General features: G+C 43.7%; 1 protein-coding gene across 1 annotated transcript; it reads right to left on the reverse strand.

Annotated features, from left to right (window-relative positions):
* Positions 1-29,567: 29,567 nt before the first annotated feature.
* Positions 29,568-90,909, reverse strand: LOC139761760 (uncharacterized). The gene is made up of 12 exons (XM_071686195.1): positions 90,077-90,909; positions 69,140-69,275; positions 54,922-55,045; positions 49,693-49,791; positions 47,888-48,208; positions 47,556-47,677; positions 45,774-45,950; positions 42,151-42,268; positions 41,547-41,631; positions 33,366-33,575; positions 32,311-32,412; positions 29,568-31,145 (listed from the first exon to the last, which is right to left on the reverse strand). The coding sequence occupies exons 1-12, from the start codon at positions 90,326-90,328 to the stop codon at positions 30,735-30,737; spliced, it is 2,157 nt and encodes a 718-aa protein (XP_071542296.1). The 5' UTR covers positions 90,329-90,909; the 3' UTR covers positions 29,568-30,734.
* Between the last annotated feature and the right edge of the window lie 53,270 nt (positions 90,910-144,179).

A 144,179-nucleotide genomic window follows, 5' to 3' on the forward strand; every position in this document is an offset into this window, starting at 1 on the left:
ATATCTCGGCTGGGCCTGGAATATTGCTTTTAGGTATACAAATATTTTATTTGATTTGAAACGATTTTATGGTGACCCATTTTCACTACCTTTAGAAAATATCATTGAATATTATTTCCTCTACTTTCCTATTTGGTGTAATATTTACTTACGGTTGTAGAAAAAGTACTAAATAAAGTAAGAAATTTTCAGTGCGAGGATAAGGCGTGTGTGCGAATAAGAAGGGAAGAGGGTGAGTGGTTTGCGTCATGAGTGCTTGATGCCACCATGGCTTTTCAATCTGTTTATGGAAAAGAATGATGCAAGTTGGTAAATGTGAAGCTTCTCTGGCGACGAGCTATACAATATGCTCGAGATGTAGGGTGAAGCAGATACTGTTTGCAGATAACACGGCTCTGGTGGCAAAGACGAGAAACTCGAGAATCTGGTGTTTGTGAATGGTATGCGTTATGCTAAGATCATGTAATATTCTAAGGGCGTTCTAGTACTTGTTTCGTCTTAGCTCAAGAGCCTCCGTTCGTCTGTAAGATCTTCATCACTTGTAAAAGTCGGCCGTTCTTCCCCGGGTCGTGTACTTTTCTCCTCCTCCTTCTGGCCATGTCGAGGGTACATTCCCCGTCGTAAACCGACGGAACTGCATGTTACCGAGTGGAAACTACAGTTTCACGACCTCTGTTTAATGAGCGCCGCCGGCCTGCTAAGCCTGTTTCGCTTTTACCACAGTCGTTACGGGAACCCAAGGAACCTCAAGAGAGAAGAGACACAGACGGAATTTGAATGCAAGTGTACACACTCACATGGATTTGTATGATGACTGCTTGTGATCGCTGTTTGTGTGGTATTAGGAGGGAGTTTTGTGCTCGTGTTGCCCCGTATCTTAACCTTATATATGTAACGTGAATAGAATAGAATAGGAGTCTTTTAACCTTGCAACGTGAATAGAATAGAATAGGAGTCTCTTACCGTATATATTCAACGTGAATAGAATTGAAACAGAACAGAATAGAAGTCTCTTGACCTATTATATGCACCGTGAATAGAATAGAAGGTCTCTTCACCTTATACATGCATCGTGAATAGAATAGGATAGATTATGTAATGTGTTCAGACTTTCACAAGAACTATAGAGCGCAGCTCCTTAATAACATCAGCAATTATCTTAGAATGTAATTTACGATATATATTTGAGTGACTAAACAATATGACTTGTCAGGAAGAGTTATATATACATGTCAGTACATTGATTCATCTAAATATACTAAACACTACTGTCAGCTAGAGGAATAGTTTGGTAAAAACAGTATGTGTGTGTGTGTGTGTTATGTTCAATTATAATTATGATATAGTTTCTACGTGTGTTTGAGGTTATTGATCTGTTTCTCATAAAACTGCCACTGACCCACGAAGTGGATAGTATAAAAAATAGAAAATGGACTTGTCTAGTGTGTTGATGTTTCCGACGCCCAAGTTGTGGAGATAGCGTCTCCAACAGACGGATATCATCCCCCCACATTCACAGTGAGAGAACAGTACCCGAACCCTGTGTGTGTGTGTGTGTGTTGACAGTCCCCCCCATTCAGTGCTAGTATGCTTGCATTATTGTCGTGTCACCGTGATGGTGCTTGTATTATCGTCCAGTTCAGGTTGTGATGCTTGCCGCGGCATTCAAGCAACATCAGAATGCTTGAGCTGTGGTGGGCCAGCCTGTGACAGAATGTTTGGTTCGTGAACCAGTCAGGTTCCAGACTGATGGTCGTGTGTGTTGTCTTTCTGTATTTGTCATGTTAGTATCATCAGTTTTCTGTAGAATGCTCAAGTTATTTCATTAATTATCATTATTATTATTATTATTATTATTATTATTATTATTATTATTATTATTATTACGATTACTATTACCAGTATTTTTTTTTATCAGTATTTCCACTAGTAGTAATACTGAGATGAAGCCAAAGGGCAGCTACCAACACGCGTGATGCTCTGGGGTTGTAACCATAGACATTCATGAAGCAACCTTTCATTTCTGATCTTTTTTCGTAAATGGTCCTACCAAAGGTGTGGTGACAGTTCCAGAAACAATTCAGCCTTCAGTTTATCTAATTGTGGTCCCGTCTACGTAAGTTATGAATCTAGGACACTGTTCTCCCCTCAGCAGAATAGCCTTGGAATAGACCATCAGGTCTTGTTATTTGGTTGTCGGCCTTGTGGTAGACCATCAGGTCTTGTTATTTGGTTGTCGGCCTTGTGGTAGACCATCAGGTCTTGTTATTTGGTTGTCGGCCTTGTGATAGACCATCAGGTCTTGTCATTTGGTTGTAGGCCTTGTGATAGACCATCAGGTCTTTATATTGGGTTTTCGAATGTACTCTCATGTATTGCCTTCCAGCAGATAGCTTCACCTTACACCAATCAGGCATTCTGTTGTTTGACTTTCCCCATGTACTGTCATCCATGTACGATTGAATGCAGTGGATACAAAGGCCACATCATGATTAGGAGTATTAGTTTATCTTTTACGATATTAGATAAGGCGATAGTGGTGAGGGTTATGAAGATCAGTTGAAATTTGGGCTTCATTGGAGCAAAAGAGGTGGTATGATGGCAGAAATCAAGAGAACCTCTGAAAGCTTCACCAACCCTCCCGTAGAAACGGAAATTTAACTTAAATTGGATTTTTTTTCAAAAATATGCGAGTGTTTTACTCCGTATTTACTCGGTAGTCGCTGGGCATTATTGCGTTCGTGTAAACACACGTATTCCTTCGACTAAACCTCTCGCAGAGCAAATAGACAAAAGGAATAGTGTATATCGTCTGTAACTTCGAAATTTGAGTCTAATCTGGGTTATTAAGCGTGAGTGAGTTCTGAAATATGTTACATGAGTTTTTCATATCTTCTCTTTATTTATGGTATTGTTTTAGATATATTTGGTTTGATAGGCTGTCATTTATTACCATCATCATACATCTGTATTTAGGTATGATATTGTGGTCCTCGCGAACTCACGAGAATTATTTCGAAATGATATGATGTAGTATTGAACCTGAAGGTAAATATTGGGCTGCTTGTGGGAGGTAGGTGGCGGTTTCATAGCTTCTGAATTTTGTAGTTATTTCATCTCCTTCTTCGGTATTTAGCAGCACATTTCCTCTTGACCCTCGCCACTGTTTCCGTATTCAATGTCTAAGTATAAACACTAATGATCTTAGATCATGCGGCCGACCTCTGAATCAAACCTAGAAATTGCTAGGAATGCACTGCTACCAGTTTCGTCCAGTTCCAAAAAGAAATAAAAGTGGTGCCCTTAATTTGAAATCTACCGCCTAATTAAGGTTTCGATGTCCAATGTAACGGTGACGAATTGTAGTGTCGTCGCAGTGGTAATGTTACAGTGATTTTATGGCGACACATCTCTTATCATGCATTGATTATGGCACAATTGTATCAGTGGTGTATTACATATGGTGGTACGGGTTTTGCACCACCGTCCATAAGATTCTAACAAAATACCGAAATACAGTTCTCAAATTTCATTCGAGGTCCTGGCACTTGTGAGTCAGAGATTTTAAAGGTCTTCTTTAAGTGGTTTATTAAGACAATGTTGCATGGTTACTCTTAGCACCTCGTTGAGGCTGAAATTGCGAGTCCAGTCATTGAAATAATATATAAGATAGCAATAATTAAAGTGTCACGTTTTCTCTTATAAGTTGCGTGGTTCCATTTTCGGTAGAACGTACCAATAATGGGACACTTCGCAAAACTTGTAAGAGCGCAGTTCCTGCAGAGACACAGGCCAAACCCGCATTAGTCGCGTTAGCAGCCGTTTCCAGGACTGACCTCAGACTCGAAAAGCCATTTTGCTGGCGGGCCGAGCCCTACCCGCGCCGCTCTGCCTTCCAGGCAAGGAGCAGACGCCCCTTGCAGACATGTTTTTTTCTTTTTCTTTTCTCCTTCGTCGGTATGGAGCTGGGCGCACGGGAGCGGTGCCTGAATGCCAGTGGCCGCTTCTGACTGGACATATATACATATATTGTTCCAGCAACGTGCTTCCCATGATTAATGCCCGGAGAACACACAAAGCTTCCTTCTGTACATTCAGGGAGGAGATTTTCCAGCAAATCTTGTGAGTGAGATAGTGAATTTTATGTGAATGGAAAGACCTTTTTTTTTTTTCTTTCTTTCTTTTCCTTTTTCTTTCGCGTGCATGTTGCTGAAGAAGATGCCCCAGGGTATATAAAGTGTTTACAGATACTAACTGAAGAATCTTTTTTTTTTTTATCTCTTTTGTTGTCCAGGGACAAATTTTTTTAAAATCAAATAAGGAAATAGGGGAAAAAGTTTCCATTCGTAACCTTATGATGAAATGACAGTAGGTAATTTTTATTTTTGATATGGGAGGAAAATTTCCAAATGTAGAAATTGGATGGAATTTGTGTTATCACACACACACACACACACACACACACACACACACACACACACTAACGTGGGAGAAAAAGTAACTAGATAGGGAAAGAAAATTGGATGTTTCAGAAGCCCTCCCCATTGCCTTTAGCAAGTGCTCATTCCGTCTCTTGCGTTATCATGTATATTTCTACCAGTCGAAAACGTCTTGCGGTTTCTTCCTCTTTATGCATATTTGTTTTTCTTTTTGATGCCTCAGATGAAGATAGGTAGTCAATTAGAATGTATTGTGTCGATTTAGAAAATGGAGTTCACTTCCATACACGGAGTGTTAACAGCATCTCATAACACTGATATATATATATATATATATATATATATATATATATATATATATATATATATATATATATATATATATATAAACCATTCTATGATGATTTCTCTTGTCTCGTGGATGTACTCTTTCAGTAATACTTTCTGTTTGCTCTTTCGTGTGTGTGAGCACTGTGTAGACAATATTTGAGTCATCCCTAAAAGTCTTTTGGCGCATGGAAAACGTAAGGAGGAAAATAAGTAATGTGATCATGATTGAAGACTCAAGATTGACAGGTTCAGAGTATAATATAATACTGTAGACCAACATGCTAAGCGTGAAGGTCACACATATAGGTTTGAGTTCATTGTCGAATTTGTTCATACGTATTAGCAAAGACGATTTACCGTCTTTCATTGAACTCTCGACTTTGCGAAGATCCAAAGTGATACACGATCCTTTACTCAGTTCTCGAGGATAACAAGAACAAAATCATTTATCGTGCGATATCAGGGGGTAAACACCACCAAACCACACACACACGTCAAGCGATAGCGGCAGTATAGATACCGTTCAGATATAGAAGTCGTAGAATACAGTAAGAAAAAGAAATATATTTCTTATGGTAAAGGAAAGATATCGTTCTGTATCAGGAGCCTACGATGGCTAAGGATGGAGTCAGCTTCTTTACATACATAGTCCCGCCGGGACGCTTCATCATTGAGGCGAGCGATCGCAAGAGGGAGGGAAGAAGGAAGGAAGGAGAGAGGAGTGAGGGAGGGAGGGTGGTTCACGTTCTACTTATCCTTGAGTTATGTGATCCCCACCGTCTAGATTGGAGGTGGGCGTCTGCTGTTGTCCTGCGGAGGAGGAGGAGGAGGAAAAGGAGCGTGCAGAGGAGGATGAGGAGGAGGAGGAAGAGGAGCGTGCAGAGGAGGAGGAGGAAGAGGAGTCGTGCTTTAAGCCGAGTCACCCACACCTCCAAGACGTGACAATGAAAACCCCCCCACGTTATAAGCCTCGGGGAGAAAGACGACTTTTCAGGAATTCTAGACAACTTGTCTCTGAGGCCGAAGCCAGGCCGTAGGAGGATCCAGTTCGTGTATCTATTAAAGAAAAGAAAAGTCTAATATTTACCGGATGAAGATCTAATCCTACGTAGCATGAATAAATCTTGGGAGCTAGATTCCTCTAGTTCTGAACCTATGCATGGAATCTGGACGGGATAATAAGTTCAACTGTATTTAAGGAAAACTAATTCGTAAACTGTGTATTGTTGTTTGACCGTGAGAATGGCGGATGTAGAGGAGGTTTAGAAAACGAGATGTGGTGTGGGTGTGAGGGAACACAACTCGAACCAGATCTCTTACAACGACAATATTGATAACAGTGTCTATGGTATTTGGTCACGTCTTTCCCTGTGTGTTTAGAACAAAGAATACACACACACACACACACACACACACACACACACCCTCAATACATTTTCTAACAGGCAAGAAGTTACCTGAGAAACGACTCCCATTCTGGTGTCTGAAGTAACATCCCAGTTGTCCTCAGGACATTACCAAATACCGGAAGAAAATTGGATGCTCCTGAATCTGCACACACATCCCCTCGCTCGTGGCGCTCCCTCCCTCCCTCTCTCTCACACCACGAATATATGTGTGTGTGTTTGTGTGTGTTTGTTTGTGTTTATTTGTGTGTATGTTCATGTGTGTGTATATATATGTGTGTGAGTTTGTTTGTTTGTTAGTCAGTGTGTTTGTTTGTGTGTATGTTCATGTGTGTGTATTTTTGTTTGTGTGTGTGTGTGTGTCTCTGTCTCTGTGTCTGTGTGTGCTTGTTTGTTTGTGTGTATGTTCATGAGTGTGTGTGTGTGTGTGTGTGTGTGTGTGTTTTGAAGTCAAAAATACCATCATTGTCGTCCCTGTCTTAGTACATCGTCGGTCTCGAGTTTTGACGTCATACAGAATTTTTGTTCCTGGTTGTTGGGTTCAGCCCAGAATTCATCTCGGGAAATGATAAGCTGTCTCCACTGATGCCTCCTGACCGTTGCACCAGTGGGATTAATCCTGTGTGGATAGTTGTATGATTAATGCTGTCATCAGTGCGGGTTAGATCCTCTGTGGATAGATGTATGATTAATGCTGTCATGAGTGGGGGTTAGATCCTCTGTGGATAGATGTATGATTAATGCCGTCATCAGTGCGGGTTAGATCCTCTGTGGATAGATGTATGGTTAATGCCGTCATCAGTGGGGGTTAGATCCTCTGTGGATAGATGTATGATTAATGCTGTCATGAGTGGGGGTTAGATCCTCTGTGGATAGATGTATGATTAATGCTGTCATCAGTGCGGGTTAGATCCTCTGTGGATAGATGTATGATTAATGCTGTCATGAGTGCGAGTTAGATCCTCTGTGGATAGATGTATGGTTAATGCCGTCATCAGTGGGGGTTAGATCCTCTGTGGATAGATGTATGATTAATGCTGTCATCAGTGCGGGTTAGATCCTCTGTGGATAGATGTATGATTAATGCTGTCATCAGTGGGGGTTAGATCCTCTGTGGATAGATGTATGATTAATGCTGTCATCAGTGCGGGTTAGATCCTCTGTGGATAGATGTATGATTATTGCTGTCATCAGTGCGGGTTAGATCCTCTGTGGATAGATGTATGATTAATGCTGTCATCAGTCCGGGTTAGATCCTCTGTGGATAGATGTATGATTAATGCCGTCATCAGTGCGGGTTAGATCCTCTGTGGATAGATGTATGATTAATGCTGTCATCAGTGCGGGTTAGATTCCGAAAGCCCCCCGACGTTTTTTTAGATCACGGTCACTTTAGAAATATTTCTTCCTGTGTTTCCCCGCATGCCAGAAGCCTCCACGGTGTTTGCAGACATAAGGGAAGGACAGAACTGACTGGAAATATTGTATTCACATGAGTGTATGGGCAATAAACAGGTTAAATGGAGTATGAACTTATAATGAGACGATGTTTTTATGTAAGAATATATATATATATATATATATATATATATATATATATATATATATATATATATATATGGGTGTGTGTGTGTGTAACTGAATTCTTTTGGATATTACAAAACACACACACACACACACAAGCACACCATGGAAGAGAGAAGAGTAAAGGATGACTGATCAATATATTGATGCTCGTAAGCTCCCTAGCACACAAGGTTGCAGTGTATGGCTTCGCTGCTCATAAGCCTGCCAATGTACATACCCCGTCGAGGGAGCTGTGCCAAAAAAAAACCCGACGACACACTTAAGCTCCCTGAAGCGTGATGCCATTCATGGAGTGTGACGTGTTAGCTCCCTGTCTTGGACGATCCACAGACGGTTCTCATCTTCAATTATTTTTCTTCCTATCTCGAAGTAACGTGGATATATTTCCATAGTAAGTCTGGGCCTCGATTGATCTAGCACTACAGAAATGTTACTCGTGTGTGGAAGAAAGAATATTTTTCTCTTCATTTTATGTATGAAGTGACGAAATTTGTCTAATTTGCTGGGTGATGATGTAAAGCATCCGTTCACCTCGTTACTCCCTAAATATCAATTACCATGGAGCTGGTTAGTCGTTCGGGAGGGAGGGGAAAGATAATATGTATGCATCAGGAATTGTAGCTTTTGAATGCAGATGTATATTCAGTAAGTACATTATTCCTTTCAGATGTACATGTCCCTTATGAAAAATGTATTCTTACAGGGTAGACGTGAATGGTGTGGGGTCTGCCAGATATGACTGTCTCCTCACATGGAGGCCAGTGGACTCCGTCTTTGGACGTGGAGGCCTGTGGACTCCGCCCTCAGACATAGAGAGGTAAGTGGAGCTCATCTCAAGTAACAGTTCACAGGAACTGTAATTGATATCCGAGTCTCTCATTACGTATATGTGGCTGGTTAGCCGTCTGTCTTTATGTATGTAAGTCTAATTCGTGTGTGTGTGTGTGTGGTGCGTAAGCCGGACGCAGAGGTATGTCTAAATATAGTAACGGAAACAACGACGCCTTTGTCTATGATATACGCCAGATCAAAGACAGACGTACAGTGCAGGTATTTCCCCCTGCCTGCGTGCATGGGGCCAGGGTATGGACTATAATAGTGCTTTCGTTCGTGAGGCTGAAGCCTAATCCTTCAACCGAGACGCGTCGTGCTCTCTCCAGAGATGGAAGGGGTCGATGGTGAGCTAAAAAGGGGGGAAGGTTTATGGACAGAGGGAAATTGAGGAGTTAATTGGGCAGGAAATGAGTCATAGGCAGAACACAGGTTTTGTAGATGCGCCACGAATATTTCACGACCATTTTGGCAGAGATATACAGTGGACCGTCAGCACACAGGGATTACAGGGCTGCCGTAGTATACTCTGTTACGAGTAATAGGGCCGATATGATCCTGCATGTAGTGGCACTTTACGATAAGGCGGAGAAAACGTGGCCACGTAAACAGCATATTGGAAAAACCAAATAGGAGAAGACACGTGGGAATGTGACGGGGTTATCTGCTGGAAGACAGTACATGAGAAAGCCAGATAAAGAGATGACCTGGTGAAGAGGTTATCTGCTGGAGGACAGCCCATAGGAAAGCCAGATAACAACACACGTATGGCATTGTGTGTTGGAAGATCCCTGCAATGGGTGTAGCCGTCCACTGAACTTCGAATAGCAAGCTTTGTGTTCACACACTCCCACAACCCACGTCTCTACGAAGGATTATCTGAAACGTCAAGATAATCCAACCTCTCTCTCTCTCTCTCTCTCTCTCTCTCTCTCTCTCTCTCTCTCTCTCTCTCTCTCTCTCTCTCTCTCTCTCTCTCTCTATCTCTCTCCCCCCAGTTGATAACCAACTCCCGTTACACTTTTATACTGACCTAGTGTCGCCAACTCCCCCCCCCCCTCCCATACACACACACACACACACACACACACACACACACACACACACACACTCACTCTCCACAGCACTACCATTATCCCCACGCCACATATCACGCATCATTGCCATGTCATAACTTCCTCCCAGACTCGATGCCTCCCCCATTGAAATAAGAAAAAAAAAAGCCACAATACAACCGGCAGTCCCTCAAACGCCACATATGGTCCGGTTCATTAACTCGTCAGCCGTCGTTACGTCACGTCCACAGTTCCATTAAGCTATTGGACCTTGTGCAATTCGGGCCCGACCGTCTTTAATCAGGGAAACCGTATTCCCAGGGACGGGAGCGTCAGGAATTGGATGGTACAGACCTCACAACTCTTGGGACGGTAGAGGGAGACTTAGATCTTAGCATTACAAAGAGGGAAGAGGATAGTGGGAGGAACCATCAGAGTATTTAAGTATGATTTCGTGTCTCGAGGTAGAGACGACAATCATATAGCAACACATGGAGGCTGGAGGTGTAGTTCAGGATCATTTAACAAGAGAATGTTGCGCCAAGAGTATGGAAAAGATTGTCTTAGCTGGACATTGAACAATACTCGAGAGACGTTTGTTTTGAAGGACTAGAAAGTGACGAGGATTTATCGTAAGAGTATACAAAAGGTTGTCTTGACTGGACATTAGATAATACTCGAGAGACGTTTGTTTTGAAGGACTAGAAAGTGAGGAGGATTTATCATTAGAGAGACGCACATACGTCCCTCCTCCTCCTCCTCCCTTTCGTTAATCTTTACCACTCCGTGTATGAAGATCTCGGCCCCTCTCCTCTGCTGCCTTCGCTCCCTCTCTCACTGAATACTTCCTACCTCTCCCCTACAGCCCAGACCTGAGGTACGAGTACCCTCTCCTGCTGGCATTAAATATTAGATCACCAGATTATACTGAATCAAGCTTTTAGGGGTAAACACAGCTGAATAATAGCGGGGTGTAATTATAGAACTAAATTACCTCTGAGAGAGATGATGTCCTTAGAGTAAATAGAAGTAAGGAGAAAGAAATGCCAGGGTCGATAGCTGCGGGTTAGGAACGAGTTAAGAAGCCTAATTAGCCATAGAGTAATGCGTGTAAGAATTTCAAAGTCAGGGGTAATTCAAGGGATCATGGCGTTCCTAAGGAGCAAGAAAAATATCCAGGACGCTATGTGTACCCTGCTGCTAAACGAGATTGCTTCGAGCATCACGTCTTGTGTAACCTGGTTACCCCATGTAATCACACGTGCCATCCCCTCAGCAGATAGCTACGTAATGGACCATCAGGTCGCCTGGCTTGTAGCTCTCCCATACGCTCCTTACTTCCACCACTTTGCTAATTTGCTCCCTCCTCCTCCTCCTCGTCGTCCTCCTCCTCCTCCTGTTCCTACGGGTGATCCTCCATTGATGGCGGTCCCATTCCTCTCATTTCCTCCCATTCACCACAGTCATTGTACACCACCCTGTCTCCCCTCCCTAAGCGGTACGACCGTACTCCGCCTTATGATCATCGGAATCTTCTCATCGCCATTAAACCATTTTTCTCAGTCGCCGTTATCTCCCCTTCGCCATCACACCCATCTCCCCTAACGACCTCCACTTATTCCTCCCATTATCTCCCCATTTCCGTTCTTCATCGACGCCTCTTCTCTCCCTCATTCTCCTCCTATGTGGATCAACTCACAGGGCACCGGTCGAGGGGCGCTGGGATATTATGCGTGGTGCATGTCCTAGCCACAGACGGGGCGGTGGTGGTGCACGTAACACACACACACACACACACACACACACGCAGCAGTGTGTGCATGTCTATTTACTGAGTGCACTGTGGTCTACAGCTCGCCTGTGTAACTTATGCACTACTTCGCTGTCCATTCATATGCTAGTTGATCCAATGTGTATTGTGTTTATACCTTCGTAATTGATACATGGAACCATCAGCCTGACTTTGTAACTCCCGTTATGTTCTGTTCTCCTGTTCACACTCTGTTCTCCTGTTCACACGCATGAGTACTAACCCTGCGTGTATGTGTGTGTGTGTTGAATATATTCGGCCCTCAATCAACCTATGGAGCTTGCTTTATATACTGCCCTCCTGCGTAGTTGAATGCGTGCAGACCCAGGCAATAATGTTTGAGTGTAGGTATAGATTGCACGGAATTCACAGCCCACCTCTGCTACTTGCCAATGCACTATGTTTAGACCCAGCTAGTGATATGTGTGTGTGTGTGTGTGTGTGTGTGTGTGTGTGTGGTATATTGGACACACGGGGCTTTCAGTCCACCTCTGTAAGTTGTATAATTCCGTACGCTCGGATTCGTCGAGTGCCTGTAATGTTGAGCCAGCAGCGTATCATGTGGGCTGGTAAATTATTAAACTTACTTACCTTCAGAGTTCAGACATTCCCCGTCTCGTAGATCAACATTAGGCTGAAGCAGCATAAGAGGCAACAGCTTGGCTGAATCGTTCTTGTGTCCCCAGAAGTGGTTGTCAGGTTAAACTATTGAGCAATAAGTTACCTCAAGTCCCGCCAGTGAACGAGAATGTATCCAGCTATGCAGTACGCTACTAGCTCTGTCCACTGCGTGATATTAGACGTAAGTTAAGGTGAGGGACACCGTAGGCAAACTACAGCCTTGCTTGTGGTATGGAGGAAGATGGGGTTGAGATAGAGCCAAGTATGATGTGAGAGAATATGTCTTCTTTTTCCCCGATAAGATGAGGGTTTTGGCTTGTTGGCCATCTATCGGTGACAGTTATAGCCATGATTATAATAGACTATAGATATTAACAGTCCAGTTCAAATGGTCTTTGATACGAGCACAAGGTTGATACCAAGTGCTGAGGGCCCCACCCGTCTGGGTAATCACATACCGTGTTGACCTGGAGGCTAGAGTATTAGGTTAGGTGTCGCACCCTCACTGATACAGAGCTGACGCTTTATTAGGATAGATCTAACCACAGGTCGTAGTGGGGTGATGAAAGACCGTAGACTTGATGTACCAGTCATTTACATTAGACATTTTTCCTTCATTATAGGGCTTTTAGAAGACTACGAGTTACTGTCTGCCACAAAATCGTAGAGAAATTAACAGGACTTTTGCCAGGTAGGGTTCTCGATCGCTCTATAGAATATTCACACGATCAAAAAAACCCGTTTTTTTAGGTTCTTTTTTTCGTCTTGTTGTTGAATCAAGTCTTTTTCTCAGCCTTCTTCAGTACCCTGAACCTCACTCTTAAGCCACCTCTACCATCCGTAGCGATGTTGAGTTGAACGTTTCCGTCCATTGGCAAAAATTGCCACCATGGCATCCTTCACCCTGATTTCAGAACTGGGAACGAGTTTTTCCCCGGAATTCATCAAAGCCTGGACTGAAAATCTGTGGCCGATTGCTGGACGTGATTGCATAACAGACTCGCCGCGATGGGAGGATGTTTGGGGGTCTGTCCTGACGTAATGGTTGAAAATGTCTGTTATGAAATGTCAGCGAGCTGATGTTGTTTGGTCAAGCACTTGATTGATGTAGTTTGGTCACTGCTTGATTGCCCCTGATGTTTATATCTTGCTGACCTGAAGTCACATTGATATTCAGATATGTATTGAGTTCGTCGTTGAGGTAGGAGAGATCGGCTCTCGAAGTGTAGTAGATCTGAGTGAGTTAACTGTAGAGATGTCTCTCGCTGACTCCCCTCGCCGTTGCCAATTGTCGGTGTGTCTGTGGTCTCATAATAACTGTCCCTAAAATTCAGGGATAAAAATTTTTTAATGGCTCTTCCCGGAAAGGGAGAAAGAGGCAGCAAACACCAACCCCATTTGGGATGATTGCTGTGTCGATTGGGTTGGACGAGGCGTCTATGTATACATGACCACAATAATTCTATAGCTGAATGTCTCCATGTTTTGATCATTCGAACTCCTCTTCAACTGCTTGTTTAGGAAAAAAAAAAAATTTCCTTCTTTCTCTCTTACCAAAGGGTGAAAAGATAAATTTGAATGTGGATTGTATTTTTTTTTTTTTTTGTGAGAATGAATATTGATCCGAGCAATCTTAGCTTGTGATTCGTGACATCAACAAGTCAGTGATGCCTGTGAACGTCGTCTACTTTGCTTCCAGAGTGTCGTCATCTCCTTTGACTTCATTTTCGTAGAGGGAAAGGACACAGGACCTTCTTCGAGTCAAACACGTTCACCAACACGAAGATGGTCTTGGAAGTAATTGCAACCGGGCTAAGACTAGGGCCACGTGTATAGTATGGACCCATGTAGTCGTAGAATTTTCCTTAACGCCAAAAGAAGGTGTCAAAGATGTCTCGTTTCTGACAGCCTTAATGATCCTCCTGACAGTTGATAGTGTCTGCGTACAAAACAGCCAACCAACACACCACTGTGCCACAGTGATGGTAGATCCGGCTGCCATTATGAGAGGAGAGAAAGGGTCAGCTTCGTTGCTTCTGTTTCTGCTATCAAACTCTCCAGATGAGAGAGAGAGAGGTATGGGGCGGGTTACAGTGGAGGGTGAGAGTGTGAGAGAGGTATGGGGAGGGGCACAGTAAAAGGGGTGAGTGAGGGAGAGGTATGTAGCAGGGTTACATGGGAAGATGAGAGTGAGGGAGAGGTATGGGTCCGGGGTTTAGTGGAAGGTGAGAGCAAGAGAGAGTTATGGGGCCAGGTGCAGTGGAAAGTGAGAGTAAGGGGGAGAAGTATGGGGCCGGGTTACAGTAGAAGGTGAGAGTGAGAAACCCCATGAGGCAACGTTACTACAACAGCATCAAAGTCCTCATCTCAACGTGCAGGACGGGGTGGTGGGTGGGGAAAAGAGTGGATGGTGAGTAGAGAGAGGTGGGCTTTCTCCTGCCAATGAACTCTCTTAAGTTCCTGATCGACTCTGGAAATGCAGACTCAGTCAGAGCAGCGGCTCCGAGGAAATGGAGTCCCATTATGCTGAAGATTCGAAGCTGCGGTCATTCTCTGGGTATTGGAATCGCCCGAGTGTGTGTGTCTGCCAGCAACCTTGATGGCTGGGACGGTGGTGCCTGTCGGCGAGAGGGACGCGGGCCCGGCGTCGGTTAGATTATGTGTTTGTCCTTTGGACGCCTTGATCAGGTTTCGGGAGGGGGACAGGACCAATCTCTCTCTCTCTCTCTCTCTCTCTCTCTCTCTCTCTCTCTCTCTCTCTCTCTCTCTCTCTCTCTCTCTCTCTCTCTCAGATGCGTCCCTTTCCCAAGAGGTTATATGATGACCTTTGCAAGGCAGCGAGATGCTGTATATATATATATATATATATATATATATATATATATATATATATATATGTATATATATATATATATATATATATATATATATATATATATATATATATATAGATAGATAGATAGATAGATAGGTAGATAGAGATAGAAAGAGAGACTTGATTTAATTTCTCTTCATTTGCTTTCGGTCGTGTCCGCCTGTGTCAGAATAAACTAAGTTAGTGAGGATGACAGATGAAACATTTGCCGGGAAGTATTGCCCAAAACTGTGAGGAAATCAGTCATCAAGAATCGCTGTCAGTCGCCACTGCACAGTCCTGGTGTGTCCAGGTCGAGAGTGGTTATGTTGAACTTCAGAAAATACCGAGTTTTCTTTATGTGTCATGATAGCTTGTGATTGTATGTTGCACTTCTACCCATCGTGTGGTCCATAGCTTCGATATACTCTCTTTATGGTTACGCTACATGAGAGACAAGTGAATTTAGATATTCAAACAGATCTTCCAAAAAAAAAAATATCATCCCTTTGGCTTTCTGAAATTCTTTTTTGACTAAGTATTGGAAGAATTGACAGAAGGATCGCTTTTACCGTCCATGTGTGTGCGCGGAGGCCCATTTTCTCGTTTGTCGTCCTTGTGTTATTGGATACATTCGTCCCTGTTTTCTGTGAGCTGGTGGATCCATCTGTCCTTGACGTCCGTGTGTTAGTGGCTCCATGTGTCCGTGGATCCTTCCCTCCCTTGCCCGCGTTCCGTTGTCTCATTCGTCCTTGTTCCGTGTTCCCACCCGCCCTTGCCGTCCGTGTGATCCTAGATCCATCCGTCCTTGTCGTAAATATCTGTCCGTGGATCCATCCGTCCTTGTTGTAAACGTGTGTGTGTCCGTGGGTCCATCCGTCCTTGTTGTAAATGTGTGTGTCCGTGGGTCCATCCGTCCTTGTTGTAAATGTGTGTCCGTGGATCCATCCGTCCTTGTCGTAAATGTGTGTGTCCGTGGATCCATCCGTCCTTGTCGTAAATGTGTGTGTCCGTGGATCCATCTGTCCTTCTCGTAAATGTGTGTGTCCGTGGATCCATCCGTCCTTGTCGTAAATGTGTGTCCGTGGATCCATCTGTCCTTGGCGTCCACTGTGTCAGGTGGGCGGGTGGCGCGTGTGTGCCCAACGTGTCGGCCGTGGTTAAATTCTATGTGAGTTATGGTCCATCGTCGTGCTTTTGCGGACAGCATCAGTCCAGAGAACCCGAGGATTTCCCTCTCTTTTTTTCCTCTCCTTTTCCGCCGCCAGTCCATAAAAAAAATCCCAGACACGTGTTGCTTCAGCGATGTTAAAAATACCACGGGTTGCCTCGTTGCTTTAATATATAATGCGCTAGCTATTATTTCTGACGCCTCCAGATTTGAGAGTCCATTGGGTGGTGCTTGCAGCTCATCAGTTTTTAAAAATCCGCTGTCAAATGAATTTGTCAAGGTTTTTAAAATTTGGATTTTTCAGATACAAGCTTCTCACGATTTTCAGAATTTTGTTTTGTCATTTTTTTACGAAATGATTTTTAATTTTTGACAGTTTTAGTAGTAAAGTTTTCCTTATGTGCGACTAAGGGATTAAAATTTGGGCAGCGGACGCAAGATAGTTCAAAGCCACCCATTTCCAGAGCTCTTTGTATACAGAATCTTTCCTTTTTTATATTGTTGTCTTGTATATTAGTCAAGAAATGACGGGGATTCATATATTAACTTAAAAGAAATATTGTTACTCACAGAAAAATCTTCGTTACTTACATTTTTAAAATCACCAAGACCTCTTTTCACAAGATCCTTACACAGTTTCGAAGCTGCGTTCCGTGCAGGAGCAGGGCAATGACTGGACTCCGTTGGAGCAAGAACGTTCCTCAATATGACCGAGCTCCTTTTCGTCCACTGTTCAGCAGTTTAGTCCTAGGGAGGCTTTCCACCGGCAGCCTCCTCCTGCTCTCGTCTTTCTACGTCGTCTCCAAAGACAGAAGAGACGCGTTGGTCGCTTTCCTTCCTCCTTATCCGCCTTGTGGCAATCCATGTGGATTTATTGCACCACCTTAATATCATCATCATCATCAGCATCGTAAACCACAAACTCTATTGAGCTTGATTCATCAAAGAGGGAGGAGAGAGAGAGAGAGAGAGAGAGAGAGAGAGAGAGAGAGAGAGAGAGAGAGAGACTTACAATACCACATATTGGAGAAAATATCTTTAATTTTATCCTCCACTCGTAATGCATGACGTTGAATGGTTCCAGCGAACAATTCAGCATTTCAGAATCTGGGAAATGACTTTGTAATAGTTTCACACGAATTTTCCATGGCTCCAGCCTGACCCAGAATGGCGCTCGCTGTGTATCGCTTCTTATCTGATATAAGTTGAGTGTGAAATCATATGAGCCTGAGAGTTAGAATTCATTTTGCACCTTCTTGGGTCAAAGGCAGTGTCGATTATTGGTGGAATTTTAAAGACTCCACAGCTTCTCTTGTGCTCATCCTGTCACAGGCTTTCCAGAACACCTTTCAGAACCTACGTAACAAGCAAACGTAGGTGATAGCGTTCCACGTGGTGCATGTCGTAACATTTACGACCCGAGGATGCAACACAGTAGCTCTCCTCAACAGCATTCACCGTAACTGTAAGGTTAACTACATATCTCTCTATTTGTCCACTCATATCTTTCGCTTCGGTATGTAAATCTACTTATTGGTCTTACTCTCTCTCTCTCTCTCTCTCTCTCTCTCTCTCTCTCTCTCTCTCTCTCTCTCTCTCGAAGGTTAAAGGTCCGTTTCGTTGGTCGATGCAGTAGATTACACACTGGTCTCGGGGCGAGGTTCTTGAGAGCGCTCGCCCAGTTGTCGTTAGTCGGGCGATCGTCAAGGGCACTTCTCCTCCTTCAGGGACAGTCATTTGGCACGCAGCCATAGCTGCAGCAGGAGTGGGGCGCCGCGGTCAGGAAAGAGGAAGGAGTTCCATTAAAAGTCGTGCTTTCCCTCGTCGAAGAAGAGGGGAGAGAGACAGAAGGGAACACTGGGGCATAGCTTTCATTCGTGATGTGTATGGATACGTGATCGAATATATTTTGCCTCTGGAGCGTAGTCTCTTCCTGACGCAGTAGCTCACGAAGTCTTCGTAAGCTTTCATTCGTGATGTGTATGGATACGTGATCGAATATATTTTGCCTCTGTAACGTAGTCTGTTCCTGGCGCAGTAGCTCACGAAGTCTTCGTAAGCTTTCATTCGTGATGTGTATGGATACGTGATCGAATATATTTTGCCTCTGTAACGTAGTCTGTTCCTGGCGCAGTAGGTCACGAAGTCTTCGTGACATTTGGTTATTAAAAAAAAGATAAGTTTTACACTAGTGTGAATCCTGGTCGTGACGTGTTATTTGACGGCTTCGTCGACAGCAAACTTACAAATTAATGGTGTTATCACTGACAGATGAGCCGTCAGCCGACACACTTCAGCGTCAGGATATGATGGTCTGGTGATTCTGAATGTAGACATGATTTTGTCATCGGCTCGAACATTTTGTCATTTTTCTTTGTAGTGACTCGGGGTGGAAAAACACGCTCCCGTGCCTGCTATTTGGAGTGAAAAAAATAATGAATAGAGTATGAGAAATAGAATGAAGATATTAATCAGAGCTCCTCAGGAATTTCATATACCTGGTTCTTAGAATGTGGAAAGTTAATAAGGAAAAGACGAAAAGAAGGGAAAGAAATTTCCAACTTCGACTTTCCAGGGAAGAAGGAAGCTTGATATTCCCATCCATTAAGTCATCATCTTCGAAGGTCACCCACTGGAATACAACCATTTGCAGTTTTCGTCACTTATTGTAAGAGACATTATGAACTACGTTGCCGCTGATTGGATAATCTGATCTCATTTTAAGTATCGCACGACCCGCGAGTGAGTGAGTCTTTTGTTTCCCAGTAAAAACCATTATATTAGCCACTCTTTTTTCCTCAGAAACGTGTTGCGATGGGTATACAAACTTGTGCAATGTTTATAGGCATTTACTTCTCGCCCAGTAGAATTTATATCGTAGCTTTTAATCGACGTTGTTATACGATGTTCAGCGAAAATTTTGCCTCCCTTCTTTGATATTGATAGATGGACACGTAGAGAAGAGGAGGAGAGAGATTCCATTCCCTTCAAGGCATTCGATGTAGAGTGACAGACTAGAGACTCAAGATGGTAGAGGGAAGTAGGAGCCTCCGATTGGCTCCCCTGTGTTCACTGTGAGCACATTATACCAAGTCTCCAGCCGTTCATAGCCACTGTTAACTCGCTACCTCGTGCCTTGCTAGGCCAGGTCATCCCTGCATCTTCTCATGGTCACCTGGTCCTGGCCCGAACCTCCTCGCAGGATTTTTACGCAAGAAAATATGTAATGCAAGACAGTTCAGGGTTAGAGTAAAACTCCAACTGCTATTTCTTCGTGTTTCATGGGACTTAAAAGTATTGTGAATTACATTAGATTAGATGAATCTGTTTTGATGTATAGATTAGTCAGATGATGTGACAAAGATTCGCCAGGTTAGAGCTGGTACAAGTGTGTGACTGTGAGTGTATGGGCTCGTATGAGCGACAAGGTGTATTGTTTAAGATGTTTGGAGGTTAGTATAAATGGCCCGTACTGTGATAGGACACACACACACACTCACACAGACACACACACACACACACACACACACTCTCTCTCTCTCTCTCTCTCTCTCTCTCTCTCTCTCTCTCTCTCTCTCTCTCTCTCTCTCTCTCTCTCTCACACACACACACACACACACACACACACACACACACACACACACACACACCCACATAATCCAACTTAGAAACATTTTTGTATTCATGTGTATCATTTGCTCGTTCCTCTATACAGTATACAACTGCGTTAATGCTTTGGCCTTAAATCTCAAGGTGTTGTGGTGGTGTTCGTAAAAGTGTAAGTCTTCTAGTGTGAAGACAACATATGGGAGGACACATAAGTATAATTTTCCCAGAGAAGATATGACTTAGAATATCCCTTATCCACTTTACATCTTCCAAGTAAGTTGATAATTACTCTAGAAATTGAACGGTCTAATTACTTACCTTAAGAACCGTGTTTATTGAATTCCCTCCGTTCAGAGAGCTTGAGCTAATATACATATTTTATCTTAAGTATTTGTGGTTCCCATATGGAATTACGCTCCAGTCCAACATTACTCCAGCGACTTGTGGATGATCAATTAGGCCGAGCGGTCTCGCCATAGACGTACTCCACCAGCTGAGCCACTCGACAGTGCTCATTCGAAGGTTACTCAAGAATCCACCAGCTCATGAGCCCTCCCACTACCAGCTGCGACCCCCTCACGCTCTCCAGCCGCCACCACCACACCACCAGTCTACCAGACCACACCACAAGTCGCAACCGCTTAGCTTTCCAGCCCTCCACCACGAGACTACCAGTGTACTGGTTTGTCTTCCTGTTATGTTACTTGTAGATTAATTATCTTCTCTATATGGTTCAGTCCGTTAGGTAGTGTGTGTATGATTCTGTCTGTTGTCTGCGTTGTGTGTTTACCTCTCGCCTGTGTGTGTTGTTAGCTGGCTTATATATATAGTATCTGTTTGTTCTCTGTTTGTCAGAAGGTCAATACGTCTGTCTGTCTGTCTGTACCTGATCTGTATGTCTGTCTTTTAGCTGGTACGTTCGTCTGGCAGCTAATCTCTCAGCTAATCTGTGTTTCCGCATCTAAGCTGTGTTCTCTGTACGTTCTCTCTCTATTGTGTGTACGGCAAGTGAACCTGTGTAAACTTACTGGTTCATTGCAGAATTGAGATAAATCTTCGTATATATTTATTTTATGTGTGGAGAGGCAGTAAATGTCGAGATTATTTACGACACTGACCCACATATCTTACGACTTTTTCGTGTAATAAAACGTATTTATTACCTCAAGATTCTGACGTATATATTTTTTATACTTAGAAATATATATGGTTTTATATTTAATGTATGTAGGGTTGGCGTGCCAGGGTGTCAAGCGGCATAGCCTCGCCCTCTTTCTATTTTAGCAGGTTAGATAACTACGTTTAGTATTTTATTCTGCGACACTCACACTTGACAGCGCTAATATACACAGGAAGAACAAGCAGTGTACCTGCTTCATCTGTTGTCCCCCGATCCAACAGGAACAAACGTCTTGGATTTTCGCGTTTCTTCCCGCCTGGTACATCTGTAAACGTTTCGCTCTGAATCAGAAACGTTTTAACGTGTGCGTATTTTTAGCTGAGCTCCGAGATCACTATCTCCAAGTCGCTTCTTGATATTGTATCCTCACCACCGAGATGTCCCGTTCCAAATCGATCGCTATAAACTAGAAATATCTACAAGATTAGACGGAGGCACAGACACATAGGGAACAAATGATGCCGTTGTAACTCAAGGAGAAAGAAATATAGTGTTTATTATAGCTATATGTAAGGACGAAGTTCTTTTTTTTACATTCGTGAAATCGAATATGGAGGAGCGGACGCGTCATTATGATTCCAGACATTTTCTTGTACGAATCTCTCTCTCTCTCTCTCTCTCTCTCTCTCTCTCTCTCTCTCTCTCTCTCTCTCTCTCTCTCTCTCTCTGTCCAGTGAAATGAGGGGAGTCCCCAAGGGAGATGTATCGAACCCTTATCAATCAGTGAAGAATTCTGCTCCCCTTCACTCCACGTTCCTAAATACAGTCCCGAATTGTGTTTATTTTACGGTTTTCCAAAATCATCATATAAGCGTGGAATACACCATGTACAACGAGACCTCAGCCTCGGCAGGAGAGAGGAGGAGGAGGGGAGGAGGTACGAGTTGTGTGCAGCAGTGGAGAGAGAGAGAGAGAGAGAGAGAGAGAGAGAGAGAGAGAGAGAGAGAGAGAGAGAGAGAGAGAGAGAGAGAGCAGACATTCAACTCATTATCTCAGGAAAGTATATACGGCAATTCTGACGCATCACACATAAACGTAGCGCTTATAAGAGGCCTTGGAAAAGCCTTCTTTACACACACACACACACACACACACACACACACACACGTACATACTGGAACAAATGCGTGAGCCCGCCTCGTTTATTACTGTGAATCATTCAGTACTTTCATAATGAATACTGATGTCACTTGTTAATTAAATTATTAATTTTTTGTTCAAATTGGTGTCGTTTTCAGTTGCTGTTTCAAGAGTATTTTGTTAATCCGCTCTGACAGATGACCACATCAAAATACATAGCAGTTTACCGTAATAAAGCAGGTAATTCCGTCGTTAAAGTCATGGGACACTTAGTAATTTCCATAACTCTCACGACGAGGTAAGTGGAGCCCATATGTACCATGGAGAGGGGATGTAATCCGTGGAATTATCTTTCACGACTATCAGTGGATTACATTCAAATCATACAGCTTTGTTTCCCACATGCATTGTAATACTTTGATGGCCGTATTACATTTTTTTACAGAGATTTTATTGTGCGTAACTTCATTGTTTTTGGGCAGAGAAGTGTCAAGCATAGCACCCTATATTTCAGTAGAGGCCACCTCGCAGTTATTAATGAATGTATATGATGTATGATGCAAGTGCGCTTGTGACATTAAGGTGACCATATATATTTCGTTTTCCTCGAGGGCGAAAAATCGTATATTGTCACAATGAGGACTATGTACATCTGCTTTTAAAACTATTAGCTTGGTACTGCAGTTACAATAAATACTCAGTCGCCCTTATTACATAGGCAATTGGGAGGAGGGGAGGGGGCGCGCTCATTGCATTTCGACATTGCAATCACTGGGTCCTCTTCTCTGTGCCTTTCCGTCAGTCGTATTTGATGCTCGGCCAGAGTCTTTTTCACTCTGAAATGTATGTTCGGTTGTAGATTTAAACAAGACTTCGTTGTCGCTTCTCATCTGCGTAGTACCTAACGGCTTCCATGACTACATTTTTTTTTCTCTCGCTTGCCGTGGCTCCGTCTAGGAGAGAGAGGTGATGAACTGCACAACGAGTGCTTTGAAAAGCATTCTACACTGTGTACAGATGGTCAGATGCCATCTGTGTACAGATGGTGAGGTGCCATTCTGTGTACAGATGGTGAGGTACCATTCTTTGTACAGATGGTGAGATGCCATCTTTGTACAGATGGTTAGGTATCATTCTGTGTACAGATGGTGAGATGCCATCTTTGTACAGATGGTTAGGTATCATTCTGTGTACAGATTGTGAGGTGCCATCTGTGTACATATGGTGAGGTACCATTTTTTGTGCAGATGGTGAGGTGCCATCTGTGTACAGATGGTGAGTTACCATTCTTTGTACAGATGGTGTGGTGACATTCTGTGTACAGATGGTGTGTTACCATTCTGTGTACAGATGGTGTGGTGACATTCTGTGTACAGATGGTGTGTTACCATTCTGTGTACAGATGGTGTGGTGACATTCTGTGTACAGATGGTGGGTTACCATTATGTGTACAGATGGTGAGGTGCCACCAGGTCCATAAGCTATTGTGCGCATCCAGGCGGGCGTCAAGCCAAAGGTTGGTGTTGGGAGTGAAAGCGAAGGTAGACTGGGCCAGAGAGCAAAGGTAGGCTGGGCCAGAGAGCGAAGGTAGGCTGGGCTAGAGAGCGAAGGTAGGCTGGGCTAGTTAGCAAAGGTAGACTGGGCTAGAGAGCAAAGGTAGACTGGGCTAGAGAGCGAAGGTAGGCTGGGCTAGAGAGCGAAGGTAGGCTGGGCTAGAGAGCGAAGGTAGGCTGGGCTAGAGAGCGAAGGTAGGCTGGGCTAGAGAGCAAAGGTAGGACTGGGCTAGAGAGCGAAGGTAGGCTGGGCTAGAGAGCGAAGGTAGGTGGGGCTAGAGAGCAAAGGTAGGCTGGGCTAGAGAGCAAAGGTAGACTGGGCTAGAGAGCGAAGGTAGGCTGGGCTAGAGAGCGAAGGTAGATGGGCTAGAGAGCAAAGGTAGGCTGGGCCAGAGAGCGAAGGTAGGCTGGGCTAGAGAGCGAAGGTAGGCTGGGCCAGAGAGCGAAGGTAGGCTGGGCTAGAGAGCGAAGGTAGGCTGGGCTAGAGAGCGAAGGTAGGCTGGGCCTGACACCAAGAGTGGGGATTGGCCTGTAGACCCCGTTAAGCTGGGGTTTGAAGGCGACTGTGGGATGGGCCAGAAGGCGAGGTTTTTTTTTTTTTTCTGTCCTATCTTGGCCTCCTCGACTGTCCACACACTTTAGAACATCATCTTTAACTTAGCAAACGTGTGAGACTCGCTTCCATCAGTCTCCTTTCCATCTAAACTCATTCATCTCATGACCTGGTTCTCTGTTGATTTATTTTTTCTCCCCCTGATGAGTTTGTGAGGTAGATGAGGGCTGTTCCTTTTGTCGTCCCATCCATGATTGTTTTGTCGTCTCGTCTCCTCTTCTTATGTTCGTTTCAGTACGTCTTGTACCCTGCAAATACAGCCTGACCCTGTACTGTAAGTGCTGTATGGGTCCTGGAACCCGTCTGTCGGGTGTCCCCTGCGTTTCCTTGCTTCTTGCCCTCTGCGATACCTCTCTCTCTCTCTCTCTCTCTCTCTCTCTCTCTCTCTCTCTCTCTCTCTCTCTCTCTCTCTCTCTCTCTCTCTCTCCCAGGTACTGCGAGGGTTGATAATATATGTCCAGGGAACCAACGCACACACACACACACACACACCTAGCTCTGTGTGTGTATGTGTGTGTGTGTGTGTGCGCGCGCTCAGAATTCCTGTGGAGCAAATATGAATATAGCTCCCCACATCCAACACCAGCGGCAGAGCATACACAATTAACCAGCGAGCCAATATTCTGTTGCCCCCCCCCTCAAAAAAAAAGTCGTCAGACGTCAGAGCGCCTGTGAAGGCAATATTCCGTTTTCTCAACAAAAAAAAAAAAGAAAGAAAAATTAATGTATATATATATATATATTTTCTCGCCGCTCTGAATGTGTCAGTCATATATATATTTTTTTTTCCCCCTCCCGACAAACGTGAAAAAGAGCCGAGCGACAAAAGTGTTTTAACGTTTAATATTTGGTTGATCTAATTACCCCAGTGTAATTACTTTGTTAATGAGTGGATGAATAGGAATTAAAACGGTAATTCTGAAGACTGTGGCCTTTCTGTGAGGCAGCGTTGTACATATATGCAAACATTTTAGTCCTAGTATCATTTGATATTTTATATATATATGTATATATATATATATATATATATATATATATATATATATATATATATATATATATATGTATATATATATATGTATATATATATATATATATATATATATATATATATATATATATATATATATATATATATATATATATATATATATGTATATATATATATATATATATATATATATATATATATATATATATATATATATATATTGCAAGAGGTCACTCTGGAGCTCGTGATCTTGTATATGAACTGACTGTTCTACGTCTTCTGTCTTATTCTTGTACCTCCCCTGGCGATGTGATGATTACACGAAAGTGCACTTAGGAACTTAGCGTGTTTCAATTTTCTCGTGGTTATCAGCATATATATATATATATATATATATATATATATATATATATATATATATATATATATATATATATATATATGTGTATATATTCTTGCCTCTTTCAGGTGCTCATGTACCGACCAGACATGTGGAGAGGATTAACAACAGGGTTGACTTTGGACCCAGCGACAGCTTAGTGACAGCAAGGTCTTGATACCCGCTCGCCTCTCCTGACCCCAGCGGGGAAACAGAGAAGGAACTTGAGAGAGTAAAATTCCTTTGCTTGGCTTCCTCCTTCCCACCTCCTCTCTCCTTTCCTCTCCCTTCCTTCATGGTTTGCCCTGGAGATACATGGAGGTAGCATCTTTCTCCCTGACACACCCTCCCCATCCTCTCTCTCTCAATCACTCTCCCTTCCCACTGTTGTTGTCGGTCAGTTCAGTGTGTTGTCTCTACTGGTAGACGCTGGACCGGCGGGACTCCAAGGTGATGTTGGGATTTAAATCACTTTTGTTAAGTCCTGGTACCTGATGATGGTGAGGTGGGCTGTCTCCACGAAACATGTCGTCCCACATGTATAGAAAGATTACATGTTAAATGAAATTATGCGAACTCCTGCTAAAGTGTGATTTCACCTTCATATATATATATATATATATATATATATATGATATGATATGATATGTAAACAATTAGAACGCATGTGCGCCGTGAAATGTCAAAAATTTTCATTAATAAATTCGTTTAATTCTATTTGTATATTGCTGAAACGAAATAAACAAATCTCGTTTCATTAATTAGCTGCTAATTAGGAAGACTACGATTTACAATAACTAAATGTTCCCTCGGCCCGCCCTCATATTTTGCATAGAATGCCACGGGTGTGTACTGTCCTTCAGCTGTACCAAAGCTTATAGCTGTAATGTTGTCTCTCACGCCTATGGGTCATCCCTCTAATGAGAGATGTCGTTTAAGTCGTTTGAAAAGGAGTTTTGCCTCGTCTGGTGATCGAACCCGGGACTCTCACAATGAAGGCCAGACTTGTAAGTCACCGAACCACCGTGGTTACATTTTAAACCTCTCAGTTCACTCACCGTACCCAGTACTCAGAACCGAACACTCACAACCCAGTACTCAGAACCGAACACTCACAACCCAGTACTCAGAACCGAACACTCACAACCCAGTACTCAGAACCGAACACTCACAACCCAGTACTCACCCAGCGTTTACAACACAGTCCTCACTACCCAGCAGACAGATTCGTGCTCTCACAACCCAGCACTCATAACCCAGTGCTCACATCCCAGCACTCACGATCCAGCATGCTTGTACTTCTTCACACAAACATTCATACAAGAATATCAAATTTATGAATACATAATGTGATATATATACCATCACACACACACACACACACACACACACACACACACACACCAGCAGAATTCCAACGCTAATATGAGAGTCTTTAATCTTTTAAAATTTCTTGTGAGCTGATGTTTTTAAGATACATTGATGTCCAGAAAGTTTATAATCTGATTCAGTCGCTCTCACTGGGAGCAATGTCGATCTTGGAAGTTTCGAGATGAAATTTATAAAGCTGGTTTTTCCTGATACGGTTTTCATAACAGTGTTGAAGCCTCCACGACAGAGAGAGTTACAACGCCTTCCATGAATCTTAGTTACTCGTATTTCTCCACATAGAAGAAAAAATAAATATTGCTGATTTTCGTAGAGCCAAGTCAACGGTCGATTATCCCTTGTGTGGAAGAAGAAAGTTAAGAGTAAATGTGAATAAGAGCAAGGTTATTAGGTACAGTAGGGTTGAGGGTCAAGTCAATTGGGAGGTGAGTTTGAATGGAGAAAAACTGGAGGAAGTGAAGTGTTTTAGATATCTGGGAGTGGATCTGGCAGCGGATGGAACCATGGAAGCGGAAGTGGATCATAGGGTGGGGGAGGGGGCGAAAATTCTGGGGGCCTTGAAGAATGTGTGGAAGTCGAGAACATTATCCCGGAAAGCAAAAATGGGTATGTTTGAAGGAATAGTGGTTCCAACAATGTTGTATGGTTGCGAGGCGTGGGCTATGGATAGAGATGTGCGCAGGAGGATGGATGTGCTGGAAATGAGATGTTTGAGGACAATGTGTGGTGTGAGGTGGTTTGATCGAGTGAGTAACGTAAGGGTAAGAGAGATGTGTGGAAATAAAAAGAGCGTGGTTGAGAGAGCAGAAGAGGGTGTTTTGAAGTGGTTTGGGCACATGGAGAGGATGAGTGAGGAAAGATTGACCAAGAGGATATGTGTGTCGGAGGTGGATGGAACGAGGAGAAGAGGGAGACCAAATTGGAGGTGGAAAGATGGAGTGAAAAAGATTTTGTGTGATCGGGGCCTGAACATGCAGGAGGGTGAAAGGAGGGCAAGGAATAGAGTGAATTGGATCGATGTGGTATACCGGGGTTGACGTGCTGTCAGTGGATTGAATCAAGGCATGTGAAGCGTCTGGGGTAAACCATGGAAAGCTGTGCAGGTATGTATATTTGCGTGTGTGGACGTATGTATATACATGTGTATGGGGGTGGGTTGGGCAATTTCTTTCGTCTGTTTCCTTGCGCTACCTCGCAAACGCGGGAGACAGCGACAAAGTATAATAAAATAAATGAAATAATATATATATATATATATATATATATATATATATATATATATATATATATATATATATATATATATATATATCTTTTTCTTCTTTCTTTCATATTATTCGCCATCTCCCGCGTTATCGAGGTAGCGTTAAGAACAGAGGACTGGACCTTTGAAGGAATATCCTCACCTGGCCCCCTTCTCTGTTCCTTGATTCACCCTCGGTAGAGAAACGTAGTGGAGACAAGGGTTGCGTGCCCAGAAGACAAGGGACTTGGTTAGCTCAAGCACGTCATTCGTGACCTCCTGGATCATACGCATGCGTACTGTCACACTCCCGTTTTTTGCATCTATCCATTCGCTATGCGTGACAGAGACTTGAAGACCGTTTTCTTCTTTTTTAAATGCACTTGTTAGTCTATTATGTAAACAAGGAATGGACGGTAAGGCTATAGAAAGATCTCCTTACTTCATATGCCACTTCGTGTGTAAATCTCTTCAGTGCACAATACGTATACCTTTCTCGTCTGTCGCCTCCTCTCCCCATCTCCAGATGGGGAGAGGAGGCGACGGATTCCGTGGCTGACGGAACCATTTACTGTGGCGCTTCAGGCCCCGTCCTCCTGCAGCAGTAAGTACATATTGAGAAGGGGGAGGTAAAAAGAATAATGCCTCGAGATGATCTTCCCTCCCCTCCCTCCCTTCACGTTTCCTGTTCTCCGACTCTACATGATTTACACCCTTGGTCATGTCTCTCTCCCAGACACATACATCCCATGAATATATCTCCCTGTAACCTCGAAATGACAAGAAGCTGAATTTGTCATCGTACCAGCGATGGAATTATGAATCGAGGTCACCTTCGGCTCTCTCTCTCTCTCTCTCTCTCTCTCTCTCTCTCTCTCTCTCTCTCTCTCTCTCTCTCTCTCTCTCTCTCTCTCTCTCTCCACTCATTGGCGCGAGGTTCTGCGTTTTGTAGGCTGGAGTCGCCGAAGGAACGATACTACGAGGTACATTCATGATTTAACAGTCCCACAAGACGTTCACTCGCTTTGGAAGAACTATGGAATGCTACCAGTGTGTGTGTGTGTGTGTAGTACAAGGGAATGTGACCTGTGCATGTAGTGCAAGGAAATGTGACCTGTGTGCTTAGTACTAGAAGAAATATGACCTTTGTGGTTAGTGCTAGGAATATGACCTGTATGCATAGTACCGGGAATATGACCTGCGTCGTTAGTGCTAGGACTGTGACCTGTGCCTTTGTTCTAGGACTGTGTCATGTGCTAGGAACGAGATGGGAATACAATCCTAGGGATTGAAGTCTTTAGTGGAACTGTCTCCCAAAAGGATTACTGTTGTAAAATTTTAATAAAAAGACAACTAAATTTTTTTTTTTTCAAATATATTCACATAGATACAGTATGATATCTAAACTGTTTCCAAAAGAAAAAAAAATAATGTCATTATATGTCACGAGAGACTTGTCCAGGTCTTGTATGCTACGTTATTATTTAAGACAGTAACTGAGGTATACCATTATTTACGAGTAATTAATCTTGAGACCGAGAGACAGAAGTCATATGGTCAGGCCGGAGGTGCTGACCAATATGTCCTTCTCACTATAGCTTACGACCTTTAGCTTGCCTTAATACTCATTATATAACACACACACACACACTTGTGACCTTGATGCTGAAGAGCTTCATTATAATCACTGGCCACATACACAGATGCCAGACAGTGTTGTCCTCCGGAAGAAGCAATATGATCACTTGATTTCTAAGTCACGCGTTCGAGGCGGTGTAAAATGTTTACATGTGTCACTACGTGATATTCGAATACTGTTCGAGACACGGTGAAGCTCCAAGCTCCGTCCCTCATACCCTAAAGTAACAGTTCGGATCTGGTGGATATGAGAGCCAGAAACAGGATCGAACTGCTCCAGATTCGCAGCGTCTTAGTAATGAGTGAACTGAATGCCGCGAGCAATACTCATCTTGATCATAGCGTTTATTCCATCACTGGAACTTTCAAGAAGTACAGATCTCACACATTTCATTTTCAGTACACACACGCACACGCACACGCACAAGATCTGCTGTGTGAATAATCATTTTCATATGGGATTCGACGTGGTAGAAAGGGGGATGGTTCATCTGTCCTGTTACCACACTAGACGTCCAGCAGTTTGAGGAGATGTTGTGAGCCTGTAGCTTTCTTCTTCGTAAGGCTACGTAACCAGCCTGTAGAAGGTGGTGGGGCCCCCTCGAGTTCTACCGGGCCCCACAGACATCACCGACAATCATGTGACGACAGATGTTGGCTCAAGCCAGCGCCCGAGATCCACTGGATCATCTGCCTCACATACCACTCTAGTTGTCAATGCCTTTTCGTAAATATTTGACGAGAAACGGTAGAGTCTATGTTTTCCCTGATAGACATGTCTTTACTGTCTCTAAAGATGTGCTATTTAGGGGTCAGAGATGGCGTTCTCGAAGTGTTTTACGTAAGGAAATGACATGTCCTTATAACCGGGCACTGTGATGTGACAAGTAGGTCGGTGTGGGTCTTCCTATGCCTTTCATCCACCGTCCACAGGCTAGACGTAGCTGGCCCCTTGCTAGAGTTCGAAGCGGCGGGGCGGGGGATAGATGGTGGTCAGCTGCATGTCGGAGTTATTCATTGAGCCTCCTTGTCGCTGGCTATGTCCGCCGCCTCCCGCGCCGGCGTAGCTCGATCCGTTGCCTCCCGCTCTACCGTCGTAGGCGCCGTCGTATCTGCCGCTGTATCGGCCGTCGTAACCTCCGCCTCGGCCGTCGAGCCCAGCGCTTCTGGCCTCGTGAGCTGCCATCCTGCCCTCGCGGAAGCTCCTGCCCTCCGGATGTGCCAGTCTGCTCTCGCGACTCCCACTCTTCCCATTGTCCTGACTGGCAGAGGAGCCTCCTCCTCCTCCGCCTCCTGCAGCACTGCCGCTACCTGTCATGGAGCTCTTCTTCGGTGCCAGTGGTGGAGGCGTCTCGTCCACCTCCAGCTGTGTTGAGGTAGGAAATTAGTCTCATTAGTAACAGTGGAAATCAGACTCATTTACACATTGGTAAATGGCCAGGCACAAGTCGTAGGTTACCTTTCGTATACAAGATACATTTGGTTATACACACACAGGGTGATACATCTCCTTATGTACCTGATATACGTTATATACCTTATATACCTTTCGCTGTGGTCTTGCAGGACACACAGGCCACTGCAGGACGTGAGACGAAAAGGAAAAACATGTATTATGCAGAGATCATAGAGTCTGTGTTCTAGGAAGGTTGTGAGGTCCTTGTCTTTTTCTGTGAGTGTTGCAAGGGAGTTAGAAGGATCACTGTTGATGTGAATGTTGAGCGATGTCTGAGGTCAAGAAAATGATTCATGTAGCCACTTCTCTATCCACAAATATTACAACTGAAACATCATTTTGGTTTGAAAAAGCCATCAGCTCGAAAATATCCCGACCAAAATAGAATTTAGATCTATTACCGAAGAGATAATTTCTATTTTTCCTCGAAAACTTCTTGATTTATAAGAATCAATAGAAAAAACCTTGATATATCAGAGAATTGGCACTATGGAGTCTTATATGGTTACTTCTGACGTAGAAATAGAAAAAAAAAAAACCAGTTTTTAGTCATTATTTAATGTAAACTTAACCAAAAAATGTCATGGATTTATTTTTCTAGTTTACAAGATATCATATCAGACATTAAAACTGCTGTTTCAGGTATCAGGTATTATAGATAGCAAGGGATTCAGTCCCTTATTTCATGATACCGAGTTCCTCTTGTAAGTGTCTTACTGTGCTGAAAGCGTAGCATTTATCATTCCTTAACTGATCAAGAGAAAGTTCTGTAATCTCTCGTCATTGTTTTCGTTGCTCACGAGGGTTTGAGATTAAACCCAATTATCTAGAAGCCTAGATGACATCTAGTACACTTTCCTCCAGCACTAATCAAGATTAGGACAACTTTAGCTAGTATAATACTTGAGTGACAAGGTTTATCTAGAGTGATCTAGTTTCCCTAACTCTCCAGTGAGGTTTTTAAGGAAAACAGGTGATCACCTTTTAGGAAGACACATGGTCACCTTTTAGGAAGACAGATGGTCACCTTTTAGGGCAATCTAGTCAGTCGGGGGTTATGGTTAGCCAGACCTACCTGGGTGTTGGTTGTGGTTATGGAATCCTGGTTGTTGTCACGCTCCTGGTCTGGCGGGGTAGGGCTGGGCAGCGACCGGAAACCCGTCGTCATTTGCTGCGACTGGGGTCAGAGGTCATGGTTAATACGGGGGTCAGGTTGTCGTATAGGCGTCGCACCTGCTGTCGTTGCTTCAGTGTCTGATGCTTTGCCCACCCGTGACTTTGGAGGTCCGTGTCCGTGTATGCATGTGTTTGCAAGTTTGTTTTTGTATGTTTGTGTGAATGCGACTATGTGAAGGCCTGTGTGTGTGAGTGTGGGTGTGTGTGTGTGGGTGTGGGTGTGAAGCGATCATATATGTGTGTGAACTTGCTCATCTGTCTTTCTCTTCTTCCTCCTCCTCCTCTTGGAGTGCAATGCGTTTGGTTGCATATCCCATCATGGTCAACATCTTTTGCGTCTTATTTCTCATCCGTTATCATCCGCTAGACTGAGTGCTTGGCTATGATGTTCAGTTTACCTCCGTATCTGAAATTTCTCTTCGTCACTCCGTCTATATTTCTGAATGTCTCTCCCTGTGTGTCTGTTGGTTCCTAACAGCCCTGTTTTCCCGTGTACCGTTTGCCATATACCTTGTCCGGCTAAAGTTGTTCTCTTGCTATTGTCTGTGTTTTGTTACATTTGTCTCTGTGTCTCATTATCTCCTATTCGCGTATTCCTTTTGGGAGTTTAAGCTCTTAATGTGTGCTATTACCCCCATTTGTATAATTCTTTCTGTCATTACAGTGTTCGTTTTGATTTCTGTTTCATAATGTTTTTTTTTTTCGTATATTCTTGTGTGTGTGTGTGTGTGTGTGTGTGTGTGTGTGTGTGTGCGCGTTAGTTTTTTAATACATCTCATACATACCGAGGAATATAAAGGAATTCAAACAGCAACTGACCATTGCAGGTTAGGGACAGACAGAAGGCACGAACCAGTGATCTTTGTATGCATTATTACCATTCCAGCAATGAGTCCTACCTGGTGTAGTTATTTCCTTGTTAGGAGTGTGGCAGAAGTGTCAGTCATTACCTACCTGAGAGGTGCTCTCATAGCTGATGGCTCCCTGGTGCCTGGACGGAGGTCTGAGAGACCTGTGGGACGTCCTGGACATGACCGAGGCCCGGGACATTAGGGTGTGGGAGCGGACGAGGGGCGCTAGGGATCGACACTGACACATTTCATGTTTGACAGGGTCGACACACGGTGGGAGGACGAGGCCCGTCGTCGTCAGCAGCTTCCTCACCTGCACGGAGTCCGAGACAACAGGTAAGTGGATGCAAAGCAAAGGGGACGGTTGTCGTGGGTCGAGTGATCAGAGGCGGGCACTCGTGATTTCCCCTGTCGCCTCACACTTTATAGAATATGTCTCCCAACTCATTACCTTATCATGTCTATCAACAAACACGGGAAAGTGGGTGGAATTCAGTGGATTTGTGTCATTACGTAAGGTCAAGAGGTAAGTGTTCACAGAGCACTCGTCAGCGGGGTATGATTCCGGGAGGTTAGTCGAGAAGATAATGGTCAGGGAATGACTTGTACATGGGTGCAGATAACAGAGGAGTGCATTCAACATTTGTGTCTGCCTCCTGACTACGTATAAAGGACTAATGAGAGTTACGATAAAGCAGGCGTGGGGAGAGGGTTGTATTAAGTGTAGGTAGTGAGGGAGAGGTAAGAGAAGCGCAGAGCTGTGGGTGAGTTACATAGATGAGGAGGTGAAGTAAATAGAGGCAAGAGGTAGGTAAGGGAGATGGATGTGTGGAGAGAGCTGGAAAAAAACGGATACGTGGGCAACTTATTTACAAAGAGAGCACCAAATGAGACTAAATTATATTAACTGACTTATTTACAAAGAGAGCACCAAATGAGACTAAATTATATTAACTGACTTATTTACAAAGAGAGCACCAAATGAGACTAAATTATATTAACTGACTTATTTACAAAGAGAGCACCAAATGAGACTAAATTATATTAACTGACTTATTTACAAAGAGAGCACCAAATGAGACTAAATTATATTAACTGACTTATTTACAAAGAGAGCACCAAATGAGACTAAATTATATTAACTGACTTATTTACAAAGAGAGCACCAAATGAGACTAAATTATATTAACTGACTTATTTACAAAGAGAGCACCAAATGAGACTAAATTATATTAACTGACTTATTTACAAAGAGAGCACCAAATGAGACTAAATTATATTAACTGACTTATTTACAAAGAGAGCACCAAATGAGACTAAATTATATTAACTGACTTATTTACAAAGAGAGCACCAAATGAGACTAAATTATATTAACTGACTTATTTACAAAGAGAGCACCAAATGAGACTAAATTATATTAACTGACTTATTTACAAAGAGAGCACCAAATGAGACTAAATTATATTAACTGACTTATTTACAAAGAGAGCACCAAATGAGACTAAATTATATTAACTGACTTATTTACAAAGAGAGCACCAAATGAGACTAAATTATATTAACTGACTTATTTACAAAGAGAGCACCAAATGAGACTAAATTATATTAACTGACTTATTTACAAAGAGAGCACCAAATGAGACTAAATTATATTAACTGACTTATTTACAAAGAGAGCACCAAATGAGACTAAATTATATTAACTGACTTATTTACAAAGAGAGCACCAAATGAGACTAAATTATATTAACTGACTTATTTACAAAGAGAGCACCAAATGAGACTAAATTATATTAACTGACTTATTTACAAAGAGAGCACCAAATGAGACTAAATTATATTAACTGACTTATTTACAAAGAGAGCACCAAATGAGACTAAATTATATTAACTGACTTATTTACAAAGAGAGCACCAAATGAGACTAAATTATATTAACTGACTTATTTACAAAGAGAGCACCAAATGAGACTAAATTATATTAACTGACTTATTTACAAAGAGAGCACCAAATGAGACTAAATTATATTAACTGACTTATTTACAAAGAGAGCACCAAATGAGACTAAATTATATTAACTGACTTATTTACAAAGAGAGCACCAAATGAGACTAAATTATATTAACTGACTTATTTACAAAGAGAGCACCAAATGAGACTAAATTATATTAACTGACTTATTTACAAAGAGAGCACCAAATGAGACTAAATTATATTAACTGACTTATTTACAAAGAGAGCACCAAATGAGACTAAATTATATTAACTGACTTATTTACAAAGAGAGCACCAAATGAGACTAAATTATATTAACTGACTTATTTACAAAGAGAGCACCAAATGAGACTAAATTATATTAACTGACTTATTTACAAAGAGAGCACCAAATGAGACTAAATTATATTAACTGACTTATTTACAAAGAGAGCACCAAATGAGACTAAATTATATTAACTGACTTATTTACAAAGAGAGCACCAAATGAGACTAAATTATATTAACTGACTTATTTACAAAGAGAGCACCAAATGAGACTAAATTATATTAACTGACTTATTTACAAAGAGAGCACCAAATGAGACTAAATTATATTAACTGACTTATTTACAAAGAGAGCACCAAATGAGACTAAATTATATTAACTGACTTATTTACAAAGAGAGCACCAAATGAGACTAAATTATATTAACTGACTTATTTACAAAGAGAGCACCAAATGAGACTAAATTATATTAACTGACTTATTTACAAAGAGAGCACCAAATGAGACTAAATTATATTAACTGACTTATTTACAAAGAGAGCACCAAATGAGACTAAATTATATTAACTGACTTATTTACAAAGAGAGCACCAAATGAGACTAAATTATATTAACTGACTTATTTACAAAGAGAGCACCAAATGAGACTAAATTATATTAACTGACTTATTTACAAAGAGAGCACCAAATGAGACTAAATTATATTAACTGACTTATTTACAAAGAGAGCACCAAATGAGACTAAATTATATTAACTGACTTATTTACAAAGAGAGCACCAAATGAGACTAAATTATATTAACTGACTTATTTACAAAGAGAGCACCAAATGAGACTAAATTATATTAACTGACTTATTTACAAAGAGAGCACCAAATGAGACTAAATTATATTAACTGACTTATTTACAAAGAGAGCACCAAATGAGACTAAATTATATTAACTGACTTATTTACAAAGAGAGCACCAAATGAGACTAAATTATATTAACTGACTTATTTACAAAGAGAGCACCAAATGAGACTAAATTATATTAACTGACTTATTTACAAAGAGAGCACCAAATGAGACTAAATTATATTAACTGACTTATTTACAAAGAGAGCACCAAATGAGACTAAATTATATTAACTGACTTATTTACAAAGAGAGCACCAAATGAGACTAAATTATATTAACTGACTTATTTACAAAGAGAGCACCAAATGAGACTAAATTATATTAACTGACTTATTTACAAAGAGAGCACCAAATGAGACTAAATTATATTAACTGACTTATTTACAAAGAGAGCACCAAATGAGACTAAATTATATTAACTGACTTATTTACAAAGAGAGCACCAAATGAGACTAAATTATATTAACTGACTTATTTACAAAGAGAGCACCAAATGAGACTAAATTATATTAACTGACTTATTTACAAAGAGAGCACCAAATGAGACTAAATTATATTAACTGACTTATTTACAAAGAGAGCACCAAATGAGACTAAATTATATTAACTGACTTATTTACAAAGAGAGCACCAAATGAGACTAAATTATATTAACTGACTTATTTACAAAGAGAGCACCAAATGAGACTAAATTATATTAACTGACTTATTTACAAAGAGAGCACCAAATGAGACTAAATTATATTAACTGACTTATTTACAAAGAGAGCACCAAATGAGACTAAATTATATTAACTGACTTATTTACAAAGAGAGCACCAAATGAGACTAAATTATATTAACTGACTTATTTACAAAGAGAGCACCAAATGAGACTAAATTATATTAACTGACTTATTTACAAAGAGAGCACCAAATGAGACTAAATTATATTAACTGACTTATTTACAAAGAGAGCACCAAATGAGACTAAATTATATTAACTGACTTATTTACAAAGAGAGCACCAAATGAGACTAAATTATATTAACTGACTTATTTACAAAGAGAGCACCAAATGAGACTAAATTATATTAACTGACTTATTTACAAAGAGAGCACCAAATGAGACTAAATTATATTAACTGACTTATTTACAAAGAGAGCACCAAATGAGACTAAATTATATTAACTGACTTATTTACAAAGAGAGCACCAAATGAGACTAAATTATATTAACTGACTTATTTACAAAGAGAGCACCAAATGAGACTAAATTATATTAACTGACTTATTTACAAAGAGAGCACCAAATGAGACTAAATTATATTAACTGACTTATTTACAAAGAGAGCACCAAATGAGACTAAATTATATTAACTGACTTATTTACAAAGAGAGCACCAAATGAGACTAAATTATATTAACTGACTTATTTACAAAGAGAGCACCAAATGAGACTAAATTATATTAACTGACTTATTTACAAAGAGAGCACCAAATGAGACTAAATTATATTAACTGACTTATTTACAAAGAGAGCACCAAATGAGACTAAATTATATTAACTGACTTATTTACAAAGAGAGCACCAAATGAGACTAAATTATATTAACTGACTTATTTACAAAGAGAGCACCAAATGAGACTAAATTATATTAACTGACTTATTTACAAAGAGAGCACCAAATGAGACTAAATTATATTAACTGACTTATTTACAAAGAGAGCACCAAATGAGACTAAATTATATTAACTGACTTATTTACAAAGAGAGCACCAAATGAGACTAAATTATATTAACTGACTTATTTACAAAGAGAGCACCAAATGAGACTAAATTATATTAACTGACTTATTTACAAAGAGAGCACCAAATGAGACTAAATTATATTAACTGACTTATTTACAAAGAGAGCACCAAATGAGACTAAATTATATTAACTGACTTATTTACAAAGAGAGCACCAAATGAGACTAAATTATATTAACTGACTTATTTACAAAGAGAGCACCAAATGAGACTAAATTATATTAACTGACTTATTTACAAAGAGAGCACCAAATGAGACTAAATTATATTAACTGACTTATTTACAAAGAGAGCACCAAATGAGACTAAATTATATTAACTGACTTATTTACAAAGAGAGCACCAAATGAGACTAAATTATATTAACTGACTTATTTACAAAGAGAGCACCAAATGAGACTAAATTATATTAACTGACTTATTTACAAAGAGAGCACCAAATGAGACTAAATTATATTAACTGACTTATTTACAAAGAGAGCACCAAATGAGACTAAATTATATTAACTGACTTATTTACAAAGAGAGCACCAAATGAGACTAAATTATATTAACTGACTTATTTACAAAGAGAGCACCAAATGAGACTAAATTATATTAACTGACTTATTTACAAAGAGAGCACCAAATGAGACTAAATTATATTAACTGACTTATTTACAAAGAGAGCACCAAATGAGACTAAATTATATTAACTGACTTATTTACAAAGAGAGCACCAAATGAGACTAAATTATATTAACTGACTTATTTACAAAGAGAGCACCAAATGAGACTAAATTATATTAACTGACTTATTTACAAAGAGAGCACCAAATGAGACTAAATTATATTAACTGACTTATTTACAAAGAGAGCACCAAATGAGACTAAATTATATTAACTGACTTATTTACAAAGAGAGCACCAAATGAGACTAAATTATATTAACTGACTTATTTACAAAGAGAGCACCAAATGAGACTAAATTATATTAACTGACTTATTTACAAAGAGAGCACCAAATGAGACTAAATTATATTAACTGACTTATTTACAAAGAGAGCACCAAATGAGACTAAATTATATTAACTGACTTATTTACAAAGAGAGCACCAAATGAGACTAAATTATATTAACTGACTTATTTACAAAGAGAGCACCAAATGAGACTAAATTATATTAACTGACTTATTTACAAAGAGAGCACCAAATGAGACTAAATTATATTAACTGACTTATTTACAAAGAGAGCACCAAATGAGACTAAATTATATTAACTGACTTATTTACAAAGAGAGCACCAAATGAGACTAAATTATATTAACTGACTTATTTACAAAGAGAGCACCAAATGAGACTAAATTATATTAACTGACTTATTTACAAAGAGAGCACCAAATGAGACTAAATTATATTAACTGACTTATTTACAAAGAGAGCACCAAATGAGACTAAATTATATTAACTGACTTATTTACAAAGAGAGCACCAAATGAGACTAAATTATATTAACTGACTTATTTACAAAGAGAGCACCAAATGAGACTAAATTATATTAACTGACTTATTTACAAAGAGAGCACCAAATGAGACTAAATTATATTAACTGACTTATTTACAAAGAGAGCACCAAATGAGACTAAATTATATTAACTGACTTATTTACAAAGAGAGCACCAAATGAGACTAAATTATATTAACTGACTTATTTACAAAGAGAGCACCAAATGAGACTAAATTATATTAACTGACTTATTTACAAAGAGAGCACCAAATGAGACTAAATTATATTAACTGACTTATTTACAAAGAGAGCACCAAATGAGACTAAATTATATTAACTGACTTATTTACAAAGAGAGCACCAAATGAGACTAAATTATATTAACTGACTTATTTACAAAGAGAGCACCAAATGAGACTAAATTATATTAACTGACTTATTTACAAAGAGAGCACCAAATGAGACTAAATTATATTAACTGACTTATTTACAAAGAGAGCACCAAATGAGACTAAATTATATTAACTGACTTATTTACAAAGAGAGCACCAAATGAGACTAAATTATATTAACTGACTTATTTACAAAGAGAGCACCAAATGAGACTAAATTATATTAACTGACTTATTTACAAAGAGAGCACCAAATGAGACTAAATTATATTAACTGACTTATTTACAAAGAGAGCACCAAATGAGACTAAATTATATTAACTGACTTATTTACAAAGAGAGCACCAAATGAGACTAAATTATATTAACTGACTTATTTACAAAGAGAGCACCAAATGAGACTAAATTATATTAACTGACTTATTTACAAAGAGAGCACCAAATGAGACTAAATTATATTAACTGACTTATTTACAAAGAGAGCACCAAATGAGACTAAATTATATTAACTGACTTATTTACAAAGAGAGCACCAAATGAGACTAAATTATATTAACTGACTTATTTACAAAGAGAGCACCAAATGAGACTAAATTATATTAACTGACTTATTTACAAAGAGAGCACCAAATGAGACTAAATTATATTAACTGACTTATTTACAAAGAGAGCACCAAATGAGACTAAATTATATTAACTGACTTATTTACAAAGAGAGCACCAAATGAGACTAAATTATATTAACTGACTTATTTACAAAGAGAGCACCAAATGAGACTAAATTATATTAACTGACTTATTTACAAAGAGAGCACCAAATGAGACTAAATTATATTAACTGACTTATTTACAAAGAGAGCACCAAATGAGACTAAATTATATTAACTGACTTATTTACAAAGAGAGCACCAAATGAGACTAAATTATATTAACTGACTTATTTACAAAGAGAGCACCAAATGAGACTAAATTATATTAACTGACTTATTTACAAAGAGAGCACCAAATGAGACTAAATTATATTAACTGACTTATTTACAAAGAGAGCACCAAATGAGACTAAATTATATTAACTGACTTATTTACAAAGAGAGCACCAAATGAGACTAAATTATATTAACTGACTTATTTACAAAGAGAGCACCAAATGAGACTAAATTATATTAACTGACTTATTTACAAAGAGAGCACCAAATGAGACTAAATTATATTAACTGACTTATTTACAAAGAGAGCACCAAATGAGACTAAATTATATTAACTGACTTATTTACAAAGAGAGCACCAAATGAGACTAAATTAAATTGACTGACTTATTTACAAAGAGAGCACCAAATGAGACTAAATTATATTAACTGACTTATTTACAAAGACAGATCACCAGCTGTAAATTATATTGACTGACATATTTACAAAGACAGATCACCAAATAAGATTGTAAATGTACTGACTTAGGGACGTGGGTGGAGTGGTTCTCCTTGAAGGGTATTACAGGGTTGGTTTCCTCCTGGACCGGCCTCCTGGTGGTTATTCTGTAACACCAGCGATGGTTAGGGCACCACACACTGCCGTCTGAGGCCATATGCTCAACACGAGTCTACACACACACACACACACACACACACACACACGAGAGCATACGTACTTATACACATACAGACATTAAACACATATGCTGTTGAACACATGTCGGCACATAAACGTATACATATCCGCAAAAGCAGACGCACATTAACATGTACACGCACGTGCATAAATACATATATGAATCTAGATTACTAGATCTAAATACGAGTGATTCTCTTGGTATAAACTCACAAGGACACTAAGAGTTTCCCCCACATTGACTCAGTATTTTACGACGTTACTTTAAATCTACAGTTTCTTGACGTATGTGTAACCATCCCCAGATCAGTGTATATCTTTAAGCCATTAGGTTCATTTAGCACAGAATAGGAAAAGTAAAATGAGACTTATCTTCTTGCCCTAGGCAGTGAGATGAGACTGTCTTCATACTGTGAGTATGATTTTTAGAGTAAGGGGATGCGTACCTGACGAAGGGCTTCTGGGAATTCCTGTGCTTGGTTCTCCGGACGAGGGGCGGTGGCGCGTACACCTCTCCAGACACGAAGTTATAGGGGTTCCCTCCGGGTCTTGCGTAACCAGCCACTGTGGACGGAGAAACGAGGGCTAGTTAAGTGCACCAGGAGGGTCGTGATTGGGTGAGGAAGGCTGGGAGAAACGACAGGAGGACGAGATAATGATTGACGAAGGAGGGGGGGGGGGGGAGGAGGTAGTGAACATCTGTCTCGAGTGTGAGAACTTTGGAGAGATTTGGAGTCAGGGTGGGTGATGATGGTGAGAGTTGGATCATGAACGAACTGTCATACTTGTCGCCTTACATGACCTAACATGACGCGCCTCTCTAGCGGTATCACGTCACTCATTTCCGACTGTTGGAGGTAGAAATGCGTCTTGCGTTCGTTAGTTTGATCATGGATGTGATCAACGAAGGTGAGAAGATCTTTCGTCGTAGTTAGAGGAGTTACGGTACGTTTAGACGTATTTACATCCGTCCTCCAAAAAATATTTCACATGCGTGGAAATATTTGGATGACTGAGAGTTCTTTCCCTCTAATGGGAATGGTGTATGGATGGAGAGTCTTTTGCTGGTGATGCAGACAGACGTGGAAATAGTTCCTGTCGTCATTTTTCGTCGTCCAGCTCATCCGGTATGCATAGGTCTTCCTCGTCTTCACACACCCCGATACTGCGGCATCTTAAGCACACGGAATCCTGCCATGGTCTCCTCATCCTCCTCACCCACCACACTCACACACCACAGCCTCCTCACCTCACACACACACACACACACACACACACACACACACACACACACACACACACACACACACACCACAGCCTCCTCACCTTCCCCATCCACCACACTCACACGCCACAACCTCCTCACCTTCCACACACACACACACACACACACACACACACACACACACACACACACACCACAGCCTCCTCACCTTCCTTATCCACCACACTCACACACCAAAACCTCCCCACCTTCCACACCCACCATAACTCCTTACTCCCCCCACTCACCACGTTCCCTCATCCCCTCTCACCCACCATGCTCCCTCGGCCCCTCTCGCCTACATCCAGTACTTCCTCCTGCTTCATGAGGATAATCCAGAGGTCGTACGTCCTGGGTGCCGGCAGCTGCGCCCCCGCGCCTCTGTCCCAAAACCCGACTGACAGACGTCCTCCTTTGTCCCTGATCGTCTCCCTGACGACCACTTTCTACCTAAACCACACTCTCCCTTGACCCTGATACTCTCCCTGATGAACCTATATCTCCCTTTGCCACCTCATCCTTAGCCTTGGTCCTCTCTCTGTCTCTGTGTCTGAGGATCTCACTCCGCTACCTCGCCCTTGGCCCTGATCCTCTCCCTGAGAGTAGTACAAGCCTTGGTCCTGATCCTTTCCCAGATTACCGTCTCTACCAGAGCCGGTGTATCAGTCTTGCTTCCCTTCCGCTACAGTTTTAGTCTCTCTCTCTCTCTCTCTCTCTCTCTCTCTCTCTCTCTCTCTCTCTCTCTCTCTCTCTCTCTCTCTCTCTCTCTCTCCTCGAAGCACAGTACACACTCGATAGATATAGTACATAAATCTATGAACTATAAGTCTTCATCCTTCTCGTACCCCCTCCTCCTCCTCCTCTCCTCCTCCTCCTCCTCCTCCTCCTCCTCCTCCTCCGCCAACGCCAGTCCGAAACACAGCCAACTTTAATGGACATTATCAACGTTCGTATATACAGTTTGGTGTCTTGGGTCGTTTTTGTAGCGCACGGGATGTCGAAAGTTTTTCTTTTGTCTTTTCCTGGACACATCTTGACTCGTCCCTTTGTGGGCAGAGTCTCCGAGCGATGCGATAGCAGTCCAGGAGTCTCATTTTTTTTTTTTTTCGATTATGTACGTGTTGGTGTCTATATGCTCCTCCTCTCTATTGCTCAGCAACCTTCCAGTCGAGTTGTGACAGAAGGAAATTATCCTTCCTTCCTCTCAGAGTAGAGGAGTAGAGGGTTGTGTTCCTTGTAGAGGCAGCGTCGCTTTGATTCGGGTTCTGGGCCAAGGTACATGTATGTTTACGTCTTCGTTAGGTTAGTCTGATGTTCAAGACTTGGTGTGTGTGTTGCCGCCTTTTGTAGCTCTTGAGTATTGGCAGTCAATTTTTTTTTAACCTTTTTGTGGTTATATGTCATAGCATCTGTGTCCCACACCCTCCTACTTGCTGAGGATTGTATACACAGAGGAGGATCATATTTTGCACCAGAGCCCAGAACAGTATCACTAACAAGACATCGAAATTCACTGTAATGATAGTGATGTCAACCAGTGATGATGCCTGACGACCACCAAAGACAACAGCAGTGACATCATCAACATAGTGGCGTCATCACCAAACAGCTAATGATTAAAAGAGCAGCACTTGTCAATTAAAAACCACGACAACTACCAGCAAGCTACCGAGCACTAGACCAGTAACAAGTAACACCAAAAACCGTAACGAGAAGATCCACCAGTAACGTTAAGAGTAACATGTTACACGAAAAAAAAAACAGCTGTTGTAACAACATTACCACCACCAGCATTGAGCAACACGTATAACAACAGCAGTAATGCCACGGACAACATCGTCCTCTCATAACTGGAGTGCCACACTTTTCTTTGTAGTCACTGAGCCCCAGATTTCCTCCACTGCTTCCCTGTGTTTGCCGAGTCCCTTGCGACGGCGATAGCAGTTGTGATAGCACTCGGGTGTCCCAAGGGTTATCCTCACAGATGAGCGTCTTCTCTGCTTGGTCTCGTATATAAACCAGCTGTCGTCCTTTGTTCTCGTTCATTATGAGTCATGAGATGCTACTGTGGCTTCGGCTGTTTGATGTGTAGGAGTACATTGTGTACTAAGTTGATTAGCAGTCGTTTATGATTCGTTTAATCTGATGGTTACTTTTCGTGGAGCGGCGACGGCTCATATGCCGTTCACAGAGCCGTACGATTGTTTTAACCCATATGACTGGCAGCAGGAACAGTTACGGTAAGGGTCCCACAACTGCGCTGCCTGTGTGGCCTTGCTCTTTGACATTGAGCCGATCCCCATGCCACCTTCGGGGACGGTCTGTCTGGGGGTTGGCTATTTCGGGCCATAACACTGTCGACTCACCATGTATGGCCGCTGACGTCCGGTCCATTCGAAGGAAATCGAACCCTTTCCTCAAGTGGTCAAGACGATTCTAACCGCCTGTGATGGATCTTAAGAATGTCAAACTACCCTAACTCAAACCGTGCAGTGTATTGGTAGCTCACACAAACGGACAAAACTCTGGAAAATATAAAGCGAACCAGAATATAGCCTTTGTCTACCTGGGTCATGCATGATAAGTCTGTGGCCATTTCAGTCGAAGGAATAATATTGCGACTCGTACAACATTCATGCAACACAAGTTCTTTGGCACACTGTTGCTGCGCAAGTCATTCAACACAACGGTTAGTGGCAAACACAGCCATGTATCTGAGCACTACCACAACACACCAGTGTTTGAACGGTCTCTGCAACACACCAGTGTTTGAACAGTCTCAGCAACACGGTCATCTTTGCTTACCTGGATGTCTGCTGGGGATAACGGTTGCCGAGGGACGTCGCTGGATGGGTTTGGGCGATGATTGGTTCCCCTCTCCAGCCGTACCCGCGCGGTGTCCTATCGCCGCCCTTACCCCAGACTTGCTGATGGTGCCGAGGGGGGCTAGTGAGGAGGTAGAGTCACCTGCAGCGACCAAGCCTGCGGAGATGCAGGGTGGTGAGTGAGTGTGGGGGTTGGTTAGTGTGGGTCTGATCCTATCTCTGATGTGGAGACTCTAGACGTATGCATTGACGTAGTAGGACTTCTGTTCCAGTGGTTCATATGTGATGGTTTGATGGGTTTGTTTCTTTATGTTTCATGGGTTCATATGTTATGGTTTAAAGGGTTCGTGTCATGGTTTAAAGGGTTCGTGTCCTGGCTTTAAAGGATTCGTTTCATCATGTTTCATAGACTCACACATCATGGTTTGATGCGTTCGTTTGAATTATATGTTCGAGAGGTTAACATGTGATGGTTTGAAGCGTTCGTTTCATTATGTTTCAGAGGTTCATATGTGATGGTTTGATGGATTCGTTTCGTTATGTTCCAGAGGTTCACATGTGATGGTTTGAAGGGTTCGTTTCATTGTGTTCCAGAAGCTCATATGTTATGATGTGAAGGTTTCGTTTCATTCGTTCCAAAGGTTCGTATATGATTATTTTTAAGATTCGTTGCAAAATCGTAAATGTTACATAGATGTAGATTTTAATACCCGATACATATAGTTACATAAGATTATTATTGGAGGTAATGTATACGAGAGAGAGAGAGAGAGAGAGAGAGAGAGAGAGAGAGAGAGAGAGAGAGAGAGAGAGAGAGAGAGAGAGATTAGCATGGAAACAGACACAGAACCATAAACAGACAAACGGACTCAATCAACGAAACAGAAGAGCGAGCTCAGTCCATTGCTTTGACATCAGTGTGAGCCAGTCTTAATGCTAAGGCCACACACACTCCCACCATGTAGGTGGCTTGCCCAGAATCTAGTTGGACAAGTTGGAAGTATGCGTTTGGTTGACGAAAGAACAAAATGAAATAAACATTTTGATAATGATAAAGCTTTAATTATTTGATGTGTAGAAAGGAAGACAGACAGATAAAAGCGTGAGTGAATTAGAAGTCATTAGATTAGGATAGGCAAATATGATATGATAACACAAAAGGCAGTGATAAGCGAACCAGGAAATGGAATAACTAGGTATTAGTGGGTGATTATATCATGTTGCAGTGTTATGTCGTCCAGGTTGATTAATTAAGCAAATGAAAGTCCTTGAAAGCAGGTAATGACAGCTGTAATGTACAAAATCATCTTCTTAGTTATGCATGACATTAATCGAACGTGTGGCGCGTCTTTATTATACTCATACCTGGAGAGAGAGAGAGAGAGAGAGAGAGAGAGAGAGAGAGAGAGAGAGAGAGAGAGAGAGAGTTGTAATGCTGTACTTCAGCAATAAAATTAAATCACGAAAAAAATCATTTTTATGCAAATCGGATGAGACAGCGAAACCAGAACCATAGATCAAAAGGAAAAAAAAAAATAAAAGGATACATTATGGCTTTCTTCTCAGTGTTGCTATATACTCCTATCGTGTTTACCCGTGTGAGTGAGTGAGAACAAGAGGTGGGACCAGTTTATAAAGTGTTGACTCGCTTACGAAAGGGAAAACAGCAGGAGTAAACAGGTAACCATCAGTAATTGTCGTGTTACTCGTGTTTCTTGTGTTGTTACCCCTGTGTTGGGCTGTGTTACCTGTGTTGTGTTACCTGTGATAGCTGGTCTCGGGGCGTTGACCACCTGACCTCGACGGGGCAGTGTGGGGTCAGGGCCTCGTGGAAGCGCCCCGTCTCTCACCGGAGGCGTGACCTGAGTGACCTGTCTCACGTCGCTGTGCGAGGTCATCGGTAAAGGAGGAGAGGACCCGAGAGGAGGAGGGAAAAAAAAAAAATGCCGTTAGACAAAATAGCGAGATAACGTAGCGTTTCTTGACGTTCACAAGACGTAGGGATCTTGTGTATGGCTGATTCGTACTGGTAATTACAGGAAGAATATGTTAGTTTGATGCATATTTCACAGACGACAAGAATGCCTTCCTAACCTTTTGTTAAACTTCCGTGAGATGGTGGTGGCGAGAGGCTGAGGCCTGTGTGTGGTGGTGGGTGGGACGGCGTCGGCGGCAGCAGCAGCGGTGCCGGGGGTGCGCAGTGTGGTGGGTGGCAGCAACTTCGAGGGCCGGAAGAGCGGCGGTTGTGGCTGAGGTCCTTGCGGCCGCTCGGGTGGCGGATACGGCGGAGTGGCGGTGGTGGCGAGCGGGCGGAGAGGCGGTGGGTGGTGGGGGTGGCGAGCGACCCCAGCACTGTAGTACCTCACTGGTTCTCTGGGGATGGCGTGGCCCGGGTTGTCATGAACGCCCGGGACCCTGTGATCACAGCATGATATCCAGCCACGCATCCTCGACACGTCTCTACCTATCTATCTGTCCCTCTCCCACGCAATACGCCTCTCTCTCTCTCTATTCACATATTATGTCTATATCAGCGTTCATCTCCACACCCACCCAGTATATATATATATATATATATATATATATATATATAAAGATAAACACACGTACACACATACAAATATAGAGGATATACACTGATCCGAATGAACTACAGGAGGTGAGAATAGTATTGGAACTTAATCCTAACACAACAGAGGGAAATGAATTGTGAGAGAGATCTCGGGAGACCAACCAGGTTCATAGGTTTACCTTGAGGGACAGTTGACTGATCAAACATGTAGAGTGTGTGGATAGCTGATGGTGATCAAAGGTGTAGAGTGTGTGGATAGTGATGATGATCGTTGCCACGTGAGAGGAAAGGAAAGTGGGATGGAAATATCCTTTCCAACTTGAAGTCATTCTTAGAAAGATATATAGTGTGGTATGCTAACACAAACATCATGTCCTGTAGGATACCAGAAATTCAGTGGTATCTGATGAATGAGACGTGGCAGGGAAATTAATGGAGTAGGTATTTTTCGAGACAGTGTAGGAATATTACGTACATTACTGCATTATACAGGCAACCAGAGAGAAGAGGGGGAGAGAGAGAGAGAGAGAGAGAGAGAGAGAGAGAGAGAGAGAGAGAGAGAGAGAGAGAGAGAGAAGAGGTGGGATCTTCCAAGTGTGTTGGATCTGGTATTTATACAGGCAGCTGTGGAGGTTGATGGTGTCATCTACATAGTAACAACCACTGGGTAAATGTGAACATGCATGGGCGAGGATGGTATACGTTGCTTGGGTTAGCTGTCCAGGAAAATTCAAAAGTGGAACAAAATAGGTGATGTATGGAAGTTACTAAAGAGTAAGACTTGGGAAAGTGACCTGTGTGTATTGTGAGTTATATGAGGATTGTGAAGATATATAGAGTAAGTAATGAGACGCATTTTGATTGATGTGAAAGGTTGAATATCAGAAAAAGGATATGGACATCAGTCAACCTATTAGGTTTGTTTCATTGCGAATCGTAAGGAAGAGAACCAAGGAAGAGACTGACTGACATGCTGTACGTAGGGTTGACATTGAAGAATAGGTGAGAAAATATGTAAGCAGGAGCTGCACGAACGCTTATGGATGTAGCGTTCACGAACGTTGGAATCACTGAATCACCCACGTCAGAATTCTAATGCAAATCCCAAAACAAATTCTATGACGACACACACACACACACACACACACACACACACACACACACACACACACACACACAGACACACTCGCAGGGAAAGAATTTGTACGTACGGGATTGCATATTGAATTTCATGAATATTAATGCGCGCCGTAATGTTTGCAGCGTGGAAGGTACCAGTATAGTCTTTATCGCTAACGAGAACACGTGAGTGGCGTAGGTGACATACCTGGGGTGGTGGAAGGCGCCCGTAGATAGACTGGACGACCCAAAGTTGATTGAATAGGGCTCCTTCCTGTTGTTGTTTGTGGCTGCAGATGTTCCTACCCTGTGAGCAGGTGTAATATATATATATATATATATATATATATATATATATATATATATATATATATATATATATATATATATATATATATTCCTATGAGTCCACGGTGAAAATGAAATATCTTGATCACACGCAAAATTGTGATCCTTTCGAATATATATATATATATATATATATATATATATATATATATATATATATATATATATATATATATATATATATATATAGACAGACAAAGACCTACAGAGAATGTATTTAGTAAATCAGGTCATATGAATATTCAACAGTTGATGGCCACTGCTTCGAACAACATGTATGAAACACAGAGAATATACATACACAGCTGGATATGAATATCTGTGGCCAGACTCAGCGTTTGTCTGTAATGATAATGATTTCAGTAAAAACATTTGTTATCTTGATTCGTTTTCTTTTTACGTACCAATTGGCATCAGATGGTAATTAGAAATTGGGACTAATAATTTTTCCATGATGATTAGCCATATGATCCACTAACCTGTTTCTACTTCTTACTAAATTTTTTTTTTAACTCTTTCTGCATGTTACTTTAACTTGATATTTTCTTAAGAAAATAAGAAATATTGACTAAGTGGCTGGAGTGAATACATATTGTAAGAGAGGGTCATATACAACTCCCTCCCATCTTCTCCCATGGGTTCATGGGAATACATGGGAAGGATAGATCACAGGAGGCCTGGTGTTCGCAGGGGAAGGATAGATCACAGGAGGCCTTGTGTTCGCAGGGTAGTAAAGCAGTGGGCTACACACGCAGGCCTCCATGGTGCATCGGTCACCTTGACCATGCGTCAGTAAGGACCAGCCAGGGGCTGGATTCGCATGGGTTCGAATCCTGGGCGAGGCAATCGGCCTGTACCCTATACCTAGGTGTTCATCCAAGCGTAGAGGCTGGTCGATAGATGGCCATCTGGTTCAGGCTGGGGTGTATATAATACGAAGATAGGTAATATCTCTCTCTCTCTCTCTCTCTCTCTTTCTCTCTCTCTCTCTCACACACACACACACACACACACACACACACACGTCATAAACTGACCCCGCTTTGTTTACAGTGACCCAGAGAACTAGCCACCAAATGAAGTCACAAACAGCCTCGTTAAGACCCGTTTTAAATTTCCCCCCCCCCCTTCTTTTGTGTATTCCCTTAAGGGCTATATCCCGTAACTTGATAATGGACATATCACACATCGTGACCTCGACGCAAAACCGTTCCTCCAGGTACATAAAACCCTTTTTCCGTTGCGCTACCGGGAAGTTGTTCCCCGGCAGCGAACGGCCAAAACCAGTTCTGGTTTTGACAGGGGAAATTACGGCCATGTCACGATCTGCAGACTTTGGGAAATGTTCATTAATATTTTATCTATTTGAACGGTGCGTTGGCTGAGGTCGTCTGTCCGAGGGATGAAGCCATCATTCTCATGCTGAAATTCAGAAGGGAAGTGTGTGTGTGTGTGTGTGTGTGTGTGTGTGTATGTGTGGCACTGTACTGGACATTAATTTGCATGTACTCTCTCTCTCTCTCTCTCTCTCTCTCTCTCTCTCTCTCTCTCTCTCTCTCTCTCTCTCTCTCTCTCTCTCTCTCTCTCTCTCTCGTTTCACTCTTTTACCCCAGGTTGCTTTTTATTTCCCTTTCTGCATCACCCACACCACGTACGCATAATGTCTCGAAAAACGTAACGCTGTATTTCGATGCGGTGCGCGCAACGCGCATGTCCCGCCCTCGATCAAAATCTCTCGTCATACGTATATGTTTAGTGTCGTAGGTAGTCTTATGTAGTACGGCATGTTGACCACTTTTGCATTTATCAGTCGACTGTATAGTTACTGCATATCATCACATTCGTAAGTAATTTCAAATCGTATATAGATCAGCATAATATATATATATATATATATATATATATATATATATATATATATATATATATATATATATATATATAATTTTTCACTCCAACACTAAAGGAGAAATGGTACTCCACAATCATTGTCTCAGTTACGATGAAGTGAACGAAAGGGAATTTATTTTGAAATTTCACGTGTTGCGTTTATCTGATTGGTGGAGGAGAGCGGGGCAAACATTGTTGCAAACGAGTGGGCGGAGCTTCGGGGTTGGGTGGGGGTGTGGATCGTCGGGTCTCTCTCCACAACACCATTGTTTTCAAGTACCCAGCGGTAGGGTACGCTGGTATTGTATGTGTCCGCGTTTTTTGTGTGTTTGTGTGCGGTGGGTGAGTGTTGCTTGCGATTTGTATCAGTGTTTCTCAAACTTGGCCGTGTCCCCGCAGCATTTCTCTCCACACTTGCGTTGATCAACGTTCCCACCCCATCCTCAGCTCTCTCGTGAGGCATCACTATGGCTCAAAATTGGGCTTGTACATAAATGGCGTGTAGAGTAAATGAGAGATAGTGGAAGTTTGATCCCTCTCGTTCAACTCGTCTGGCAAGCGTTGGCCTCTCCGACCAACGCCATTTGAGACGTGCATACCATTTGTGTTTACTTTTATGACTTATTTCAGTATAGATAGTTAAGCATTTGATATTTTGATATTTTTCCTTTAGTTTCCAATTCTCTGCTGCTGTACTGGAGGCGAAGCGCCACCCTCTTCCGACCCTCCCACACACACACACCCATACTTAAGCACACCCAAACCAAGAGGTTTCAATCCCACTGGGATATTCCACGTACCCCCCTTAATGATGACCGCTCCTCTTAGGGGTTAAGAGTTGGGGGGGTGATACATAGCTTGAGAAACACTGATATATGGAGTTACGCTGATGCAAGGATAACCACACGTCTGTATTCCCCTAGAAAGCTATGTTGATAACCACGCATCTATATTCCCATAGATAGCCATATTGATAATTGCACATCTGTATTCATATTGACCCATAGATATTTATATTGCGGCAAGGATAACCACACATATATATTCCTATATTGACCCATAGGTAGTTATATAGATATATTGATGCATTCAGTGTCCAACAGACGACCACACTGATGCAAGGATATGCCCGAATTTCCATATTGATTGTCCCGCCGGCAGCCATACTGATAGGACGCGCACACACACACACACACACGCACACACACACACACACACACACACACACACACACACACACACACACAGCTACATTGAATGTTATCCATCAGGGAACATTTAGATTTTGAATGTACCTTATTCCATATCTGACACCTTTATGATTATTATATATAACTGATAATTCATAATATGTTTATGGCCTATTTGATTTATCGTAAGATGATAATTAAGACTATAGAAGTTAAGGTAACTTTGCTTAGGAGAATGTGGTAAAGAATCCACATCCTTGAATGTTCCATCCTACACACATTCAACATCTGTTTCAGTACGATACTTGCATCAGCGAATTCTCACAGTTTTTTGTTATCAATTGCTTGAAAATGTTTGTTAAACAGGCAGCTGGTTAGAGAAGTGCTTGATGCTTGCCTGGTGTGGTAAAGAAATCTTGATAATGCAGTATTCGAAGACGCTACAACGCTTACAGTCGCTTGTATAATCATAAATATTTTTTATCAATCTAGCGTAATGGTTTTATTAATATATATAAAGTAGTGCTTAAATGTTCATAACCAGCTGCTTATTCCGATGAGGTTTGTATAATATGCAAAGTAGCTTTGTTGTGGTAATTATTAGTAGCACAATTATGTTTGTGATTTTACAATTCGAAGGAAGACAAACTCCTTAAACAAGAAGCATATGGCAACACAAATCATTCTTGTGTTGAAGAGCAAATTTTGTAATGTGAACTGAGTTGAAAGACGAACTCTGCAAACTTCACCTACAACTCACATATTAGGTGACCTTTTGGGTCAGGTATGAGTCTTTTTCTCTCATACCCGCTTGAAATGTCAGGTCATCTCATGTCGCTATTCAACTATCGAAATATTACGTTGCTACTGAGAATATTGTCTCTTTGACGTTCGCTGTTCTGTGGGTTCGCATCCCTGTGGCATCTCCACTGGAATAGGAGATTAGAAGGGACAGATTGTACGGATGAGAAGACTAGAGGTGTTGGTTTGTATGCAGACGTGAATTAGGTCAAGTTTGAATACGCAGTTTGCTACTTCTTGATAATATTTGTGTCTCAGTGGGGTAGAGTGTTCATTTAACTTGACCCAGCTCTAAGGCATGGACCTTGAAAATACTATGAAGTTGATAATGACTTTTACTCGGATTCGCCTTTGTCTTTCAAAGTATCCATGAGTGGGAATATATTATAGTTACATGCAGTAAGTGATGAAAATCAATATTTCTAACTTTGTAGAATAAGAAAACGTACATTTCGTTATATAGGATTATCAGGAAAGATGATCTCGATACAAGTTGTTCACAGTCATCGAATGACGTGGGATGATATACAAGTTTGGTGGGCAATGGAGTTGTTGTCTTGTTGTGTGAGGCACAAAAGCATGCGAAATCCTTTACCAATTATCAGGTGTTTAAATAACTTGTGCTGTGTTGACTGATCGGTGTTTGACGCCACATTGGCTCAATACCCACAAAATCTCTCCATTATTCATTCTTGATGATAATTTATCTTCACCATAACATCAGAATTATATTTTTTCTATTTTCTTTTTCACAATAGGTATTTATGGATGATTGCCATCACATATTAAATTGGGTTGCAGGCCTAATGACCTTCCTCATAGGTCGATGGCCGTAAAACCCAACAGACAGCAAACTGCGTACCCTGTACACCTGACATTGATCTATCAACTTGATTGACTAACTCAAAAGAAAGCTTAACACTTAACACGATGGGGCGTTGCCGAGTATATAAGAAAAATGTTATATAGTGGAAAATATCACAGTAAGCCATCTTGTTAACCCCAGGTTCCACTGAATTCTCCCCAGATAAAGGGGTGGCCAAGGTTAAGGCCTTCCCCTTGAACCCCTGAAGGATGAAACCCACCATTTAAATCCAAGATTCGTATCCGTCACAAAATTCAAAGTAGATTTAATTTCGTATGTGGACTGATCTTGCTTTGGCAGGGTATCCTGGTGTCGTCATAATGAGTTCGAGGGAGTGACTTACCCTTGGGTGTTTGTGAGGTGTGAGGGGCGAGGAGCGCCCACACGTAACTTGGCCCCGGGGTAGTTAACGCGGTAGCCTGACTGCTGGGGGTGAGGTGTCTCCAGCAGGCGGGGCGGTGGCAGATCTGAGGGAGGAAGGGAGGAATAAGACGGTGTCACGTTAATGCCTCTTGTGGGAGACTGTCACTTTCCTCGAGCAAATGTGTTATGTTGTATGGCTAGGTTATGTGTATTTATTATTGGAGTGTGGAGTTCGTCTGTGTTTATGTTTATATATGATTGATATGTGATTGGTTTTCGGAGTTTGTCTAATGTATAACTATGATTCGTAGTATATCGCCACATTCGGTAGACTATAGAAAAAATGTCATACAACCGATAATCTTCGTGTGATGATGATATACAGATCAGAGAACCTAGAAAGCATTTTTTTCACAGCTCGACTATTTTTTTTTTATTTAACTCTTAACTTCTAGTGTTATATACGCTCAACGGGCTTCATGATTTATCAATAGTTACTGAGAATGATTAAATAACACGGAACAGGTGAGGTATCGTAATGTTCGAGTGAGACGCATCATTTTATTACCTCGTGTTACCCCTGGATTGCTTTGTGTGAACCATGGAAAGTTTAGTAAAGCTACTCCTAAACTTTCGAAGAAAACGATCTTCAGCAGTTGTTCATAGAAAGCGCAGGTTTTAGGACAGACTAGAGTGTTTAGCTCTACGGGCGCGGGAGAGAGTGGAATGAACTTGTTATTAGCACCCTTTTGAGGTAATACCCATCAAAGATGAGATATTATTAGAGATTGTGTCGAAAACAATATTCATATTTGTGTGCCGGATAACTGCATATACCGTTTAAGGATATCTACTTAAGTATAGCCAAATATGATAGCATTATTATTTAACGAAAGGAAGTATATCATAGATTCATAGAGACGAATGTCCTTTACAAAATATGTATAGGAAATAACAATTTCTGTGCATATTGTGTGTGGGACTTCATGTGTAGCACGGCCAACGCCATCAATGTCAAGTTCCCGTAAAGTGTGCAGGACTTTGAATTCGAGTGAACTTGTGGGGTGAAATGTGTAATAATGAACACTTAGTTAATGTGAATAGTGTAGTATGGTGTCAGTGAAATGATAAACGAACAGGAGGCGCGTCTTGGCGTCGTATTCTAATGTCCTCTCCTGCGCGAGGACCGTTCAACTGGCGCTTGTTCGGATTGGACAGAGAGTTATTCGCTTTGTATGTTGATGCGCAAACCGAATAAAACTGTGGTACAACAAGAAAACCTGACTGAAGTGAGTGAAAAAAATGCTTATTTTCTTGCGTTATGTATGCATTTCACTGAATGCCGAAGTACTTAGTAATGTTTGAACCCGACGTTATCCGAATTTTGCAAATATTATGGGCGAGTTCAGATGTTTGTATAGATTTATGGCTCGAATTTATGCTCATACGAGATCTTTTTCAGACAATTTCATATTTCTATATCACTATAGATATCTGAACTCATTGTATACCTTTCATAAGAGACGAATTAGGGTTCACTTAAGTGAAGCACTTGTTTTATTAACGAAGAATTTTCACTCAGAATCCACAAGACGTCTGAAACGTTAGAATAAACTAATTACTGTTATGTTACGTTACTTAGTTATCATTTAACCTCACATTGTCCCTCTCCTTTATGACCCTACCACTAATGAGTTATTAGATACCGAAAGACAAGGTAAGAGTATATAAGAAAAAAAGAACACAGCTTATTCTTTACATTAACAGTGATGACTCCGTAAGAGTAGAGAACACGTATTTACCTTAGAAAACGCATGCTTTTCTTATACAATATCGCCATATAACAGAGCACTTGTATTCTGAAGAATAGAAGCTTCACTTTACTGCATTTAGGTTAGAAGAATACTCCATATAATCGTTAATGTTAAAATTCATAGAAAGTTGGTACCTGTAAGGAAGACAGAAAACGTTAGTGATGGCGGTATGGGGGACTAATATTAACGTAAATCTCGCTAATTCATCCTTAGTTCGGTTTATTCTTACCTGTACAGATTTCTCATAGCTTTCAGACATATAATTCCTGTAATTACGCATGTGCTCCATAATCGAATCTACATTTAAGAGGAATTAGATGTTGATATTGATTTTTTTGATGTTATGAGTACCGTTTTTCTAATTATGAATCTTTTGAGTTGAAGGAAGTACTGTAATTCACATTTTTAGTGCGGACTGTTGCTATATCGATCTCTCTGCCTCAACTCGTTGGATGACAGGACTTTTATTATTAAACTGAAGTGATCACTGGATACGTTTTGAGGTGAGAATGCGACGGTTTGTTATCAACTCAAGATTCCGATACAAAAGCGAATTGTAAGGGCAGATATCAAGGCAATGATATCACTAGGTTATTACAGGCAATGTTATCTTTTATGATAGACTAGCACTATATATTATTATCATTTGGGATAGCATATGTGATCATCTTTTGGGGTAGAATATATGATCATCTTTTGGGGTAGCACATGTGATCATCTTTTGGGATAGCATATGTGGTCATCTTTTGGGATAGCATATGTGGTCATCTTTTGGGGTAGCATATGTACCGTGATGCATAGATGTATACTGTAGGAATGAATGAATTACATTCTTCTTCATTCACAGCGAGGAGGAATTCACAGGATTTATGGTCAAGATGCTAGGATAGAAGGAGATAGAAGTGTGTTCATAGCCCATGATAAATTGCGACAAGAAGTCAACAGTTCACGATGATGGTTTCTGTATAGCTACATCATTCCTTGGACCATTTCGTTGCCTTTAACTTTCAAAAGCTTAAAAAAACCTTTTGAATAATGATTAACATACAGTGCCAAAATGTTCAGTTGAATAATGTTATTTAGTGCCATGTTACGTGGAAGACCTTGCGGGTATGTATAGCGTTAATATAGTACTGGGAAGCTCTTAAGAGTTGTATATAACGTTAATATATTACTGGAAAGCTCTTGAGAGTTGTATATAACGTTAGTGTAATGCTGGGGAGCTCTTCAGAGTTGTATATAACCTTGATATAAGACGTTGAAGCTCTCCAGAGACGGTATGTCAAATTCTCCCTTCATGATCGAATTGCCCTCATGTTCACTTGTGCCAAATGGTCACAGGCTCTTTCGTCGACTTCTGGTGTCTGCACAGGGGGCTCGTGAATTAATCGTGCTGTTATTCTGTGACAACTTTTATCATTAACATCCCCCGAAAATGGGGTCGATATTCTCAATGATGGACGTAATATTAATTGATGAAGAGCAGGACGACGACTACCTCGTTTTTCTCTTGTTTTTATTAGGTAGAGTTTAGTTCAGTATTGCATATTCGGCAAGGAAGTTCTTTTCCTAATATTTAACCAAGATGTACAGATACTAACTCTTACGTTTTTTCAAGTGTAATTGCTTCTAACTCTTAGAATTTGCATCGTGTACAACACACACACACACACACACACACACACACACACACACACACACACACACACATTTAGAATCTTCAAGTGTATGCCTGAGTTGCGAGAGGTGCTTAAGGAAGTGGGAAGTGAGGAGGGAAGAGGGAGGGAGGGAGATCGTCCTTGCCACACTGGGAGGGCCACACCACCCTTGATGAGGGTGTGGCTGGTATATTCCGAGGCAGCGGAGGAAGGGTGCCACCATTAAAAGTTTGGCGTCTCAGGTTTTACATCGGGAAGTTGGCCGAGCGAGGCAGCGTGTCCGCTTTTAAAAGTTGTCTTGACTTCATGAAACAATAGGAGTTCTGGTCCGTCACGCATGCCACTATGGTTCCAGGGAGGAGGAGTTGTCGGTGCTGCTGTTGGTGGTCCTCCTGCTGCAGCTGCTGGGTGATGGTGCAGCTGCTTTAGGTTTATGATGTTGGTGATGCCGCTGTGGCTGCAGGCTCTCGGCGTTAGTGCAGCTGCAGGTCCTCGCTCGCTGCTCTGATGCTGCTGCTTCTCCTGCTGTGTTGCCTTGAAGGTCCTCCCGTATCCAACCCACTCGACGCACATCTGCGATGCTGGACGATACCCCAGCCTTAAAGATAACCTCAACGAAGTTCCTTTATTAAGACGCTCATCTGCGAAACTCGATGTGTTGAGACCATGACTTATAATCCGGGTACAGTTAACTGTGCGAATCCCGAGATAAACCCACATCTGAATGCATGAAATATCTCGATCTCGTGCGGTCTCTTAGCTCGTGGGTTTAGTAAGGACGATGACATGCAGTAGAAGTTCTGGCCTCCTGCCTACTGGTGAGAGGGGGCCTTGTTGCTAACGCCTGGCGTTCGCGCGGTTGATCGTACAACCCCAGGACCTGTGTACCATCGAGGGTCCTGCAGCTTCGGGGCTGTGCTTCAACAAGGAGCATAAGTATAGGATGACCTCCTTTGCAGCGAGAAACCTTTCGACGAGACTCTACTCCTTTTCGTCCGCTGACGATGATACAGCCCCAGCTGGTGGTGGGGGTAGTCCGGTAACACGTCTGAAGGACGTGGTTGTATCCGGCATTGACTTCGAAGACGCGTCTTGCGCGCTGTGTCGATCGGTACCTTATGATTCTACACGCTTGTGTGCAAGTCTCTGTCGTCCTCGTATGAACCTTCAGAAAGCCTACTCGTCAAGCTGGTAAGATTGTCGAAGCACCCCCACAACACACGGGAGAAGTAGTTTCTTATACTCTAAATCAGTCATTTCTATCGCCAGGTCTGTAGGTTTGACCCAGGTCATATCTACGGGTATTGGAGCATGATATGTTCCCCTTTAAAGACGTCTAAATCCTTTTCTCCTCTTGAGGCAGTATATCACCGAGTGATGATGCAAGATAATGCCTTGAGGAAATACCGAGGCAGCTGCATGCCGAAGAGGATAGGGAATTCTCGCAGAACCGGGGGACATGCACCATATGCTGGCCTGTTTTTTCCGTGGCTCCGATGCGCTCCGCATGTGCTCCACTTACTTGATGTTTGTGGGTCCGACGCTTCGCTGTAAAAAGTACCCCGACGACAGTAATGCTATTACGTTGCTGGTTGAGTATCGCTTAATCAAGGCACCGCAGGTCATTTGGGGTTGTGAATGTGGTTCGCACCGCCATTGGCGGTGTCCTCTTCGGTTGGTAGGTTGCTTTGGCTGACCACCACCACCACAGCCGCCACCACCACCACACGACAGGTGGCTCATGGAGGAGGAGGATTCCTCGGTGCTCCGTCTGTCGTGTCATTTATCGGTGGTGAATACTTTAAGACAGACGGTGTGTTGCTGTGGCTGCTACAACTGTGACTTCCTGGGTCTGTGTGACAGTCATCGTCCTGTGTGTGTGCGTCTGTTGACGCAAGGGTTGGCTTGTATGACACTCTGCATACATCTGATTATATATATATATATATATATATATATATATATATATATATATATATATATTATATATATATATATATATATATATATATATATATATATATATATATATATATATATATATAATGTGTGTGGGTGTGTGTGTGTGCTCTCCAACCGTCTATATATAAGCACGACCTTTGGCAAAGATACCTAAGAGGATTTTGAAAAAAAAAGACTGATGTGGATACATCGGCAAATATTGAAACACTCGGGTACATATTTGCTCTCATACCTGAGCGGTAACGATGTGTCAACCCGTGACACTTAATGATCATTCTAGCACGGGCTGTGTGGAAGATCTTCCTAGCTTAACAGGGGAAGTGAAATGTGTCTTATTCCCTAGATGCTTGTGGGTCGGACCAGATACCTTGGTATTATTCTCGTTTTCCTTATATCATTTGTAGCTTTATTCTTATGTCTTTCCACCATAGAGGATGTGTAGAAGAATATACGAAAGCGTGGGAAGATGTGCTGTCATTTTCCCTCTGGGTTTTGAGGATTCCGTTTGCCTCAGGCTGTGCTGGAAGGTGGAGTACGGTGATGTACGATGACGCGAGTGGAGAGGGCATGAGAGGGCCTTCGTAGTCTGTGTATGAGTAGAGGGAGGTCTTCTTGTTCGAGTTGCCTGGTCATTTACCTGGCATCTAGTCTCCCCCCTTAGATCCCGTCCTCAACCTCACCTCCTGATAGAGACGTGTTATGTTTAAAAGAGTCTGGTCTTCTGCCAGGGGAGTGCAGTCATGGAAACTCAAAATGAATGGACAGGGGAAAACAAGAAAAGAATTAGAATCTTTTGGTCTTGCTTTAAAACATATGAAAGTCCAGCATATCTGACCAGCGTCACAAAGCGTCGGGGCAAATTTTTGGACAGAGTCAGACAAGCTTTGTGCGGTGCCTGACCACGGGAACAGGTTGCATGGGAGTTTTGTGTCTCGTGACGTGTTTGACAAGCACGGGAGTCGGCGGAGGAGGATGCAGACAGCTTGCTGACCTGAGGTTGTGTCCAATCTTGCCCACCAAACTCGATGATGCGTGTTGCACACACGCAGAGACGCAAACGTCTCTCAAAGATTTAATGAGACTGTTTCTGAAGGTCCAATGGTGCGGTGAATGTTTCTTCTTTAAAAGCCCCCTTTGTGCTACGTCTGTGTCAAAGCATTTTGGTGGTCCACGATCTTTAAAAGGTTCATGTAGAACCTCGTATGATTCTGAGCATAGTGAAGTAACTCGTATTGTTCGATGATGCGCGTTAAAATCCTTCGTGCGATCTTTCTGTTCGTGAAAGAAATCTGTGTTCGATCAATAGGTTCGTTGATCATGAAAGTATTTCCCCATCCTTATTCAACTGTAAACTTACTTTTTTTTCTCTTTTTACAGGTGAATTAACTTTTTTTTTTTGCTTGTTGTATATATCATCACCATCAGTGTATTGATGCCTGGAGAGAACATGTTGTGATCGGGTTGAATAGATCTCATTCAGTCGTCTGGCATATTATCTCCTTTAACAGCTACATGAAGGATGGTGATGTATGTTTGTAAACTATTTATTTCTGGTTATTTGTTTGTACAGCAGGTGGAATGAGTTCGACATTAGTGGGACCCAGTTTTCTTGTTTGATTACTATTTGCAGTTAATGTTTGTGTGTTACGGGGAGAAGGTTTTTACATTGACGTTGCCCCGTCCATTTACCTTGTATGTATGTACCATGTCTCTTCTCCTATGTATATGTGTTTACGCGCACACACACACACACACACCTTAGTCTGTGCAAGGCACCTAGCCTGTAGACCAGCTCTAGGAGAAGATGAACAGCTTGGAGGACTGTGGACAGGCTTCTACAACCAGGATTCAAACCTGTGGGGCTTTGATCCCAGGCGGTCCGTGCATGCGTGACGGTCAGTAACGCTAACCGCTACACCGTGGAGGTTTGTGTGTGTGTGTGTGTGTGTGTGTGTGTGTGTGGTAGATTGGTGGACAGATTTAGGAAGACAGAGTGAGTACCTATCTACCTACGAATACGTACGGCGAGATTTATCATACGTGGTAGTGCTAACGAGGGGAGAGAGAGAGAGAGAGAGAGAGAGAGAGAGAGAGAGAGAGAGAGAGAGAGAGAGAGAGAGAGAGAGAGAGAGAGAGCTAGACAGACACTGCCATGTAGTTTCTTGGGTTCCTTTTCCTGTAGACCCGTGAGGGGGTAGGCGCCCCCAAGGGTCTTCAGTGGGTGTTCCCTCAGTGCCCCACCTCGTAAAACGAGACGACATATGTGAGGGATCATCCCGAAATTTCACTCCATTAGTCAGGCTGAGCCACACTGTCATCGTATGTCGTTATCTTCAACATTTATGATCACCTACATTCTTTCCCATTGAGTGTTCTTCCTCCTCCTCCTCCTCCTTCTCCTCTTCTTGTTCCTCATTCCCCCCCCCCGCTCAACCTGTTTTTTCCGCCCACTCTCTTTACGAATACTCTCTCTCTCTCTCTCTCTCTCTCTCTCTCTCTCTCTCTCTCTCTCTCTCTCTCTCTCTCTCTCTCTCTCTCTCTCTCTCTCGTCTGGGTAATGATTAACCAAAGGAGAGAAGAGGTCAGACGTTCGGTCTTTGAACCCCGGGTCACATCTGATGTCCTCGAGTGGGTAGGGGTTTGGGGGGGTGGATTGAGTACTCTTGCACCTCTTTTCTTGATCCCACTTCATCTATAGGATCTATAGGGAAATGCCCAGTCGCATGGAACCATAGGGAGTAATAAAGAATAAAAAAGGGTTCATTGATGCTCTAATGTGTAGTATTTGCTGGACGTGGTCACCATTATTGTTAATGCACTTAATGCATACCTTGTAATGTGGCTTCCCAGTCAAGCTGAATTCTATCTAAGGTATCTGCTGTACTTTGAGAACAACCATCAGTCATTTTCTTTTTTAAAATGGTCAATATCATGAGTCTCACCAGTGTACAGAGGACTTTTTAAATGTCCCCATAAGGATAAGTGAACCATAACGTATAGTTATGTCACCTCTTTCGTCTGTAGATACGAGAATTAATCTTGTCTGTCGTAGATACGAAAAGAAATGGAATTAATGATCAGTTCCTTATAGTTCCTTGCATAAGTTACGTACTAGACCTAGTAGAATACTGTATCCCTAATCCGTCTCACGTCTGCCATTCCTCATTATTCTCCATCCTGCTATCCTTTCATCAGACCACCTCCTCCTCCTCCCTCCTCCTCCTCCTCCTCCTCCTCCTCCTCCTCCTCCTCTGGGACGGCCTCCCTCGTCGGCCTCCAACACGTCATTATACACAGAGGTGCTCAGGACTCATCTCGAACCGTCATTCCTCTTGATATAATCGTTATTACCCAACTCCCTCGGCGGCTGCAGTGGTCCACTGACTTGCCTCTGCCACCTCCGTCAGGAACCCTTAGGGTAAGGGTGTGTGGGTGGGGGTAGGTAAGGAGCGGGTGTTGGGCAGCGGGTTAGCAGCGAGGTTGGGTTATTATACGGAAGAGGTGGAAGAGGAGAAGCAGGGATGTGTGTGTGTGTGTGTGTGTGTGTGTGTGTGTGTGTGTGTGTGTGTGAACTTACGAGTGATCAAAGCTGATATTAAACTTTGAACAAAACGTGAAGGAACTCGAGTATTTGTTCATTATTAAGTCGCCAGTCTCATATTTATCGACTATCCCTATCCTCCCTTATTCCCCCTATCTCCTTAACCCCCCTTCCTCCCTTCCTCCTCCCTCCTCCTCCTCCTCCTCCTCCTCCTCTTCCTCTTTCTTCCCACCTTTTCATAGAGGACACCACCAGAGGTCGGGATACGATACATGTGTCTCCATCAAGATGAAGCTGTGTGTGTGTGTGTGTGTGTGTGTGTGTGTGTGTGTGTGTGTGTGTGTGTGTGTCGCCAGCCAGTGAAGGATCCCAGTTCGAAAAACCTTCTCGATAGAAGTTAACTTTACTTTTGGCAGCTGTGGCGAACCGGGATGGTGTGTGTGTGTGTGTGTGCCCCTCTCCACCTCGTCAATCTCTCCGTTCGGGTGATTTTACCCGTTTCCGCCAAATGACGGAACCCTCGTTAACACACGGAGATCCCCGACGTCATGCAGACGCCGACGGAGGAACTGCCTGTACGAGGGATGGCAGGTTTAATGTGTAAGATGGAGGTATTGACATATGAGGCAACCGAACCCAATATATATATATATATATATATATATATATATATATATATATATAGATAGATAGATAGACAGATATCCCTGGGGATAGGGGAGCAAGAATACTTCCCACGTATTCCCTGCATGTCGTAGAAGGCGACTAAAAGGGGAGGGAGCGGGGGGCTGGAAATCCTCCCCTCTCGTTTTTTTTTTAATTTTCCAAAAGAAGGAACAGAGAATTGGGCCAGGTAAGGGTAGTCCCTCAAAGGCTCAGTCCTCTGTTCTTAACGCTACCTCGCTAATGTGGGAAATGGCGAATAGTTTGAAAGAAAGAAAGAAGACAGATAGATAGATAGATAGATAGATAGATAGATAGATAGATAGATAGTGTGTTCTAGTTCTTCATCTCACTTTCTTGTGACATTTGCTGAAGGGAAACAGGTAGTTGTGTAAGGGTATGATGTGATCCCGGTATATTCTCGCGTCATTAACATCCTGAACCCTGGTTGTGTTGAACGCCGAGGAAGTGAGTGGTCGATGGGTGGAAGCTAGTTGGCGGAAGTGTGGTTGATGGGAGGAAGGGATGTTTGGACGGTTGCTTTGAGGAAGCTTCAACCGTGGAGAGGTAAAGTTTCGGAGGGCAGGAGAATCATGTGGGAGTTGGGTGGGTCGTGGATGGGTTGAATCAACCTGTAATGACTGTGATAATATTGGGAGAAGGAGGAGAAGGAAGGCCGTAGATGCAGCGACAGGATGGTGGCGATCATGTTCTCAGTTTTAAGAAAATGATTCCTCGGTATCTCATGATTATCACCATTTCGAACCACTAGGAGTCAAAGCGCCACACAATCATTTCTCAAGTACCAAGAAATGCCATCGCTTCATGTAATATCGATACAGCCAGGTTACGAAAGGATAACAACTAATGTTTCTTTCATCGTATAAACATCCTGTTACAAAACCTTTTATGCGAGAATATAAAGCATGAATAGGAAAGATGGTCTTCTGTTTGCTACTTTCCATGGGGTACTTACATGCAGGCAAACACATCACTCTTGGGCCCAAATCGAGTGTCATTCAGATTACGTTTGGTTATCTCGGTTCACAGACATCCTATGAGTGTTCTTCACTACCTATAGGCTGTGTCTGTTTTTCGTATGATTTTCTCCAGATCTTTTTAGACCGACGTTGGCTCAAACGCAACCCTGCGATGTGGCTGGAACTTTAAAGTACGTGCAACCCAACCCTAATTTTAGAAAGTGCTCCCGCTTCTCTCCGATGAAAGCAATCTTTAATCGTGTCCAGCGCCTCAGTGTATCTTGGAAATGATGAAATAACTTGCCTCAGGTATGACTCACCTGTGGAAAAACACATGAGGAGTTATGTGTTTGCTTGTGTGTATACAGCACTTCAGGATAACGATTTACATTATCTTCCTTGTCTTCATTTGATGTCTACTGACAGTCGCTCATTATACCCCGACCTGAAGCACTGACGTCCAGCAAAATTCAGGCCCCGGTATGGAGTTTTTTCCCCCCAGTGCCATACCTTTTTCAATCTCTCGTAATTGCGCTCGCTCGCTCGCTCTCTCATTGCTCCAATTTTATCATAGAGGCTCCCGCATCCGGTGCACTCGCAGCGGTACCTGAGTGTGCTTATCGTCTCATCATCTCCATTCTTACAAGAGGAGGAGGAAGGGCTGCATCGTCTGCGCGAGTCGATGCCGAAGTCAAGACTCGCTCGGCAAACTCTGCGAGTTTTGTTGCTGGATGATCCTTAGCCGCGGGAAATGGTGTAGCATGTTCGATACTTGGGAGAGGTTGCAGACATTGGTTAGGATAACCCCCCCACACACGCACCCGTAATTCTTAATAGTTTTGTGCAGCACATGATCTACGATTCCCCATGCTCATATAACATTTGATAGTCTGTGAGGCTTCAGGTGGCTGTTCGAAGCACGGCCTATACCACCTACTTTTAAAGTTGTGATGAACGAATGTATAACCTCTTGCGGTCATGAAGTTGAGCTATAACTTATTACGCTTGTAAGTTACATGATCATCAGTTCTGAAAGACAGACCTTGAGGCGGACCAGTGTCCAAACAGACAGCATTTAGTCCACAGTAATCAAATTTCCCTGAGGAACAGAGACGTCAAGTAAAAGCTGTGTGGGTGATTTGATTAAGGCAATTGCGGGCGTGTGTGTGTGTATTTGTGTGTGTGTGTGTGTGTGTGTGTGTGTGTGTGTGTGTGTGTGTGTGAGGAGGTGGAAGGAGGCAAATGAAATTCACTGCAGTGCTGGCCCCTTCCCATGAGGAGATGGGCTGATCCGAATGGAGGGAAGGAGGAAGTGGATATCTAGTGGCGAGGTGAGGTGAGGTGGGGTCTGGAGGCGTCCATAACATGAGGAATGATGAGGAACTACGGCGTTGGTGGCGCCTCTTGGGGATATGAGTCGCTGTTGTGATTAGGGCGTACACAGAGGAGGCGTCTCAGGGCAAGAGGACGGCGAATGGTTCTGTGCTTATGGGTAATGAAGGTGTTCGATCCCCCTACAGAGGTCTTCATGTCATACATTGCTTTCAAGTCGTATCTTAAAGTCATCTACATCATTTAGGCTTTAGGCTAATCACAATCGCCCATAATGAACTTTGAAGGATATTTTTCCCCCCTTTAATACTCAAAATTTAATTAAGTGAGATTGGTCCTTCATTCACTCAACGATAGTGGGATCTTTCGAGCCTTTGTAGAATGTAAACAGAATCATTTATCCGTCGTGTCGATTTCATTTCGTTGGTGAATAGAAAGTCCAGGATATATGTTATGGCCTCCAGATGCGCTCTTTGTTATTCTCCTGGCAAAGGTATCCTTCTCCTGCTTTACTGATTCATATTTTGACGAACAATGGCAGAGTTGGAGAGGGGTATTCTAGCGAGGGGGAATCATTCACTTCGCCTAGAGATTCAACGAAGCGTGTTCGAGAGCCTTAGTGATGGGTCATTTGTCATGTTGTATGAATTAATACTTTGCATACATGGTGAAGCAATCGTTTTAATGTAGAAATATGAAGGTCGCATCTCGTATTTCTCTCGTGAAAGGGGATAAATGATCTCCAAGACCCTAGTTTATGGAGGTGAGTGAGTGATGGTTGGTTGTGCGATGTATGTCAAGGTCGGTTGTATATAGCAACTGAGGCGGCTCTGTATAGGGCAGGAGGAACGGTTGGTGAAGTCAGGGTGCGGTCGGAGATGGAGCAGGAGTGAGGGAGAGAAAGGACCATATAAAAGAGGAGAGAGTAATATGCCTACTGGGAGACTCATAGGGAGAAATTTAAACATTCTAGAAACTGACACGGGGAAATTTGCAAAGTCTAGGAGCTCCAGAATAAGAATTTCATGGTCCGTCCATAAATGAGAGAAGGAGGATGCACAGTGGTGTTGATGTAAGGCACAAACCTGTCTTGGGATGAAGGAGTATAAGACCTGATTTTCCACATAGGATACAATACTCAAAATGGACGCCAACTTGGCGAACTGGGTACGAAAGCCCCCTTTCCTTCATTTTAATCCTAATCCTTTTGCCTCTATCGATTCGATTCTTTCTAAGAAGTGAATAACAAAAGCCAGGCGCTACTAGGGTTAATTTCAGGTATTTACCTTCTGAATGAAGAAAATGAAAATCACTTTAAAAAGTTTTTGAACTTAGCTTATCGTCTGGCCGTCTTTTACCGGGGGGAGGCGAGAGGTCGAACCTCTCGTATACCAATTGAGGTAAAATTCACACAACTGGATAAAGCAATAGACGAGAAATGAACAATTGAAGTGCGAAATGAGTTCAGGTAGTCTTTCCAGCCTTAGTTAAGATAATGCCAGAGAATGGCAAGGGAGTGATGGATCAGGGAAAGTATGTTCTCTGCACGTGATAAAAGAGTATCATGCAATATCTCAGGATAAATGGCTTGGAGGAAGTTTGTTAAAGGCTGTTTCAAAAATTGTTGAGTGTTATATTGAGTCTAAGGCAGGAATGGGTTTTGGCGCCACATTTGTCCTGCGTGGAGTGATGAAGGAGGTCGGTGCTTGGATTACGATGGGAAGAGTTAATTCAGAGGCTGTGTGAAGTCGAGAGTTTAGCCGTCATTCTGTGGGTCGACAAGGAAATTTCTTACATAAGCTCAGGCGGGGAAGGAAGTACGTGGTAATAGATTCAACTGTTATAGTAAGCACTCGTGAGAATAAGGATTTTTGAACTTGAAAACGGGAAGCTTGATGTTCTGTATGGCTGAGGGGAGAGAGTGAGAGAACAGTTACCTTCAAAAACCTGGTTTAGAGAGGCTTAGGAGGAAGTGGCACACAGGTTCGACCTGAGACGACCGATTGAGCGCTGCTCCTGCTGTCTTGGTGTTGATAATTTCCTTTACGTTATCTTTTATGCTCTGTAGTGGTCTTATAATTTGCTTGGGTAGTATGTTCTTTTCTTTTAATTCACCTCGTACGAAATATTGATACTAATGATACAAAATGTGTGTGTCTGTGCAGAACGTGAAATATATTAGCATTTAACGGTGAAATGCCTGAGGTTTGGACCCCACCTCTTTGGCTTGGCCCAGTTAGGTACTCACTGCGGTCTAGGGCGTGGGTGTCGTCCAGCAGCTGCCCCTGCCTGTCGCTGGAGGTGACGATGACCCTAGGAGGCAGGATCCCAGTGGCGTGTCCCGGCGCCCTCCTGCTCACACCTCCTCGGTACCGGCTCCGACCCTGCCGACGAGAAGACCTGCTCACTCGCCTGCTCTGGTCATAGTCAAGGTGGACGTCAGAAACCTTGAGAAAATGAAGGTAATCCGGATGATACAGAAGAATTAACACAAAGGTAATTAACAAGATGGATAGCTTGGACTTTCATAGAAAATAGGAAGATGTGAGGAAGGGAAGTAATTACGAGAAACGCATTAAAGGGCAAGGGAGGAAGGGAAGAATGAGGAAAACAAAAGCGAGGTCAGACTACTAGGGGTCACATGGGTCATTGTGATGCATGGAGGGCCGTACAGTCTCACCACTGGACCACGAACCCTGTCATCAATATTTCCTCTTTCTCTCTCCCCCTGAGCCATTACAAAGCAAAAATTTATTACGATGCAAAGTCGACAGAATAGGTTGGGGGTGGGCCGGGCTCCGGCCTGGTGCACTTCGTCAGCATGTTCGTCATCTCGGGATGTGACGGAAGGAATAATAAGGAGATGTAGGGCCTGGTCAGCATGAGGGAGGAAGAGGGACTATTTCAGGGGAAATGAGAGAGAAAAAAAAAAGGAAAAGAATTAAGAAAGTAGCTAGATGTGGCGTGAATATGAGAAAAAGATTCATGATTTACCTCTGATTTATGTGGCTAAATTTAGGAGTTTGATCATGCATGTGGTGAGGATGTAGGAAAAGATTCATACTTTTATTCATCTTTGATTCATGTCTCTGATCGCAGGTTATTAGATCATGCGCAGGTCCACACATCTGTGGCGTTGAGCTAGATTCTCCCGTCGTTTGTACTGGATTTCTGTCTTATCAGAAGCCGCTCCTCCACCCCCCTCTTGTGGGAGTCTAGTTTTTCTGCTCGAACGTACCCAGTCCCAGAGTCGTTGCCTCTGATGTGAGGCCCATTCGTGCCATCCGCCCTTCCACTTGGCTCACCTGTTCACCCTTCCAAGCTTCAGCCTCTCCTCTGTATCACATCTGCTCTTATTCCTCATCCTCCTTCAACTTGGTCTGGTATAGCCTTCTGGCTGAGCCTCAGGGCGTCTCACTGACGCTTCTTTCTAAGGGCCTTCCAACACCACGTTCCTTCGATCACTCCTGGTGATACATCCCCTCTCCTCTTGCCGGCGGTCAGTTTGGCCTGGCTGTGGCTGAGCCTCAGGGGGCGTCCTGCTGCCGTGTCAGAGCCCTCCCACCACACCTCTCATGGTCTCTGTGACGTAGTATTTGATTTCTTCTGGTGACGCGTTGAGGTATAGCCCACCGGTGGTGACTTCCATGATGGTTCCTAACACCATTCTCTGCACTGAGATTATAATTTCCCCTTTTACTGGTCTCATTCTCTGCATCGTCCACTGTGAAATTCACTGCCAGTTTTCTTTTCATTGCCTCCATCTCTGTTTCTTAGCTAATTATGATTCTTTGCAAATCCCTGATCCTTCATGCTTCTATTTTTCTATCCGTTCCATTATGAAATGAGCTAGTTTTCCCTCTGTGTTTCTACTCCATCCTTCTTGCTTTTCTCCCCTCACACCCACGTCCTTCTCCTACCTCATCTTCCTCCTCATTTCTCTCTTACCTTCTTTCTCTGTCTACCCTCTCCACAGTTCCCTAACCACTCCATTCTTTTATTTTACGTATGAAAAAGAGGTTACTAGTTCCTTTGTCGTGTGTGTGTGTGTGTGTGTGTGTGTGTGTGTGTGTGTGTGTGTGTATGTGTGTGTGTGTGTAGACATCCCTGGGCTATTTGGAGAGGATGTCAGATAATTACCTTACGAGGAGTACTATTAGTTATACCTTTCATAACTTAACCCATGACCTCAGAATACGCAACTCCATCACCCATGTACATCACATTATTATTACGTGACGTAAACTATCTTGAACCTGGACCACGTAGTGTACCATGACCTGATGATTCAAAGCGTCCCCCTCCATGTTCCTGGGTAAGGTAAACTGTCAACAACTGACAGCGAAAGGTTGATTGGTGTGACTTCGTCCAGTACGTAGAGTGGAATCACTCAGGACGCCTCAGCTACCTTCACTCTCCGTGACTTCGCGGTAACGCAAGATCTGCGTGCGGCGCTGCTCACGCTACGACAAACACGTACAACGACGTAAATTTTAATTTCTTTTCCTTCTTTTCCTAACTCAGTGAAGCAGGTCCTTGTTGGAGGGACGGAGCCGTAATGTCAGTAAGGAGGAAAATATGTTAATGTGTTTTCAGTGATATGACATAACGCAACCATTACGGGAGAGAATTCTTAATAAAGTACCGTGGAAATATGTTTTTGAGAGGGGGAGGGGGGCTGTCCTAGTGCCTGACGTCATGATGGTACGTATGTAAAGTGTTGGAGAGACATTCTCTCTCTCTCTCTCTCTCTCTCTCTCTCTCTCTCTCTCTCTCTCTCTCTCTCTCTCTCTCCAGCGATGGCACTCTGTTCTATAGACCGATTGTTGGAGAGACATTCTCTCTCTCTCTCTCTCTCTCTCTCTCTCTCTCTCTCTCTCTCTCTCTCTCTCTCTCTCTCTCTCTCTCTCTCTCTCTCCAGCCATGGCACTCTGTTCCACAGACCTATAACCGAGGCACAGCGAACGCCCTAGACACCGATAGAACAAAACAGATACTCGATAGATTGTATGAGCGAAGAGGATCTTATTCTTAGGGGCGAAGGAGAGGATGGGTGGTGGAAAATATGAACGCACACCCGCGAGAAATTTGCGAACCATTGACAGAATTCGACAAAGGATGCGACCATCTTGGGGCCCCATTGGTCGCGCGTCCAAGGGGGAGCGGGAGGATGTAAGTCCTCGGAGTTTAGCGATCCCGTAAAAGCCGTGAATGTGGTCACGACCTCGACACCTGGGGGAACCCGATGACCAGAAACTTGACGAGTGGGAAGGCCTGTACGCCAGCAGGAGTGACAAGAGGTGGAGGGGTATTTGTTGTTGTGTGGCAGGGTGGATGGTTGAGGAGGAGGAGGAAGAGGAGAAGAAGAGAGGGAACATATTACGTAGTTAAGATTAGTTTATTAAAAGTCTGACATAGAGGTATACGTTGGTTTCATTTCTGTGTGTGTAAAGGTTGGGACTCATGGCTTGTTTTAAGTGTTTTGAGGGAATGGTTGGGTTTGCTTAGGTATCCAGAACTTCTGTCTTAATGTGGGTGTGTTTCCTGGGTAACGAGAATTGCAGGATATTCCTCACAGACAGAGGTGCTTCGATACGGTTTGAAAAAGGTGGTTCGTTGTTGTGTCTGCTTTCTTGTTGCTGTTTGAAAGGAGAACATGTGCGAATAGATATCGTCCCCAGTGTGTGGCCAGAGTCCCACATTAGGAGATAAACCGTCTATTGGCAAATATGAGAACTGCATTGAAGTATATGGGTAAGGAAAAATTCAGGAAGCTGTTTACAGTGTATGAGAGGAGAGTGTCAGTCATGGTGGCTTTAAACTGTCTTGAAAGGTCTGCTACGGGTAGGGTCGGTGCGTCACAGCGTTTGTAGGGAAGGGCTGTAGTATGGGAAGAGGTGGCACCTTTCGTTAGCATCTGTCACGATGTGACGAACAATGATACAGTTTGGAGATGTTAGTGTCCGTGTGAGGTGGTTTAATTTGCCTGTAACTTTCGTAAATTTGAAAAGATTTCACGTGTAGATTTTTGCCTTGAGGACCTTCCTCCCATACGATGTAGCCAGACATATTTTAGTGGAAAAGAGTACCTTATGATTTTAAGGTATGCCATAGCATGATGTGATATACTGTTGTATATTGAGGTATGTTACCATGCGAGAATGTGTATGGCATGTGGACACTTATTTCATAGGGCACAATAGTATGTCGTAATGTTACTGATATGTCAAAGTATGCCAAGGTATGGTATTCGAAGTATGTTGTTGTACAGTGGAGTGCCTCATACCTTATGAGAGTGTTACACTATAGTCTTCCAAAGTGATGACGTGGGAGACATGTTGGTGTGTAGATTGCAACATTAACACGTATCTAACAAACCACTCTATAAATACTCCTCCGTACATCCGTACACGCTACAACTGCATCTCATTTCTAGCCTGAGTCTTCGTCTGTCCCACACCCCCTTTCTTACGCCCTCCTAAACACCCAGGATGGCAAGAAAGCATAGCATGTGCAGTAAAGTTTGGTCACCGTCTCAAGTGACGGCGTTGAGAATTTGGTTACGTCACACGTTCGTAACGGTTTAGGGAGATAGATGATGGTCACAGTCTAAGGAGTTTACGATTTTTGGGGAGGATGCATTGTTACGCTGTGACGGGTTGTTACGGTGGGTGATGACTGGTCGGGCAGTCTGGAGAATGTTGCGGTGAGACATGGTTTTCCGGTCAGAGCTGCAAAGATTTTTCACGGCCCAGGGATTTCTTTGAGGCAGTTCGGCGAAGGGTCCTGCTGTGGAAGTGATACTCTGTCAGCAGCCTTGAATAGAACTGCTTGAAAGGAGGTGTTATATATATATATATATATATATATATATATATATATATATATATATATATATATTCACCAGCAGAGTGTCAAAGTTTCTTCATATCATATATAGGGAATATTGATGGAGATCAGGAGTGGAAACTCGCTACTTCCTTTGGATGTGTTGGTGTGTGGAGAGAGAGACACTGGTCATATAATGCTGAGGGAAAGATTGTAAAAGTTATTTTGTGATTTACAGGTTAAATGTTCGTGGATTTTATGTGGTGTGTGGAGTCTCTGTCTTTGCGGGTAGTGTGTTGATGGCGTCTCTCCATGGGCAAGGCCCTTGACTTTGATTACAACAGTAAGGGTAAACAGTATCGTTAGAGACCTGTTGTAGTTGGTAAACTGAGGTTTTAGGGATTCTTTCTCGTCCTATGTTTTCTGGTATGAGGTTGGTACCATCCACTGGTGACCATACTGCCAAGATCTGGTACTCAGAAGACCGTCATAGACCGGTGTGTGAACTGGTGTATAGCAAAGCAGTCATGATAACATAGGTGGACATGTCTTTGTGGTTTTGTTCTTGAAGCTATAGCTACTGTAGCCTTTTAGTGCTTCGATCCCCCCGTGAAGTTAACGAGTGTGTGTCCTGCATATAGGGGTATCGACTCGAGGGTAAACAGACGCTTCCGTTGGATGGTTACTAGAGCGAAGATAGGCGTCTGTGTTTCTGTTGACGAGTCTGTGGGTTGGTTTGTGTGTGAGGTGCCTCTGTAGCGGGTATATTAAGACTCTCCTCTCACGCGCTCAGTGTAGTGAGTGAGTGTCCAGTTATGTCTGGCGTCCACATATCGACGCTTGACGTCTCGAGAAATCTCACCGTTTGATAACTAAGGCACGCTTGTACTGGGGTGGGGGGGTGGGGGGGGGATTGAGGAGGAGGCAGGTGACCCTTTTCATCATCCTCCCACGCCCAGCCCTCCCACGCCCAGCGGGCGTGGATGAGGAAACAACATAGGTTGATAATCTTTCTGCTGCAGAAGCATTCGACGGTTTTTACCTTTCTGTAATGGATTTCTGGCCTCTATGTCCGGGAGCTGTGTGGCTTTACATGACCCTCCAGGGGTCGATGGCTATTAACCCAGACGTAAAACGTTGGCAAAGCGGCGCCAGCCCCATCAGTACGAGCAAGGATCAGTAACTACCATTGGTTACAAATGGTAATTTAACCTTTGGGATAGATGGACTCCGGCATACTGTAGTGTCCCGTGAGGAAGTTTTGCAACGAACAGTTGCCTACATTACCCTACTTCGTTTTATATATATATATGTATATATATATATATATATATATATATATATATATATATATATATATATATATATGATCTCTTAAGCTACGGTGGCTTAATCTCTCTATTAAGGGTCCATGTCTTAGCTTAGCTCAAAGGCTACTGGTTGTGCGGCGGGTGTATGGGATATGGTGCCTAGGTGGGGTGTTGACTCGGCTGGGTGTGACGGTGTGGCGCAGGTGTGACGCAGTGTACAGGCTTAGATCCAGAACGTGACGGATTGTGGGATAGATGTGAACGTCCAGCACGGCGCTCACCTTCGGTAGCCGATGAGTTCGACAACGGCTGTATACCGTGTCTGTCCGAAATCCCGCGTTCACCCAAGTCTGGCTTGGCTTCTGCCACTGCTGTGACGGGCAGCGGTGAGGCAAGGAGTAAAGCGGACGTTGAGTAGAGATGACGATGATGAGAAGAGAGAGAGGAGAGGAAGGGAAGGAGTGAGGGAGTGGTATACTACACACACACACACACACACACAACACGCAGAGACCCTCCCTCACCTCCCTCACACCGATCATAGTGCAGAGGTATGGCGGCAAACACTGCTGAAGGAATCTCAGTCTCTCCCTCCCCGACGTGGCCTCTAAACTTCAGGGAGAGTTATCGTTACGTGAACGCCAAGTCAGTGTTTGTGAGAGGGACGTGTGCACCCTCTCCCTCTCTTTCATTCTCCCTGGGATCTTAAGATTCGATAAAAAAAAGGGGGGGAGAGGGATAGTGTATTCGTTGTCCTCGGCACTTGAGGAAAATGACTTGCACTGAGAGGACGCGATTTGGGTGTAAATAGATATTCATACTTTTACAGTTGAAAAAGATTTATACTTTTACAAACGCGAGGAAAAAGTAATATTTCAAGTTCATGATTAACTTCTTCATACATAGAAAAAGATCATCTACAGAATCTGTTACTTTTTCATAAAGCTGTTGTTAACGATGTCTGAGAAGCATCACAATAGTTTATATTTAATTGGAACGTAAGACTTCTCTCCTTCACTGCTGCGTTACGATGTTGTAAAGTGTACTTACAAAACGGAGAGTCGGTTAGCTTGCAGTCGTAAAGTGTGGAACGCAGGAGAAGCTGTTATAACGCTTGGAAACTTACACCTGGGCAGTTACACCTTACTTTCAACGTTAATTTATTTTTTGATGATATGATGCCGTTAGTTGGGGTATAATTCTTATATAATTACCCCAGGACCGATTTCTATCATAGAGTGTCGGCGTTAGCCAGGACCTTTCCAAAGGCTCCTGCTGGACACGGATGCGTTACTTGCAGTAGCAGGGAAGTGCTGACTTTTTTCGAGTGATGAGTTCTTTTAGTATATATGCATATTCACTCTTCACTAAGTGGATTCAAACGAAGGAGACTTATGATGACATAAGAAGCGAGAGTCTACTGTCAGATCTTCCATCCCTTGTCGTCTGCTGAGGCATATTTACATATTATAGTCAATGCTCTGTGCTTCCATAGTCTCGAAAACTAGTAAAAGAACCGGTGCAGCACTGTACCCTTAGTGTGCACAGCCTCACCCCAGAGAGAGTAGTAGGTAAGACAGTATTTTCGGCACTGTTGGAGCACTTACACTGTCCTCATAATCTCTCTGAAGTTGTGGTGTCACTTAAAATCCAACTCGTGAGACGAGGAGCAGTGAAATCCCTCCTTCTAATATTAACAGATAATGTGTGTGTGTGTATTTCCCCTGTTGCTCGGTGTAGCGAGAGGATGCGGGAATGTCGTTACCACGGCCATGAGTGCATGAGAATCAAACGCCGATAATTATTGACTTCATGACCGCTAATCATAACAGACTGTTGGGCAGTGACGTCAACACGGCCGCGGGTGGTCGCCATCTGTCGGGGCCAGCAAGCGGACGCGGGGGGGAAACAAAGGGAGTGATCAGTTATGTCGACAGTGGCGGCCGCCGCTGGGCTCGAGTGGGAGGAGGAGGAGGAGGAGGCGGAGGCGGTGGTGGTGCAGCAAGGAGGGTGAGGGAGTGCTGCTGCTGCTACCTGCCGCCGCCCGCCCTCACCTCACCCTCCCTCCTTCCCACACACACACACGCGCACGCTCAGTCGTCACACCTATTAGAACGTCTCCTTAACGCAGATGTTCTGCACTAGTTCCCTTGTCCACATGTTCTGTTTGTTCAGGACTGCTAACTTGTCCTTAACGCATTTCCATTTTGACTTAGCGTACCTCATCTTGCGTACTGATGATCGGTTCTGTTAGACTTAACGCTGCGCAGGAATGGTTTTCAGTCGGACAAAAAAAAAAAAGAAAAATGAAAATGAGCTTATACATATTCGATGAACTTTAATCTTCACATCTGTTTTGGGCTACCTGTTTGTCTTGTCCCCTTCCCTGTAGCTGAAAGGTGTAGATTTACCTGTTCACTGGAGTCTTAGGTGAATGCGTTTTTTTTTTTTTTTTAATTGCTGAGTGTTATTGGAAAGGTTTTCAAGAACTATCCAGTGTGAAATAGTTTTAGTTCCCTTGGTAAACTTTGTTTACTATTATTACTGTTATTATTATTATTATTATTATTATTATTATTATTATTAATTATTATTATTATTATTATTTATACTGTTAGCTCTGCTGTTATAATTTCACTAATACTATTGCCACTTCTGCTAATATTAGTGGTAGTAGTAGTGATATTAGTAATGGTAATGATAGTAATAGTAGTAGTTGTAGTAATGGTAGTTTTAAGTGTTCAGTGTCACCATAACTTTTGAGGGTTCGGGGAGAACTGTTGTGGAACCATGCCGTACTCCTTGCATGACAGCAACTCAAGTTCCCATCACCAAAACTCGGTAAGTTTCGAGCGGGTGATGGAGGAGTGTGGAGGAGCTGAGGATGTGACGACCGCATCACTGCGGCAGTGAACCGTGCGAAGCGCTACGTGGCGACCGTCCTGACCCAGGAGGGCGCGGTGGGTTCGGCTATCTCCGTCCTTTCGCGAAGAATGTCATCTATTTTACGATCTCGCTGACGGGAGGGAATGCCTTATCAGAAACGCCTGTCGGAGGATAAAGAGGATGAGAGCAGGTGTTGCGGCAAGCGTGTGTACCCTGATAAAGCGTAAAAAGGAAGGAGATTTCGAGGTATGTGTTTTACTCTATGTTTCGAACTGCTTTCTTGCCTGTGTCTTTGTGGAGCCTCGTAACATATGCGTTTGGGTGTAGTTCCATGTCTCGAGAGACTAGGGTATGTCCGCCTCCTCGGACGATTTTCTTATAATCCTAACTTACCGTAAGAGGCTGTCGCCTCCGTGTTATCGGTGGATGCCACTTCGGTAAGGACGCAAAGACCTTGAGCTTCTGCTCGTCTTGGCACGCCCATGAGCTCTCTTTAAGTTAGTGGTGATGTGCCTGTCAGCCTGCCAGCTTGCTTGCCTGGATCATCACCGAGGGCCAACCCTCCTCCGTCATCGACGACTTGGCTGGCATTTCGCCGTCATCGACGTTTCGAAGACCCCGCGTCATTGAAGATTGTCAGACACGTGTCCTCGACGAATGGCAGACTTGAGTCATTGAGGTTTGACGAGCAGATGGGCGTTATCAACACCACACTCTCCCTCTCGCGCGCGCTTGTGTCATCAGCGGTGTGTGTGTGTGTGTGTGTGTGGTGTGTGTGTGTGTGTGTGTGTGAGTCACACTGAGAAGGGGTGCTGGCACGCCTCTATCTTCCACGCAACTAATAAGTAATTTCCTTCACCATTTGATTTCATTTCAGGGTCTAATATTTAAGTAGAGTCTCGTTTTCACGACACATTGTCGTCCCTGATCTCTCAACGTATGGTAGTGTTTCACTTTCATTACGTAGAGTTATTTACCAGTCTCTAAGCATTGCATTAGGTGTTAGTTTCATAACCCAGTTTCCCTTTTTGATCACCCTGTAAACATGTATAGTCTCAGTTTCCCTTATTAGTATTTATGGTCTCATTTGGTGTCGTTCAGGACTTCAGAACTTAGTGTGGTGATCATATATATATATATATATATATATATATATATATATATATATATATATATATAGGGGAGAAAGAATACTTCCCACGTATTCCCTGCGTGTCGTAGAAGGCGACTAAAAGGGAAGGGAGCGGGGGGCTGGAAATCCTCCCCTCTCGTTTTTTTTTTTTTTTTTTTTCTTTTTTTTTGATTTTCCAAAAGAAGGAACAGAGAAGAGGGCCAGGTGAGGATATTTCCTCAAAGGCCCAGTCCTCTGTTCTTAACGCTACCTCGCTGTTGCGGGAAATGGCGGATAGTATGAAAAAAAAAAAAAAAAAAAAAAAATATATATATATTGGAAAGGAGCACAATTTTGCGCGTGATCAAGATATTCCTGTGAGTCCACGGGGAAAATGAAACACGATAAGTTCCCAAGTGCACTTTCGTGATGTTATGTGATTATTACACGAAAGTGCACTTGGGAACTTATCGTGTTTCATTTTCCCCGTGGACACATAGGAGTATATGTATATGTATATATTTTCTTTTCTGGATGATTTACGTATTTCGTTGTCTTATTATGGTACAAAATTTTCATCACTGCAGCTGGTTATTTCATTATTATATTCCTGTGTTTGTTGTCTAATTCGTTATATGTGCTCACATCTCATGAGCTAAAGATTACTGTCTGTTATTCTTAATTACCACACGTAATTATACCTCAGACTGGGATGGAAACTTCAGAATAATTCGCTGATGATTATAACTGCTTCAGAATAATTCGCTGGTAATTATAACTCTGCCTTAGAATAATTCGCTGATGATTATAACTCTGCTTTAGAATAATTCGCTGATAATTATGACTGTTTTAGAATAATTCGCTGATGATTATAACTCTGCTTCAGAATAATTCGCTGATAATTATGACTCTGTTTTAGAATAATTCTCTGATGATTATAACTCTGCTTCAGAATAATTCGCTAATTATAACTGCCTTAGAATAATTTGATGATAATCATATTATAACTTTGTCTCAGAATAATCCGCTAATAATTATAACTCTGCTTTAGAATAATTCTCTGATAATTATAACTGCTTTAGAATAATTCGCTGATGATTATAACTTTTAGAATAATTTGCTGATAATTGTATCTGCTTTAGAATAATTCGTTGATACTTATAATAACTGCATTATTAGTTTTTCTTATTTGAGTCAGTCATTTCTCATTCTCTCCATCATAATCTCTTAGCTTTGACGATTTGATTGTACTCCCATTGTACATACCTAGTTGATGCCTCACTGCTCTCCGTCCAGTTGCTGCGTACGGCGGGACACCAACTCGAGAGAACTTTTTAAGGCCACCTTAAGCGATGCTGGTGATTATTTCCTGCGCTGTCTTTTTTAAGGTCGCCTTAAGCGATTATTTCCTGCGCTGTCTCGATCTTGAAATCACACTCGGGAACTAATCTGGAAGTGACGTGAAATTCGGGGCGAATATGAGCACGTTTTTGATAGGATACGTCTGTCGGAATCTCGTTTTCTTCGTCAGACTTTGGTTGCACTAAAATCACTCTCGGTCTTCAGCAGATTTCGTCCCTGAAGTCATTGTGTGTGACTTATTATCTCCAGGAGTAAATGGAGCTCTTTGTAAATGAGGCCATGACTTCGTCTCTTCTTGGCGCTGCGTCTCTTACGAGGGAAACGGTGAATGTGTATGAAATTGATTATAAACATTTTTTTTTCCATCTAAGGCTCAGTCATCTGTTCCTGACGCTAGCGCTGGAAATGGAGTATGTATATTTTGCATACCAGGAGCCTATGTGAGCCTCGGGAGAGGATAAACACCGGGGTTTGATGTGAACCGAGTGCCATGTTCAAGAGCTCCAACCCTGGATCCCCTGATGGTTCTTAACACGTCTGCTCACTCGTGAAGAGGAGTGACCTAACTCTACGTCATCATGACCTGTGCTGTTGATTGGCAGACGTAATGGATAATGTCGTCGTCTGACGCTCAAACATATTAAGGTGTTGCTGATCAACACCCCTTGCTTGAAATTAAGGTCCCGAGGCGCGAAAGAAATGAAAACACTCAATTTATACAGGAAAGTGTCAACGCTGTAAAACGACATCTTGAAATACGATACGGAGTCTCTTCTTGACTCCAGTGGACGTTCATGGTCGGTATAAAACTGTGATATAATACTCCAGTTTTAGTATATACCCTTAGCTAGCTCCTCCGAAATTGCTGTGAGCGATAAGGTCTGTCGCTTCGAGTGGGAGGATGTGTATATTTTTTTTTTTGTTGTTGTTACTGCCAACTGAAGATTGGACGCTGCCAGTTTGAGGTCCCTTATACAGCTTGGAAGATGTTCGTGGGTTCGGACGTATACGACACCCTTAATCCCATAGTGCGCTGCTCGGGTAGTCTTCCGAAGTACATGTCCGCATGACCCTTCCCTGAACCCGAACAGGTGATAAGCGGAACGTTCTCCACCTCTCGCCTGTCCGATGGGTGCCCTCCTTGAGGAACACGGAGGTGTAGGGGGTCGGTGGCTGCTTTGACTCATGCACGTATCTCCGGAATGAGGTGTAGTCGTTGTTCTCCGGAAATTGTTTTCGTTTTACACCTGCATTATGCGCCTGCATGGACTCTGTGTGCCGCCCGTTCATTACGCGGGTCTTGAAGACTCCCTGGAGGTCAAACGTTCGAGGCTTGACCTCTGTGTTGCGTCTGTTCTCATCTCCCCCACAGCCACTCACGTTGGTTGCCTGATTGAGGTGGCAAAACAGGATTCGTATATTCCTCTGTGTGTGTGTGTGAGAGAGAGAGAGAGAGAGAGAGAGAGAGAGAGAGAGAGAGAGAGAGAGAGAGAGAGAGAGAGCAATTGAACATCTGAGTCGAACCTCTCTTAAAACGACATCATGGAACAGTCTGTGCGTTCCTCATGATAATCTCGACCTATCGGATACCTGTTAGGTTTGTGTCGCCAGGTTGGTATGGAGAGGAGGAGGTGGTGGTAATGTTTCTCGCCTCATACGGTCGTCAAGATAAGGTTGTCGGACGTGCCGAAGACCCAAGTGTCACTTTCTGATATGTCAGTAAATTCTCGTCACTTTTCGGTATGTGTTGTTCTCACAGACAGCGGATAATCCCATGTTTGTCCTTTCCTGAAACAGTGTCATTGTCTGTAAAATATTCGGTACCAGTCGTGGTAGTTGTTGAGTGTGTACAGTAGGTGCTGCAAGGAGCTTCGACTGTGCCAGTACACTCCAGTTCCTGGGTAAACGTTGGCTTCTCTCTGTACCGATGAGAAATTTAGTGATAGAAACGCCATTTCCCGATCTGTAGCACCTCTGGTTGGCAGCGGCCTGAATTTAATCATCCTATCCTTGGCTGTTTAAACACCAGACGTCGTCCTTTTCAAAATCTTTAATACTCTTCCTCCTGAGGACCAGAGGCGGGGAATCTTTACCGTTCACAGTGTAGCTGATTGGAATTCTCTTCCTGGAGGACTCGACCATCTCCCAACCTTTCCTTACTCGTAAATGACTGCTGGAAAAATGTGTGGGTACGAAGGTTTTCATTGAGAGAAATGTGTGGGTACGAAGGTTTTCTTAGAAATGTGTGGGTACGAAGGTTTTCTTAGAGAGAAATGTGTGGGTACGAAGGTTTTCTAAGAGACATATGTTGGTACGAAGGTTTTCTTAGAGAGAAATGTGTGGGTACGAAGGTTTTCTAAGAGACATATGTTGGTACGAAGGTTTTCTTAGAGAGAAATGTGTGGGTACGAAGGTTTTCTAGAGAGAAATGTGTGGGTACGAAGGTTTTCTAAGAGAAATGTGTGGGTACGAAGGTTTTCTCAGAGATAAATCTTTATCCTTTAAGATTTTTTTTTCGCTGACATTGTAGCTTTGCACTACTGCCGAAGAACATGAGTTAGCGTCTGGGGAGTAAATCATTCCCTTCTATCGTGAAACACTGCGTGAACCGTTCAATCCAGTTTTCAGATTCAGTTTTTAATAGAGGCTTCCGGAGACTCGGAAAGATGTATAATACCCTCGGCTGACGTATCTTGCCGATGGTTGTATACTTGTCTTACTTATAGATCATCCTCAAACGTGTTCAGGTAGGAGTCCAGTCTTTCTGACTTAAGTTATTTCCAAAGGTCATTAAAAGCAGTGGGGTCCCCAGAAACACGTCCTGCGGCACGCTGCTGTTCACTGATCTCGACCCATATCGAAAAGATGCCCCCCCGTGACCTGCGTCATTTGTTCCCTTCCTCTAACACGATCCTGTATCCATCGACGCAGTCTACACCCTTCATCCCTGCCTAGTGTGATCCACATTCAGATATCCTCTCTATTTTTCACTGCCTGGTCTCATCCAGGTTCAGATATTCTCTTTATTTTTCACTGCCTCGTGTGATCCAGATTCAGATATTCTCTATATTTTTCACTGCCTGGTCTGATCCAGATTCAGATATTCTCTATATTTTTCACTGCCTGGTCTGATCCAGATTCAGATATTCTCTCTATTTTTCACTGCCTCGTGTGATCCAGATTCAGATATTCTCTCTTATTTTTCACTGCCTCGTGTGATCCAGATTCAGATATTCTCTGTATTTTTCACTGCCTGGTCTGATCCAGATTCAGATATTCTCTCTATTTTTCACTGCCTCGTGTGATCCAGATTCAGATATTCTCTCTATTTTTCACTTCCTGGTGTGATCCAGATTCAGATATTCTCTCTATTTTTCACTTCCTGGTCTGATCCAGATTCAGATATTCTCTCTTATTTTTCCGTCTATTTCATTATAATGGTAAATATTTTTCCCTCACTCCCCTGATCAGGGAGCGGTACTGTATTTACAAATTTTGTTTCCCAGACGGTAATCTCTTCCAGAAGACGAACGCGAGTCTTTTGGGTTTTATTTATTTCTATGACGAAGTCCCAGCCCAGGATTTGTGGCCTCGTTCCCTAATTTGATTCATCGGGTTGTTACGTCGTTAGATCCCGGGAGAACTGAGGGAAGTGTCCAATAGCCTCGGGGTAATTTTATTTCAAGTTTAAACAGAGATAAACAACCAGCCTCGCCCCCAGCATTTATTGCACCTCACCTAACTTAGTGGAAGCTGGTTGTGGGATGAGGAGGAGGGGGATGGGTCGTCTTCCTCCTCTTGGATCTCTCTCTCTCTCTCTCTCTCTCTCTCTCTCTCTCTCTCTCTCTCTCTCTCTCTCTCTCTCTCTCTCTGTGTTTTTTTTGCTCCTCTTTTTTGGGGGGCTTCTCTTTCTCGGTACATGTAAAGTTAGACGTTTATTTATCAGTTTCTTAACACTGGAGTAGTCGTCTTATGTGATAATGCTTGGTGTCTAAATCTAGAACTTCATCTCCTAATTTTCTCTAGTTTTTCAATCCACTTGGCGTCTCACAAGTTCTCTAGCACGATGGGAAAATATGGAATACTAAACTTTGGTTGACAAAAGTCTTTTGTTAAAAGTACATTTTCCTTTGAAATACTCTTGATTAGATCCTGAGGGTTTATTATCGTTGAGGGAATTAACTGAATTGCTTTTCTTATGGTATGTTATTTTCCCCCCCTGAACGTAAGTGGGTTCCGAACCTGGAGACAGTTATGGGTTGCAGTGTCGATAACCATTGTTACAACAAGACGACGCAGGCCAATAGAATGAAAGCTTCTTACGAGGGAGTGGTGATTAAGGGGCAGCCAGACTCGGGCCTGTGATAGATGGGGCTCACTGTTTTACTCCTGCAGAAAGTTGATGCCATTTTGGGATTATTTTGTGTCGTCTGGAGGCTTTGGACGCGCGCTCTCACTCTCTGTTCGCCAGTGTTTTGGCGCTTCTGTGAAAACATGCGCCAGGAACGGTTTTTTTTTACGTTCTTGTATGTACCCGTTTGGAAGCTGAGGCTGAAGGGGGAGGGCTATAGAGTAAGCTGCTGAAATGAGGGTGAGACTGTTGTTATTCGGGTGAATTACGATCACTTCCTTCGTATATTGTTGAAACTATAGCCAGGGCTGCTTATAGGTGTTTGTGAGTGGAGATTGAGGCTTTGTTGAACGCGTGGTTTGTAGAGAAGCTTTGCTCCCTTATTCGTAGAGGTGCTTCGCTCAGTCGTAGGTTTAAATGCGGTTCAGTGTCAGTAAATGTATCGAACTCGTATGAAAAAAACAGTTCATTTCTCTATGATGAGGGCGTTACATACATGCAGGTGATCAAGAATCACCTGCGCATGTGGCCATGTAGAGTGGATGGGTTGTGAAGACACAAGCATTGAATGAAGACAGTGTCAAGACACAGATGGTACCAGCAGGTAGACAGTGAAGGCTCAGAAGGTCACTACCCATTATATCGGTAAGAGGAACACTCAGGTTAGACCGTCTTCATTCCTCGAAATACTTCTTTTTTTTATAATCATTGATCCAAGGACGTGTCTGTAATCCTTAGACACTTCGATATTGACGTACAGAGGGGCCGAATAGCAGCGCTGAATCTCACAGAAACGTTTTCCGTTGATAGAGTTTGATGTAGTGGCTCAAAACTTGGATTTCAGTCGTACATAAAGCCATCTGTTATGTTTATTGGTCATAGAACCATGACGGATAGTACCTAATACGAACGTTAATCTTGTGTACGAGCCCGTATATTAGGTGGGTGTTGAGGAAGCTATGGAAGTGCGAGAGAGAGAGAGAGAGGGAGGGAGGTTGCTGCCTCATTGCCTCTTGGTACACCAGTCCTGAACATTCACTGTTGCCCTAGGGGACAAGGGATGGCTCAAGGGACAGGACTTAGGGTGTAGAGGACGGGAGTGAGTGAAGTAGATGAGATGGGAGTAAGAGGAATGGAAGGGAATAAAAGTGAGAGAGAGAGAGAGAGAGAGAGAGAGAGAGAGAGAGAGAGAGAGAGAGAGAGAGAGAGAGAGAGAGAGCACGGAGGTGATAAGAGTTACTGGAAGAATTAAGGTCATAACAAGAAATATACCAAGATGGTTTGTGTAAAGAGATATTTTACCGTTGGTACCGGCGTCAAGATCAAGGGAGAGTTTGGTTTCCGCTCCCTCCATAAACCCCCTCACTGAAATGTATTGACATTAATTTTTCAGTAGCTAATGTGTGAAAGGGAGCCGGAGGAAGGGCTGGGACGTTGGGAGGGGCTGCGGGCACAGCGAAGGGAGGGAGAAACGTAGTGTAGAGGGGCCCCATCGAGTGGGGTTGAGCTAGAGGGATAAGCTTTGGTTCACACGCTCCAAAGTCGACCTTTTTCATTGTTTTGTATAGACTTTATAACGTAATATATTATGGCTTTGTATCCGTAAGCGTTTCGGTACTAAATTCTTATATAAAGTACCTTAAGGAATTACTTATCTTTTTTTCTTTTTATTTCGTTCGCATCTTCTCGGCTTCGAGTTTACCACAGGGGTGATGTGTGTGTGGAGGAATATATCCTACCACAGTGGTGCGTGCCCTGGGGTAGAACAGTATGTTTTCTCAGCGTTTTTTTTTTTCTCTCTGTATGTGTACTTTGGCCGCGGAGCCTGCCTCTCCCAGCTCAGGATAGCATGGCGAGTTACTGTATATATATTTTTTTAAATGACCCGAGACATTTATGAGTGCTCCTTGTAGCTGGACGGTTAAGAGGTGACGTTTCGTTAAATCATTTAGGATGTCCTGGATAACTGCCGGTAAGGGTAGAAAGTCGTAAGTGGGCTCTTTAGCTTTTAGTTATTATTTATCACATTTTCTTTTTTGATCTGCGTTTCTTTGGTTAAATAAAGAGGCAGACATATAGGTACACAAAGGTATAGATATGTAAGTAGAATAGGTATATAGACGAAAAAAAAATATAGAACTACACATAAAAAGGAACTCAAATTTGTGTTTGACTGTCAGGAATAATATTGTCTTTGTGTGAAGTCAACTCTGGGTTTGGGACAATATGTTGTAAAGTTAAGAAAAGTAGTTTTCCTATCACTTGGGGGGGCGCTGCTGTTAACGGGCGGGAAACAGGGAACATTCACAGTGAACACGGTAGGTGGAGGTGGCCACTGGAAGGCTGAAGTAACGTCAAGACATGATTATATAGATGTCCAGAGAAGGACTTAACGTGGAGAGAAGAGATTTTTACCCGGGCAGTTCTTATGGGACATGAAATACATTAGTCGTACAGAGTTTTCTGGTTATTCACTTCTATCTCGAAGTTTTTAGTTTTGGGAATATTAATAGATGAACCTGGTTAGTTCACTTAGGTCGCACAGCATTACTTAAAGTAATTAGGTCAGGTAGAGAGATTAGACATAAGGAAGAATACACACTTAACGACAAACGAATATGATTTTGTTTTGAGATTCTAACAGAGGATGTTTGTGAATGCAGTAAACAGAGCGGTGTGTGGAGAGTGAACTGAACTGAGTACACAGAAGGTCACCGGACGTATCGTTCTGGGATTAATTTGGATGTACATTTACCATGAGGTATTCTGTGGACAATGTCAGTTGGCTCTGGACTGACGTATGCCAATAGCAAATGCTGCTCGCTGATCCCATGATCAGAGACGCTGGCCACCACACCGCGAAAATTATCAACTGTTATCAGTTATTCTAACGTCTAAGGTTATCAGAAGTTATCACGGCTCGTGGTAATTACTCTGATATTCATGTGATTCCACGAAAATTCCCGCGTTTCTTTAGGACTTAATATGTTTGTACATGGGAGTTTTCTCTCTCCTGTTTGCTCTCGTTTCCCACTTGAAGTGACAGGGTAAGTAAACACGAAATATAATCTAAGAGGGATGAGTCGAGCCAGAGTTTGACCGGTGAGGGAATTATATGTATAAGGTATTTGCTCTTCTGTGGGAATGAGAACTCTTGAATATGACGTTTCGATCCTAGAGCACAAGGGTACGATCCTAGAGTACGACGGTACGGCCTTAGAGCACGACGGTACGGCCCTAGAGCACGACGGTACGGCCCTAGAGCACGACGGTACGGCCCTAGAGCACGACGGTACGATCCTTGAGCACGACGGTACGATCCTTGAGCACGAAAGTACGATCCTTGAGTACGACGGTACGATCCTTGAGTACGACGGTACGATCCTTGAGCACGAGATTACGATCCTTGAGTACGACAGTCAGATCCTTGAGCACGACGGTACGATCCTTGAGCACGAAAGTACGATCCTTGAGTATGACGGTACGATCCTTGAGCACGACGGTACGATCCTAGAGCATGACGGTACGACCCCAACTCTAAAGCACGACGGTACGACCCTTGAGCACGACGACACGACCCTAAAACACGACGGGACGACCCCAGAGCACGGCAGTTACGACCCTTAAGTGTGTCATAGTAATTTCCATTCAGCAGCTTCATCTCAATCCTCTCCCGTCGCCAGTGTAAGAGATGCGTGTGTCAATATTGCACACAGCGTCCTCAACATTGCGTGTTGACATTCCTCAATTCGTGCAACCTCCCCACTCCTCTGACACCCTCCCTGCAAGCCATGATTGTCACGTGTGGGCCACATTTATCGTACTGAACTGTTATAATTGCCATCCTCAAGGGCTCAGGTCAAAGGTCATGTCATTAAACTGGTGATTCCCCAGGGTTTAGTAAACAAGTTGATCTCCGTGGGAAGGGAGGGATAATTGACGTTAAGGTCCGGTACAGAATTAGCTCTCTCTCTCTCTCTCTCTCTCTCTCTCTCTCTCTCTCTCTCTCTCTCTCTCTCTCTCTCTCTCTCTCTCTCTCTCTCTCTTCTATCTATCTATCTATCTATCTATCTCTCAATATAGTACCTCATTATTTCTCTCTTCTGGACAATGACTTGTACGATTGTACACTCGAGAAAACACACACACACACACACACACACACACACACACACACACACAAACACACACACACACACACACACACACACACACACACACACACGGAGGAAAGGAGTGTGGGAAAGTCTCGGGTGGAGTGGGGGAGGAAGCGACAGCGGTGTTGCGCGACCTGGAAGAGGAACCGAATGTTACCTCACGAGGTGGTGGCTACCTACGTAGCGTCGTGGGTTGGCTTCCTGTGGCTCACCTCCTGTTCTGACGGCCACCTCACACATCTGCCCGCCATGCGGAAAACTGTGCTGACCAGATGGTCTATGACCAGGTCAACTGCTGGAGGACAGGAACATGGGAAGCCAGATAACAGGAGACCTGATGGTCTATGACGAGGTCAGCCGGTGGAGGACAGTACGTGGGAAAGCCAGATAACAGGAGACCTGATGGTCTATGACGAGGTCAGCCGGTGGAGGACAGTACGTGGGAAAGCCAGATAACGAGAGACCTGATGGTCTATGACGAGGTCATATGCTGGAGGACAGTTCATGGGGAAGTCCGGTAACAGAAGACCTGATGGTCTTTGAAAAAGTTACCTGCCGAATGATGGTACATACAAAACCTAGATATATATATATATATATATATATATATATATATATATATATATATATATATATATATATATATAAACCTAATCCTATATGACCGGAGAACAGATGAGTTGATGGTTTATGGCGAGGTTATCTACTGGAAGAAAATACATGGGAAAGACAGACAAGAGAAGATCTATTGTTCTGTGACGAGGTTACCCGCTGGAGGACAGTACGTGGAAGAACGTTAAAGAAAATAAGTAAAAGACCTAATTAGTCCTTGATGAGGTTCCCTGCTGAAGGACAGTATTCGAAATGAATGTTTTGACAGTTAATCTTATCAGTTAATCATTGAAAACAGTTGATGATGGTACCCGTCATTTACAGACGTTTGCAAGTAAAATGACATGAAATATGGATTTAGCAGAATATATGAAAAAGGTCATAACCACATTGAGTCACGCTGATGATGCGCCCTGAGTGAATGAAGTTTTTGAGAATCTTGAAGACCTGCGATGCCTCTGAGATCACACAAAGACTTGATGACTCTGAGATCACACAGAGACTTGGGGGCACAAGGATCAGACCCGCTTGCCTACTGCCACAGACAGACAGACTCCAGGTTTCTTACCGTCGCGGAGCTGGTTGGTGGGTCGTGGAACTCTGAGTCTTTGTCTTGTGCGACCGTCTGCTTTTCAGTAGCTCCCTCTTGTACTTTAATTTCCACACCGTCGTCCTTCTTCTTCTTCTGCTGCTCCTCCTCCTCCTCCTCCTCTTCTTCTTCCTCTTCCTCCTCCTCCTCCTCCTCGTGTACGGGTCTCCCTCCTCCTCCCTCTGCAGATATTGTACGTTCCTCTAGTGCTACATCCTCTTGTGTCATCATCCTCGGCTATAGTGTCTCCCTTATCTGATGGATGTTGAAGTCTTGTCACCAGCGGCCCAGCCTCGCGCAACGGCTCATCATCACACTACCTGTGGAGGCGATCATTTCAACCCCATGGCGAAGACCGAGTTCAAATCTGCTCTTGTCTACGAGACGAGCGCCAGTCCAGGCATTTTCCAAAGCGATGTGCCAAGTCTCACCACACCATGTACATGCCGCTTAGTTATATCCCTCAAGCAGCTTCATTAATGGAACTGTAAATAGGAGACCCATGATTCATATTCTTATCTTTACTAGATTACCATCACGAACCACACACACTCACACACATCACGAACGAACTACGAAGACGCACTGGTCACTAACATTCGTAGGGAAGAATAGAAGCCCGGAACGACCACTCGAATCGTGAGGTAAGATCAAAGTTACACTCAACTACCCAGACATCACAGTGGGATTAAGCCGTCTCATTACTTCGTCAGACTCCACGTTTTCTGGATGTCACTCGTGGATTAGGTTTCCAACTCCCCCAAAGCGGATTAAGAGGTACTGCACTGGAGTGGGTGGTGTTGGAGGGAGCAGCGAGGCGAGCGTGGCGACTACAAGTCCAGGTGGCCAGACCAGCACAACTCATGAACTAAGTGAGGTTTATGTCTACCACCGCCAACGCCGCTCCTCACCACGCCATATGTTGTCGCTCCACACACACACACACACACACACACACACACACACACACACACACTAACGGTAGCTTGAGTACACGTACGCCAGCGACATCCCAGCTGTACACCCACACACGCACGTGAGGTTAAGAGGCGGGGCAACACGAGTGTAAACTCCAGTAAACCTCTCTCCCCATAACATACAAATAGTAATCAGACACACACACACACACACACACACACACTTTATATATGTGTTCACGCACATACAAACACACATTCACACAAATATACACAAAACTGCACAAACTTACAGATATAGACACAGTCTTGACTCGCATACATAGATATCAATATAGTTACACACACAAGTATGTAAACTTCAAAATACACTCATGATTTTTCGTGGGAAGTGGTGAGTATGATTCACACATGGAAGCAGCCCAGGTTCGAATCCTGGACGCGGTAGTCTGCCCAAAACCAACCCAGTTGTTCATCATGCCTTCGAGGCTGGTCGATATATGGCTGCCTGACTTATGCTGGTGTGTGTGTGTGTGTTCATGCAAATGAGTATAGCCATTGTACTTATATAGGAAGTTAAAAGACGGGTCAACACAAGTGTTAAACTCTTCCCGTACAGTACAAATAGGTAATGACACAAACGTCACCACAAAAACATGTACGCGAAAAAATTAACAATAAATTGCGGGCAGCTATGTCTTAACTGTCGTCCATTTCTCAATATGTTAACGGGCAAACAGCCGAAGGGTTCCTAGTCAGACATTTAGAGTCGAGAAACCCGCCTTTATAGACGCTCACCTCGACCATCGCCACTACAGACTGTAACGACACCGCACCTTCCCTGACCCGTTACGTGGAACTGGGATATCCAATTGGGATACGTCGCCTGTGGGAAGCCCAGCCCAGCCCAGCCCCTCCAGTCATCAACAGGTGTATCTGATCGGCAGATGATCAGAAAGGGTCTGATTGGCCGATGCAAAGTAATGAGCGTCACGGAGAAGACCTGGTTGCATACAGATATGAAGAGGTGGTTCCGAGTGGGTGATTCAAGCAGTAATTGGCGGGTTGGGTAGTTGGTGCGTTCAATATCGGAGTGAACAGAATGAAAGACTCGTACTACCTCTTGTTAATCACTGTGTGAGGGGAAGTGTGTGGTAGATGCGTGGCAGAGAGCGAGGGCTAGCGAGGTATTCTGTGAACGCCTGGGTGCATAGCGAGGACTAGCGAGGTATGCTATGAACGCCTGGGTGCATAGCGAGGATTAGCGAGGTATGTGGAGAACTGTCAAGTGGTCTGTGAGGATCATCGAGCCAAGGCGGTTCCCATTTTCTTTGACACTGATTATTCTCTCTCTCTCTCTCTCTCTCTCTCTCTCTCTCTCTCTCTCTCTCTCTCTCTCTCTCTCTCTCTCTCTCTCTCACACACACACACACACACACACCTATTTATTTCTCACTGAACATAGTACTCTGGCTTTCATGATGGTCTCGTTGAGAAATATGTGTCCTTTCGTTTCGTGAACCTTATCTCTCATCTCTATCCTCTGTCTTACGAAATTCTTATTACTATTTCTCAATCTAGTTTAACTCCATGTTCTCTCATCACTTCAGGTCTTTCCTTCATCCATTTTCTTTCGTAAATTGGCTGATAATTTACGTGTCTTTTCAGTACGTCTAGTTCCTCAACGCGTCTTCTTTTTCTTCATCTTCACCACCATTTCTTTCTACTACCCAATTTTCTTTGATATATATACTCCTCTTTGTCTTGTATCTATTCCATGTTTGTTTCATCAACTTATTTCAGTCCTATTTTATTATCTAGGGGCAGCCCAGTCATCCTCTTCACCCTATATATATATATATATATATATATATATATATATATATATATATAATATATATATATATGTATGTATATGTATGTATATATGTATATGTATAATGCTGAAGACTGTCTTGTTTGGCTTTGAGAATTTAACATTTTGCGTATTCAGCTGTTTCTCGTTATCCTGTCGTGTAAAATTTTATTAATTCATTCAGTTTGTATAATGATGTTTAATATCATGTCATGTGTGACGTAAATCATTTTCTTTCCTTGTAAATGAGCACAAAAGAGTGACAGAAAATGTATCGCGGTGTACCAGTTGTCACCGTTCTTTTCTCTCCTCCGATGCACCTGTGCAACCTCCTTAGGGTGTTAGAGTGTGGTTGCGTTAAGGTGCGTGACGGAGGAGGAGGAGGAGGAGCAGCAGTGGTATAGCTCCAGCGAGGCAGGACGTCGGGGAGTGTGTGTGTGAGCCTCTCCTGGAGTAATTGGTCCGGGTGTGTGAGAGTGAGTGAGAGACCGCTAAGCGATCGCTCTCGAGCGCCGTAAGGCGGTGCAGCTTCGAACCCCATGTGTGTGTGTGTGTGTGTGTGTGTGTGTGTGTGTGTGAGAGAGAGAGAGAGCCGCAGACCAGTAGAATTTCGCTTCACAGACGAGAGAAAGATCGGGAATCGATGCGTATAATGGAAGCCATGATTATGTAATTATGAGACTGATACTTGCGTTATGAGCGAGGAATATATTATAGTATTTTTGAAGATTTTCGTTCAAGATGTATGTCATAGTCTTGAGTGCATTGAAGACCTGGTGTGTGCAGGTGTCCGTAATTATCTGGTTGGAATTACCCCTGGGTATAGTAGGAGGAGTGAGTTACTCACTCGTAAGGCCCCATCACTTGAACTTTCTCCGCTATCATAAGGCTTTGTATGGTCGAAGACTCGTCACACACCCGCCACACATCCATACTATCCGAGATCCCGCCGCTTACCCTCGCTGGCCCAGACCCGACCACTTACCCTCGCTGGACCAGACCTGACCACTTACCCTCGCTGGTCCAGACCCCATCACTTACCCTCGCTGGCCCAGACCCGACCACTTACCCTCGCTGGACCAGACCCCATCACTTACCCTCGCTGGCCCAGACCCAACCACTTACCCTCGCTGGCCCAGACCCCACCACTTACCCTCGCTGGCCCAGACCCGACCACTTACCCTCGCTGGCTCAGACCCGACCACTTACCCTCGCTGGCCCAGACCCGACCACTTACCCTCGCTGGCTCAGACCCGACCACTTACCCTCGCTGGACCAGACCCCACCACTTACCCTCGCTGGCCCAGACCCCACCAAAAACCCTCGCTAACCTAGATCAGTTTTGAAGAACTTCGTTAAACAAATAAAGGCTTCGACTGAAGATATTTATTTTTCTCTGCGAATAAACCCAAAGCGATTGTGCATCGCTTAGTTTATATTTGCATCAGATAAACTTCAGTAAGCTAAGATAGCGGCGGTACACCGGTGGTGCGTATACTACTAGTGATGTGGTGGTACGCATACTACTAACGAAACGCATACTACGAGTCCTACGCATACTGGTTGTGTTACGCATGCCACAAAGAGGTGCGCATATCGGTAAGGGTACCATTGACTTAGGATATTTTGCAGGAAAAACTGAATCTTTGGTGGAATTGTATGTAGATATCGAATAGTCTTTTCTTGTTCCCTTTAGTGTAGATGCAGAGTCCATAATCAGCTCCTTGACTTAGAGATGATTACACACACACTCTCTTTCCCTGTCTTTGCGTGCATGATTTTTATTAACATTTTCCATTTCCTGTCATGAGCTGTGCCTCTTAGTCCCCACATCTCGTTCTCTCTCTCGGAGAAAATAAAGGATAATAGTGATGATTATGGTAATAGAACGTTAGTTAGATATAGCTATAGATGCTTTGGGAGTATTGCGTTAGTTAGATAGAGCTATAGATGCTCGCTGACTTGGCTCACAAGACACTCATAGTTCGCCGCGGGAGAGCAGCGTCTGGTGTGCAGGAAGGACACACCGATCGCTTATGATCATCATTTTGCGTCGACAGTGATGATTATCTTGTATATCTACGCTTCCTCGTCCCTCATTCAAGACGCTAGCACGTTAGCCAGTGTCACAATACCTCTACTCTGTTATCCATGTGCGCTCTCTCTCTCTCTCTCTCTCTCTCTCTCTCTCTCTCTCTCTCTCTCTCTCTCTCTCTCTCCTTCATATGGGGCCCTAGTAGACGGTGGTCCGCTGTGAGACGGCCTCCCTACACTCACAGGTAATGGAGGGTTTAAACAGGACGGTGGGAGGGCTGTTGTACAAGACTCCCAGGGCGCGCGCCTCTCCTCGTCCGCCCGTGAGAGAGAGAGGAGCGAGGTTGGTGTACGGCCGCACCTGTGAACTGCGGACGGGCAGGTGGCGGCGCCGCAGCCGAAGGCCGCGTAACAGGATCGAGATAACGTTGCGCACGTTGGGTCGTTCGTGTCTTCAGCATATGCTTGGGTCGCGCACTGTTACTCCTGCATGCTTCGTCTGGTTCGTCAGTGCACATGACTCGATCGACTCGCGGTCTGAAAGAATGACTTAGTGCGTTCAGACGTTCTGAAGTATGACTTGATGGATGTGTTCACGGGTAGGTGTGACGCCCTCGAGTGGCTCCTTGGTCGACACGTCATACATCCTTCTAATTTATTGTGATAAATTCGTAACATTTGGAGGAAGTGATCGTTTTTGTTTTGTTTGTGTGCCATTGTTTTCCAAAATGCTAAGACGCTCTACTGTCTATCAGAGACATTCTTCAAATTCAGGTCCATTTTTATCGTGGTGTATCGGTAGAGAAATATTGATTTTACTTTGTGTCATTAAACAGTGAAGATACTGCGTCATATGCGTAGAGATATGTTTCTCTTAATGGAGTTCTCCTGTCGTATCCTAAATTTGATCCTCCCTCTTTATCTTGGTATTTCTGTATTCCTTCCTTTACATAGTGACGGCCGGGGAAGATTGCTGCTTTCATGCCTCGTCTTTCATAGAGGAGCCAGGATACTGTAGAGGAAGTGGGACGAACAGTAAGGACACAGTTGATATCTTGTGCGTCGTGAGGTGTCAGGGATTTGGCAGTGTGATAATTGTGTCTTAAAACACCATTACGCTCAGACGATACGCACGCTGGTGCCCTGGGAGGTCAAGAAGTCAGCAAAACTCTTGGGTTGATGTGTTTCAGAGGTCAGCTCGCCTGACCTACCTGAACATGCACCTGTGTTGACCTGGTGTTCATAAAACATGGGCTAGCGAGCTTAAGGTTAAACAGTGTCAACAAACTTGGCGTAGTGTGTCTCTCGGCCGCTAAACCCCATTAATACCTGTAGGTTAGTGCCGCATATTGGAGCTCGCAAGAAGCAAGTACATATAGCTCGGTGAGCTGAGGTGTTGACACACACACACTTCAGCGAACATGATGACCTGGTGTGTTGAAAAGGAGGGGTATATTTTCACTCAGGAAATTAATCTAAAATGTTTTGTGTGTATATATATATATATATATATATATATATATATATATATATATATATATATATATATATATATATATTGTCTTCAGGTGTGGAGGCTAAGCTCTTGTTTGTAAACTTACTTTGTATCTGCTGAAACCCGATGACAAACAGAACGACTCAGACTAACTAACCATCAGAAAAATGAAGTTATCAGTTACCACAGCGTGTAGGGATCACTTAGCAGGTTAACTTTAACGGCGATATGGAGTGTGTCCCTTGAAAGTCCTTCTTTTTTTCTTTTTTTTAATCATCCATTTATGAAAACGTTGGAATTACCCAGTCACTAGTGATAGGAATGTTGACAGAAAATGGTCCAAGTTACATAAGCGTTATCATCCACACTCATCAAACCTCGTCCACCACTGTGTAGCATATACATATCGTACACCATGTAGCATATACATATTATACACCATACGTCCCGACCTGGGACGTATGTATGTTTACAGTTGCGACTGGATGAGATGTGGCATTTCTTCATGATAGCCTGGCGCGGAGATATTAGCGTATTTGAATATCACAAACGCGTATACATCATCGTACGTTGCTCCGGCTCACAGCTCCTAGAGGTTAGGTTAGGTTAGGTTGATGGGGAGGAGCGTTTTCTGTTGGCTAGGTGGGAGGCGTAACAGCTCCCACTGTCACGGAGAGCGTTTTCTGTTGCCTGGAGGTGGTGTAACAGCTCCCACTGTCACGGAGAGCGTTTTCTGTTGCCTGGGAGGAGGCGTAACAGCTCCCACTGTCACGGAGAGCGTTTTCTCTTACCTGGGAGGAGGTGTAACAGCTCCCACTGTCACGGGGAGCGTTTTCTGTTGACTGGGAGGAGGTGTAACAGCTCCCACTGTCACGGGGAGCGTTTTCTGTTGACTGGGAGGAGGCGTAACAGCTCCCACTATCAATTACCAGTTCCTACCTCCGCTCCCGCACCTCGATTACTAGCCATTATGGTAACCACAAGTGGTGTTCCTCCAGATGGTCACGGTGGTCGTTTTCGTTCGCTTTTTATCGTGTCCAGGGATTCAAACACACACACACAGACACACACACACACACACACACACACACCTTTCCCTGCCTCTCCCCACCCAGCTGTAGCCCCGGCGTTACAGTATTCAACGTGTGACCATTTTAGACGGGTCGGGGCAGACGGTGGGAAAATAACTGACAGATAACAGACCGTCTGTTTACGGTCGGCCTAATGATGTGTAGAACCCGGTGGTTGGCGCTTGACTGTCATCCTGAGACACAGAGGGAGGAAAGGGCGGTGTTACCGGACTCCACACGAGTGAAAATTTACCCTCGACAAGGCTCTGGTACCCTCAGTCATGACTGTAATGTCGATTGGAAGTATGATTTCGACAGTGAAAGAACGTCAGGAGAAAGAAAATGAAATCTGAATGAAAACTGTATGTAGGACAGATCGTGGTGACTTACATAGCGTCAAAGGATTAAGAGCTCATTGTCATCATTCCATACTTAAGGGAAGTAGATTACGTCTCGGTGTTGCCTGACTCGAGTCACGCAGCGACGCTACCGCCTGGTACCTGACTGATCATGACTCAGGTCACCGGTGGCCAACAGGGATGACTTAAGGAGCTGCAGCCTGGACAGAAACCCACGTCCGTGAGTGTTCTTCCCGCTCGTTCTGCTCCCTCCTCCACCCTCACCCTCCTCATACGAGTCCAGCGGCTCCATCCTCTCATCAGCATCAGCTTCCTCACTCCTTTGCCTCCTGGAGGTCACTGGTCTTTGAAGTGGGATTGCAAGATCCGGTTCCCAGTGACCTCATGTTCCTAGACACCATCTTTACATCTTCTTGAGCTCGAGGACGCCCTTCTTCAGTAGCATTATCCTCAGCAGTACTCTGTTTCTTTTTACCCCCTCCCGGCTCTCGGATCTTCCTCAGCCCCGGATATGAAATTTTGAGTCCCTTTCCCTTTGCTTTGGCGCCTAGATCCAGCTTGCTAGTGCCAGCTTTGAGGCGCCAGTCACCTGCATTCAGCTCAGAAAATCTCTTTGTTTCATTCTGTCCCTTCCGTCCTTACCAGTTTGTTTATGCTTGCCTTCTATGGATAGTACAGGAAATTGTGGTTATTAGAGGTTGTGTATTTACGAACTTGTAGATGATGAGGGAGTGCGTGGGGGCTGGTGGTGGAAGAGTGCGTGGGTAGTGAAGAAGGGTGTGGTTGTTGAGGAGGGTGGGGTTGGTGGAGGGAATGTGTGGAAAGAGAAATCGTTATCCGGGAGGGCAACAATGGGTATGTTTGAAGGTACAGTTCTCCCAGCATTATTATATGGATTCCAGACTGTGCAGAGGAAGGTGTATGTGTTCGAAATGAAATGCTTTAGGACGATATGTGGTGTGAGGTGGTTTGATCGAGTAAGTAATGAAAGTGTAAGAGAGATGTGTGGGAATAAAAAAAAGAGTGTGGTTGAGAGAACTGAAGTAGATGTGCTGAAATGGTTTAGACAAGAGTGAATTGGAATGGTTCGGTAGACATGGGTCGACTTGCTGGACTGAACCAGGGCATGTGCAGCGTCCGAGGTAAACCATGGAAAGCTCTGTGGGGCCTGGATATGGATAGGGAGCTGTGGTTTCGGTGCATTACACATGACAGCTAGAGAATGGATGTGAGCGGATGCGGCCTTTCTTCGTCTGTTCCTGGCACGACCTCGCTAAGGCGGGAAGAGGTGATCAAGTACACAAAAAAGGAAGTATGTACATATATCCAAAGCTTCTAGTACGCAGCAAGCCTCTACTGCAGAAGTGTCCAGCCCCAAAGACTCCTGGAGCTGCGGAGGTCTGAGCAGGTAACGAGGCGCGGCAGGTCTGGTGAAGAAGAATGAGGCCGTCACACGCGGCCGGAACCCCAGCACTCTCCTGCTGGTAGCGGCGTCGCCAACACAGCCCTCCTCCTCCTCCTCCTCCTCCTCTCCCCGGCAGAGATAGATCACATTAGGGAATGTGGGACCCCGTTGCCTCCTCCGCTCCTTTTCCGTCTGTTTCCCTTCCTCTAGATGGTCCATGTCGTTTGTCTCGGTTCATCCATTGGGTTTTCTTTTAGCGTTTTTTTCTGGTTGGCTTTTGAATATCTCTCTCTCTCTCTCTCTCTCTCTCTCTCTCTCTCTCTCTCTCTCTCTCTCTCTCTCTCTCTCTCTCTTTCTTTCTCTTTCTTTCTCTCTCTCTCTCTCTCTCACTCGTGTTGTCATACATGTTCCCAGGGTTCATGTGGATGTCATTATAGGTGTGTGATTCATCCATTCGTCATATCTTCGTGGCTGGTTCACGTGTGTTACCCTTGATCGTATTTGTATCCTTCTACCAGACCCCCCGCCACCTCAGGTCGACATCTGCTGCACCCTTCTCCTGATCCTTCTGCTGCCCACTTGCTTGTCTTCTCTTTCAAGCAGCCTCTCAGCTGAATTCTGCTGCCTGCACTCGGGCTAGCCACTCCTACATCTCCTGCCGCAGTTCTTCTGCTCCTGCTACTGCCCTGTTACCTGCGTCTGTTTGGCTCTCTTCATTTACGCGGCTCCTCCGTTCTCTTCCTCCCTGCCCATAGAATTTCCTGTTATACAGCCTCTTATTTCTCGTTCCCCTTTCCTTCGTAAAGAAGACGATGACGGCAAGAAGAGAATGAAGAGGAAACCTTAAGGCCGAGGAAAGACACTGTTTACATGAAGAGGTTGAATGCGAGAGGAAGATAAAAATTTTCAGGGAGACCAGCAAGAATATCAAAGGAAAAAGGGAAGCGACGCACTTGAAAACGAACTCCAGAGGGAGAAAACGGAGGTTGATGCCAGGGGATTACATAAGCAGGGAGTAATTATATGAATGAGTGAGGAAAGAGAGATGGAAAAAGGTTTTTAAGCTCATAAAACTAAATGTTATCTACGCTGAAATACAGTAATGAGTGATCGGAAACACAGCAGACATATGAATATGAGGAGACCCAAAATGTGAGATGAAATGTAAACAGATGTATACCACACGACACGAGGCTGGAGAATAGAAAAAATATATGAAAAAATACGATTATTTGATTTTATCGAAGTGAATGAAAAGGAAAGTTGGAGAAGACGAAGCTCTAAGCCAAAAAAAAAGGGAGGAAAAGGGGAGGAGGAAGTAATATGTAAAGAAGGCATCGATTTTGGAGCGGCTTAGCTACAGCGGGAGTGGAAGAAAGACGAAGGTATGATTAAAAAGAGAAGTGCAGACGAGACTGGGAGAAAGGATGCACCAAGGTGGATATATATATATATATATATATATATATATATATATATATATATATATATATATATATATTTTTTTTTTTTTTTTTTTTTTTTTTTTTTATACTTTGTCGCTGTCTCCCGCGTTTGCGAGGTAGCGCAAGGAAACAGACGAAAGAAATGGCCCAACCCCCCCCATACACAAGTACATACACACGTCCACACACGCAAATATACATACCTACACAGCTTTCCATGGTTTACCCCGGACGCTTCACATGCCTTGATTCAATCCACTGACAGCACGTCAACCCCTGTATACCACATCGCTCCAATTCACTCTATTCCTTGCCTTCCTTTCACCCTCCTGCATGTTCAGGCCCCGATCACACAAAATCCTTTTCACTCCGTCTTTCCACCTCCAATTTGGTCTCCCTCTTCTCCTCGTTCCCTCCACCTCCGACACATATATCCTCTTGGTCAATCTTTCCTCACTCATTCTCTCCATGTGCCCAAACCATTTCAAAACACCCTCTTCTGCTCTCTCAACCACGCTCTTTTTATTTCCACACATCTCTCTTACCCTTACGTTACTTACTCGATCAAACCACCTCACACCACACATTGTCCTCAAACATCTCATTTCCAGCACATCCATCCTCCTGCGCACAACTCTATCCATAGCCCACGCCTCGCAACCATACAACATTGTTGGAACCACTATTCCTTCAAACATACCCATTTTTGCTTTCCGGGATAATGTTCTCGACTTCCACACATTTTTCAAGGCTCCCAAAATTTTCGCCCCCTCCCCCACCCTATGATCCACTTCCGCTTCCATGGTTCCATCCGCTGACAGATCCACTCCCAGATATCTAAAACACTTCACTTCCTCCAGTTTTTCTCCATTCAAACTCACCTCCCAATTGACTTGACCCTCAACCCTACTGTACCTAATAACCTTGCTCTTATTCACATTATATATATATATATATATATATATATATATATATATATATATATATATATATATATATTGAGCAGAAGGGAGTAAAATATAAAAAACAAAATATTGCCAGGTACTTCTCCCATCTGGCTCCATCGAGCTCCACTGTACGTTATCGAGGCGTAAGACAGGAGCCCTTGACGGGCCCCTGAGTGCGGAAGGGAAGTGTGGGGCGTCATTTCGGTGGGTGGCTTCGATCTCCAGGGGCGCCTGAGCTCCGACACTGATGGTTGAACACGAGGGCCTCTGAGCACCCGTGAGTCCTGAATATGAGACAGCTCTAATCACAGAGAGCACACATGTGTCTCCCCGACCCTTACCACGAAGGATATATATATATATATATATATATATATATATATATATATATATATATATATATATATATATATATATTGTGTTTGCAGAAAGAAATGGTGAAAAATTTGTCATCTCACAAGAATTGCAACCCACAGCCTTTTTGGAGTTTCATGTTCTAACACTTTGTCTCCCTGTACCTCTACCTGAAAATACATCGAATCGAATTTCATCTTCAAAATAGTTTAGAAGCGTGAGCGTCCTGCTCTTGAATGTTCATATATTTATAAGTAATGGCAGCAGAACCTTGCAAGTTTAAGTGTAAGTTGATGAAGAAGTATTTGTTTGTGAAGTTGTACGTTATGCTCTTCGTTATTGTTTTCATTGTCGTTTTGACATCGGTTGGTTATGTCAGATGTAGATGGTGAAAGAAGATTAATATTTTGAAATTTGAGTCTTCAATTAACTCAGATGGTGAAAGAGGATTAGTATTTTGAAATGTGAGTCTTGATATTAATTCAGATTGTAAAACCTCAAGGTTAGTATTGTGACGATACGTGTCGGGGGGGGGGGGGGGGGGGGGGGGGCCTCTTACAAGAAGAGTGCAACTGTATACGAGAAAATTAAAGGGATATATTCTCATGAGTGCTAGCTAGACTCTCTCCCTCTCCGCAGTGCACAAATATTATTTCCCATCTTCCCAGGGGAGGAAGAAGAAGAAACAAAAAAGAAAAGGCCGATTTACACAACAATGAATCATACACACATTATGCTTTGTAAGCGTTCGTGAGATTTAGAAAAGAGAAACATTCTATGGCAGGTTCGTGTGATGGTATAATCCTTAAACATTCCTTCGTCGTTTCACACAGTTTTGAAATTTTGACATTGAATGCATTGGTAGGTCTGCGGTTACTCCATCTCATTTGCTGTGAACCAGTTAAAATGCATAAGAAGATTGGTTGATATATATATATATATATATATATATATATATATATATATATATATATATATATATATATATATATATATATATACATATAAGCTTTATGCTTGGACTTGCCACAGAATAACAACAGGAAAGCAGTGAACACTTAACAGTACTGTGAAACTAAGGTCTTGGCGTGTTTGTTATTATCACACAAGTATTCGCCCCAGTAAACACAAGCTGTGAAGGATTCTGGGAACCAAACCATCCTTGGGAAATATTCTCCATCTCTGTCAAGACGAGGTGTGGTTTAAGCCAAGAAAAAGAATCGCGTGTTTAAGAGTAAGTAGAAAATGCAGAAATAGCTCTACGAGGAATCCTGATGAATATATCATAAGAAAGAAAATAACTCACGCACGTAGATTATATATATATATATATATATATACACACCTGAGAGGGGAATCCAGTTCCTTTCAGCGTTCGCGATCTGTCTTCCGCCGTCCTGAACGAGGCTTCAAACCCTCAAAGACCCCAACAATGGCCCGCGTCATGCCCTTTGGCGCACCAGAAGTTACAGGTGCCGTCAGACACCTGCACTAGGGCCTCTCATGGTCCAGGACTGGCTCCCCCGCACCCTCCTTCACCATTATCAATACACCGTTCACTTTCCCCCGTGTGTTTTATTGCCGTGTTCCTGCTGAAGGTGGGCATGATTTAGACTTTCAATATGCTATACATAACCACACATACCCCCTTTTTTTGCGCAGCTGCTTACGTGGTGCATATTTCTCTCCTGCCACCAATTTCACGTCGGGTGCAGAAAAATATTTGCGATGAAGGTAACGCTGGCATTGTAAGGGGTGAGGGGGGAGAGGAGCGGTAAGTTTGGGACGACTGTGGGTTTGGAGTTGGGGTATAGTGTGGGGTGGAGATAAGAGGTGTGGAAGCGACTTTAGTAGTTTCAAGTTTAGGAGTACAGGTGGCTAAGGAGGATGAACAGCTAAGTTGACTGTGAGCAGTCCAAGATTCCGATATGATCATCCAGGGTCTTTTTCCTCTTTAGTTCCCGAGTTGTAGTTTGTGATCTTTTCATTCCTCCATCACAGAAATCTGCGTCCCGTTGACTTATAAACCAGTCATACGCTGTAATTTATATGTGCGTCCGGATCTCCTCATACCTCAAAATTATGAGAGGGTTTTGACTCATACTTGTATGAGGGAATTTATCGTATGAGTAACTGATGCGAAGCCATTCCATCTGACATTTTCCTCATCCTTTGTTGTCTTATCGTCGACGTTGTGTCTCTCGTCTTCGTCCCTCTTTATTTCACAACGATTGAAGGGAACTGATCATGCACCTTCCCCTTGGCCACCTTCAATTCTCCTAACTCCCTGACTTCCCTCTCTGACATCCTTAGTTAAGGAATTGACTTGCCCCCATCCCCATATCCTCCTGTAGACTGCAGAAAATTTCAACACCCGAGAGAAGTCAAAACTCCTCTTGTGAATTGCATATCGCCATGGGACGCTACTGGAAACGAGCCGCTGTCTTCCCTTTTTTTCTGATAGGTACAGACACTGACCCGCCCTCCTCCTAGTGATCTCGGCGGAGGTAAACAACGAATGCGCTAGCTCAGAGAGGGAGGGAGAAGCTAGGACGCATCCACATCCCACGTCCATGTGTTGTTTGCAGTCGTTCTTAAGGGCGTTCATAGCACCGCTGTTATTTGTCTCAGCGTTCTTAAGGGCGCTCATGGCACCGCTGTTCTTTGTCCCAGCGTGTCATTGTGACGTCTGATATGTCAGATTGTCCAGGTTTCTGTCACGATTGGTGTTAGATCTTGGGGAGAAACTTATGGGATTAAAAGATGTCCAACTGAAGGGAGAACTGGAGCGGTTTAGAAACTCCCTGGAGGAAGAATTTGAAACTGCAGTTCGTAAGGATTCAAGTGCCAACTCCCATCACTGAAGCTGCAGTTATTCATGATTCTCCAAAGCATCGGACTGAAATGATATAGAAATTCTGGGAAAGTGGTGAAAGATACAACAGTATCGAACGTCATTCATCTGAATTTTCGACATGATAAAGGATAGAGTTGTGTACGAGTAAATTCAGATCCGTAGTCCGCTTGTCCAAAGGCAAGAACAGCTACTACCTTTGTGTGTGTGGTGTTCATATCTAATTACACCCTGACGGAGGAGATGGAGGTTTTCATGCCTGGGTGTTATTTCAACCATCTCTAGAACTGACGAAGTGTGAGGTGCCTGACGAAACGAGCCGTAAACATAAGGGAATGACCATGGCAGAGGACTGAGGCTCTCCCGGCAGCCGTAAAACAGTGCGATGGGGACACATTTACAGGCATCGCTGTCCTCCTGGAGGCTGGATGTATTCTCACGAGCTGAGAGTGAGGGCAAGGCTATAGTGTCGCCAGAAGATTGAGGAACTGCTCAAGGTCAGGAGTGTGGGAGCGAGGCTAGAGTGCTGCAAGAAGATTGAAGAAATGTTCGGGACCAGGAGTGTTGAGAGCGTGTCTCTAGTGTCGCGATAAGACTGTGAGGAACTGCTCAAGGTTGTGATCACGAGTGTGAGAGTGAGGTTACAGGGTTGCAAGAAGATTAAGGAAATACTGACGGCGACCAGGAGTGTGTGAGCGAGGCTACGGTGTTGCTAGAAAATTGAAGAAATATTCACGACCAGGAGTGTGAGCGAGGCTAGTGTTGCAAGAAGAAGAAGGGAATATTGGCGACCAGGAGTGTGTGAGCGAGGCTTACAGGGTTGCATGAAGATTGAAGATATATTCATGACCAGGAGTGTGAGAACGAGGCTACAGTGTTGCACTAAGATTGAGGAAGTGTTCAGGATGAGTTATACGAGAGAGAGGCTGTAGTTTTGGCGCGTAGGTTGAGCTCAGACTACTGTTTGTTATCAGATGCAGCAGAGGAAAAGAAATGGTTTACGTTTGATATGACAGCGAAAGTGACTTAAGATCAGGAGGTGGAACTGTTTCTTGAATGCTTCTTATGGCGAGAACATCAAGACATGATGGAATTTACTCCCCAAACATTATCCGCGAAGTCCATTATCATACAAAGGAGAACATTGCATGTTAGCTAAGTAATACGTGTCATTGTTTTTCTATTCTGCTTTTTTTCTCTTTTTTTTTTTTTTTTTTGCTTAACTGTTAGAGATCTTATTCGTGAGTTGAGGATACGCGAAGTTCTTTCTTGAACATCTATATTCCACGGCCTATATATATAAGGTCCTAACAAAATTAACCTCCATTGACCACTTAGGAAGATCTTTGGAGTTAGAGTTGCATCTAATAGTAAGGTTTAGACTCTTTAAGTCCTTTATTTCCCTTCCTCTCTCTCTCTCTCTCTCTCTCTCTCTCTCTCTCTCTCTCTCTCTCTCTCTCTCTCTCTCTCTCACACACACACACACACACACACACACACACACTAAATGTCATACCGCAAACATCTAAAAAAAGAATGGAAAATGGAGACGTCTTATTTGCTGGTGTTTCTGTAGTAGCGTTACGACGTCGGAGGAGTGTAATTCGTTGTGTGCGTACGGTAAACGAAACGAAAAACGCGAGCACGAGTTGGGGAAATATTGTGTGTGAGTTTTCCCCTCGCTCCGTTACTTCCCCTCTCTCCCGCGAAATGCATTTTGATCATTCGTTCTGTACGTTAGAGTCATATATGCTTTCAGTGATGGTTTTCGGCGGCGGTCGCCTTCTCCTCCAACAGCCCATTGTCGTATGAACGAGTTCTCGTCCGTTCACGTGAACGGCATTTGATCTTCCTTTGTCCCGGCTGACTCATGTAATTGCAAGTAGTTCGAAGTCTTTGGAGAAAACTTGATTACCGGCGGCCCGGTGTGTCTCTCCCTCCTATTAATCTTTGACCCTCGCGGTGTCTCCGTCGCCTCGGAACTTTGCCAACAATACTGTGTAAGTGACTTACAAGGTTACTGACCGGTGTTGCTCTGTTTCTTATCCGGCTGCCACTGTAAGAAGTTCGGCTCCCCCCCGCCTCCCTTTTTTTTTTTCCACGGGTTACCTTCTTGCGTGCAAGCAAATGGTTTCTGAGCTCCGGCAGTAAATTTCTTGCTGTTTTCTGCAGCGAAGTCAGCTTTTGCATTTTCGTCACCGGTTTTAGATCAGTTCCACTCCTGCTAAGGTTTCCATTTATAACTTCGGGCAAATATGAGATGAACTGTCACGACTCTCTTAATGTCTATTAGTACCTTGGCATTATCCCATCTGTTGCAGAGTTATTTACTCCAACCATCTTTGGCCTCACTCTACTCTTCCGTCCTCAAAAAGTTACAGAAATGCTGATGTTTTGAGGATTTCATTCTGTGTGCGTGTTTATCACTCTATATCCCGGCTAATCTTTCCTTTAACCTTTCTTGTAGCATAGGCAAGATAAAAGGAAATGTGTAATGCTCTCATGATGTTCCTGTGTGTTTTTTTTCGTAATTACTCTTTCTCACTCAGTGACAGAAGTCCTCCTCGAGGCTTGGTCCTCAAATAAGGAGAATGCACAAAGTGAAAGAAGAGATTCATCAGTTAAGAGGGCAAACTGCAGCCGGTTTTCTACGGTATATAACAAGAACCTCGGTGTAGGTATTGTAAACCCCAAGCATGAGGCGGTTCCTGGCCAGCGGTGAAGGTCTCTTCATAATCACAACCCAACAAGCAACCACACCCTCACCATAGGACCAGCCGGCTGCTCGGAATGAGAGCGAGTCAGTTGGTCGGTCGGTCGAGGGCGAAGGCAGTGACGCGATGTCGGCTCCGGCGGGGGAGGTGGGGTTGTTGGGTCAGAGCGGCGTGTCGGCAGCGGCTTGCCATATGGCTACGGTCGCAGGTGTACAATGTCCCCCCTGCTTACCTCCCGAGGTTAAACTTAATGTATTCCTGCCTGCACCACAGCTGCCGCCACAACAGTTATGCTCAGTGGAGGGTTGGGGGGAGAGACAGAGAGCCTTCGCCTCGCTATTCTTTTCTTCCACTGCTTTTAAGGGGACTGTATATTCGGCCAGACTACCTCGCTAGTCCTTGGGATTGTGTGTGTGTGTGGGGTCTGTGTATCTATGTCCTTATCTGTGTAACTCACTCCCGGTCTACCTCCTCCCGTGGCGCAGAGACGCTGAAGACGGCCATCAACTTTGATTTCGGATCCATCGCTTTGTTTTGTTACTCCGAACAGCTGCAGAGGACGCGAGCGAATCCATCTCAAGCTTTATTTTCCTTTTGAAACGACGTACTTCACAGGACGTTTTAAGATACCAGGGCGTTCAGACAGTCCTCAAAGACCAGCTCCTGACGGGAGAGCACGATTGGAACCTGTCCGAAAGTGCTGGTGGAGAAGCTGATTGTCTTGCTGGAATGAACAGGTCATTGTTGTTACGATATCCCCCACTGGAATCCCGGCGTAACTGTTTTCCTGGAAATGATCTGTCTCGGTGTATAGTGGTCTTGCTCGCCGGAGCTCAAAGACTCTGATTGAAACTAAGACTTGAGAGAAGACCCCACAGCGGCTTTGACGGGTCTCCTCATGCCTGATCAGTTATTGGCTTATCTGGAACTTATACTGCATTATTTACAGTCGGTGATTCTTATTTATTGATCTGTCTATCTATCTATCTGTCAGTCTCTCTCTACCTCTCTATGTGTGCGTGAGCGCCAGGAATAGATAAAGGAAAGCTCCATGCGCTCACATTCATTCTCTAACTGTCGTGTGTAATGCAGCTAAATCGCAGCTCCCTATCCACATGCAAGCCCCCACAGACTTTTCCACGGCTTTTCCCCTACTGCTCCACATGCCCTAGTTCAGTCCCTAGGACAGCACGTCGACCCCTGTATACCACATCGTTCCACTTCACTCCTGCAAGAACAGGCCCCAGTTGCATAGAATCGTTTCACTCCTTCATTCCATCTCCTGTTTAGTCCTCCCCTTCTTCTAGTTCCTTCCACTTCTGACACATTTATCCTCTCTGTTAACCTCTTCTGACTCAATGTCTCCATATGTCCAAACCATTTCAGCAAACTAACTTCCTCTCTCTCTCTGCCACACTCTTTTTTATTATGAATACACGTGTGTGTGTGTGTGTGTGTGTGTGTGTGTGTGCTTATGGTAATGAATGGTCAGTCCACATCTGTCATTCATGTAATTAGGTCGAATTTCGATGACAAATTACTACAGCGTTAACTCAAGATTCGTTTGTGTCTTTTGTTAGGTCACTTCTGGATGGGTTTGCCTCACTAGAAGTTTACATGCGTTTGTTATTATTTGTTTATGTCTTTAAGGTATAATGTTTTCAAGATATTTTGTAGGGGGAAATCAGTCAAATGAGCAGCTAAGGTAACGTTTTACTATGTGATTACAGGAAAGTCAAGATTGTTTGAACCGGATTGACGATCTCATGATGATGAGGTTATACAAACGGTATCATTATCCAAGTTTGAGTTCAGTTTTGGTGTAAAATGTTCTCACAAATATATGTAGTTAGTCGCTTCTGGGCTAATATGTTGCAAGGAGACAAATGTGTGACCAGGTATTATTCACGCATTTGACCAGTTGGTCTTCTCCTCATAATGTCTTCCACTGAACTTGATTTTTAAGCCATTTAACCTGTTGGAAACGACAGCTGGACTACGACTCTTGTGCACGACAGTACGATCCGTTAAGCACGTGGGTACGACCCTTGTGCACGAGGATGCGATCCTTAAGTACGACGGTACGACTGCTTGGGCATTTGACTGGAATTTTGGCCCATATCCTATGTGTTAGGTCAGAGGTCACCGCCATCATACCCAAGGGTCGTACGATCGTGCTGAATGGTCGTAATATCGTGCTTAAGGGTCGTACCGTCGTGCTCGTGTCGTACTGTTGTGTTCATCGGTCGCACCGTCGTGCTCAAGGGTCATACCATCGTGCTCAAGGGTCGTACCGTCGTGCTCGAGGGTCGTACCGTCGTGCTCGAGGGTCGTACCTTCGTGTTCAAGGGTCGTACCGTCGTGCTCAAGTGGCTGACACACTCTTGAAGTACAAGGTAACAAGAATATTACAAATTTATTCCAAGTCTTTTTCTCTATTTAAGCCCACTGAATTGAACCTGTCTCTCACCACCCTGTCTGCTGCCTCCTCCTCCTCCTCCTCCTCCTCCTCCTCCTCCTCCGGTAGGTAGGGGTTCCACAGCGCCAGGCACGATGTCACTTCGATGCTCGTGTACTCTGAGGTGTGTGGTGGGTTCCCGTCGCTTAAACAGTGTCAGTAGAACAGCATCGGTGACATATGGGAGGCACAGGATTCCCCGCTGCTCATCTTGTGTGTCGGATGACTGTGTGTGTGTGTGTGTGTGTGTGTATGATTTGATCTGGTTTGTGGTGGGTGCCGTTCGTCAAGTTGTGTGTGTATATATATATATATATATATATATATATATATATATATATATATATATATATATATATATATATATATATGTTATTTACGGTTTCTGTGTATGATATATGGTATATGCTGAGTGATGTCATGTGTACCTGTTCGTAAAGTGTTGCTTACGTTTTTGTGACAGGATGTGTACTTGGTTTGTGACGTGGTGTGCACGTGATTTATGACGTGCTGTGTACGATCCAGGACGTGTTCTGCGGGACCATATGGTCTGTCACGATGCATACAGTACCCTATCCGCGTTGTGGTTCGTATGGTCTTTACAGTGATGGATACAGGCCTCCTTCCCCTCCTGACGTGAAACTGATGGTCTGCGGCCGTGTGTGTGTGTGTGTGTGTGTGTGTGTGTCTATACGGCCTGTAGCGTGATGGTCCATAATGTTGTGTGGACAGTCTGGGACATGATGAGATGGTGGGTGCACCGTACCATCTGTGACAAACTGTTACGGCCCAAAACGCGGTGTTTACCATCTGTGACATATTGTTACGATCCAGGACGCGGAGTATGTCCGCCTGTGACATAGTGTTTACGATCTCTGATGGGTTATGGCGAGTTGTGACTTAGTGGCGCCGATTTCCATAGGCCTTTATGAGAAGTGGGTAGTGTGTGTGTGTGTGTGTGTGTGTGTGTGTGAAGGGGTTTGGATGCTTTCGTATGGTAGACGTGTTGGCTTCGACCGCGCTGAGCGCACCTTGTCGATTCAGACGTTTGAACTGCTTTCGGATGGAGGTAACACCTAAGACCGAACACATGGGGATAGACATGGGGATATATAGGAATGCAAAGAACAGGCCACAGGGTCCTTTCGAAGGTATTTGTGGGTAGTAGATCAGAGGCACAGGGCCTCGTTGAGGAGAGATCGGATGAGCAGTTGAATATATACAAGGAGAAATGCTTCTAGAGTATATGACTACATTGGCGCAATATTTGTCGAAGGTATTTCGAAACATGGTTTGTTGCTTTCAGCTCTTGCTGTTTGTAAGGCGTCCTGTACGTTGATGCTCATATCAAAGTATAAGTACTTTGCCTCTCTGCAGTAAAGAGCGTATCTGAACCTTTGTTCCAGTAGAAGAGGTGAAAGCAGACGAATCTGATCCCATGAAGGTTGACGAGGTGAAAGTAGTCGATGCTTTTGATAATCTTGACTGCCTTCGAGACGGGTTTCGAAGGGTTTGTTTCTCAGTCACGGAACATCTTTGGTGCTTTAACTCTTCCAGCAATGTCTTGAAACAGCATCTCCATAGGCTTGTCAGAAGCATCCGCACACTTCCTCACCACATAGGGTGAGACATGATCATAAACTTGAGACTTGTATGAGTCAAGATCCTTTAGTAATATGTTTAAGTCAGTTGTAGATGTTTCATTGCTCTCCCAGACTACTCAATTCCATCCCATTCATGTTAGAGCTGTTGTGTCTTCCACTGTGAAAAACACTTTTGAATGTGTCATTCATCTTCTTCCATATATTTACATCATCCTCCGCAACTCTTCTCTCTTGAATTCCCTAGAATAGTTGCCATAAGTGGTGGTATTATATACCCCTGATGAATTTATGGAACATTTGTTTTAGGTTATTACTTTCCACCCGTTTCCAATATTTATTCCATATTCTTTTATTCTTTTCCTCCTAATGTACGTGTTCTGTGCGTGTGTTTGTGTGTGTTTGTGCGAGAGCCATTATGTGTGTGTACGTGATGTTTGGTTGTGTGTGTGTGTGTGTGTGTGTGTGTTTGTGCGAGAGCCATTGTGTATGTGTACGTGATGTGTGTTTGTGTGTGAGGTGGTGAGAAGTGAGGGGGACCAGGTGTCGTGGTTGCCTCACTAATGACCCCCCACCATCTCCAAGAATCCACAGCGGTTCCCTCCCGCCACCACCACCACCACCTTCTTACGACCTAATGAAAGAGAGAGAGAGAGAGAGAGAGAGAGAGAGAGAGAGAGAGAGAGAGAGAGAGAGAGAGAGAGAGAGGAGTACTGATCATTATTTTCCCCTATACTCTCCTCTCAGTTCGCCATCTCTCGCTTCCTCTGCTTCTGATACATACCTTCTTGCTCTCGTCTTTGTTCTACATTACTCTCCCACGTCACCAGCCCTGTTATCCTCTTCTATCTCACCTCTGCTTCTATGGTTTTGTCCTTACTCTCCTCATCTCTTCCTCTAGATTTTCTTCATCTTCTCCTCCTCTCTTCTCCTCTACTCTCCTCACTCTCCTCCTCCTCCTCCTCTCTCCATCCCTCACCCTCTCTCTCTCTCTCTGCCCTCACCCTCCGTCCACTGGCCCCGTGTTCAGTCCCCTTTAATCCTGCCTTACCCCGTCCATCATCTGCCTCCCGCGTCTGTCGTGCCTTCCAAACGACAACCGTCATTGAGACAGGTCCTCGCCAGGGCTCCAACCCCGGCCGTTCGCTGCCCACCTCACCGTGTATTGCTGCTGGCTTCAGTTTACACACGGGGAATTACTGGAGGATGGGAAGGGACTAGTGTGCAGGTAAGGGTGTACGTGAGTGTGTCTTCGGCTCCGTCAGTCAGTCAGTGTGCTTTGGGGGTGGTCGGTTATTGGTGTGTTTGCGGGGTCCCTCGTCTGTTCATAGCTGTGTTTGTTAGTGTGTTTGTGGGGTTAGTGTTTGTTTAGGTGGGTCTCTTAGTGTGTTTCTGGGTTCTTTGTTAGTGAATGCTTCGGTGGGTGTGTTAGTGTGTTTGCGTTGTTTGTTGGTGTGTTTGCGATGTTGTAAGTGTGTTTTCGATGTTGTTTGTTAGTGTGTTTGCGATGTTTGTTTGCTTATGGGATCTTTCGTTAACGTTTTCTTAGGCTTGAGTTTCCTGCTGTAGTGGTGTTGTTTGTCACTTCTTTCTCAGGTGGGTTGTAAGTGTGACACACTAGTTGTTTGTCAGTGTCACACTTGAAAAAAAGATCTTCCTCTCTCAGTTAATGACGCACCTGAATCAGTTTTAGAAATCGCTTGTTTGCCCCATTGGTCCTGACAATTTGCTGCCTCTCTCTCAGATAACACTTCTCATTGCTTCAGTATGGATGATCTTGTGGTAGATAACTAAAGTCATTGATCTGCTTATAACGACACGATAGATAATCTTAACTAGATATATAGATATCTTGTGGAAGATCACGAGTGACGTCACCTCCCATACTTAACAGTCCATAAAAAACTATGAAAGTTAGGTCATGAATGAGAAGTGTGACTCTTATTGCTGCAGTAACTGGATTATCGTAATTACCCAATCACAGTTCCATGAATGAACGAGTTTGGGCCACATATCCGTGTTAGCCACTGTGTTACCAGATACTCGTAATGTATTCTGACATACGTTGTTAAAGACAAAGATTGCCTCCCTTTTAGACGTCTGATCTCCGAACCTTCAAGCATTAAAAATCTTCATTTTTTTTCCACCCTATACGTTTCTTGGAAACTTGGGGCGTTTAGACACATTAGTGGCGAAGGCGTCCTTAACCCTTGAAGTCATGTTACAATACAACTTCCTTATTGTCTCCTCTCCAACCTCAGACTCCATAAGCAGGAGTTTTTGGACACGTTTTGGCAGTATTTATCGAGTCTATTGTCCCGTTATATTGCCCCGTAAAAGGATACTAGTGCGCTGTTTATACACAGTCGAGTTGTTGTTGTGTGTGTATATGTGAGTTTATGAGTAATGTCTCTCCTGTACTTTATGAGGGTGACAGTTACGTTGAGGGGAGTCGTCATGAGGTGATCTCGAGTGCTGCTGTTGCCTCATTGAAAAAAGAATATAGATGTAAAAGAAAAGTATTAAAGTGTCTCTTGAGATGACCCGGTGAGGGTCATGGAATATTGAGATCACGGAACTCTAGCTACGTTCTTCTCCTCCTCCTCCTCCTCCTCCTCCTCCTGAGGAACGTTACTTAACACCGTCTGCGTCTCTGTTCCTGGTAGACATCGTGACCTATTTCCGTCACAGATTACTACGTGATGGATGGATGGATGGGAAGCAATGATATTGTAATTCTGACTTTATGGCACCAGTGATCGCTCTTTCATTCAGTATGAAGTAAGATAATCGTATCTATGTATCTAGATTACAAGACTTTTGATGAAACTGAGGGGTGATGAATTGAGTTACTTCGAATTGCGTTATTTTTTTTTTTTTTTCTACGTCTGCGCCACGCGATGGATTGTTCAAAACTGTCGTCTCGAAGACGCATACAAACGTTCTTATAGAGGTTCCGTAAGGGATCAGTTCCGTGTATGCTCATCATTACTTCTTGGCAACAGCTTACGCAAAGAAAAAGGTTCTCGTGAATGAGGAAGTTCAAAGAGGGTAGTGAGGTGTGATGTGCAAGACTAGACAATGTTCCAGTACAAGTGTGAGTTTACGCTTTGAACTTTTTGAGGAAGATATTGTGAACAATCCAGTCGTGTGTGTGTGTGTGTGTGTGTGTGTGTGTGTGTGTGTGTATGTGTGTGTGTGTGTGTGTACTCTAATGTATCTGAAGTCAGTTAATTTCATTATTTTGCGGTTCATTGTGCTGTGTTCATTCCAGGAACTAAGACCTCAAACGATTCCGCGCAAGGGCCGGGGTAAATGGAACATGCGCACTGATCATTTTCCAGTTCCTTTGGGGGAAACGCTGAGAGAGAGAGCGTTCGTCAAAGGAACCTGAGTTATTGAAGATATTCCCTTCAGCATTACCCGCTCCAGAGCCACAAGGCTAGCAACGCTAAGAGACAAGGTTCATGGCATTGGTTGGGATATGGGACAAGCGTTCGATATTTTTGCCAGTGGTTCCTGGGCCGAGGCGATCGTTTGATGTTTGCATCCAGCTCTGTCAACATTTGGAGAGAGAGAGAGAGAGAGAGAGAGAGAGAGAGAGAGAGAGAGAGAGAGAGAGAGAGAGAGAGTGGGGTTTAAAAGGGGGTTTAGAAGGGGGAAGGAGTGGAGAGGCTACAGCTATTCCATTTCCATTTCCCGTATGATACATCGAAATAGATACGCGCTCACGGATCGCCATATATATATATATATATATATATATATATATATATATATATATTGTTGCAACCTATGTTTTCTGTAACCTGAAGGATGTGAAGACCCTCATCAGGGGAACATCAGTTTAAACGTCAGAGGTCTATCCTTGTGGTGTAAATGATCACCACCTCCTCCTCCTCCTCTTCCTCCTCCCACCACTGGTGTATAAATATGAGCGTTTTCTCCACGCACTTATTTTCTGGAAAACATCACCGAAAGAAGAAAAAAAAGAAAGAAAAAGAGAACGCTGGCAAACTATTTAGTATATTTTTTGTTTCAAAGCCGAGAGTTTAGTTGTTGTATTTGTTTTAGCAGTAGTCTTAGAGTAAGTGGGAGACGATACGGCAAACACAAGTTTCGCTGTCGTTGTTTGACTTGGGAGCCAAGTATTAGCTTTAAGAGGTCTGGGGGTAAATTCAATTTACAACTTGATGATGTCGCGTTTTCTCCCTGTTAAACTTTGGTAAATGAACCAGATATTTCGTCTCGTGTTTGCAGGAAACAGTCTTCATCACAGTTTTGAAAAGAGTGGGGGGTATTTTTAGTTCCCGCGGGTCGAATGATATATATAAAAAAAGACGACATATTCTTCATGGTACATGAGTATTTTTCCATTAGTAATTAGAAAGGGTTAATCTTTGTCTGTACGACGTGTGTTTTACGTGATAGTTTTAATACTTTGAAAGTCACGTGTGAATATATTCACACAATGGATGTAACATTATAGTTTCTGTCCTTGTTTTTATGTAAACTGTAACGTGTCTAGATATTTCTGAATTATCTGATTAAAGGAAAACGCTGAAGGCAGACAGAGAAATGACATACAACGTGTACATTTGTGTTGTAAAAAGGAGGGTGGTGTTCCTCGATGCAGCTGTGGTACCGAACTGCAGTTAGGGGACGTGGGATCTTCGGTGGCAGGAGGTGATGGTGGCGAGAGCCGTGCTGTAGCTCCCTCTTGACGAAGGCATATTTCCGAAATTTTTTTTTATATTTAGTTCTGTTGCTCTTCTTTGTATTACTCCTCGATTTTCTTTATATTTGATCAGAGTTGGTGACCAGCATTGAACAGCATGTTGTAAGTGTTGTTTAGACTGATTATTAAGACCAATTTATAGTTTCCATATCTGGTAATGGGGCCTAACATTCTGTTTGCTCTATCATACGCAGTGAGGCGTTGTTTTTGCATATATAAAGTCATTACATTTGCTCTTAAGATCTTTTACTTCCTGTACGTTTGATAATGACTGTGGGTCTTCCTCCTCCTCTTTGAGAACCTAACTCAGAGGAAGACCTCCCTTTCCTTGCACCTGCTGGGCTAACTTAGACCTCCCTTCTCCTACACCCTGAGGATCTACACAGGGGATCCTCCCTCCTACACCCTGAGGATCTACACAGGATCTTCCCTTGTACACCCTGAGGATCTACACAGAGGATCCTCCCTTCTACACCCTGAGGATCTACAGAGAGGATCCTTCCTCCTACACCCTGAGGATCTACACAGAGGATCCTCCCTTCTACACCCTGAGGATCTACAGAGAGGATCCTTCCTCCTACACACTGAGGATCTACACAGAGGATCCTCCCTTCTCCTACACACTCTTAAGAGCTACCAACAAATCCTGACTCTCGTAACTTTTGAGCTTCATCCAAAACTCACAATTTAAAACTTTCTCCTTGCTGGCGTGTATGTATGTATGTATATGTATATATATATATATATATATATATATAAAGATCCCCCTCGTGAAAATGAACACCACCGTTGCTATGAATATGTTAAGCCTCGAACGAAGGATGCTTGCCTGGCAGCACAGCTATCACTTTGACAAGTGACGTCCAACTCCCTTCGTTTGTTCTGTGAAATTACCAAAGTTCTGGGGAAGTAGGAGTCTGGTGTGAGGAGGGCCTGGTGTAATCGGTGTGGGAGTCTGTCATTGTGTGTGTGTGTGTGTGGGTGTGTGTCTTAACGTGCATATGCGTGTGTCTGCTTCGTCTTTGTGCCACTGAAGGCACGACTTAACGTGTGTGTGTGTGTGTGTGTGTGTGTGTGTGTGATGCACGCAGGCGAGCACACACATGACAGGTGATGCTTTGGTGTAAGTAGCGAGAGAGAGAAGTGTTCGTCATGCATGATAGTGGCCATCATCGGGTATCATCCCGTCTGCTGTGTTGGTAAGAACGCGCCTCAGACGCACTGCTTACCCAAGCACTCGCTAACGGTCTGTGCTTGAGTGCTTGCCGTTGCGCATGCACCCGTGGGCGGGCTTGGGCGTGCCTTTTTGTTTTACCGTGCATTCGCTCGGAAGTTCTCGGTCCTGTTAACGCTGGTTGAGTTACGGTTACGTTACGTCACGTTGAGTTCTGTTCGAGGGATTCCGTTGGCCTAACTCGACCAGGAGTAACGTTGAGTGGTGCCTACGTGGACCATGTTGACCCACCTATAAGGTCATGACAACACAGGAGTACACATCATTGTACACATCATTGTACACATCATTGACTGAGCATCATCGGCAGATGGAGTCAGGTATGATGTGGCTCGGGTCATTGAAACAGGTCAAGGGTTGTAGTTGGCTTGCGAGTGAGCACGTAAGTAAGCCAAAGATGACCTCAACCCCTTGAAGGAAGGTCTCCTCCGACACTTGACCTCTGTTGACCCTTCCACTTGAAATCATTTTCGATCCGCCGAACGAGCTTAGTCCTTCGCCCTTTATATGGAGGACAGTGTCAAATGCTTTCTGACAGTCCAGGACGGAACATACAGTTCGTTCATCCAGCTCATAGTTTTAAAATGTAATAAGATGTGTTACGTGTGATCTATTATGACCGAACCCATGTTATTTCTTCCTGAAGCATTTTCTGCTTTTTAGGTACAGCAATCATTCCTTTTTGCTTTCTGATTACTGATCGCGCAGAGCCATTCACAACAGCCCTCATCGTCCTTTTTTTTTCCTTTGGAGTAAATAAACGCAGCTTACCAGTTCCATTTTCGTAATGGCCCAAAACGCTTGCTCATTTTTAGTTTCTTTGGTATGCCTCTCATACTTTGGATTTTTCTTTAGTTACATCTCCTGTTGTTCGTCAAGGGCTTCCTCGTTCTCCTTAAGCACGTAGAGTGAGATAGCATCATCGAGAGCATGTGCCTTGTTTGGGTTCTAACTCCTTGTGACCTTGAGTTGTATCGTATTTGAATAAGTATTTGTAAAAAGAATGTGTGAAAATACGTATGTATGCCTACATAAGTCTGTAACATTAATCATCGTATGCCATACTTACTATTGAGTCTCCTCCCCTCCCATCTCCTCTTCCCCCACTCCCTGATTCCACGTTAGCCTCCCCATTGCTTCCCCTTTCCCCTCCACTCTCCCCAGCCTCCTCACCCCACCTACCGGTTGCCCACACCCACCTTCACAATTGCCCAATTGATCCTTTTCGTCCTAACTGCCTGTGTATGGTGCTTTAACCCTGAAGGTGCCTAGTGTCGCCGCTAAACTTGTTACGCTTGTGAAAATGTGAATTGCAGTCGCTTTCCTTTACCATGTGATTTCCCCACGGACGCTTGTCAATGCGTATGTTTTCCTTTACGCAAAATGATCCGGAATGAATCTATGGAGTCGCGTTAGTCAGTTAGTATATAATATACCAGGATTAAACTGTATTGATAAGGATTTGTTCACTGAAGTAAATCACATGTACTAGATATTTCCAGAAGCAGACGTATGTTGAATGTTTTAATTAGTGCTCTCGCGTGGTGATGAGCAGAGGTGTTGAGGCTTAAGCTGAGGTTGGGGGGAGTTATGAGATTGTTGTGAGGCTGTGAGAAAGGCAGGCTAAAAGGGACGCTGAGGGAGGTGGCTTGAGGGAGATCATGAAGGAGATGGGAGGAGTTTTGATGGATGGTAAGAGAGAGAAGCAATGAGGCTCGGAGGATAGTGAGGGAAGTTGGGAGGTGGAGGTCGCAGATGGTCATCTAATATGACATTTACGTGGAAGAAAAATTATCATGGTCGTCCCACATTACACGAGTTGTATAGGTAAACTCGCTGTAAAATATTAAGCACAGAAGCCCTAAGCTTGCGTCTGTATTTTCTAGCCGCTTTCAAAGATCCTTGAGAATTGGCTCGCGGTACGACTTGAAAGCTTGGAGCTTCCTTGTGTTTATTTCTCCACCGAGTTTACCTACATCAGTGCTTCACGTGTGGATGTGATTTACTGCGAGTGGTATGGGATGTATGACCTCAAACACTCTAAGGTGACAGCTGGACTCTGTATTAAGGCCAGGGAGGAGGGTCGGCGCATCTCATGACCACCATGTCTCCAGCCTCTGGGAACAAACTCTTGGCAGAAGACCCCTCACACAAGCTCCTAATGGCCTCTGATGCCGCTCCGCCGTCCTTGTCAGTGTCCTTACGTGGCGTCAATATATCTAGGAGATTGCAAGCGACGTGGTGTCATGCTTCACTCTGCTCACAGTGTCTCCCGAGGTAGGCGAGGGTCTGTGATCCTCACAAGGCAGCCGCTGGGGGAGTCATGGAAGGGACTGGTAGTCATTGGATAGATTTAATATAGTCAAGGACACCCCACGGCAAGGAAAAGGTGAATGTGTATGATTTTGACGTGGGTTTAAGGGTCGGGATTTTAGGAGAGCCATCCCAAGTACTTGTCTTGCTCTGGGAAGAATTATTCTCTCTCTCTCTCTCTCTCTCTCTCTCTCTCTCTCTCTCTCTCTCTCTCTCTCTCTCTCTCTCTCTCTCTCTGCGTGTGTCCGTCGTGATCAAACCTTTGTTTTGTCTGTAGGTTCTATTTCCTCCGGTGGTACCGAGCAAGGAAAAGGGAAATCGATATTCGCAGGTGGAATTAAACGCAACCACGGGTCGCTCAGGGTCAAGCCGGCACGGGTTCGAATCCCGGTGCGCGGCAGTCGTTCCACAGTCCACCCAGCTGTTCCTCCTCCTCCTCCACTCGAACACCCGTTACATACCAGAAGCCTAAAATCGTATTTAGCTTCTCCACTCGTCCTTCTAAATCCAGTTAATTGGATTGTTAATTATGATGCATTTTTTTCGCTACTTTGGATGATTTGAGTTCTGGTCTGTGAGCATCACTGATGACATCTCGAGGGTGGATGTGCGCAAGTGGAGCCGTTGCTCGTTTGTTCCTGGATGCTGTACCTCACTCAGGTGAGATATGTATACAATTATATGTAAAGGTGACGTTAAATTCTTTATGTGTAGAACACTTAAAACTTCTACTTGTTAGAGGAGACAAGTTTTTTTTTTTTTTTTTAAGCTACTGTTTTGAAGGAGATTGTTTAATGGGGAATGTGATATATTTCAGATACTTGGCGAAAATTAGGTAAGGAGATGGACGGATAATCGTCTTAGCTTTAACACTATAATAACACAGAACAAAATTTTTTAAACGTGTCATCCCTAAGTCCAGCTCGAACACCAATGTTCTCCTTTACGTCATCCGGCAGCCCATCTTCGCCGCAGGATCCGCCAGGCGTCACCCCACATGCCTTCTTCTTCATCCACTAGTTAACTTAACCAGCTTACTGCACCGAACACTTGCTCCGGCCTCAATAGATGGCAACACACTGGCTGTTCTCTCTCTCTCTCGCTAATGACTATAGCGTTGGTGTGGCCAGAATCCTGAACCTCTCGTTGCGTCCTCCCGCTCGTTAGGGAAATGAGTCATTGTTACGACGATGCTGACCACTTTAAGTGTTACCTTCAGCAGTTATTTGGGCAGCTGAGGTAGACTTGTGTCTCGAGAAGGATGGTGGGGAGGAGGAGGAGAGACTAAGAGCAAGAGACGTTTTTGAAAGGTTGGGGGTGGAAGTGTAGGTCGACTCAGTCACAGAGTAGAGGAATGTGTTCGGGAGTGCGGAGTTTGAGGTCATAGGTCGAGCGTTGCTGGAGTGGACTGCGTGAATATTCAGGGGTGCATAGTAGAGATGACTCGCTTGTCGATGATACAGAGAGAGCACATATGGTATACAGGTCGTGATTGAGGTGTTTGAAGGTCGTGATTGAGGTCAAAGGTCGATTATTTCAGGGAGAGAGAGAGAGGACATAGATCTCGGTGGATGTAGCAGAGGTTATACACAGATTATTCCAGGGGCAGAGAACTCATGTCATAGGGTCGGGTATATCTAAGGACATAGATCCTTTATATTCCAGACAGGCGTAGATAAAAGACAGCATCTGTTTTCCGGACGATGTAGCGGAGATCAGAGTTCGATCCTCTTTCGCGCAGAAGAGCACACATGTGTTCTGGAACATGTAGGGTTTGTGGCAGTGTGTGTGAAGGAATCGTCTCTGAATGCTCGTATACGACATTGGATGAAAGAAGAACCTCTGATATTTTGGATTCATTGAGAAGAATATTGAATGAAGTTTATGAAATCACTCCATCTGTACGTAGTCATCCAATGCGAGCTATATCGCAACAGTTTTGTTTTTATAGTTCTGTCACTTAGTTAACAAGGAAACATTGTTATTTTTAAGCCAGGTGGACATCGCGTGAACGAACAGAACCACCAGCAATCAATAATACTAGCAAGAAGGTCACAGACACGATATGAATACGTCAAAGGAGTAGAACGAACTTAGAAAAAATAAAAGCTTTCGTCTCCGACAGAACTTCTTGTCCGAAATGAATTTTCTTCAGTACCTTACCAAGCATCATGCATCTTCCTGGGGGGCATAGTGATGTATGTAGGGAGACGCCCACATAGTGATGTATGTAGGGAGACGCCCACATAGTGATGTATGTAGGGAGACGCCCACATAGTGATGTATGTAGGGAGACGCCCACATAGTGATGTATGTAGGGAGACGCCCACATAGTGATGTATGTAGGGAGACGCCCACATAGTGATGTATGTAGGGAGACGCCCACATAGTGATGTATGTAGGGAGACGCCCACATAGTGATGTATGTAGGGAGACGCCCACACAGTGATGTATGTAGGGAGACGCCCACATAGTGATGTATGTAGGGAGACGCCCACATAGTGATGTATGTAGGGAGACGCCCACATAGTGATGTATGTAGGGAGACGCCCACATAGTGATGTATGTAGGGAGACGCCCACACAGTGATGTATGTAGGGAGACGCCCACATAGTGATGTATGTAGGGAGACGCCCACATAGTGATGTATGTAGGGAGACGCCCACATAGTGATGTATGTAGGGAGACGCCCACATAGTAATGTAACGAGAGAGACGCCTTTATCTTTTTTTTCTCATTATGTAGGGAATGTGTGAGGAGTCTCTCTGTGTAGTCTACCACACCTCACACATCTCTCACTTGCACCTTCCTTACTCGAGAGTAACAGCTTCCAGCAGAGACAAACACACAGGAAAAAAGAAATGCCGTTCCTGTGAAACTAGCTTGGAGCTTTTTTCCTGCAAAAGTCGGGTGATATTCTCCAAGCCTTGATAAAAAGTTTGCTAAAAAAAAAAAAAAAAAAGTAAAAAAAATTCTTTGTGAAAAAAAAAGAAATTACTTTGGTAAAAGCTGTGGTAAAAGAATTTTACCCAAAAGTCTATCTAGTTTAAAAGTCTTTGTAAACAATGAAAAATTGTTTTGCTAGCATCTTCGGGGGGGGGGGGGGGGGGGGGAAGGTAAGAAAAACAATTAGTAAAGGACTCGGTCAACCCAGTCACATGTTTAGCTTCGTCATGAAGGCGTTTGGTGGCTGGCAAGAGGGAGGTCATGACTTTCTCTAGGGCTGCTTCCTCACTGCTGTGACCTATGATGTACTCAGCTGGAAAATGTAATTGGTTTAGCTGACAGCTGATAGCTGTATACATCATAAGTCAGCTAAACCAATTATATTCCCAGCTATGCTAACATAGCTGGAAATGTAATTGGTTTAGCTGACTTATGATGGACATAGCTGGAAATATAATCGTTTTAGCTTTCTACAGACACTGAGGTCCCTCCAGCATGTCATCACCTTGTCGAGGAGGTGGGTCCTCCGTTAGTTCGAATCCTTCTTAAGGGTCATTGTCAGGTCCATGAGTAGTTATAGACTATTCCCTGTGGCCATTAGGTGATCCAGAGGTGTTCCAGACGTGGCATGGATCGTGTGATGTGAGGCGACTTCTTATGACGTGATCGATGCAGAGTACTTGATCGTTAGTCTCACGTGATGATGAATAACTAAGTCTTCCCTTTATTATCACCCATTAGCTGGGAATTTGAGGTATAATTGGCGTCAGAATTGCCTTGAATTCGAGCACACTTCTGTTATATGTTTGTGAAGAAACACCACGGCGACTTGCGCGGTGTCGGAGGCTTGGGAGCTGTGCAATCCGATGCCTTGGTCAACAATCAGTCCTCCTCCTTCAGTAAGACCTCCTCCGACAAGGCCCTTCCTCAGGAGGTTCTCTCCGTGTTTGACGAAACTGTTTGCTCGTAAACAGACGCAGAGGTCGTGGTTCTTCCTTCACGCGCGGGGGACAGTATGTGATACACCGACGTAAACTGAGGGATGAATTTTGTGGATGAGGATTGTGCAGCAGAGAAAGTTCAAAGGATGGTACTCCACGTGCGTAGTACTCCCTCCATGTACAGTACACCCAGATGATTACACACTCACACACACACACACACACACGTATATGTATATATATATATATATATATATATATATATATATATATATATATATATATATATATATATATATATATATATATAAAGCTGCAAACGCAACATACTCGGATGACCCGCCATTACGTACTTCACACGAAGAACCACACACACCTCAGCGTTTCGGTTTTGATCTACGTATGTTCGCTTCGTCGGTGCCCAAGCCCACCCTGCTGAAGGCACCGCCAGGAGCTCCCCTGTCACAGTGGGAGTTCGATGATGGAGACCTGATGGTTCTCTGTGGCAAAACCCCTTTCACAGATGACCCACAGGAATATTCAGGCTAGGGTTCTGCCTTGTTAATCCTGACATGGTGTAGTGGCCCATGTCAGCCATTAAGGGCTAAGGGAAAGGGATATTTTTCGTCTCCTGTAACTAAAAAAGATTCTGACATGATCCCAGTGAGCGACTCGGTGCATTGTAAGGTAATGGAACGGGTGATAGACGCCTTTTATAGTGACTAGTTAGGGTTTAGGAACTAGTAACTAGGTAATTGGTTATTAAAAGGTTTCATGTCGTTAGGCATTAAAATTATCATCATTACAGTAAGACCCACAAAGACTCCAAAGTTGGTTTGATGTAAGAAGGAAGAAGAACAGGCAGTGAAATAAGGACTCGAGACAAGTATCATTCAGTAAAAAAATGTACTGCAGGATTCTGTGTGCGAGAAGGGGGCTCAGGAGTTGAACTTGAGCTGGACCTGTCTGTCCTAACCTAACCTAACCTTTGAGGAAAAGTTCAGGAGCCAAATATTATGATACATTCAAGTAAATGAATAAAAAGAGATTCAGCAAGCACTTCACATTCGAGTATATATATATATATATATATATATATATATATATATATATATATATATATATATATATATATATATATATTGGAAAGGATCGATGTATATCAACTGACTGTTATATTTCTCTCTTGTGTCTCCCCTGATGATGGGATTATTACACGAAAGTGCGCTTGGGAACTTTTCGTGTTTCATTTTCCCCGTGGACTCATAGGAATATATATATATATATATATATATATATATATATATATATATATATATATATATATATATATATATATATTATATTATGCGCTTGTATGTGCTTATATCGTGTGGTAACCTCTTGTATGCAGATGAGGTGAACCACCTCCGCCACGCCATATATCTTTGTCGTCTCTCGTGCGGGAGCTTTGGTTTTTTAGACCATCCATCAGGGCGCTTCCATCTAGGTCCTCGGCAAACACCGAGGAGGGAGGAGGGAGCAGCGGCAGGAGCTCAGCGTGAAGAAACACACAGCTTAAGGACGTCACCAAACTTGCTTTGACAGATAGCTTATCTTTGATAACACTCGACTTCATTTATCTTAGTTTTCTGTATTACTTCATTTATCTTCGTTTTCTATATTGATGTCCCTTGTTGATTTAGAGTATCAATATGGATAAAGAGGTCATGAGTGGGGGGGGGTTGTTATATATTCGTTTCATAGGATATGGATGAAAGATACTGAATGGGATTTATCTTATCGTTTTCTAAGTTGGTGTATTGTGTATTGTCTGGTATCGAATCCAATACGTATGATTTTCCCTTTAAATCTAATAATTCATTATTTATTCCTGTATTACGTTTCCATCATTTATTCGTGTGTTGCGCTTTTCATCAGCATCAGTTCTTCTATATATCTATTACAGTATACGACCGTCGCTTTTCTAGATTACCTCCAAACTCGTTTGTTGGCGCTGTGAGGCAGGGGGGGAAAGAAAAAAAGAGGAATATACAGCGAGCTGTTTTCAAGTGAAATCCAAATAAAAATCTCCAAAACTGTTTATCTCTCACACGCTGAGGCTATTGACCGTTCGTGCTGGGCCCCGTACAGGAAGGGATATGGGTTTAATACACAGGGCGTGTCCTCATGATCTTACACACACTCCTGTATGACACGGGGATTGGGCTTACACTGTACAGGGAACAACAGCTGTGATGCGGGAAAGGTCAGGTATACATACAGTAGCATGGCAAAGGTCATGTGTACAAGGACATGGCAAAGGTCATGTATACAAGGACATGGCAAAAGTCATGTATACAAGGACGTGGCAAAGGTCATGTATACAAGGACATGGCAAAGGTCATCTATACAAGGACATGGTAAAGGTCATGTAAGGACATGGCTAAGGTCATGTATACAGTAACGAGAGAGAGAGAGAGAGAGAGAGAGAGAGAGAGAGAGAGAGAGAGAGAGAGAGAGAGAGAGAGAGAGAGAGATTATGTATACAGGTGTATGAAGGAGTGATCATGGTATACAGGAGAGATGGTGTACATGTGGATGATCAGGGACACTTGAGGCATATGGCTTATAGAAGATCCATCGCCCACACAAGGTGTCTGGTATTAAGAGAGGTCATCATACGTTTACGGAAGACGCGTGATCCCTTTGTCACTCGTCTTAACGTCACCGAGGAGCACGCCTTACCCCCTGGCATGACATAGTGACTGGGATGTGGAGGACTGCTCAGATCTGTGGCTATTTCATACGTCCTCTGTGAGCTTGGGGTGTTGAAAGATCGTGTGTCTAACCTTCTGTAACTTTCTGTAACCACACTGTTTATGTTGTTTGTATATTCTATGTGTGTATTTTTAGGCATTGCTGGCAGTTAATTAATTAAACTGGTGAAGATAAAGCTACTAGTTATAATAATAATTATCATTATTATTATTAAAATTATGAGATTATCTTCCAGATGCTTGGTGGGTAAATGACAGTAATAGTTATACTTACACTCTAGAACTTAAATATTTAAAAGCTTGATTATAATTCCTTTTTTAATGTGATATGCAAGAATGAGGCGGAGTGTATCCAGGGGCAAAATGTGGTGGATGTGAGTGGCAGTCACTGCATGCTAGGGGGACACACACACACACACACACGCTGGTCAGCTATAGGTCCTCCTCGCCATACACTCGCCACCTCCCAGTTACTGGCCTTGTTACCAGTGCACCAGCAGCAGCAGCAGCAGCAGTCATTTCGTACGCTTTTATCTGATAAATTTAGTTTCCCAACGCTCCATCTGCCGTGTTGCCATGTTTGAATTATTTCCAGATTGGGGTGAAATGGTGATGGTGTTCGGTCCATATGTTTTGATGGTTTCCATTATTTTACCTTCTCTCCCACCCTCCCCCTCACACTCTAACCCTCCCACCATTCCCCTTCCCACTCTAACCCTCCCACCGGCACCGTTTCACATTCCATGCGCTCTCCCGTTGTTCCCTACTTACCCTTCGTCCTGTTGACTACTTCTCCTCCTCCTCCTGTTGTTCCCTACCTGCCCTTGGTCCTGTTGACTACTTCTCCTCCTCCTCCTGTTGTTCTCTACCTACCCTTCGTCCTGTTGACTACTACTACTCCTCCTCCTGTTGTTCCCTACCTACCCTTCGTCCTGTTGACTACTTCTCCTCCTGTTGTTCCCTACCTACCCTTCGTCCTGTTGACTACTTCTCCTCCTCCTCCTGTTGTTCCCTACCTACCCTTCGTCCTGTTGACTACTCCTCCTCCTCCTCCTCCTGTTGTTCTCTTTCCACCCTTCCTCCTGTTGATCACTACTACTCCTGTTTTTCTCTCTTTCCTCTTGTTACCTCCTCTCCTCCTGTTGACTACCCCTCGTGTTGCCTTCTCTCCTCCTGTTTCCTCCTCTTCCTCCTGTTGCCTTCTCCTCTCTTGTTGACAAACCCCTCACGTTGCGACTCCCTCCTCCTGTTGCCTCATCTTCACGTCTGTTGCCTCCTTTTCCTCCCGTTCCCCCCTCACTCTTGCTCCTTCCTCCTTCAATTTCCGCCACCTGTATTCCTGTCTCTTCACAAGCTCCCCTGCTGATGCTCCCTGCGCCACAATCACCCTTCCATTACATTCCTTTCCTTTACCCCTACTTTACTTACCCCTTCCATGTAACCTCCACCTCTTTTACCTCCAGTTCTGATTCCCCGTCTGTCGTATCCTGTCCAGAATTCCCTCTTGCCTCTCGCTTCCCTCTCTTCCCCATTCCGCTCCCACCCTGACCATCAGCTCCCCATCCGTTTTCTCCCCCTCCTACAATTCCCTGGTTTATTACTCCCTTGCAATGGCTCCCTTTCCGCTTCTTCCCCTTTCTGTACTTTCCCTATTGCTAGTTCCCGTGCAACAAGTGCTCTTCCATCACCTACCATTTCCCTACATCCCCTCAGCTACCAAGACATCTCCATGGAGTCCTCCATCATCCAACTGTCCATCTCGTAATGTCTGTTCCACCACATCAGCCACACACCTTTCCCTTTCATACCTCAGCCACGTAGAACAACGTCCTCCAACTTCTTTTCCATTCCCTCTTCCACCCTCTGTCTCTCTCGTCTGGTACTACCCCACCGTCATGTTTCCTCCATTACTTTCTCCCTTTTCGCCATCTCCTCCCTCACTCCCTCTCTCTCTCTCTCGTCAACACTTCCACTATTTACTGCCTCCCTCCCCTTCGTAGTAACGTCTCCCAGTGTCACTCTACAAAGCCACACCTCTGACAATGACCTGACATCCTATGGCTTGACCGACACCTGCTATGCTATCAGAATCCTCACAAAAGGTCCGTTTGTGACCTTATATCATGTAGGGGTCACCATTCAGGCCATAAGCCAGGTATCCAGGCAGGTAGATGACCCCCGACCTTCACCACGGGAGGTCCTTTCTATTTCTCTATGGACTCAACATGATTTGGTGACCACGCCCACACAGATAACTCTGTCAGCGTGGCTGACGCTCGTAAAAACTCCTGAATCATTGAACTTCGATCAAGCAGCCCCACTGACCCTCGGCTGTCTACAACTATAACTGCCCACGAAGTGGACACTCGTGACACGATCACACCTCTTGCCACTCCCTTACCTCCCAGTATTGGACAGCAAAGCCAAAAGCAGCATCTTACGTCACTATTACCTGTTTGCTGAAGACAGAAGATAAAAAAGGAACAAGAGGCTCAGTGTCGCGACATTTCCCCGGAGTTGACTCAACACGGCCCCGCCTCTGATGCTGACCTCACGTCCCACAGCCTTACCAACACTTGTCCAGCTGTTGTAGTCTAAACAATGGACGTCGTGTAACCTCAAGTGACCAAAGACAGCCTTTGAGGCCATAGGCCAGCAACCCGAACAAGTAAATGACCCCGACCTTCGCAATGATAGGTCCTCTATACTCCTCCAGTGACCTTCCATAATAATAATAATAATAATGACATTGTGGCCATAGTTATGCATTCCAGTCCAGCTCAACATCCTACAAAGATAATGAAGAAATACTCGACCAAGTACAAAGAATGTCTACAAAGCTAATTGTGGCTACCAGGAACCTAACGTCTGAAATGAGGCTGAGACTAAATACCTTTACCCCTAAGAATCGTAGACTACATAGGAAGTTGATACAGGTTTTCAAAATTTAGAATGAATTTAACAGTGTCGACCTTCAAGCCGGTTTTCGGAGTACACTGGAATACAGCCAGCCAGACATATGGGATGAAATCTAAAGGCCAAAAAATGTAATACCAAATAAGTAAAGTTGGACAGAAATTTCCACGATTTGCGTATTTACAAAAAAAAAAAGGACAAAATCAACACTTAGACCAACAGCTTTTCTGTCAGCCTGAACTCAGATGATTCATACGAGAGAAACCATTACCAGATCGTAGCTCCGTCTTCCAGGTCTTCATCCTCCTGGAAGAAATGGATTGTGATGTGGCATGAAGGATGATTCTCAAGATCTCTCAAGGTAAACAGTAATCAATTTGAAACTTCTAATTAAACAATTAATTTCCAGATTAACGTTGAGAGGAACGCGCAAAAGGCTAGTAGTTTGGGGCAAGTAGCTGGAGAGAGGCTGGTGGATGGAGATGAGCCAATTTGCAATGGCTTTCGTACATTGTGTAAACGAGATTGGGATGGGTATTGTGAAAGTAGTGGATGGGGTGCAGCGACTCTGCCCTTAAGCGAGGGATAAAAGCGTTGAGGATAGACACAGACTACCACCGTAAGGCATTCGTTTATGAGCTGGGAGAAGTTAGAAAGGATGTGGATAGGGAAACGGAGAGAGGTGAGGATAGAAGCCAATCACATGTAAGTGGAGGCCAAAGAGGCAGATGAAGCTACGTGGGTCTGTGGACCAGATCTTTACCAGGAAAATACCAAAAAAGTGATCGGATGTGATGCCACTTTAGACTTAGGAAAGATATCAGAGCGTCTGTAGACATGAGGCCTATTTTTGTAGTGCCTGGGGACGTGTCAGACACCTTAACTATGCATTACTATCGATGGAAGAACGAATAGTTGGGAAACGAAGTGGGATTAAAGCAAGAGTTCCATACCCCTCTGCTTCCTCATCTTTATAGATGAAGTAATGACCTAACTAGAAATAATCATACAAGGGATGAAAGATAGAGTGTCTACCATACGGTTGATGTTACTGTTGTGATAGGTACGGTGGTAGAACTATAGGACATTGTAGAGGAATTATGGCGGGTGTGTGTGTGAAGAAGAATCTAAATGTAAATGAAAACAAGAGGCCACTAGGAGTATTTGGGGAAGGGGAATCAGAATGTGTAAAGTGTAGCTGGATGCTGCATCGTTGGAGAAACTTCAGAATTTCAGATATTGAGGTTTGTTAACGCGGGTAGAAATGATGGGGGATGGAGAAGGGCCAGAGAGGAATGGGCACTGGTGATGGTACGATACTGTTGCTTGATGGGTTGTCAGAGGAGCTATATGGTATTTGAGCTAGGATTTTCGGAAATGGAAGCCTAGGATGTTATGGACTCCCTGTGGTGTATCGGTTAGCGATACTGACCGCCCAGGGTCGAGGGTATAGGTTCGAATCCTGGTTGCGGCAGTCGGTCCACAGTCAACCCAGCTGTTCATCCACCCCCTAGGGAGTTGGTCGATAGAATGGGTACCTGGCTCAGGCTAGGGTATATATATGTATAGCGTTAATGGGGTGGCTTTGATTAGGGCCTCAGCTGCCCGTGCCGTCTCAGCTAACTTAAAAAAAAAGTCACTGCGAGGGAAAAAAAAAAAAAAGAACAGCATTCAAGCAAAGGTGTTAAGTCCTTTTTGTGAGATCCCCATAGCTGGGATCGAGTAAAGAATACTCCATTACAGGAAGCATCATTGATGAGGCTGGGGGACAAGGAAGCTTGTATAGGGTACGAGTTCCTTTAAAGGTGGTGTCATATGTTTCTTCCCATGGGTGTGGAGATAATTTATAGCTACATATGTTAGAGACGCCACTGTAGGTATGTGCTTATAGATCAACAGGACATAGGTTTTTGATAACAGAGCGTCGCTGAGAGTGGGGTAGGTGATGGTTATCGTCTAGGTAGGATTACAATATGGAGTGATAAGGTGTTTGAGAAATGAGGGTGTTGTAGTACGGTTCATTAGGGGGACAAGATTGGTCTGTGAAGCGAGATAATTGTTTTTATAAGATGATGAAGACACATGGAGTAATGTTTACACGATGATGATGATGAGGAGGAGGAGGAGGAGTAAGTGAGATCGTACGAGTCAAGTGAAGGATAGAGAAAATAAGAATGGAGAAGAAGGGTGAAAGAAATGAAGGTTTTGGGGTGAGGGTGAAATAAATGAAGGTTTTGGGGTGTGGGAGTACATATGTTAAGGAGAGGTTAGCTTGAGGGAAGAAACAGAAGGCACAAGAATTGGGATGGAGAGTGAAAAGTTGGGAAGACGAGTTGGATGTAGATTTGGAAATGCATTTATTACACGATGATGAGCAGTTGATGTCGATCAGATCGCCTTGAGGACTTTATATTGATACCCATCAAAGCCTGATTAAGAGGGCCAGGCATCTCAGTGACTAGATCAAAATCATCAAGATTTTAAGCCTTGCAATTATTGCATGAGCAGAATTTGAAATCATTATAGCAATTGTAGTCATAGGTCACTCTATAGAGTCTTAGGATGACCTGTGACCTAGTGACTGACGACCCCTTCCAGTGAACGAAAAATAGAAGATCTGTGCCCATTAACCTAGCACAAGTAACGTCTGGTGTAGATCTACTCACTGACTGGTAGTTTACTGCCCTCCGCCGATAGATAACGTCGCAAAAACGACCCTTTGTTTGGCTACCCTCTCAGACAGGTATTTCGACACAGCTTGCCGACTGCTCACATATCCCCTGGCCACTCAGGAATGAGGGTAATCTGGGTTGCATCTGCACAAGCACCGGGGAGGCACGGATGGTGTAATACTCATCAAAAGCCCGCACCCTCTCGTCTCGCGGGCCGCTGAAGAACGCGCAAAGAGAATGGCTACCTCGGCAAGAAGTGGAGGAGGTCCTTGAGGAACGTCTTGGCCTCTCTCGGCGTGGTCTATCTCCAGGGCCATTGTGCCCGTGCAGTGTTCCCCAGCTACGAGAGGATCTCATCGGCGATTAGTCGGATAAGAGGCCGTTGTGAAGGACGGAGGAGAGCACGTGCGGGTTCCGTGGCTGCTTCAGGGGGTGGCGACAGGCCTCTCCCTCCCACTCCTCCTCGTGTGCTTCTCCTCACGTGGGCGGCGTCGATAGCCAGGTTGCGACGCAGGTACTGGCCTGGGGCGTAGGAGGAGGAGGAGGAGGTCATGGTGTCATGATTAGCAAGGTTGCCGATATAGGTCACAAGGTGACGAATGACCGGTGAGATGATACACGATATTTACCCTGGTGTTTCCCCGTGATAATGATGATGTGGGTCGCACGGTGATACGATCGAGGTGAGAGCAGTGCCATGAAGCTAAGTGACAGTGATCTTGATAACGGTACTGCTAATGCGGTCGAGAATAATTTTCACTGTAGATTGCAGTGGCGCATCGGATGTTAACCATAGCGGCTGATATACAAGAACGTTTCCAGTCATCATATATGTATATATATATATATATATATATATATATATATATATATATATATATATATATATATATATATAAGCGATACTTTCAGGCTTGACTAAAGGTAATTAGAATATACAATATTCTCATCTAGTGTCCGTAGTGTGTGTGTGATGAATAATGGCAACCACATGTTCTTTAACAACTGTTTCTGGTTTAAGAGCCAACGCCTGGATTATATACGACACCATCTGGACTACTATACCATCAGACGTGGACATCTTTGCCCTCACTTGAGAAGTGGCTTTGCTTTTCAGGACCTTCGCCTCCCTCACTCACCGCTGTTAACCCCCCTTTACCTAGATCCGAAATTTCTCCCCTTGATTCTGTCAGCAAGTTTGATGACTTGGTTCATTGCCTCAGAGGCTGAGGGATCGGTTGAACTGATCCTGATGTTGTGTCACATCCACTGTACCGGGTGTTTATTTACCGTCCAAAACGTAAAAATGATTTCAAGGTGTTTTAAATCATGGCGACTTTTATCTTCCCCTCGAGAAATTTCAGGGGGTGAAATTCTCCGCTTTCCAGAGATAGTAAAGTGAATTATTTCCACGATACGTTTCTTTATTCTTGATGTGTGTTATCGTTAGTAAAACAAGACATTTATGTAAGAGCATGATATACCTCATACCAGACTTAATTCCGCATTTGATCTGTTTAGATGATGACGCGCTTTGTACAGTGGACTTTTGTAGTCATTGTGTTTCAGACGTCAAGGAACTTAAAGAATCGCATCCACACCACTATTATCCATCTTCCTGACCATGCAAGAGGCGGCCAGATACTCACGTAGTGGTGTCGTGAGTCTGAATATGAAGAATGGTGATGGGAACAAGCTTATCAACACTTTAAGATTCCCCTTAAAGTGGGATTAAGTACCTTTTTGTTTTGATTTCAATACGAGTTCAGTTACATCTTCATCACCGTAGGATCGACCTGGGCCGGAGTAGAAATCCGTCACGCAAGGAACATTTGAGTATGGATGGCACATCGTAAGTGGATCTGGGATATATGGAGAGAGAGAGAGAGAGAGAGAGAGAGAGAGAGAGAGAGAGAGAGAGAGAGACAGAGACAGACAGAGAGACAGAGAGAGAGAGACTGAGACGTGAAGAGAAGTTGACAATGGGAGGGAAAGATGAGACTAACGTGGAACAGTACTCGAGGCCTGAGCGAACAATTCCAGGATGCCTGGAATTCCCAGGAAAGGTGAACACCCTCCCTCTACTGCTTCTGAGGAGGAGGAGGGAGGGGAAAAAAATATATATATATTGTGATAGATGGCGACCATAACTCAGACCATAGACGAACAAAAGTTATTACCAGACCGATTAATTGTGAGAATTAGGCCTCATGGACGTCAGATACGTCAAGTGATTAATTTCAGTTATTCTTTATTGCCATCCGTAGGTGATTAACTACATCCAAAGACGTCGTTTGCTAAGTACTTTATGGCAAAGACATAGTTTTGCCAAATTCGTTTCAGCTGTATGTCGTTAGGGAAGAACTTTTATTTTTTTCCAGAAAAGTCAAAGGCTTCTGTCGTGGGCGATAGACAGATGAAAGGCGATAGACAGAAGAAAGGCGATAAGATTTGTATGAGCAGGGAAAGTATGAAGACAGGAGGGAAGGAAGTATGTGAGGTGAAAGTATGAATGCCAGACCGATACTTTCCAGTGTTCATGATAAAGACCAGCAGTGCTGACACGGAGGTTGTAAGATGGCTCTGGCCATCACTTCAACACTCCTCAGTCAGTAGGGTGGTACTTCCCCGGGCGGCTCTTGTCTACAACCTACTAAGTCATGTATTGAATCCCGAATGTATGATAAGATCATTCAAATTCCTTTCTTAAGAGATCACGCTTCAGGAGTTGGAATCCGAATAAATATTATCTCATGACCTGTGGCGTTGAAGAATACGTGTTTATAAAAGAATATAAACGATTAAGGTTGTAGAATAACACATGCCTCTGTGATCCTTGGGTCGTAGGATATGCATCGTTTTGTTTATGTTGTGTTTTCTAAGATAGCTATATAGATCTGTTAAAAGAATATATAGTTTATAGGTAAATAGCCTCGTAAATCTGGTACTATAAGAAATTAGGAAAATTAGCTGTAAGTTACGACTTTCGTAGATAAACAGGTATAAAGTATTTGGTTGTCAGGCATTGTTTTGGCGTTTTTTCAATGGTAAGTAACATATTCTAATCCGATTATCTAAGACTTTATATATTCTTGTATTCGTGTCGTACGTTCTGTTAAAGAGGCTTACAGGAATTCTGCCGGACCAGAGCTTATTCACCTATACAATGGCGTTCTAGCTACGTCTCTTCGTTGTATATCAATTGACAGTTACATGTCTTTTTTGTATCTCCCCTGATGATGTGATCATTACACGAAAGTGCACTTGGGAACTTATCGTGTTTCATTTCTCCAAGGATAAAAAAGGAACTATACAAGGTACATGATTGTGTCTTGGAGGGATATTACAGTGATCTGTTGACTAACGTGTGGAAACTCCTTTGCAATGCTTTCGTCAGCATTTTCATAAGTATTATTTAATCACATTAACGTACAGGGATTCACTTAGAACATTAAGATCAAAGGTTCTTCTTGTATGTGTTCTATCGTATCCCATCCCTTTCTTAAGGTCAAAGTTGAATCCGACTCTCAGAACTGTTGGTAAGTCCCACGTAATTTGTAATCTCATCCCCCTTTTGCTTTATTGAGAGCCAATCTCTTCAGGAGGACAACCATGAGAATTGTATACAATATCCACCTTGAAACGACTGCCGAGCCACCCCTTCACTCCCACTAACACACACACACAACACAATTAGAACATCAAGGAACTCCACTGCAACACACACACACCCTTGCAACACCCTCTGCAAAAGGCCCCGACAATTTATCAGACTTCCACATGAAAAGGCCTTCAGCTGTTTTCAGTCCAAGTGCTCACACATATCCTCCCGCCACCGCGTATCGACACCCATGTGAAGTCCGTGTTTACCCTCAAGACGTTCTATAAAGTGAAGCCAGGCCGGAGGCTCAAGCGATGGCTTAGGAGTCGTGGGTTATATCCCCCTCCATCCTCCCTTCCCGAAACGCCGTTCATCACCCCCGTGGAGCAGTTTGTCACACCGACCCCCCCAAGTTTATCAGAAACGTAATTCAGTTTCAAATGACGGTGGTTTATCCCCTCCGGAACATGTTTTATGTAGCTGTAGAGTTTGTCTCCTGCGGATGCGCTATAAGTAAGTTTTGGGGCACGAGGTGAGTGAGAAGGATACCAAGTGGTACCTACGACCCTTAAGTACGACGGTACGACCCTTGGGCGCGACGGTACGACCCTTGGATACGGCGGTACGACCCTTGAGCACGACGGTACGACCCTTGAACACGACGGTACGACCCTTGAGCACGACGGTACGACCCTTGAGCACGACGGTACGACCCTTGAGCACGACGGTACGACTCTTGAGTACGACGGTACGACCCTTGAGCACGACGGTACGACCCTTGAGCACGACGGTACGACTCTTGAGTACGATGGTGTGACGCCTGAACTTACCACTGTGAGTCAGGTCTTTTAGTATATAATGATATGAATTAGATTTTAGATATAGATCGCTCTGCTCTGTCTCTGTGTCTAGTGACACTATTCTAGGATGAGTTAAATTTGACGTTCGTGGTAAATGATCTTCACCATTTTCTTTGTTATGTATCCGAGGGCAAAATAAGGTCAACCATCGTCTCGGTATTCACTTTGACCTATCGTGACCTGGCTTTAGCACCTGTGCAGGAGTAACAGGTATCCCTCGCTGGTTTAAAGGTCAGTAGCAGGTTTTCATGATTGGTCATTCTGATGATTTTCTGGTCCTTAACTTCAAAATATCAGATTTTACCAAAGCTTCAGTTTAACAGTGAGTGCATACGTGTGTGTGTATGTGTGTGTGTGTGTGTGTGTGTGTGTGTGTGTGTGAGAGAGAGAGAGAGAGAGAGAGAGAGAGAGAGAGAGAGAGAGAGAGAGTATGTAGATGTGTGTTTGTGTAAGTTATCTCCCTCCCTTTCTGCCCAGTTATCAAGTGGTTACCGAACAAGAGGGTTGTAACCCTCACCCCATGATTATTGCCTCGTCCCTCGCAGGGGTCTCTCAGTAGGAACCTGTATTTGTTATACGAGTGGGAGGCAGGAGCTCGGGTATCGAACGGGTTCTCTCTGCTGTACAGTGACTGCTCTCGAGTGGGGGAACAGTCCACGAGTCAAGATTCTACAATAGAAGGAGAGGAAAATAGGTATAAATGGACTGATGTCTCTACGTTGGCCTCTTACCATACTAGGAAGCACTTTAAGGACCCGTAGGACCGACTTGGAAATGGGAGTCGCATCAAGGCATCACTCTCTTGCCTTGGGGGATTGTTTCGCCTCCCACCGAGGATGTGGTGCCATGATCGTTCAAAATGGCCGGGGAATGTACCCGGTTCGCACCAGACCCAGGGCCCAGAGCTGGCCAACCTCAGCAACCACGAGTCGGCAAGTGACATTAACGAGACGTTGAGGGAGGAGGGCAACTCCGTCCATGACTGGGGACGAAGCAGGAAGAGACAATGCATGACTGTTCAGCAGGATGTGAGGGAGGAGGTCCTGCCACCGCCTCCAGTTAGTCCTTACCTTTTCGACTATGAACTGTGGATCATCTCCGAGGTGCGAGTGAGGCTTTAAGGGATCGCGTGTGTGTTCTTGGGATGGCTTGAAGTCTCGCTGACTGTACGTACAATATACTGGGTTGTTGTTCCAAAGCTACGAGGAAAAATTGCAAATGACTCGTTAAGATAAAAACAACATTGTATTAATTCTTGCACACAGTGATTTGAGCATCGAATTTGCAACAGACGTGGGTTGCACGTTTAAGCAGAGGCATGAATCATTTCTGAACTAAACTAAGTGAGGAAATCAGGTAAAGACTAGAATTGGCTTTCATCAAGTTGCAAAAGGGCTCTTTTTACTATGAACTACTGAAGAATTACGGTGTTAGTGTCACATAGCATAAAGCCTCATTGGTACGGCTCACAGTGATCTGTCCTCCTGGAATCACTCGTCAGCATATTAAATCCGGTCGTCTAATAGGCTAGTACAAGGAGACTGGCGTCTGCTGAGCCACTCCTCGTCGCAGCCTGTGACCGAGTACGACACTTTCGTGAGGCTTGTGAACCCTGGCAAGTTCATGCCTCCGTGCAGGAAGCATGAGGTAGGAGAGCACTTGATGAATGGATGTCTCGTTACGACAGTGGAAATATCTGCTCATAGGTAATGGCTGCTTCCACCAGCCTGTAATTGGTTCTAGTGTTCTGGCTGGTTGGGACCAAACTGATAAAACGAGGAACCAGGAAGCCTTTTCGAAAGGGTTTACGACAGACAGGCAGACATCCTCCGTCTTCAAATGGATCTGAGATGACCATTTACAAAAGAATACATATACATTTTGCTGTGATCTTCGCGCAAGACTCAAGGAGCGGTCGAAGACCTCAAGTCAAAGGATTTGTCCTACCGTCACCCATCGTCAGCTACTGGAGTCATTCCTATCATTAAGATGGCTGGGTCGTTAAGATTACGTATCATTTACCCAAAATCTCAACCAGCTTGAGGTACGATACAGGTGTCCACTGCCCGAGCATTTCTGAACGTAAAGTAGACGTTTATAAAAGGCCACATTCTTGATGCCTGGGTAGTGGGGGGGAGCCAAAACAAAGACCCTCTAGAGATGGTCTACTAACCCTCGACCCATGAATGTCCACTGGGGACCATCTGTAGGAATATAGACGACGAAACATGGCAGAGGAAACGAGAAAGCTGTTTGCCATGGTAGATTATCATTAAATGTTTTCCCTGGCCACAGGACAGGCACCAGTCATTGCAAGTGTCAGATGCATATACCTGGACGCGCTTTGATGTGCGCGCGCACACACACACACACACACACACACACACACACACACACACACACACACACACACCACCTCCTGGAGAGAGAGAGAGAGAGAGAGAGAGAGAGAGAGAGAGAGAGAGAGAGAGAGAGAGTGGAAGTGCATCAGCGACAGAACTTTAGGAAGATGAATAGTGCATGAGCAATACTAGCTAGGAAAGGTCATCGCCACCACTCCGGAGGAGGGTAAGTGCTCGGCCTGTTTTCTTACACACTCTTTTTTTTTCCTTTTATTTCATTTTATCTGCCGAGAGAGAGAGAGAGGGAGCCAGTCTCTGTCGCAGGCTCCGACGTCGTGTGTGTGTGTGTGTGTATGGGGTGAGGGAGTGCTCACGAGATGTATACCCGTGTGGATGAAGCGCTTTGGCACGAGAAGGTTGTGTTTAAAGAGCACGTTTGAAGGTGATCCTTCCCCAACAATATCTCATCACGAGATCAAGACAAGCTCTTCCTCTACACACCTCCTACCACACTAATCCACCAGTGTCCATTCTTTACCACAAACAGCCTCGTTACGAACCCACTGGTGTACTGCTGTTGGAACTCAGTTGAAAAGAAGGATGTCACGAAATAACCTTCACACTGAACACGCGACGAGCATCCACCATCGTGTTTATGTCACAGAAGGAGAACAGATGACTGTGTTATATAAGTGATGGGTATAAGTGACCTGATTTCGAATGGGAATGTTGTATTGCACGTTCCTGCTGCTCCATGGCCCCCGGTGCCGGGCTGTGGGAGATTGTGGTGGCGTTCCTGTGGTACATGAGAGGCATAAAATGAAGAAGAATACAGACGGAACTCCCTGCATATGAGTCGCTTGATTAGAGTCAACACACTCTTATATGTATTATATATTCGTATAATGAAGTTAGTTGACATTGTACATGGTCTGTGCATCGACGGAGTCATGCACAGACCTCATGACGTGGCTGACAGACACAGTACCTCTATAGTCTGTTGTGTCCAGTCCCTTCAGCCCACGTACAGACATGGAGACACAGATGGACGGTCTGGGAGACAGACAGAAGGAGACACAAACGTACAAATTTATAAGAGGTCGTCCAATAATCTGGAGTCTTCAGTGGAACAGTCGATCCTACGCCTCGCCTCTCGTAACGTTTGATGGACTCTGTGCCAGACCTACGTAGCCACGATGCGTCAGTTCCCAACAGCTCTCGTGTGAGAAGTGTAATGAGTCAGTTCGGCATTGTACTGCCACAAACATAGCAAGGGAGCAGAGGTAATTGCTCAGTCCTTTCATCGTCCTCAGGCCCAGCATTAAATATGAATAGCATGTAGGTTGTCTGTATGAATCCCTTGGAAAACGTTGTGTTCACTGCACGCCTCACGGTGGCATCTTTGCACACTCGACCCTGTGATACGTGTGTCTTACTGCTTGAGAGACGAATTACGTCGTGCGTAAGAAGAACCGAATTACCCCAGTCGATTTCTTTTTATATAGACTGTAGTTTCGTCTTTCTTTAAATGTAATTTTAATATAACTTACTCTATTTTATTACAGTGATCACCCATTTTAGACAAGTGTGTGTGTGTATATATATATATATATATATATATATATATATATATATATATATATATAATATATATATATATATATGTATAAATACAACGATGATAATAATAACAATAGCACACATCTCCGCAATTGTCACCCACCGTAAATATTGCAGGTGGAAATTCTCATATATATTGTACTTCAATAATTATAATCACTTAGTGGATAATAGGATTCAATTCTACTCTCCCCTCTGACAATATCATGATTACAATTAACCTTAAAGGATTTCTCATGATTGCTTCTTTGTACATTGCTTACCTCTGATTGGCGAATCTCTCTCTCTCTCTCTCTATGTCGGTGGGTTACGAATGTGTTCCTCTAAACACCTGTTGCCCCTAATTGGCCAATCCCGTCGTTGGATGAGGGACGACCTCCTCCCTTGCAGCGGCGCTAATGACCTCAGCTTGGCGAATCCCCTGGGTGGGTGAGGGACGGGGATGTGGTCCCCTGACCACGACTCTCAACCCCCCTCTTGACTGGCGAATCCCGTAGGATGGGGCGAAGGATGCTAGGCAGCAGCCTACAGGGGAGGGAGGGAGGCTGCCTGCCTGCCTGCCCTTGCTCGCCCGACAACCGCCCATTATTAAAGGTGAACCCTGTGTGGGTTGTCACCTGCAGCCTCTGCTTGAGGGGGAGGTGGGAGGTCGAGGAGAGGAGGGAGGGGTTGATTGGTGTGGGAGGAGGAGCAGTGTTGTTGCTGCTACTGGGCGCTCTTGGTGGCGATGGTGGTGATTGTGGTGGCGATGATTCGGGTGATGTTGGTGATGGTTCTGTTGTGGCAGCGTCTGTTGTTCCTCCTGTTGTTGTTGTTGTTATAACCGTTGACTTTCTGTGTTTTCTTTACATTTCCTGATGTAAATAAAGTCCTTCTTGGGTGTGTCTTGAAACCAGAATGTTTAAGCAAATATCAGTTTGCATATTAGCCTTTGATAGGAGAGACCTTCAATGGAGAACGTCGTAGAATGTAAGAGAGATAAGCTATGAAGTTTACTCGGTAACGTAAAGATAAGATTGAACATTTGTTGGTTTAAAGATGGATGGGACTGTGTAACGGGATATGGTGCCGGCCTTTCAGAGAACCTGGGTCGAGAGGGTGATGGGACGCGGACCTCACCCCTTCATATTATCGTGGGTTTAACCAGAGATGGAACTCACCTTCAACGAGGGATGGAACGCAGCTCTCCCATGAAATGTCGTGGGTTCAACGCGAAATCAGGATCATGGGTCCAATGATTGATGTCACTGAGCCCCCCATCCTTTACCTATCATGGGTTCAACGAGGGATGGGATTCTGGTACCCCATCTGATGTCATGAGTTAAACGAGGGAAGTGATCTCAATTTCTCCTTCAGATACCATGGGTTAGAGGAACGAAGGGACTTAGATCCCCCCTTCTGATAACGTGGGATTAACGAGTGATGGGACTGAACTTCCCCTTCAGATGTCAGTATCCTGGATTCAACGTCTTACTGGAGCCACCTGTAGACGCCTGGTCCAGGTGGCGCCTGACAGTGTGTAATGACCCATCGGCTTTAACTGATAAATTGTTCTGATGGAAGTCGTAAGAGTAGATTTGCTGTCATAATTCCTGTGATCCAAGGGTAACTGGAAGTGAGGATGGCGGTGTCTGTGTTCCAGAGCTAACTAGATGATGAGGATAACGGTGCTTGTGTGTTCCAGAGCTGACTGGAAGGTGAAGATCGCGGTGCTTGTGTGTTCCAGAGCTAACTGGAAGGTGAAGATGACGGTACATGTGTGTTCCAAAGCTAACTGGAAGATGAGGATGACGGTGCTTGTGTGTTCCAGAGCTAACTGGAAGGTGAAGATGACGGTACTTGTGTGTTCCAGAGCTAACTGGAAGGTGAAGATGACAGTGCTTGCGTGTTCCAGAGCTAACTGGAAGGTGAAGATGACGGTGCTTGTGTGTTCCAGGACTAGTTGGATGATTCCTGTGGTGTGGATCTGGATGGTCGGTCGTTGAGGCTCAGGCCTCCTGTGATCTGTACCTAGATGAGTGGTGAGCCTCACTCATAACTGTCGCCTGATGAGTTTCATTTGCCTCATTTTTTACGCTCCGGCCGCGTATAAGTGGCACTGTGGTTTGAGCATCGGCGTATCGGGGTGTTTTTATACCAGAGAACAGACACGTTTTACGTCGTAGGCTCCGGTCGTGGACGAACAGTCTCCACACTTCCTGGCAAAGCTTCAGACAGAAAAGCAAGATTAAAAACACAGCTGGAAAAGCAGAGAGGAAAGAGTGGAAAAATAATGGTAGAGGAAGTGGGAAGAACACATGACTATTAAAAGGGGCTAAGTCGTAGCTGTTAGGGAAAGATATATATGTGTATATATATATATATATATATATATATATATATATATATATATATATATATATATATATATATATATATATTATCCCTGGGGATAGGGGATTAAGAATACTTCCCACGTATTCGCTGCGTGTCGTAGAAGGCGACTAAAAGGGGAGGGAGCGGGGGGCTGGAAATCCTCCCCTCTCGTTTTTTTTTTTTTTTTTTTTTTCCAAAAGAAGGAACAGAGGGGGCCAGGTGAGGATATTCCAAAAAAGGCCCAGTCCTCTGTTCTTAACGCTACCTCGCTAATGCGGGAAATGGCGAATAGTTTAAAAGAGAGAAAAAATATATATATATATATATGTGTGTGTGTGTGTGTGTGTGTATGTTTTATCTTAACAATTACCAGCTGATTCTCATTACCGGTTATCTTGATAGTTTACCCTCGTGTTTTCTTTTGTTTATTTTTTTTGTGTATTTGTTGTACCGGTTAACTTTGTCGTCTGCAAACTTTTTTTTTTTTTTTGGCATCACTTGCAGGGCCCCAAGTTTTGTCTGGATCCTTGACTTTTGGTCTTCCTAGTGTCGTGGCCAAACCACAGAGGACACTTCGCTCAGAGTTTAAAGTTCGGCCGAAGTAATTTAAAGTGAATTTTTAACCCCACTTCTAAAACCTCCCCGGGTTGGGGAAGTAGAGGGTTTATTGTGGGCGACACATCCACAAGTTGGGTATATTTTCAATTCTAGATTGCCCTTCTCCCGCTCTCCTTCCGCTGGAGGAAGTGATGTATAGGAAGTTTTTCTTTTTTTTTTTTTTTACCCCCCATGCGTTCACTGAAGGGCGGCGGTGATCTCCAAGCACGGTTAGACTTTTAGCGTGATTGGTCGAGTGTGCTTGCAACAGGGGCGGTTATAGAGAGAGAGAGAGGGGAGTCTTATTGCAGGCGTCTTTCTATGGCACTCAGCTCTCTCCCAGGCCTTCGCTCTGTGTACAAGGCGCAACTCAGGAACTCCATCCGTGTCCATGTCAGGCCAGAAGATATTCATTCGCGTATGTAGAGTTAGAGCCTGAGCTTAGCGTAAGTCTCGATTGCGCACATAGATCGAGTACATGCGTAGATGAGCTTCAGTCGTGTCCATAAGAGTTCAGTCGCATTCACAGAGCTAGGGGATCACTTAAGAATGCTCCAGCCGTGTTCACGAAGCCAGATTGTGACTTACAAATTCAGGCATGCCCATCGAGCCATATCAGTAACCTGGATAGACATATGTCGTTTATGAACCAGTTGAAAAGGTATTACTCATAGAAATCA

Source organism: Panulirus ornatus, chromosome 41, assembly GCF_036320965.1.
Source record: "Panulirus ornatus isolate Po-2019 chromosome 41, ASM3632096v1, whole genome shotgun sequence".
Classification (NCBI taxonomy): domain Eukaryota; kingdom Metazoa; phylum Arthropoda; class Malacostraca; order Decapoda; family Palinuridae; genus Panulirus; species Panulirus ornatus.

Excerpts from the sequence above, each read along its gene's own strand:
- LOC139761760 (XM_071686195.1), bottom strand. The coding sequence starts at position 90,328 with ATGATGACACAAGAGGATGTAGCACTAGAGGAACGTACAATATCTGCA. Across the intron at positions 47,678-47,887 it reads TCACGGAAGTTTAACAAAAG|CGACGTGAGACAGGTCACTC; the intron begins GTTAGGAAGGCA and ends GACCTCGCACAG. Across the intron at positions 41,632-42,150 it reads TCCCAGAAGCCCTTCGTCAG|AATAACCACCAGGAGGCCGG; the intron begins GTACGCATCCCC and ends CTGGTGTTACAG.